Source organism: Topomyia yanbarensis, chromosome 2 (assembly GCF_030247195.1).
Source record: "Topomyia yanbarensis strain Yona2022 chromosome 2, ASM3024719v1, whole genome shotgun sequence".
NCBI lineage: Eukaryota > Metazoa > Arthropoda > Insecta > Diptera > Culicidae > Topomyia > Topomyia yanbarensis.
In genome coordinates, this window is record NC_080671.1 from 51,423,910 (window position 1) to 51,551,913 (window position 128,004).

The 128,004-nt window shown below is 37.2% G+C and overlaps 2 protein-coding genes across 11 annotated transcripts; one reads left to right on the forward strand and one right to left on the reverse strand.

Moving 5' to 3' along the window:
• Positions 1-8,796: 8,796 nt before the first annotated feature.
• LOC131684820 (protein Wnt-10a) lies at positions 8,797-68,520 on the reverse strand. Of its 10 annotated transcripts, none has more exons than XM_058968008.1 (6): positions 68,413-68,520; positions 65,640-66,206; positions 49,804-50,030; positions 19,674-20,053; positions 19,255-19,615; positions 8,797-9,923 (listed from the first exon to the last, which is right to left on the reverse strand). In XM_058968008.1, exons 2-6 carry the CDS (start codon positions 65,702-65,704, stop codon positions 9,736-9,738), a joined length of 1,221 nt encoding a protein of 406 aa, XP_058823991.1. In that variant the 5' UTR covers positions 65,705-66,206; positions 68,413-68,520; the 3' UTR covers positions 8,797-9,735. The 10 variants fall into 10 exon arrangements, with proteins under 10 accessions (XP_058823991.1, XP_058823982.1, XP_058823989.1 ...); XM_058967999.1 differs by having other exon boundaries at positions 68,319-68,454; XM_058968006.1 differs by having other exon boundaries at positions 65,640-66,287; positions 68,413-68,449.
• A 41,046-nt stretch (positions 68,521-109,566) lies between these two features.
• LOC131679467 (uncharacterized) lies at positions 109,567-120,387 on the forward strand. Its single transcript, XM_058960197.1, has 3 exons — positions 109,567-109,829; positions 119,780-120,081; positions 120,146-120,387. Exons 1-3 carry the CDS (start codon positions 109,567-109,569, stop codon positions 120,385-120,387), a joined length of 807 nt encoding a protein of 268 aa, XP_058816180.1.
• Positions 120,388-128,004: the final 7,617 nt, after the last annotated feature.

Consider the following 128,004-nt stretch of genomic DNA (forward strand, 5'->3'; position numbering starts at 1 on the left):
AGTAGAAGTGGAAGTATAAAGATCAGTAGGTTTGATTCCGTACACGGAAGTCACTCCGGAGTAAATAGGAGCAACAAATTCTTGCTTCCTTTTACTCTTGTTTGCTACCAGAAGAAAAAAAAAAGAGAAGATGAGAGTACAGGAACAGCTTTCTCTGGGATACTTCCAGTTTCTCCTGGTACTGTAACAAACCTAGTATAAGGATAAGCATAAGTAGAAGTAGAAGTAGAGGTAGAAGTAGAAGTAGAAGTAGAAGTAGAAGTAGAAGTAGAAGTAGAAGTAGAAGTAGAAGTAGAAGTAGAAGTAGAAGTAGAAGTAGAAGTAGAAGTAGAAGTAGAAGTAGAAGTAGAAGTAGAAGTAGAAGTAGAAGTAGAAGTAGAAGTAGAAGTAGAAGTAGAAGTAGAAGTAGAAGTAGAAGTAGAAGTAGAAGTAGAAGTAGAAGTAGAAGTAGAAGTAGAAGTAGAAGTAGAAGTAGAAGTAGAAGTAGAAGTAGAAGTAGAAGTAGAAGTAGAAGTAGAAGTAGAAGTAGAAGTAGAAGTAGAAGTAGAAGTAGAAGTAGAAGTAGAAGTAGAAGTAGAAGTAGAAGTAGAAGTAGAAGTAGAAGTAGAAGTAGAAGTAGAAGTAGAAGTAGAAGTAGAAGTAGAAGTAGAAGTAGAAGTAGAAGTAGAAGTAGAAGTAGAAGTAGAAGTAGAAGTAGAAGTAGAAGTAGAAGTAGAAGTAGAAGTAGAAGTAGAAGTAGAAGTAGAAGTAGAAGTAGAAGTAGAAGTAGAAGTAGAAGTAGAAGTAGAAGTAGAAGTAGAAGTAGAAGTAGAAGTAGAAGTAGAAGTAGAAGTAGAAGTAGAAGTAGAAGTAGAAGTAGAAGTAGAAGTAGAAGTAGAAGTAGAAGTAGAAGTAGAAGTAGAAGTAGAAGTAGAAGTAGAAGTAGAAGTAGAAGTAGAAGTAGAAGTAGAAGTAGAAGTAGAAGTAGAAGTAGAAGTAGAAGTAGAAGTAGAAGTAGAAGTAGAAGTAGAAGTAGAAGTAGAAGTAGAAGTAGAAGTAGAAGTAGAAGTAGAAGTAGAAGTAGAAGTAGAAGTAGAAGTAGAAGTAGAAGTAGAAGTAGAAGTAGAAGTAGAAGTAGAAGTAGAAGTAGAAGTAGAAGTAGAAGTAGAAGTAGAAGTAGAAGTAGAAGTAGAAGTAGAAGTAGAAGTAGAAGTAGAAGTAGAAGTAGAAGTAGAAGTAGAAGTAGAAGTAGAAGTAGAAGTAGAAGTAGAAGTAGAAGTAGAAGTAGAAGTAGAAGTAGAAGTAGAAGTAGAAGTAGAAGTAGAAGTAGAAGTAGAAGTAGAAGTAGAAGTAGAAGTAGAAGTAGAAGTAGAAGTAGAAGTAGAAGTAGAAGTAGAAGTAGAAGTAGAAGTAGAAGTAGAAGTAGAAGTAGAAGTAGAAGTAGAAGTAGAAGTAGAAGTAGAAGTAGAAGTAGAAGTAGAAGTAGAAGTAGAAGTAGAAGTAGAAGTAGAAGTAGAAGTAGAAGTAGAAGTAGAAGTAGAAGTAGAAGTAGAAGTAGAAGTAGAAGTAGAAGTAGAAGTAGAAGTAGAAGTAGAAGTAGAAGTAGAAGTAGAAGTAGAAGTAGAAGTAGAAGTAGAAGTAGAAGTAGAAGTAGAAGTAGAAGTAGAAGTAGAAGTAGAAGTAGAAGTAGAAGTAGAAGTAGAAGTAGAAGTAGAAGTAGAAGTAGAAGTAGAAGTAGAAGTAGAAGTAGAAGTAGAAGTAGAAGTAGAAGTAGAAGTAGAAGTAGAAGTAGAAGTAGAAGTAGAAGTAGAAGTAGAAGTAGAAGTAGAAGTAGAAGTAGAAGTAGAAGTAGAAGTAGAAGTAGAAGTAGAAGTAGAAGTAGAAGTAGAAGTAGAAGTAGAAGTAGAAGTAGAAGTAGAAGTAGAAGTAGAAGTAGAAGTAGAAGTAGAAGTAGAAGTAGAAGTAGAAGTAGAAGTAGAAGTAGAAGTAGAAGTAGAAGTAGAAGTAGAAGTAGAAGTAGAAGTAGAAGTAGAAGTAGAAGTAGAAGTAGAAGTAGAAGTAGAAGTAGAAGTAGAAGTAGAAGTAGAAGTAGAAGTAGAAGTAGAAGTAGAAGTAGAAGTAGAAGTAGAAGTAGAAGTAGAAGTAGAAGTAGAAGTAGAAGTAGAAGTAGAAGTAGAAGTAGAAGTAGAAGTAGAAGTAGAAGTAGAAGTAGAAGTAGAAGTAGAAGTAGAAGTAGAAGTAGAAGTAGAAGTAGAAGTAGAAGTAGAAGTAGAAGTAGAAGTAGAAGTAGAAGTAGAAGTAGAAGTAGAAGTAGAAGTAGAAGTAGAAGTAGAAGTAGAAGTAGAAGTAGAAGTAGAAGTAGAAGTAGAAGTAGAAGTAGAAGTAGAAGTAGAAGTAGAAGTAGAAGTAGAAGTAGAAGTAGAAGTAGAAGTAGAAGTAGAAGTAGAAGTAGAAGTAGAAGTAGAAGTAGAAGTAGAAGTAGAAGTAGAAGTAGAAGTAGAAGTAGAAGTAGAAGTAGAAGTAGAAGTAGAAGTAGAAGTAGAAGTAGAAGTAGAAGTAGAAGTAGAAGTAGAAGTAGAAGTAGAAGTAGAAGTAGAAGTAGAAGTAGAAGTAGAAGTAGAAGTAGAAGTAGAAGTAGAAGTAGAAGTAGAAGTAGAAGTAGAAGTAGAAGTAGAAGTAGAAGTAGAAGTAGAAGTAGAAGTAGAAGTAGAAGTAGAAGTAGAAGTAGAAGTAGAAGTAGAAGTAGAAGTAGAAGTAGAAGTAGAAGTAGAAGTAGAAGTAGAAGTAGAAGTAGAAGTAGAAGTAGAAGTAGAAGTAGAAGTAGAAGTAGAAGTAGAAGTAGAAGTAGAAGTAGAAGTAGAAGTAGAAGTAGAAGTAGAAGTAGAAGTAGAAGTAGAAGTAGAAGTAGAAGTAGAAGTAGAAGTAGAAGTAGAAGTAGAAGTAGAAGTAGAAGTAGAAGTAGAAGTAGAAGTAGAAGTAGAAGTAGAAGTAGAAGTAGAAGTAGAAGTAGAAGTAGAAGTAGAAGTAGAAGTAGAAGTAGAAGTAGAAGTAGAAGTAGAAGTAGAAGTAGAAGTAGAAGTAGAAGTAGAAGTAGAAGTAGAAGTAGAAGTAGAAGTAGAAGTAGAAGTAGAAGTAGAAGTAGAAGTAGAAGTAGAAGTAGAAGTAGAAGTAGAAGTAGAAGTAGAAGTAGAAGTAGAAGTAGAAGTAGAAGTAGAAGTAGAAGTAGAAGTAGAAGTAGAAGTAGAAGTAGAAGTAGAAGTAGAAGTAGAAGTAGAAGTAGAAGTAGAAGTAGAAGTAGAAGTAGAAGTAGAAGTAGAAGTAGAAGTAGAAGTAGAAGTAGAAGTAGAAGTAGAAGTAGAAGTAGAAGTAGAAGTAGAAGTAGAAGTAGAAGTAGAAGTAGAAGTAGAAGTAGAAGTAGAAGTAGAAGTAGAAGTAGAAGTAGAAGTAGAAGTAGAAGTAGAAGTAGAAGTAGAAGTAGAAGTAGAAGTAGAAGTAGAAGTAGAAGTAGAAGTAGAAGTAGAAGTAGAAGTAGAAGTAGAAGTAGAAGTAGAAGTAGAAGTAGAAGTAGAAGTAGAAGTAGAAGTAGAAGTAGAAGTAGAAGTAGAAGTAGAAGTAGAAGTAGAAGTAGAAGTAGAAGTAGAAGTAGAAGTAGAAGTAGAAGTAGAAGTAGAAGTAGAAGTAGAAGTAGAAGTAGAAGTAGAAGTAGAAGTAGAAGTAGAAGTAGAAGTAGAAGTAGAAGTAGAAGTAGAAGTAGAAGTAGAAGTAGAAGTAGAAGTAGAAGTAGAAGTAGAAGTAGAAGTAGAAGTAGAAGTAGAAGTAGAAGTAGAAGTAGAAGTAGAAGTAGAAGTAGAAGTAGAAGTAGAAGTAGAAGTAGAAGTAGAAGTAGAAGTAGAAGTAGAAGTAGAAGTAGAAGTAGAAGTAGAAGTAGAAGTAGAAGTAGAAGTAGAAGTAGAAGTAGAAGTAGAAGTAGAAGTAGAAGTAGAAGTAGAAGTAGAAGTAGAAGTAGAAGTAGAAGTAGAAGTAGAAGTAGAAGTAGAAGTAGAAGTAGAAGTAGAAGTAGAAGTAGAAGTAGAAGTAGAAGTAGAAGTAGAAGTAGAAGTAGAAGTAGAAATAGAAGTAGAAGTAGAAGTAGAAGTAGAAGTAGAAGTAGAAGTAGAAGAAGAGAAAGAAGAAGAAATTATAGTAGAACTAAATATGAGTAATTAGAATTACATGCAGATGTGATGATTTCACAACTAACAACGAAAATACATCCGTTTTAATTTAACTCTTACGGTCCACAGTGGGAAAGAAAGTTACGATCATGGTACCGGGAGTTCCAGTACCGAATATCCCGAGAAAACCTACCTCTTTTGGTACCGAAATAAATCATTTTGTACTGATTAAAAATAAATACCCGTATTGCCAATTTAATGCAAAACGTTGTATAAAGAATATAACTAAACTACAGCCAAAACATGACGAGTCTCAAAAAAGCTATCCGGCAATAACAGAAGTCAACTGAGGCAGTATTAGTAAACATAAATCACTACAGTAAAGTTGCTGTTATTTGCCGCAGATTCTCCTATCCTCGCTGGGCACTCAGAAATGTATTTAGACAGTTCACAAAAGGGCGCAAATTTGAAAGGATAACGAACGACAAAAGTAATTTCTGAACATGTATTTCAGTATTCACTCCGGGTCGAGTCTCTTTACCCTTCTATTCAGTCGAGATCGGAAGAAGTTTGTATGTGTGTGTATGTCTGTGTGTGTTTTTTTTTCACTTGATGGTAAAGCTTTTACGCCGACCCAGCACACGCTCAATAGTTACACTGTACTACCGATTTCTTCCATCGTATGCCAGAGTTAGGGACTCTGAACAGAGAAGATAACTCTGAACCCTACTTTTCTAAACTCCACCAAGGAGTCTCCCGGATTCCATTTGAAATGACTACCTCGCTTGATTCCAGGTGCAGATGAAACCGATGCTACTCGGGTAGCTGCTGAGGTCGGTCCTGTGATTCTGGGTGGAGGGTGCTTCCAGTCCATCGGTGCCTCGACGACCCGAAGCCGTGTACTGCTACGTTGCTGGTCATTGCTCCTCGCGCCAGCTTCGTTGCAACGCTAACATGATCTGGACGACTGTTCTGTTCAATGTGTCCCATTTTTATTTGTCCGAGCACATTCTTTGGACAATATTGTTCATCTTAACGTATTCACCGTCAAACGCGGGCAATCGAGAACCACGTGCTCAGGCGTTGTATGTATGTATACATGTGTAAAACAACCGTCTCACCGATTTTTCTGAGAGATGGCTGGACCGATTTGCACACACTTCATTTTAAATGAAAGATTCAACCTTCCATCGGTCGCTAATAATTTTTTTTATTGATCCAACTTCCGGTTTCGGAGTTACGTGTTGAAGAGTACAATCACACAGCAAATTTCCATAAAAACTGGTACCACCATGATGTCCAAATGATGCAGTATATATTAAAATGTATTGCATTATTCACATTACATGGATTTGCGTGTTTAGAACATTAATGACCCAGCGAAGTTGCTTTGACTACATTAGCAACCTATGACGGTTCTTGATGTCCCCGGGTAACTTGCAAATCCTTAAGTTAATGTCTAAGCGGATTCTTTACCGATTTTTACAAACTTGGTCTTAAATGAAAGGTACAGCGCAGCAAATTTCAATTTCAACGATTTTTTTTGCTAAAACAGGAGCTAAACATCTTTCAAACTTAGTCTCAAATGAAAGGGATATTATTTCTATAGACTGCTATGAAATTTCGTACGAATCGGTTATATGGTTCCGGAAACATAGAATGAATCGTCTGGTGACGTAAGAAATTCGCATATCACCTGAAAATATAATTTTTATTTCAAAGAAATTTCAGAAATCGAACTTGTATTTTTGATGCCAAATATTCTTAAATTGCATGAAACCTCGAGATTTTATGCTATCCCAAAAAAAAAAAGACTCTTCATATGTGTGTGTGCCGTCGTTTTTTCGTTTTTTGAATGTAGTGACAAATGTAAAATGCCACTTCCCATAAATTTTCTTGTACCTTCCGAAAAACAGTATGCAGTCTTAACACAATTAAGTTAGTTTTTTGTCGAACGGTGTTATTTAGTGTATTTTGGTACAACCTAGCTCACGTTTCTTGCCATTCGTTCAAGTGTTCCTCCAATTTCATTACATGATTCTTTGCTATGATAAATTGCGTAAAAATGTCAAGTAGCTTTAAACTCTTTTTAATTTTTCAGGCTAACAAAATAATTAAAAAAATACCATTCACCTTAACCAAGTCTTACATTCTCTTTCAAATATTATGGCGTTATCTCGAAATTTTTCCATAATTTTACAGTACATGTCGGAAGATAGTTTTTTGGCTAGCAAATTACGTGAAGATACCGTTATGATGACCGAACATTTATTGAAAGTGAAAGTAAATAAAGAAAAGCTCTAATTTACAGTTCTTGCGAGAATTGGTCATATACGATGCCACACGCACAGAAACTTTGGTTGCTGATGATATTATAGCGAAATCAAAATAGTGCTTCCAGGAGTTCAAGTAGTGTTGAATTTAGCAAGTATTTGATGAACAAGTTGGACTTCCAGGCAGGGATGCCAACGGTACTGGTAAACTACATCACTACAGCTCTTGCCATAACGGTAGCCAAACCGAGTACATTTTCCCGTACAGCAGTAGAATACATTTTTGTTTAGCTGCTGTACTCCGACTGCTCGGTGAGAGTGTGGCGTAGTAAAGTTTGTTTTCTCGTTTTGTACACTTTTCTTTGCATAGTCAAAGGGAGAGGCCCGCACACAAACGCGTTGATGCCGGTCGTGGCGTAAACGAACCGCATTCATTGTCGTCGTTTGTGATTAAAAATATTGAATAGATTAAAAATATTAAAAAGTGTAAAATAAGGAAGCTCGCGTCTGGTAGCTGTACTGGGGGCAGTATTTTTGTCATATTACTGCTTTGCTTACAGACTGCCGTACAGCGCTTGGCGTCCTGCACTACCGAACGACAGCAGCGTCGATAGGGAAATGAGAATATAGGCACAAAAATTACAGCCGCAGAAAAGGTAGGCATTTTGCATCCTTGCTTCCAGGTGCTGATGAGACGAAATCAAAACGCAAATTCATGTCTTATTCTATTCACATATTTTTGCGGTAGTTAGAAGCAACTCAAATTTGATGATCGGATCAAAAGATATGAGTGAAAACCATAATTTCTTTCAAGCGTCCTCGTACATGATTCTTCCTGATGAAGGCCACCCGAGACTGTAATCCATGCCGTTGATCTCCCGATGCATGAAACTGAAAGTTATGAATTGTATCCCCACTGCCATCTTTGTCCACCCTCTCTCTCCTGACTCTTATACTCAGAAGTAACGCCCCTACCCTCCTAGGTTTTACTATTATATTACATAATCTCGTTGAAAATGACCAACTCTACTACCACATAAAAATAACTCTAATTAATCTCCCCGAAACTTTACAAAATTCAATCACGCCCCCTAGATAGTTGTAAAAGTTGTCCCCTTAGTCCTACTTTTACTTTAAATTAGTTAAAAATTATTTGCCCCAATAATCTTCCTGCTAAAAATGCCATAATTAAATGACCCCCTTAATTTTACGAAAATTATATTACCCCCCTTGTGTAGATGTATAAGATAGCTTTAAAATCTCCTTAGTTTCACTTAAAAAAATCAATATGTAATCCGCTAGTTTTAAGTAATCTAAAATGTAAAACAAAACAGAATTGGCACCTTTAAGCTAACGCAAACGTGCCTTATGAAATAAACGAATCGAATAAAAAAAAATTCTTTCTCAACCGAGGGTACAGTGAGTCACGCATTTCATCGACTTCGTATCTACACAGTTCAGCAGCACTAAATATTGTCAGTTCATTGTTTCCTGTACGAATTTTGCCTATACAATTGGAAACCTATCGAAAATATGGGTGAGGGTTCATTGTATCGTGCCAAATTTGTCAGTATCACGTGATCACATATCACACGTGCTTTGCGAAGCCAAACCAAACAACACCAAACTATATTCTGCTGTTCCGTACAAGGATTCCGTTTTCGCATTCACGCATAAAAGGCATGCGACTTTTCGATGTACATAATTCGATTTAGTTTTCCACGTGTGCCAAGGGTTCGTAATTAGGCAGCTATCTATCAAATCGACGGGTTTACTAAGATTCAAACTCTTGAATACAATCTGTTAGGTAGTAATAGAAATCTAGGAATTTTAATCCTTCAAATGACTGCAGCTGTATTACCATCAGAGCCGACAAAAGTCAAATACCGTGAAATTCATTCCTGTCGAGGTAGTCGTTCTTTGTACGACACAGAAGATAGATAAAAACATCTTTCTCATCAAGAATCAATTTGGTAGATGATGTGCAAAAACATAAAAATAACAGTAGCAAACAAGGATCAATAGGATCATTGCAATGTGATGAAATGGAGAACAGGATGGAGATGTTTCTGACGTTCTAAACGAGTGCACTCAAGCGAATAACTAGAGCGATGATCAGCTTATTTTGGCAAGGTCGACAATGTTCTTTTGTTTGGCAATGAATTTGTAATCCTATTTGCGCTCTCACCGGTAAATCGTTTCAACTTCAAAGGGAAGCGCATTCGGTAAAAAAAACTACCGGATGGAAATATATCAATAGTTGTAAGTCTTAATCTTAACATTTCGGAGATTTGTTTTTTTGACGTACATACATCGATTTGCTTGTTTATTGGAACCAGTTTTTGACGACCTATAAAATTCGAGGGAAAAACGATTTTTTTTATTAGCTAGTTTATTAATAAATTATTTTTGTTTATTCACAACTGTTTGTATTCCAAAGTATTTGAATGCGTTTACAGTGTGTGTAACAGTGTCTAATCATACAATTGTTCATTTGTAAAGAAGTGATGCTCTATTACAAGTTGCCTAATTACATCGCTTAGGCCTAAACTCATAACTGGATATTTAGTTAGTTATCCGAGGCTGTTGTGCTGCTTCCGTTGGACATTCAGCATGTGCAGTTATTTCCTATCTTTTCATAAATTAAAACACAAAAGGTTACAGAAAAGTTCATACTTTGTTTGTTCGTTAAGGATAGCCTACGTTTAAATTCCAATATGTGCACAGATTCATGCGGTACTATAACTACTTAATGCGAAGGCTATTTACAGTTACAGCAGAACAAATAAATTAAACTAATTAACTTAAATAAAACTCAAATGAAATACGATAGAGGTCAATAAATGTAATGTACAGTTATTACGATTAGCTACGATTAGTAGTTGGTGGTTTTCGATTAATCTGTTCCATTCTAGGTAATACTGCTCGGGTCGAGCGAACAAGCCGTTTCCTGTATGCGCTCATGTTTGGTCAAAATATTTTATTCAAACACTAATTAAAGTCACTTGGACGCTTTCCACCAGGCTCGTTTGTGTCAAGCATAAACACTATCCGTTCACTTTAGTTCGTACGGACATTCTCCGTTTGTCCTTCCTCCGGCCTTCGTTTCCAATCTTCAGCATTCGATGCACGCGGGTGCAATTAAATTTTTATCTCACTTTAGATTCGCTGCCGTCCGATAGAGTCGGTTAGGTCTGATTAGCTTCCCCTGGTACTTGCCGGTAGATAGGTAGGTAGGTACTGTTTCACAATTATTGCGTAACTCGATAACTGAATCGACCTAATCGAACGAGAGAAGGAGCGGAGGGACGGCGCGGAACAATTTGTCCTCAATTGCAAACACTAATCCACTCCTCGACTTCGCAGTCATCGCACTCGACGTAGCAGCACCAGTGGAATTTGCAGTTGCAACGGTCCACCCGTTTCTCCCGGACCAGATTGTAGCCCCGGCCACAGCACATCGAACCGCAGCCTTCACTGCCGCCACTAGTTCGGTTGCATCGCCGTCCAACCGTTCCTGGGGAAAAGAAGATAAAGGAACTTGTAGGATTATGCATAATTCCGAACGATTTGTAAATGTGATTCAAGAAATGGAGCTCAATGTAAATCAAACTGCCGAAGAAACCTTCCCGGTTGGGAATCGAACGACTGACCTATCCAATCAGTTAACCTCGCTCGTTACTTTCAGACCTGAACCAACTTTCGCAAGGCTGTTTTGATTAGTGACAATTGAGAGCTAATGAATGCAACATATTTTTATTTCTCTTGCAACCATTACTAAAAGAAGTCTGGGAAAATGGGTACCTAATATCCATTTTAATATTTTTAAAACGATTGATTTTTTTCTTGTAACATCATGAAAGTTCATGAATTTGAAATATTCTAAGCAGCCCATTTCGTATGTAGTTAAACGCTGGCGCGTACTGACATTTAGATGACTGCAAAATACTTTATGGCAAGCTTCAGTTGCGTAGCCAGATGTCTCCAACCTTTTGCGTGGTGTTGAGAATCATCACTAATTAACATTCATGCATGACAATCCACTTACCAACTCTATGCTTGCCTGCAAATAACTTTGGATGACGGAAATGAGTTTTGACATTAAAAATGTCTAACTCCACTATATGGGGTTAGAAGTCATTCTAAAATCTAAAATATCTTCTATGCACCGAAACTATGTAAGGTTTCTACGCTTATAGCTCCGCTATTACTAGATGGATTTTAATCTTTTATACAGTCAGCAGCGATGCCAAACTTGCAGACATGTTTGTATTTTACAGACTTTTGAACGTTATTTACAGACATGCTGCCGGATCCGGACATCTCCAGAATTTTGAAATATTAATAGACTGTTCCCAAAATCGTGAATAATGTGCCATGAATTCTGGAACAATCGCATTTTTACGTGACGAAAACAGGACCATGAACAAAAATCATGGCTTTTATAATTAAGTTCAATTTCCCTTCAGTAACGCCCCCATTACGCTTTCATTACCCAAGCAACATATTTTGTAGTAAAAGAATATTAATAACTAATAATGAAACCAAATCACGGGTAATAATCTAGCCGAGGTGAACATGATCTCAACTGTTTCATCACCAAAATGTCATGAAAACGTACGCTGTATTGAAAATCAATTTTGCCACCTAGTTTCCAATCAAGTTCAATTATGTTTGGAATATTTTCGGTGCTGGAATAATGTGATGTTATTTTGGCAAAAGATAGTTTGGAATATTTGAAAGCAAATATTTTGCTCTTCTATGCTTAAAATTCACCGGCGCTTCTATATTTTGTGTGAATTTTTCAATTTTCCGTTTCTATTTTTTACTATTGTGGACATATTTGTTTTTGTTTTGTGAATTTCAGTCACGGTTTCCGCCAAGTTATTTCTAATTGGACGCGAACTAGTTCACAACTTTATGAACATTATTCATAAAACCAAAAGTTGACTCATGATTTTTTTCATGGATATAGAAACATTAGTTCACAAAATCAAAATACTCTGGATATTATTTCGTGAATTATTTCACGAAATTCAAAATTTTATTCATGAGTCCATTCAATCCTCGTGAACTAATTCATGATACCTAATATATTAGTCACGATCCAATATCCGTGCTCATGAAATGGTTCACAACATCATCAAATATTATTCATGTATTCGTGAACTGGTTCATGATTCCTAGTATATTAATTACAATCTAATATCCGTGCTCGTGAAATAATTCACGAATGCATGAAATATTATTCATGTATTCGTGAACCTGGTTCATGATAATTAATATAATAGTCCCAACTTATCATTAGTTTTCGTGAAAAAGTTCACGAAATCAAACATTTTTCATGTATTCGTGAACTGGTTCACGATTCCTAACATATTAGTCAGGATCCAATATCCATGCTTGTGAAATAGTTAACGAAATCATAAAATATTATTTATGTATTCATAAGCTGGTTCATGATACTTAATATAGTCACAACTTATTCGTTTTCGTGAAAAAGTTCACGAAATCATAAAATATTATTTATGTATTCGTGAACTGGTTCACGATTCCTTATAGATGGTTTACGATCTATCTAGAATATATTTGCGTGCTTGTGGCATTTAAAAGATATCCCTAATCATTTACAATTTCATGCAACATGGTAATGATTTTTTTACGGGAACTCTTTCACAAAATATGGAGTATTATTCGTGCAATCATTTTTGTTCTATGCACACTTTCATGAAATACTCAGCTACTAGCGAACAGTATTAAGTACGAGCAGTAGATATAAAAAAACTATTAGGACCTCGAACATCGTTATTCATTTGATAAGGTTCATTGTGATGTCCGGACAGAAAATGAAAACGGCACTGAGAACCCTAAATAGTGTGCGTGATATAGTTCACAGAACAATATATGGCATATGAGTCTTGTTTTAATGATCCAGATCATATTGTAACGTTATTCCGGGTAAAAAACCGTTAATAACCAAAAAGTAATAGATCACGATAAGGCGAAGAGAATTTACGAATACTATGATAAAACTGCTGATATCATAAACATTAGTTATATTACTCTTTGAAAGTAAGCTCTAAAATAAAATATCATGAACATTAACAGAAATTACGAAAATCGTGACTAGGATCCTGAAATCATGAACACAACTCTCACAACTAATGACAAAAATACATAAAATCGTGACTAAGATCCTGAAATCACGAACATAAATTGCTCTATTCATGACTAAACTATCACGATAACATGAACAGAAGGTACAAAAATCGCGATTAAGATCCTGAAATCATGAACAAAAATCACACGACTCGTGACAAAAATATCTAAAATCGTAAAAAAGACCCTGAAATCATGAACATGAATCACTCTACTCATGACTAAAATATCATGATAGCGTGAATAGAAATCATGAGAATTCACAAGAATCCCGAAAAAGCTCTTGAAATTATGAACAACGTATGACTGTAGCCTCTGTATTCGCAAATCATGAACAAGAATCACAACAAAAACTAAACATCTCCAGGGAACAACAATAGTGACCCAACCAAACATTCTAATGTAACGCCATGTATATATTCGGGGCGAACTGGTTTTTAGAGAACACAAATAGTTTCATGAATACGAGGTTTACTATTCATAATTTCAGGAACTTGGTCGCGGTTTTCGCGAAATCGTGATCTTTTGTTCATGAATTTATGAATGGATTTTTTAACGTGTAGCAAATTTTCTCTAAAATTATTGTATTCAAACATAAGTCCTTCATTCAAAATTGTATTCTGTTTTCAATCTACAATGTTCTAATGTAGCGGAAAAAAATCCGTTATTAAATTCATAAAAAGGTCACGATTTCATGAACTGAGTAATTCACGAAAAGCCTGACACACTTCCTGAGATCGTGAATAATACTTCTCGTATTCATGAAACTATTTATGCTTCTAAAAACTAGTTTTCCCGAATGTATACATGGTGTTACATTTGAATGTTTAGTTGGGTTACTGTTGTTGTTTCTTGGACTTTTTTGGTTTTTGTTATGATTCTTGTTCGTAATTTGAAAATACACAGCCGACAGTCAAGCGATGTTCATAATTTCAGGAACTTATTCGCGATATTTTGTGATTTCTCATCACGTTACCGTGATATTTTATCCATGAGTTTACTATTGGATATTTCTGTGAGACTAGCGAAATGTATGTTCAAGATTTCAGAATATTGGTCGCGATTTTCGTAATTTCTATTCACGTTATCGTGATCTTTTGGTCATACGTACAGTGAATCATGTTCAAGATTTCAGAATCTTAGTCAAGATTTTTCGTACTTTAATTACGAGTAATGTGATATAGGTTTGTGATTTCAGGAACTTTGTCATGATTTTCATAATTTACATACACGTTGTCGTGACATTTTAGTCACGAGTAGAGATTTATTACATATTTCGTTATATTCATGATTTCAGGATCTTAGCCAAGATTTTCGATATTTTTGGCACTTGATGGTACATGATTTCTGGATCTTAGTCAAGATTCCCGTAATTTCTGTTCACGTTACCATGATATTTTATTCTAGAGCATACTTGCGAATTTGACACGTGCAGTAGGGCAATGCAATTTTTCTTAATTCTCCAAGTCCCCCTTTTATATTGTGACAAATGTCAAAGTAAGCTCAGATGCCGAATTTCACATCATTTGGACATTTCTAGACTCCCGTCCACTTCGCTTGAAGTGTTTTAAATTGGTAGTATGGGAAAATATGCGGGACGAATATATTAAATACTATAATTTTGGAAGCAGCACTTAGAAAATTACAATTTAGACCTCTTTGTAAAGGAAATAGCTTTAGTATTTGAATGAAGATATTTCCTTTTCTCAAAAAATACAGGAAAGTTTGGGTCCCCAAAATCCCCTATTTTTAAAATTGTTCTTCTCCGTGCTGCAAATCATACATATTTTGCAGTTTGTTTAATGTAAAAAAAATCTCATAAATTGAACGAAACCTTTGCGACCTGTATCCGAATACGAGAAGCTGGGGTTATAGGGCCTATTATTTTCCAGTCAATTTTAATAAAATGTACCTTGTTGAAGAGGAAAATCCTTAAGAACAAAACGAAAATAGATTCTTTACGGGTAAAACTCAGAAACGTAATATTTTTGACATTTAGTCTCGATTTCATATTTTTATCATGAACTTGCGCATATCAACTCTATTTAACAATAAATTCATTTGTTGACAAATACGGGAAATTGGAGTAATAGGACATTTAATGAAAAAAATGATGTTTGTTGAGCTAATGTCGAAAAATTTGGTGTTTCTGAATTGAATGACAAAAGGCCCTATAACGCCAACTTCTCGTATTCGGACAAAGGTTGCAAAGATTCCGTTCGATTTCTGCGATTTTTCACATCAGAAAAACTGCAAAATATGCACGATTTGCAGCTCGAACCAGGAAAATTATTAAAAATAGAAGAATTTGGGGATAAAATGACCCAGTACCCAGCTTTACCGTATTTTTCGAGAAACGGGAATATTATCATACAAATACTAAAATTTTTGAAAGAGGTGTGAATTGTAATTTTCTGAGTGTTGCTTCAAAAGTTACAGCATTTAATATATTTTTCCTCCATATGTTCCCATAGTACCAATTTCAAAAACTTCAAGCAAAGTGGGCAGTGGTTTTGCGAATTATTTCACGAGCACAAATATTAGATCGTGACTAATATATTAGGAATCATGAATTAGTTCACGAGGATTCAATGGATTATAAATAAAATTGCGAGTGTCGTGAAATAGTTCACGAGAAAATATCCAGAAAGCTTCGATTTTGTGAACTAATGTTCCTAAATCTATGAATAACATCATAAGTCAACCTTTGATTGTTTGAATAATGTTCAAAAAATTGTGAACTAGTTCACGTACAGAAAATGGATTTGGTAATGACATTGCGGACACCGTGACTGAAGTTTACAAGACAAAAACAAATGTTTCCACTGATAAAAGCAAAATGCGGGAGTTACTGAAGGGAAATTAAACATAATTATAAAACGCATGATTTTTGTTCATGGTCCTGTTCTCGTAACCTAAAAACGTGATTGTACCAGAATTTATGGCTTATTCACTATTTTGGGAACATTTTTTGTTCCGTGAAGGATTTACGCAACCATGTACAGATTTTCACAGACATTTAAACTATTGGTTCACAGACAACCTATGAAAACATGTAGCATCCCTGGGTGCCAGTACCACGAGTATAACTTGCGCCCGTTACCTAACTGTTTGTTATCTGTTGTAAGTTTATCGTGCGCTCTGCACCTTGCTGTGCTATTTGAAACTTTTCATACATACTCGAGTATAGAAATACGATAGGTGCGAGTCGTGTACACATGATGATTTACAAAGTTGGTGGGTGGAGAAATTTGGTTTAAGTTCAGCACTGCAGGGTGAGACATGTGTGAACTGCTTGTGAGCAGAGCTGTCATTTATACAAATTTATATGTATTACATAGGTTTTAAGATTTGTTTGAAATTTCAATTTAAAATATTTTTCGTCGGACCCTCCCTGCAGCCCTTTTTACTGACAGTGGCCATTCCTTCAATAAGTTATTATTATTGCAAGTTATTTTAAAGTTCGCATATTCAATTTCTTTTTTTGTTATTTTACGGAATAGACGATGCTTTCAATTCTTAAATGCTTATAAAATGTCATAATCACATTCAATTTAAATTACTTTTATGTTTGTGTGTGCCTTTGGTTGACGATCCGGGGGAATTCTCAAGCCAAGATATTTTGGCGGTTTGTAGGTATGTAGGGTGAAGTGGCCTATTGGCACACTTTTCATATTACGGATACACGTGATGCTTACTTTTATCACTAAGGCTTCTGTGGGTATCTCGAAAGCACGGGCGAACTCAACTGGGTTTGTGACTACTTAAATGCGGGGCTTAGTTGGAGATTTTGGTGGATGAGCAGATTAAGTTATGTTAGAGCAGTGTCAGTTTTGTTTTCAAAGAGTTACCAACCTACTACATAGATTCTCGGTAGTCAATCCAAAAGTAGTAACACAGTTTTAAATGTGTTTAAATAATGCAATAACTAGAACGGCGGTGTATAGGGGGACCCGGGGCTATGAAGACAGTGGAGATTATTAGGACCTTCTCGATGTCTGACTGTCGTACATAATCGTGGAACCGCTATTCTAAAACATTAATTTTGACAGCTGAATCTAATTGTTTGTTTTTTTTTAGAAAGGAGATACAACGTGTTTCATTTTTTTGCCATTCTCAAAATAAAAATCATTATAATGGTAAAACCGTAATTTAAGCAACAGATCAAAATAACAGGTAAGTGTTTTGGAAAGCTTGAGGCTCCTGTTTTATGGAATGATTTTTGTTTGAGTGAAAACACATATATTTTCAAGACGCTCACCACTTTTGTACGAAATGCGCGTACGGGGCTATTCCGACCCCCTATTCCTTCAACCACCGTTCAGCGGCTTGCGGCTACGCACACGTTTGCACACGCCACAGCAAAGAAAATACATGATGCGCCAATCGACAACTGTCACTAACCAGATTAGGATTTTGCAACACAATTTTTGCTACTTAAGGAGTTTTTGACGGTCTGAAATGCCCCGCAGGGAGGTCAGAATTACCCCTACATGGTAAAAGGATGGAAAAACGTAGAGTTTTGCAAATCGTCGCCTAGCGCTGCCATGGTGTAGTGCAAATGAACTTTTATGGCACCAAAGTGTAGCTGAGGTTTCAGACTAACAATTAGGATCTTCGACCGTAATTTTTTTACATTCATCTACCTAAAAGGGTATTAAGTAAGTTCGAATAGCCCCGGGGTCCCCTACCAATTAAAATTCTAAAACAAAGCTCTTTATAATTATAAAACAAAACACGGTACTGGTGATGTAATTTTCTCAGTTTTAGTTTCACATTGAAACAACTAATAATATAAAATGCCGCGAGGGGTGGGCGTAGCGTAGTTGATAAATAGATTGCCTTTTACGCAGCGCACCTGGGTTCGAATCCCGACCCCGCACATAGGGTTAGAAATATTTAATAAGAGATTTTTCTAACCCAAAGAGGCGAATGACCTTAATGTTAAAACCTCTATAATTGAAATAAAAAAAATGCCGCGGATGATGCCCTAAGTTCATCGTATTAGTTTCAAACTAGATACGGTTTAATTCTAAAATTGTCAAAATTTAAGATTGGCGCGGTAATAAGGTGCCTTCAAAAAAAAAACGTAATGCGTTTAAGGGGGTGGTCTACAATTTGTGACATATTGTGACAAATGGGGGAGGGGGACTAAGCTAGAACGATACGTAAAATTTTTTAACTCAAGAAAATAAATTTTCAAAAGAATTTGTTACGTAATAGGCGAGGCGGGATAGATAAATTTGTGACAATTTGTTACATGGGACGACGGGGAGTCAATTTTGGGCAATTTTTGCGAAACGTAATTTTTGAATGGTCCCATTGTAATTTATTATGTTTTTTTTTTGTTAAGCGGTTATTGTCTAAATTAAGAAATACTCAATCTAAAGATTGTTGTAGATTCATTAGTACTTTATTGAAAATTTTATTGGAAAATGAGATTTCGTATTTCGTGGGATAGCTGAATATTTTCTTTGACGAGCGAAGGTTTCCACATCACAGGCACAGCTCTCAATAATGAAGCGTTTTGAATATATTGCCGGAATAGGCCACCCTATTATGCTTGGTGGATTAGCCAAACTTTTCCATTTTTTTATTGATCGAATAATCGGATACATTATTTTTCACAAAGCTAATTGCTAATTATAAACGTTTAAAACGTTTAATGAGATACACAAACGACACTTGGAGAAACTTTTCACCTGCCATTCTCAACGGTGTTCGGGTGGTGCAATCGCGGCTGAACCAACATATACCGTCTTAATTGGCTTTCAACGGCAGATCATCTCAAGGTGTTAGTTACTTCCAAATAACGCTATGCATATACCCTGGGCAGACGAACACGTGCCAGTTCTGTAACCAGATGGCACACTACGGTAAGCCATGCGCTAAAGCAACTAAAAATCATCTACTACAACCAACACCATCAAACAGCCTTTGACATCTGATGATACCCCAGAGACAGCCGGCTACAAAATAAATGCCAGACAAACAAAATTCCACGGTATATCCCAAGCCAAGAGTAACACAGCTAGGGATGAACTGAACAAGAAAGAAGGTGGTTATACTAGAGTCACTCGAAAACACAAAAAGCACCGAACATGTAACAGCGAAAATCAAAGCCCTAGCGACGACGACATGGATACAAACACTAGCGAGGGAGAAGGGAGACGGAATGATCAGCAAGAGGCAAAGAGTAAACCTGACCATTACTCACCCACAAGAAAAAAAAATTAACTCAAGAAGCGGAAAGCAGGTTTCAATATTGGATTACTTATTTATTTCTTTTGTAAAGTGAATTGTATCTTTGAAATGTATCTTATTTTCAAAACGGCGAATAACCTTCGAGGTTAAAGCCTTAATAAATAAATAACAAATCACTGGAAGGTTAGACTCTGTGGAAGTGTAAGAAGTCCAATCAAATAGTCTTACTATCTATTAGACAAGCAGGCCCAAATGAAATTACGCTGTATTTGTAAAAAGTCAAGGTACTGAACGACAGAGACCTCAAAACTACAAGGCTCAAAAGTGCAACTTGCGTGAAAAGGAGAGCAGTTTATGGTACAATTGTAACTTACGTAACGCCTTCTGAGAAAATTTCAAGCTAATGTGCATCTTACTTGGCATGACAACACGATTTATTTTAATCTAGTTGAACAATTGAACAATTAATTAAATCATTTATTTACCTGGAATATCCGAGATCTGGTCCCGCTCGCAAAAGTTCGGCGATCTTTGGTAGTAGAACAGAGCATTTTCCATCTTGCGATTGGTTCGACTAATAGGAACCAGCAGATGCGGTTTGTCCTTCGTACGCCTTGGCGGTCGTATATTGTGGGCGTGTTTCCGCTTCTTTGGTTTGTGATACACGATCATCGGCGGGCCGTTCCCTAAATTGGACTGATCCACCAGAATCGCACGACGATATTGTTGTTTGAGGACTTTTCCCACGACTCGAAAATCCGGCGCCGATTTCCAGCATGTCTTCAACTGACAACTGCCTGACATCCCGTGACACTTGCAGCGAACCTGCATGTTGTTTGAGACAGCCTGTGAAAAACAATTATGGTTTCTAGAGCCAGATTGAATGAGTTGACCGTGTACTCACCCGTCGTCCCGCATGATTGTTGTGCAGATTAATTTGCGATTGAATGTCGCCCCCCTTTTCCCTCGTATCCAAAAACAGTTCGGAAAATTCAGCGCCAAACGCCATGTTGTGAGAGCAACCACCCCACTTCCAGCGGCTGGCTTGTTTGGTTTTCAACTTCTTGAAACTGTCATCGACCAGCACACTGTTCTCATTGATGGCATCCAGAAACCGCAATTTCTCCTTCTCCAAACTCTCCCGCAGCGACTTGGTCATTCCCTTCCGGTTGACAGCTGGATCACAACCGCAGGAAATTAATCGGCCCTGGGCACAGGCTCGTGCCACACTGTGGGTAACCCCGGCCGCAGCAATCGCGTACGCAAAGGCACTCTCACGGTAGCCTGAAAGAGAATCAAATGGTAACGGTAATGTCAGAAACGTGTCCTCAATTACGGGCTACTACCCTCGGAGGTCTAGTGTTGAGCCCATTGGAGTGATGGTTAATTAAATAATTTATTTACAGGATTATTTATTGGAAGTTTGTTTGTGGTCACGATCCGAATCGGCACACAATGATCCCCGCTGGAAGTGAAATGACGAAGGCAAAGAAACATCGATGAATATTATTTGCTTTTCCAGCAACAGTATTTTCAGTTCTCTCGCTTGTGATTCGCGTCACAGCCTACCGAAGGCGGAGGTGATCTACGACCGATCAGATCCCACAACTTTTGCTGCCGATGCCTGTGTCTGCCAAGTGTCGTCAAATGCCGGCTGTCACCGTCCGTTTAGCGACTCGACTGGAACCTGGGTGGATACGTACGGGGCGGAGATACGAGCTACGGATGCGGTGACCGGGAATAAGTCCCGATCGTGATGCAGCATCAGACAACCAGATCGCTCCTCCGGAGGAAGAAATGCATCCGAACCCCGAGCGGGAAACAATCAACCAATAAATTTTGTTCCATTTGTATGGAAATTAAATTGAAAACTTCTCGGTTGGTGCCTGGTGATTTTTGAATTATTTATTACATTCGCTGCCGTTGTGAGCTGCGGTTGATAAGATTGTAGCAACTATCGACTGTCAGCGATTCAAGCACTTTATTTGTTTCGATGTTCTTCAATGTTTATCTTGTTTCGGTTTTATCGATATACATAGCCGTCTTTCTTTTGCGGAATTTCGAAAATATGCTCAAAAGGTATTATGTAAATTGTACATTAAAGACCGTACTAAGTTATTCCTCAGTTTGGATAGAATTTCATTTTTAGGGGTTTTGAAGTAGTTTATTATTTTCACAAAACATGAACATTTTTTACGTTGTTTAGATGAGCAATAATATGTTTAACAGTGCAACTCTTTTTAAAAGCAATAAGAACATTTATTTATATAGATATGTCTTATGACAACAAAATGAGTCGATTCTAAATGCGTCTTTCTAGCGCTGTCAAATTTGACACGGTTTCATATCTCAAAATTAGCTAGTTTTTCAGTACCGCTTTGTTTCTTATCCAGTGCACAAACAGTTTAAGATATCATTGTCTTGGTATAGAGTAAAATGACAGAGAAAAATTAGAGAATAGTTCCACTTATATGTGAAATATTCACTATATCCGTGTGTTTTGCCATTTTATCTATCAGATAGGGGCAAAAATAAAAAAAAATATTGTTATCTATTTCGGACTAGACCATCAGACGACGGGGTGTTTAAGCCGGATTATTCTCCAGACGTCCTGTGAAAAAAATGAAAATATTGTCTCATTGATATCAGAGTTTTTATGTCGGAAAAATAATAATCGGAATATTAAACGACCCGTCACCTGATTGCCTGGTTAAAAGCAGGTATATATTCTGGCAAATCATGCTCCCAACGCGTCCTGCGAAAGTAGCAGAGCGTGTTCTTTCTGTATGGTCCAAAGCTATCTTTCCGGTTGAATGACAATCGGAGTATAGCATTGATATAGTTGATTTTGCACATTGTATTCATAACAAATAATTGTTTGACATTCCGCGCGTGCAGTAATCGATCATTCTTTCTGAGTTCCAATCCAATCAATTTCAAAATTTAATTTCAATTTTTAACAATGTCGGTTGTCACGGTAAAGATGGACACGTCTATCAATACCAGGACACATGTTAGTGAACTCGGGTGATTCGTAGTTATACTGCCTAAGCTCGACCCTCATTAACAGAAGACAAAGATTAAGCCCGTACGATATTAAGCCTGTTCTAATGACCCTGCCACTTCTAGTTTTCCGATCTGTTTACTTCACATCCTTGCTCTCACTTGTGTACTATGGCTCTAATTTTCATAACTTTCCCTACCCAGTAATCTCTAGCTAATTGAATGTCGTTAAAATGTAAAAAAATAACCATGTAAGTGTTGTTTAGAAATTTAATTATAAACAAGACATTCCGCTTCCGGCTACTTAGCAACACAAATCCTACTAACTTGGCAAATTTATTATTCTTAGATATGAAATCACATGATCCGCCATCAACAATTGTATGCTCCATAAAGTGTCGGCAAGTTCATTGACAATCACGTTTGTAAATGTTTATCACTAGTTTATACTAGAATCTTTAACAATCACGATCAACGAGGTTTCTAGGTGCCCCTCGTATGAGTGCTTATTTATTTGCAATCGGCAGTGAGTAAATTGTGTCTCTTCCAAGTTTCGCGAGCGGTAGGTAGTAAAACTTCGCTAAACATGCCTGCTGCGACCTAACAGAGCAAATAAATCGGATCAGAACGAAAGGGGGAAACTGAACCGAGTCCAACTACCTGCCCACTTATATACCAGGCAGGACGATCAGCAGATCAAACCAAGTAAGATAGGTTATGGCAAGAACTGTGGAGTCCAATGGTGTAGTCAGAAACTTGTGAAAGGGGGTCGTTTTGGTGCGAATTATTTGAAACTGCTTAATTTTAATATTTTTGTAATTTTTTTCAACTGTTAACGCAAATACCAACTTTTTTGTGGTAAAGAAGTATCTTCGATAAAATATTCGAAATATAGAACAAAAATTATCCTACAGGTATCATTTCACTCTACAAACCCTAAGAATGTACATGTTTTAAACCTGCATAATTAACTTTCTTTTTCAATATTTTAATATCCTAGCTATACACAAGGTGTATTTAGAAAATATATGTTACATGTTGCTTAGATGCATGTACATTAGAGTGGGACATGGTTATATGAAAAAAATAAAATTTGGCTCCGAGTAACTTTTTGGGTCCCATTTAGCTCCCAGAACAACTCTGCAAATTTTTAGCTCGATCGGTGAAACTATATTTTTGCGCCCGCGGTTTAAAGTTTTTCATGGGATTTCGGATGGGAAAATTGTATTTTGCAAATTAATTCTTCCAAGAGTCGCCCGTTATCTCCTAAAAATAAATTGATGTCTGCTTTTTATAGGAAATTTGTCAAGGAAATAAAAACTAGAAGACTGCAAAACGATCTGATGCTTGTGGAAAAAGTTATTAAACAAAAACCGATTGATGCCCTGAAGATTGATGAAAATTTCACTTTTCATAGCATCACTGTTGCTGATGATCAAATTATATACAAAATTTTGAATTTTCTCTAATTATGTACAAAAGAAGCTTCAATTTTTCCCCCTCGAAACTCTTGCGAAGTGGCCAAACAGTACAGATAATTGATTTAGACACATTTGGAGAAGATCAAATCAAAATTTCATGTAATTGGACTACCATAAGCAGTGGTGTTAGAAAAAATGAATATTTTACCAATTGTCAGAGCATCAATCGGTTTCAGCCTAATAACTTTTTTCTCAAGCGTCAGATCATTTCGTGATTTTCGAGACATTGTTTCTTTGTTAAATTTTCTATAAAAGCAACATAACGGTTTATTTTTAGGAAGCAATGGGCGACTCCTGGAGGAATTGTTTTGTGAAAGTTCATTTTCCCATACAAAATCCCATGTAAACTTCAAACAGCGGGCGCAAAAATATAGTTTCAGAGATGGGGCTAAAAATTTGCACAGTTGTTCTAGGACCCAAATGGCACCTAAAAAGTTGCTCGGAGCTGAAATGTAATTTTTGTCCCACCCTAATGTACATGCATAAAAACAAATATGCAAAATGCAACAACGGCACGAGTAATTTTATTATTCTGCTCAACAGATATGGTTAATGTTGTTTTACACAACTCATACAAACGATAACAAAATTCATGGCATGTTTGAGCTCTATTAGTTTCGGCACAAATCTGTACATCATCGGCAGAAATCTATGCCTTATCGGCACAACACTATCATCAACATTTGCTTGAAATTATTTTGCAAGCGTATTTTTCCCTGCTAAATAACATCAATATCGGGAGGGAAAGAGAAGACCGTCTTCGCATGTCCCGTCCCAGGTTCTAGGGAGGATTGTCAACGTAAAATGCGAGTTTTAAATCTATAAAACCATAACCATTTAATGCAACTATTCCAATTGGTGCAATTTATTTATACTCGTGTATTTGACATGATTCAGAAAATAACGTTTATTTACAACTAGCAAAAGATAGGTATATGCTAAGTGAGATTAACGAACCCCTAGAAAAAGTTTCATCACATGAACATACGGATTAAAATCAATGTTTACCCTTATAGAGGACCTTAATCCTAAAAAACGATTTGAATCAAAACAGCAATAACAGAGATAACAAAAATTGCAACAATGTAAACCATTCGCAACAGCAATCTGCACCATTAAAGTCTATCTATATAGGAGATAATTCCGATAAACATTTCTCGTAGCTCTGCCTCCATAATTTTCAACACTCATATCACTTCATTCCACGTCAGAAGTGGCACCGCAAGTTTGTAATTCCTGCGGCTTTCTCGCTGTTATTTGTTTTATTTAATAACTTACTGAAGTGAACGAGATCATTATCGTTAATCGAGCTAATCAAATCGCGCAATGCGCACATTCCAGGGCTCCACTAGCGCCGATCGGAGAGAACCTGTATATAAGGTCGAGCGTAAGGAATGAAGCGTAATATTAAATTAAATTGAATTTAATTTGATACATTACTTAAATTGCGCCTGCCTGGGTTGCAAGTTGTTTTCCATCGGAGATAATTTGCGAATGAGTAGCGGTGCACCGTTCCGCCACTACATTACAGCTTATGCGGAGAAATGTAGATAATCGATCAAATCTCCTACTCAAATCTATTAGCTAGCTCTCAGGTGCAGAGGAAAACCGAATCCGTTTTGCATGCACACGCCACGGTTTTTCGACTGTGGATGTGGAAAGGGACTATGGTTTCGAGCAATAGAAATCCGACCCATGCTGTGAACCTGCCGGTCAAAATTGAATAGGAAATCAATGGCAGGTATATGTATGGATGCCGGATTGTAATTAGATAACCCGTTTAGTAACATTTTTACATTTCGCTATTACAACATATTACATATATACACACATCTTGACTACATCACTGAATCCTAAAATACTAGTAGTCTTGCAACTTAGCCGCCTGCTACCAGCACCAGCTTACACGATTACGTAGCCAGTATGCCCAATGTCAGATCCGTAGATTATGATTTCAACCAGCCAAAATTCTAAAAATTTTGTGGAAAGTAAATTTTCGATTAGTACGGTTGCTTTTAATTTCTGTGGCGATTCTTTAAGATACTTCTGCCAACACATATAGCTAAATAAAATCTTCAACAATGTTGCTCCAAATTAATCGTTTTTCAAGGTTGACGAAGAAAAATTGTTATTGTGTAATAAGAAAAAGTTGTGTAAAAGAGTAACCCTTTAGGAAAATTATGATGCCAATTGATTTTAATGCGTAATCAAGTTTCGCGAAACTTTACTGAAGTGACTTTATCATAAAAACATCTTCGAAAGCCAAAAAATACTTCTAACCACCTGTTTACGATATGGAACCACCGTGTGTAGCTTATATCTCAAAATTCACATTAAAACTAGTTAGAGTGTTCATGAATGTTATGTAATTCGTTGGTTGTCTGGAGAAAATGTCAAAAAACTGATCAGAGAGATTTGTTTAGAACAGTGGCTTTCAACCTTTTTCATTCAATGTACCCCTTTCCGAATATAGGGTGAAGTGCCTATTTTCGCCATACTAAGGAGGGCGCCTCACTGATTCATTAATTACTCGGCCTACAAACAATGGAATGCGTACAAATTGGCATCAACAGCTTTGCTTCGTTGTTAAGTACCAAGATAATAACATACATGCGCTGAAAAAACAGTGAAATTCTCGTATTTGAGCGCAACGAAAACACGAATCGAGTGCTCCTATTGTTGCGCTACCATTTGACTCAATGCGTTAAACAAAGATGGCAGACACTGCTCTAACCAACGGCTTCAAATGGGTAGCGTGATAATAGAAACAAAGCGATAATAGGCTCATCGCCCTAAATCCCCATGATGTACCCCTTTCTGAAAATTTCATACCTTCATTACCCTGTCAGAAAACCTGATTTTCAATTAGATGAAAAACATGATTTTCCAGTTACAAACCCGTTTCTGAGCACTCTTAGTAAGTATCTCAATTCCTGAAACACTGATTCAATATATAAAGATAAATATCCGACGGGAATGTTAGGAAAACAAGTTAAAATTTATCCGGCATAATTCACCCCTACAATAATCTAATTTACCCCTGGGGATGAATTCACCCCCGGTTGAAACCACTGCTTTAGATTACTAACCCAGTGGACAGAGAAACAGGTAAAAAGTGGACAAGTGAAATAACGAAGATTAAGGCACGAAAAAATAATTCCGATCTGCTGCTTGAAATTAGAAAAATTGTAAAAAACTACAAGGAACAGCCCTATGGAGTTGTACGAATTGCATACGTAGGACTGCAATACGTGAAATATTTAATTTCTTATTACATTTGGATTAATAATTAATCAAACATATTTCATTCTACAGTTCACTTAATGAATCAAACCGTCTTGCTCATCAGGTCATTTTATTTACAATGGGCTATCGAATCCGATTAAAGAAAACAGACAGAAATCTGCGATGGAAAACCGAACTAATATCTGGAACTGCTTTAAAATTTTAAAAGGTTTTCTATTGTGTGCGGTAATTGTCTGTTTGTTTTTTTATTTAAGTGACGTTAAATTTGTTTTTCATTCGTCACGTATTGTGTGCGGTAAACAACCAGAACGATGCTTAAAAATCATGTTTTAAACAATACAGTCACAGTTCTTGTATAGGACAAGCTTTATAGTTTTATTTTGCCGTTATTGTAATTTTCCTAAAGTACACATAAATATAGCGAATGTAGTGGTCTTAATCATATATCGAAGCAAAACATATACAAGAATCGAAAATAGTTTTATGGATGGACTTAGATGCATTTTTTGCAGCGATTTTTTAACTAACAGTGCATCCATTCATAAATAGGCTTTGTAGTACCTATTGTATTGGTAGATTCAAAGTGGGATAGGTTGAGTGGAAATGAATCTCGTGGAATCAATAAATTGATGAAACGTAAATAATAAACCTTCGTTGCACTTTCTTTTATCCATTCGCGTGAATTTGTTGTTAAGAATGTTTTCGTCTCCTTAGCCTGTCATGGAGATGACAACACAAAGAAAAAACGAAAGCTTTCGCTTCGCGCAACGAGAGCTCAGATTTCTATCATACACGCAACACTTGGATATACCTACACATTCGCCTCAAACAATAAACCCAAGCGAACGGTGTACCGTGCTTGAATCAAAAAGCTGTGCCAGTACATCGTATCCGTACACAAATGGAAGATACGCACCAAGCAAAATGAGTTAACGCTGGTGACGATGGGTGGAGCGAAAGAGACAAATCGTCGCTGTTGTGCTATCTTATGACAAACGCCATTTTGGGGTAAACTGAGTTAGATATGCCACATCACGTGTCTAAAAAATCTCTACAAAGTGGCGTTTTCAGAATTTTGATATTCTGCTTGGTTACTGAGATATATCAAAAAACATAATGAGAAATTTTGAATTTTTTGCTTCAAATGACTGTGTCTGAGGATTAACTCAAGGTATCTTGATACATAAGATGTTTTTATGTGTAAAACTCTCTAAAGAACACAATGGCATAATAACTTTCAAAACAAAATTACTCGAATTGTGAGAAAAATGTAGTTTTAGTTTTAAACTGGAAATATAGCATATTTGGCAACACTGTAACCAAAAATAACTATTTTTGCTAGATTATCTGACTCATTTCCTTCAAAATGCATCTCACCGATTGTTTATAGGCCAAACTAAACCAAAGATATGAATAAAAGTTAATAATTGATGATTTTTTTCTATGGAAAATTTTCCATGCACGATTATGACAAGTCATACAAATTTTGTCATCTATACACACCTATGACATGTGTGAGTGCGACTTTTGTTTACATTTATAGTCAAAACTCGCAACATAGTCAACCAATCTTCATAATATTTGAGAGATTTATAAAGAATAGATAGAAGCATCAATTGTCTTCTTTGAATTGTTTATACTATTTATAATTTTCAAGCTATTCAATCTCAAACTTTAAAAATCGTTTTTCTCGAAATGAGCTAAATGGCGCTTGTCATAAGATAGCACAACAGCGACGAAATAGTACCACGATGCTAGCCTCTGCTACACTGGCTGTGGGAGCATGCAGCGCAGTGCTCTGCTCAGCCTGCCATCCAAGAGACAACTGAGCTTGCCCAACCAAATCTGCTCTTTAAATAGTCGATGATGACGTCATTCATAGAAGCGTTGCGCGTTAGGTACATAAATCTGTCGTGCCAGACTAGGGAAGCGCAGCCTTCTGTGTGCAAATGCGTGGTATTTTGACTATGTTGAACATTTAAAATTTCTGTATTTCTGAGCGATATGAGCAAAAAAATTGAAAATTTACCGTAAGATGGCTGAATTATATGCGTTTAAAATTGGACCGCTTTTCGTTACATACCATTTTTGTTGAATTTGCAAAGTGCACCCCCATATCGAAAACAAAGACGTAGTCCTACGTCAAAAATTTCATCTCAGATCTGAGATCTTCATTCTTGACAGTGAAGGCGCGTTGCACTGCTCGGTGAATTAATCTGTCAACGGTGTAATGACCATACGGCCTATTGACAATTCAGCCTAGTGACGATTCAGTCTAATGACCATTCAGTTTAATGATCATTCGGCCTAATGATCATGCTGTCTAATGTCCTTCGACCTAACGGCCCTCGGTCTAATGACCCAGCATCTTTTTTGCCACCCATCCGTTACAATGAAGACAAGGATTCTTTATTTTCTCTTCAATCATAGCCTACTACAGTTTCCATTTCTTAATCTCTCAAAGAAGAGATGTATAACAACACTCGAAAGAAGGGATCTATAACAGCACTCATCAAAAGTAGCTCGTGAACACACGTGAATCAGTGGAAATATTTAAACTAACTTCTATTTCTTCTTGCTCCGACTATGTATATGGAAATAAATGTAAAATCTGTAAATATTTTCGCCCTGTTTCCATTATCACTCAATTGAAGTCGTTGGACAGTGCACAATGGGAATATCAAAGTATAAAAAACGCGACTTTACTCAATAGCAGTTTATGAGGCTAAGTGTGGGTATCGAAAATGCATACACTTCATGTAAAAATGTTTGGGGAATCGATTGAAGGCATTTAAAATGACCGTAAAGTACGCTATCATGCTCGTTTTGCTCCAATTCCCCTTTTTGTTCGTGTTTATTTTTTAGTGGCTATACAAATTGGAAGATAGCTGAATGCAGGCTACCGTAGTTAGTGTTTCATATGCAGAAAAGACTAAAGATTCTATATAACATAGCATAATATTGTCTGTATGAAATGCTTTGAATCGCTTGACCCCAATCCTTCCCAAATGTTAGGTTTTTAGTTTACCTTGACTCAATATCCCGGAAGCAGGCTTAATGCGGTTGACCAAAAGTAGTGTTTATTATGCTAAAAGTGGAATTGAAGATAGATAGAATGATCGTGTGAACTCGATTTATTCCGATTCTTCCGAAAATTCGGAAGGGAAATCCAGCTGGGCAAAATATTTCGGAAAGAGTCTGAATGTGGTCGATCAATTGTTGTATTACTTATGTTAAAAGGTCTAAAAACTGCTCAGAATGTCCGCAAGAAAAGGTTTGAACCCGTTTTACCCTTATTCTTCCTTCAACAATTTTTTAAGTTAAACCAAGTTTTACATTTCGGGAAGAGGTTAAATACGCCTACACTAAAGTAGTAATTCTTATAGTAAAAAGTCCGGGGAAACAATTGAAGATAGAATGACCACACGAAACGAGTGTTCCCTGTTTATCCCAATTCTTCCCATAACTCAAGTTTGAAGTTAATCTTGGCTTTACATACAATATGGTTCGTATCAAGATTTTAGACGAGAAAATCATATTCTTTAAATATTGCTACCAGAGCCATAGACGCAACCGGATACAAGTGATTCGTACAGTTCTTATAGCATTTTTCTTCTACGTTCAAATGAATACTGAGTAGTCTGCCCATTTTCCCGTTTATGAGTCATTTGCGCGTAAAGTAACAAAAACGCAAATAACTTAAAAACTATTCAACATATTAAGATACTATGTTTACCAAAATTTTATATTTTATATATTGTGAGAATCTTGTAGAATATTAAAAAATCATGGAAGCTATTATAAAATATTTTCTCAGATAAAGCTCTATATCTCAAGTATTATTAAAAATAGAATTTTTACAGCTTCGGTTTCTTGAAGAATAATTTATTACAACTATGCTGAATACACCAACTCACTATCTCTATTTATATGAGAAATAAATTTTGCATCTTATAGCAGGATTAATCAACAAAATATTAACAATGCTCATGATTTTGAAAAACAAGTGCATTGGAGGACATTTTGAGGATTTTGCTCGGATCGGCCTCACTTCGGATTATCCCAGAAATCTGGTTACACTGGAAAGAAGGACATATTTGACTCGTTATTAAATCCCTCTTGCGATATTGATCTTAATGTTTTAAAACACGTACAGGACATTTTAAGGGTTGTTGATGAAATTTGCCACATTCCGAGATATTACTGGAATGTTATTCCATCGGCAAGGAGGACATATTTCGATCCGTTCTACACACAACTCGAATGCTTACCTGATATCTGTTCCTCCGGAAAAAGGAACTCTTATCGGTCGGTTATATAACCGACAAAAAATCATTTATCAAAATGTCAAACATCGCGAAAGTAGACCATCGGAGACAATTATTATTTTACAAAATAATAAAATTTAATGCGTCTCAAGACTGCACTATGGTCCCAAAGCTGTATTTAGGAAGACAAAACTGTTAGCGCCTAAACCGTTAGTTTTAGATATGTAGTATCTTCGGCAAACTTTCTTAGAACTTACTTGCCAATTTTTTTATATTAGTTGAATTAGGGTGGTCCTTGTGGTTAGGGTGTTCAACGTATCGACTTCTTAGATATGTAAAATTTAGCTACACAATGTTCTACAAAGTTATAAATCAATCAAATTGAAGTAACTTTTCTGAAGAAACTATGTGACTATCTCCAACGGTTCATGTGCTATGATTTTTGCAATATTTAAGGTGGGGTGGTTCTTTAAAAATTGTATCTTATATCTTTTTATGTGTTAATTTCTCGCCAATACTTTGTTCTAGAAGTTTTAGAACTTTTGTAAATACACATTATTCCCGAAGCAATTAAGTTTCTATCTCTTTTGTTTGCATAGTTACAGGCGATTTTCAAAACAAAAATGGTTTTTTCAAAGCAATATATCTTCCAATATTGCAAATGGATTTTCAATATTTTAATTTCATTTGAAAGATCGAAACTTTTCTAGTTTTTGGTGAAAAAACTGCGGGAGCGTTATTTCTGTAAAAAAATATTAATTTTTAAAAATGGTGTATTTTTCAACAAAAATCGTTCATAACTTTTCAAATAGATGAGATAATAACTTTGTTACTTCTGCAAAAATATTCGCCATAAAAAGTTCTAAAAGTGCTGCAAACAAAGTATTTACGATAAATCAATGTGTGAAGTGACAAATCAGAAATTGTGATTTTAAGGGGTCGCGTTTTCATCACTCAATCTCTTATGGTAAAATCAACTGAGAAATAGTCATTGTGTGTGATAATACCAAAAGTCACAGAAAATCTATTGAATATGTGACACTTTTTGAAAGCACAACATTCTACCGTACAACTACATGTTAGCGTGAATTTACAATAGTGTTAATAGTGTACTATAGTAAACTCTTAATAAATCTATTACGTGGCCAATAAAGCAACCGTCATCATGCATTATATAGATGCTAGGGAATTATGCTTTATGAGTTATTTTACCAGTTCGCGATTAGCGATTTTCAGACCTCTTACTTTTATTTATTTAGAAGTAACAAAAAATTGTTAATCTTTCCTTAACTTACCCACACCCTTCATCATAGTCGATAATTAATTTATAGTTTCAAACATTGCATAAATGTTGACAAAGCATACAATAATTTCCGTTGCTATGAATAACAAACTCGTTTCAAGATTTTGTTATAAGATAACAAGACGTGAACAAAAGTATTTTCTTTTTAGCACTCGTTTTGAGCACTAGTCCAAACCAAAAAGGATTTACTTAAGTGAGCATAGATATTTTTTGTTGGCCGATTTAGAATTAACGATAGTTTGCAGATAACACTGTAAATACTGTAAACTGTAAATCCACTGCACCATTTAGATGTACCGTAGACTGTTCTTTCGAAAACGTTTACAAATCCAATAGAATTGCCATGACATTCGGCATTATCATACACAATGACTATTTCTCAGTTGATTTTACCATAAGAGATTGAGTGATGAAAACGTGACCCCTTAAAATCACTATTTCTCATTTGTCACTTCAGAATTGATTTATCGTAAATACTTTGTTTGCAGCACTTTTAGAACTTTGTATGGCGAATATTTGTGCTGAAGTAACAAAGTTATTATATCATCTATTTGAAAAGTTATGAACGATTTTTGTTGAAAAAATACCATTTTCAAAAATTAATAAATTTTTTTACAGAAATAACGCTCCCGCAGTTTTTTCACCAAAAACTAGAAAAGTTTCGATCTTTCAAATGAAATTAAAATATTGAAAATCCATTTGCAATGTTGGAAGATATATAGCCTTGAAAAAAACCATTTTTGTTTTGAAAATCGCCTGTAACTATGCAAACAAAAGAGATAGAAACTTAATTGCTTCGGCAAAAATGTGTATTTACAAAAGTTCTAAAAACCTCTAGAACAAAGTATTGGCGAGAAATTAACAAATAAAAAGATATTAATAGAAAACCAATTTTTAAAGAGCCACCCTACCTTAAATATTGCAAAAATCATAGCACATGAACCATTAGAGATAGCCACATAGTTTCTTCAGAAAAGTTGCTTCAATTTGATTGGTTTATAACTTTGTAGAACATTATGTAGCTGAATTATACATATCTAAGAAGTCGATACGTTGAACACCCTAACCACAAGGACTACCCTAATTCAACTAATATAAAAAAATCGGCAAGTAAGTTCTAAGAAAGCTTGCCGAAGATACTATATATCTAAAACCAACGGTTTAGGCGCAAACAGTTTTGTCTTCCTAAATACAGCTTTGGTACCATAGTGGACTGGTTTGAAAGTTTTTCACTTATCGGCAAGGGAGGTAACCCCAGTAATCGTTTCCCAAAAACTGCGTTAAGTTTGATCTGAATGCGACTGAGTTAAAATTTAATATTCTCGATGAAATGGGGTTTGGGGAGTTAAAAGGAATAGGCGTTTCATTGTCAATATTGCTAGGAGAAGTTATTGAACTTTTAGCGAAGTGATATCTGAGTCAGTAGGGCCTAGCAACGCATGTATTAACGCCGAAGTGAACACAGGTTGAAATAATTATTTTGACCACCAAAATCGACACCAACAGATAGTGTGCCAGATCAAACATTTCCCCCTGAAGCCCAGATGAAATGATTCTCCAGTATCAATTACCTAGGGCAAAACCTACGCTACGATCATCATTGCCCAGCTGATTGTAACTGATAGCCACTGGATAACAATAAGTTTTCACTGTACGGCGGTTCATATGCAATTTCGTCGCCGTAGCAGCACCGAGAGCAGATGATCGCACACAGTTGGATCATCTTCCCCTTCAGCCGTCTTATGTCCTGTGGGAGCAGCAGGATAGTACGTACGGCAGTACAAAGTTTAACGCCGAATAACACAATCCAGCGCAATTGACTGTGAGTCGCGCTCGCCGTGCATAGGTCGCACGGCCGGATCCCCACAGACCGGGACTTAGACAAAATTCGAATCAATGAAATTCAAATATAACTATTTGTGTATATATTGTAAATAAATATTATGTTGTAGAAAATAGACTTTTAGTGTTGCGCGGGCTAAAAGTGATTGCAATTTTAGCCCGCGCAACAAATGCAAATTTTAGCTCCAATTGTGATCGCATAGAGAGCACTATCACCAACTTACCAAAAAAGAGAGATAGAATATCGCCATGTTCAGAAGAATTACTGCAGAACGCATGTTCTACAACTCTGTAGAAGACATAGAATTTCTTGCTCTCTCAGTTGAAAAGTTAGTATTGGTCCCCTCTATGCGGCAACCTGTGGAACTAACATTTTGTTATCAAAACATGAGTCGTATTATTTAGTATAAGTCTTCTGAATATGCTATTGGACTAATCCTAACTATTATTTCACAAAAATGTATAGTACGTAGGAATCTAGTACTGCTACACAACCATGCACTACTTGTCCCCATACAAAACTAACTCAGATATCACTTCGTTAAAAGTTCTAACAAAGCTGAATCGACTAGCAGTCTTTGACAAAGTTGTAGATAATTCAATTATCTTTCTTATATTCACTTACAGAGATAACCTGATGCATATAGTGTCACCTAGCGGTGAAAATGCGAGCGAGTGATTTTTCTATATGTAAATTGTCGAAAAATCCCATCAAAATTTCAGGTACGTCAGTCAGGCAGCTAGACTAGTCCAAATTGTTTCATATTTGGTGTAAGTACTCCTGATAGGACTAAGAATCGGCTAAGAAGTGGGCCGATGGGGGCCATTTTTTTCTTGTCACACGAATGTCTACGATGTCGATAAACCGGTAAAAAAATTATCGAGAATCATATACACGTTCAAAAATTATCAAAGATTGGATACAAAAGTCGTAAAAAATTCGCTCATTCATATTGAAAATCAACGTGATCAAAAGAAATGATCGCCAAAGGTTCCAAGTTTCAAACATCGATTGTGAATACCATACCTCAACGTTACCGGGAAATACTGACGTTTGATCGTGCAAAGCAAAACAAACATAAAATGAAACATATGACCGGAATCTACGAGTGAACATCACTATAGTTCGACATACTTCGACTGAAACCAACTCACATACAAATTCGCTAAACTGGAGTGTGCGCCAAAGTCATCTTTTTTGGTCAAATCACGGCAGGAGATCGTAGTATGCCTTTGCACAAATCACGACCGGAGATCGCAGTATGCCTTTGCACAACTCTACACTCCAGCTTAGCGAATTTATATGTGAGTTGGTTTCAGTCGAAGTATGTCAGCAAGCATGAAAACAAACCCTGCTCAAATCTATACCAAGAAGCTGTACGAGCATGTTCTAACAAAATATGACATCCATTTCTCGACAAACATAGGATTACGGCTTAAAAGCCAACTGTCAAAATTCTCTTTGAATGGAAATTCCGAACAAACCATTACTGGTCAAACACAGTTCATAGTAGTTAAGAAAGCGAAAACTTTTCTCTTTTGTTTACTACAAATATCTGTGATTAATGAGTAACGGTTTGTCCGGTATTTCCTTTCAAAGAGAAATTTGACAGTTTAAGCCGTAATCCTATGTTTGTCGAGATTTTAATGGACGTTTCAGACTTAGGACAAATCATCAGTCGAGCAATTTAAATAAATCTACGAATCCTAATGAATTCCATTCGTTTTCGAATTTTTATCATGCTATTTTTTTGTTACTGGAATTTACAAACAAGCTTATTGTTAAGTTTCACTCCCTGCAATTCATTGCATAATCGGCTTATATTCTATAATTCACATATTATATTCTATAACTATTCACATTAATTTATTTTTCTCTATTTGAGAAATATCTGCATCGGACCGTATTTGAATAATAATCGTACATAGCTTGTAATCAAAGTTTTGTAACAACTTTGTACAATATTTCAAAATACATAAATTGAAATGATAGATAAATTCTCTTCTCATAAAAACTCATTTAGACGCCTATACATCTCAATGCATGCAATTTTACAAATTCTATCATGTAAAATTCGACGCAATGTAAAAGTTATTGGCATCCACTGGAAGCATCAAATCCTCGTACGTAACAATTTACCTATATTTAGATTAAAATGTTGGTCATTTTGTTTCTGTCATTTTTTACTTGGAAAATCTGATATCAAAATTGTATTCTGTGCACCAAAAAATTTTGGAACATATGTACTTTTGCAGGTCTATGCAGGAGAATATAGAAATAGTACAAGCTGATTTCAATGATCCATACTAGGAGACTAGTGTAGAACATGGTGAAATTTATTTGTGCGAATATTGAAATAAAAAGATAATTTCAATTCATTGTACTTTTTCGCTAAAACAGCATTATTATGAAAACGAATGTATTCGGTTCTCAATTTTATAGCGACATCACGATAAAATTTGAGCCGCACGCTCTTTGATCTATGGAAAAATGTTTTAAATTTCCTTTTCCAATTTCAGAATTTACTAACCTACCATTCTTAAGCATGCCTTAAAAATCTTATAAGGGTTGGGCCAATTACTTGGGATATGATCCTAAAGCAGAGATTGGAACGTTTTCATGAAGTTTAAATGCTATTTTTACAAAATAAATCCCTAAACCTGTTAATAGAGATAATTTAACTTTGAGTATTATACCGACTGGAACTACAATCTTTTGTGAATATTTACGGCTTTCTCAGTCAATTTATTTTGAGCAAACGAATTGTTTTTAAAACTGCCCGACGTTTCGACCGTTTTTGGCGGCCTTTTTCAAGGGAAACTAAAATAATCGTTTATTATGAGTGAACAGGTAAAGCATAGTAAAAACATATATGGAAAAGGTACGATACAAAAACAAAATTGCAGTGCTGTGTGACTCACTTTAATCGTGTCGTTTTTGTCGTAGTCGCTGATTGCCAACGGTGGGAGGTTGGGTGTTTTTGCACTGGCCGAAATGGTTGTGGAGATGACGATTTTGTGCTGAAAAAGTCATCTGAAAAAATCTTTGGTACGGAGCTCTATGTATGCACGAAGTGGTCCAACGTCTGGTTTGAAGATGGTGACCCACTGATTGCGTATGGAGGGATTGATAGCAATTGTGAGCCAAAACAACTGTCATCACTGGTTTCTGTGTTTCTATTCCTTCGAGTGCTAGTCGTTTTCAGTGTGTGTAGGATGCCGGCGTAGGTAGTGTTGAGACCATCTACATCGGTGCGATGGTTGACGGTGTTGGCGGTGTTTGAGATGTGGCACATTTCAAGTATTGGTAGAGCCGTCGATCGATAGGTTTTATCAATGATCTTAGCTTTGGTGAGATCAAAATTGTGGTCGTTTTTGATCATGTGTTCGATGAGAGCGGTTTTCTCACCGAGACTGATCAGCTGTTCGTCGGTGGTGATTGCGCCGTCGGTTTTTAATCGTACATACTGGTTTATGTTGGTTTTGTGGCCGTACAGTCTTGTTTTGAGCTGATTCCGTGTCATTCCTATGTAGTACATTGGGCAGTTCCCACAAGGCAGACTGTAGATGACATTAGATTGCAACAGAGGATCTACGGGGTCTTTGACGTTCGGCATTAGTTTGGATGTGGTGCTGATTGGTTTTGATGCTATTTTAACATTTGGGTAATCGGATTTTAGAATGCTTACTATAGATGTACTGAGTGATGGTACGTATGGCAGTGATCTGTAAACCTGGTCGGTGGACGGACTGCTATCGTTGGGTGGATCTATTGTGTTAGATGCATTTTTATTTTTATCCGGTTGTTGAGAGTTATTGGAGGGGCAGAATATTTTTGCATTGCGGGATATAAGTCTGTTGATGAGTGATGATGGGTAATTGTTCCTACGGAGATGTTGAAAAATTATATTTTGCTGCAAGTTAGGGCAGTTATCCGTGGTGAGACCAGTCACTCTTTTAATTAATTGTTGAGCGACGTTCATTTTCATCGATAGCGGGTGGAAAGAATGGTAGTTCAGAAGACGGCCTGATGCTATCGGTTTTGCGTACCAGCGTGTAGATAGGCTCACAATTGCTATCAATCCCTCCATACGCAATCAGTGGGTCACCATCTTCAAACCAGACGTTGGACCACTTCGTGCATACATAGAGCTCCGTACCAAAGATTTTTTCAGATGACTTTTTCAGCACAAAATCGTCATCTCCACAACCATTTCGGCCAGTGCAAAAACACCCAACCTCCCACCGTTGGCAATCAGCGACTACGACAAAAACGACACGATTAAAGTGAGTCACACAGCACTGCAATTTTGTTTTTGTATCGTACCTTTTCCATATATGTTTTTACTATGCTTTACCTGTTCACTCATAATAAACGATTATTTTAGTTTCCCTTGAAAAAGGCCGCCAAAAACGGTCGAAACGTCGGGCAGTTTTAAAAACAATTCGTTTGCTCAAAATAAATTGACTGAGAAAGCCGTAAATATTCACAAGAGATAATTTAATAAAGCTAAAATATTGGTACTTTAGAACTAAGCGATGATGTCGATATCAATTTATCCGCATTCCAGCGATTGTAGACCGAGTAATTAATGACATGGTAAGGCACTCTCCCTATAATGGTCAAAATAGGTTTTTACCCTACCGCACAACGATGCCAAGCGATTTTAAAAAAAAATAGATAGATCAGTAATGAATAACTCGTTTATTCTAGACAAGATACTGAAGTAAACAATCTGTTTTATTTAGCTACTTGTAATTCCACCAGGTATACCAATGTAATACAAGCGTTGTTCACGCTTTGGGCAAATTAGATACGCCATTGGCGGATGAAATTAAAATCATTAACCTTTAGCTGGGCATTATGGGACACAAATCGAATTTTCCGTGTCTTTATTGCATTACAAGTAATCATAATTACTACCTGGTTAAGGCAAAATGCCTTGAACTTTTGTTGAGATTGATAAGATTATGTGCGCTGAAGGTGCCAAGCCAGCAAGTACTAAGGGTTTAGAGTTAATGAGATAGCAAGTTTCTAATAAACACGCTAGTATAAGCTTTTGAGCTTCTGTGAATCTTTTAACATTGAGCTGGGATATATCAAAATAAATAGAATAAAACTTTACAATATTTGTTCATGTTGAGCCTTTATTGCCCTATTAAGGAACCTGACTAATTTGTTAATAATTCGGTCTATGTTCGATTAAATGCGTGCAAATTGTTATTAATATCTTGCAACGTCCCTAAGAAACAGTACAATAACAAAATTGACATGAAAAATATGAAAACTCTTGGGTGAAGCGAAAACTCGATTTGAGCATTTCAATTCCCACCATACTAGTTTCATAGTCATTCAGCTTTGACATAACCAACCCCTATAGTACTTGATTGTTCAGCCGAGTTCACATACTTTATGTTGCATCGGTATTGAATTTCATAATAACGTTCAGCCGATTGATTCAATTACTCAAAATATTCCAACAGTATTTTTCACACGATCTCCTACCGCAAATCATGGTTTCGTTTCATATTTACTAACCAGCAGCAACCACGATCTCACCAGAAAGAAGTTATAATTTGATGTAAATTTCATTCGTTTCGCATATGTAAATGTCGATCATGTCAATCGAATGCCGACTGGTGGAACGACATCGAGAACGAGCCGCAAATTTATATGCGCAGAAAACATAATTTGTCATGGCATATACATATGTCAGTCAGTCAGTCGATTACGAATTGCGTCACACTAACTACCAGTTTTGCCGTCATTGATCGAACCAGTCAGTCAGCCCTTGGTACTCTGGCATCTCATTCTGTCGGTAGCAAACCTTTGCGATAACCCTTACTCCCTTCTACCATCAACCAACGACAGCCCCGCATTTATTCGGTTGTTTATTCACCGACTTATGCTCAACGCAGTGACATTTCCCCCTCCACGACCGACCGGTGGCAGCAAATGGGAGTCAACCGCAGTCACCCTTTAACGCAACTTGAATTGATGCATTTCCCTGCCATCGATCGATGGCGACTTTTCTCCTCTTTGCATTTGGGCAATCGATCAATCCGAAAACAACTCAACAAGACATCGGTGATGTCGTGGTTAAGTCATTCGTCCATCCATCACATTGCGCTGGTACGGGTTTGCGTTCGCGTGGAGACTTGCTACTCCGGTGACAACAAGACGAACGACGAACCCGAGATGCTACAGAAATTATTCACCTTCAGTCTATAACCCTGCGGGCTGACTCAGAACCGAGTCAACACAGCGTAGAACAATCGATTCGTATGTTCGTAGATCCACGGTGAACCAACGTGGGGGTGGGGGAGAACAGGCAACAGGATCGAACAGTCATACATTATCGATTGCCGAGGCCTCCCAATCAACCACCGTGTTTCGCCTGTGATGCTGATGGATTGTGTCGTAAGCTGACGAAAGCCCTTCTGTTTTTTTTATGCGCATTCAAATGAATTTATTTGAATACACTTATGGCCACTTGCTTTGATGTGTGTGACGCAATAAGTGAGACCGCAGCGATGACGGGTTGCATCACGGCGAATTGGTTTCAAGGGTAATAGTTGGTTGCACGTGTCCTTGGAGTCAAGTGAAGCTAATCCCTTCGATGCTCACTGGTGGATGTAGTCAGCCGTACCAGAGTGATTGTTGGGCTTGGGGAAAATGTACGAACATTTGCTCGCAGTAGCATATGGACCGGAGCACTATGGAGTAACAAACAAGGCCAAAATTATTTTCTACTGTTCTATTAATTATTTTGTATTTGTAATTCGTGGGAACATTCTGGCAGTGTGAAATTTATTTTCTTCCAATATTTTTTTTGAAAATCTAACCTAATTGTGATTAGTGGCAATAGTTACATTTGTAGAGCATTTTCTAACTGATTTTACTTTGTCTTGGTATTGGGGACAATACATAAACTATCTTGTTTGATTGTTACGTTATTTTTCTCTAAGCAAAATTATTAGGGAGAGTGCCCCACTGCTTTATTAATTACAATCGATGAAATGTTCATAAATTGGCATCAGTATCCTTGCTGCGTTCCCAAGAACCAATATAATAACAAAAATGTCCTGAGAATGACGAAATACTTCTGTTTGAGCGCAACGAAAACACGAATCGAATGCTCCAATTATTACGCTACCGTTTGAGCCAATGCGATGAACAAAGATGGCTGACGGTGCTCTAACCAACGACTTCAAATGGGTAGGATAACAGAAACATGGAGAAAATAGGCTCATCACCCTATGCAGACACTACAGTTCGTCGTTCTGGATGCTTGTTTTGTTCAAAGATTGAGGTACAGATGTGAACGGATGCACAGAGAAAATTTGTGCGACATGGAAGGAAAATTGCTTGTGGTATGCGCTTCTGTTCTATTTGTTGTATAATTTAAAACACATTTAAAACTATGTTACTACTATTGCGTTGGCTACCAAAAATCTCTGTAGATTAGCTTGTAGACTATTTGAAAACAAAACTGAAACTCAGTTGAGTTCGTCCGTGATTTCGAAATATCCACAGAAATCTTAGTGGTAAAAAAACACATCAGTATGTACCATCCCTACGTACCTACAAACCACCAAAAACGTCTTGGCATAAAAATCCCCCTGGATAGTCAACCCAACGCATACACACACAAACATAAAACTAATTTAATTTGTCCAAACACAAACTCACAAGCAGAGCTGCCAGACAATTTTGACGAAAATCTGTATCGACGTGATCAAAAAAAAATCTGCATTTGTCTTTATTCAACAAAGATAAGGAATTATGACATTTTATAAACGTTTAAGAATAGAAAACATCATCTATCCTATACAATAAAAAAAGAAACTGAATATGCGGATTTTAAAATAACTTGCTATAATAATAACTTGTTGAAGGAATGGTCACCATTAGTTAAAAGGGCAGCAGGGAGTGTCCTACCAAACATGTTTTAAATTGAAATTCCAATAAAATCTGTGTATCAGGAATCTGTATGAGATCTGTATCTACGCTTAAAAATCTGTATAATATAGATAAATTTGTATAAATGATAGCTCTGTTCACAAGCAGCGCACACACGTCGCACCATGCAGTCTTGAACTCAATCCAAACCTACCCTACCCACCCACTTTAAAAATCATCGTGTGTACACGACTCGCACCTATCGCATTTCTATACTCGCGTCTGTAGGGGTTCAAACCCTAAACAATTTTTAAAAATTTATTAACATTCTGTTCAGGGATGAAATTATACATCGAGCCGTTTCATTCGAGTTCGGTTACTCTAGAAACAAGTCGTTGAAAAAACCAACGAAGAAACCTCGCGTAGGTGGCTGGTAAGGGATGTAAGTTATGTTGGTCGGCATCTCTGAACCGGTTCACGTTTTGGCATGTTTCGATATAAGCACTAGTTGTGAGTAGCAACTACACAGCAAAGGTCGGTCAGCGGGCTAGCAACCAAGGAAAAAGCCTGATATCAGAGAAAATCGAGATGTTATCTGCAGAAATTGTACAGCCGATAATCTCTCCGTTGGAGTGACTGCCAGCTAAATGGCTCTTCGCGAGCCTCATGCTTATCGGTATCGGGAGAAATACCGCCGCCGAGAAATTCTCAGCTGTAGCTAGCAAATAAATAGAAACAGATCGACACAAAAAGAGCATGAGTACAATCCCCACTGAAATAGTGCCTACATGGAAAAAATCCGTTCAAAAAATAATGAAAAATGATCGCTATTTCGTGAACTGAACGATTTACGAAAACCGTAACCAAGTTCCTGAAATTATGAATAATAAACTTCGTATCCATGAAACTAGTTGTATTTTAACAAAACTAGATCACCTATATACATGGCGTTACATTCGAATGTTTAGTTGGGTTACAGTTGTGTGCTGGGCACGTTTAGAATTTGTTATCAGTGTTGTTCATAATTTGGGAATACACAACCGAGAGTCAAGCGATTTGAATGATTTCATGAGCTAATCCACAATTTTTGTGATTTCGTATGACGTTACCGTGCTATTTTATTCAAGAGTTTATTATCCGATTGTTATGTTAGAGTAGCGGGATCTATGTTCATGATTTCAGGATCTTAGTCGCGATTTTCGTAATTTCTATTCAAGATATCATGATATTTCAGTCATGAGTAAAGTAATTCATGTTCATAATTTCAGAATCCTAGACACGATTTTGAATATTTTTATCACAAGTAATGATTTATGTCCATGATTCCAAGAACTTTGTCATGGTTTTCATAATTTCTGTTCATGTTGACGTGATATTTTTGGTCATGTTCATGATTTCAGGATCTTAGTGACGATTTTTGATATTTTTGTCATGAGTTATGTGATTTATGTTCATGATTTCAGTTCCTTAGTCACGATTTTTGTAATTTCTGTTCATCTTATCGTGATATTTTATTCTAGAGATTACTTTTCAATTTGATACGTGAAGTAATGTGACATGATATCAGCATTTTCATCGTGGTATTCGTAATTTCTCTTCGCCTTATTGCGATCTGTTATTTTTTGGTTACTCTCGGTTTTTTACTCGTAGTAACAAGGTGAACTGGATCATAAAATTGTGACTTGTTCTCTAAACTTTTTTTTGAAGTAGAATATTCTAACGGTTTCAGTATAGAGGTCCCGTTTCAAAGTTTCTGCTGAGATATTTTCCCAGTTTTCAAATGCGAATAACTTCTGTTGTACTGATCGAAATCGCTATATTTTTGCACTATTTGATCGGAAATATGTGCACGTATATTGCATTAGATTCTGTAAAATGTACTATTACTAGAAATAACAAAAATTATGGTTTGTGAAAGTGGTAATTATCAGCGCTGATTGGTCCGAATAATTCAACTAAGCAGCGAGCATTGCTAGGACCGCCTCTTTGCATCCAATGAACTGCGACGCACATAAAAAAGCACACAAGGCAAAATCGTCAGTTTGCTTTCTGACCTCGTTGTAGTTGCTACGTGCCGTCAGCTCGAAGCAATATATTCCATGACTGCCGCCAGGCATCATTTCAATGATATACAGGCGCACCAGTTTTATGAACACAATGATCACTGACCACAGGAAAAACAGAACACTCTTTCTTTCGGAGCTAAATAAACGAATTCCAAGTGTTCGCTGGCAGTGGGGCAGGGCTCTTTCAATTATGTGTGGCGTTCTCAAATAAATTCACCACGGCGCGCGCTCCAGAGTGCACTGCGAAGGAGTGTGCTCTTTTATTAGTTTTCTTCTAGCAAGCGGTAATTTGGCTGCGATTGACGATTTGAAGGAGATTATGTTGGTTTTTTTAATACTAACATACATTTCTGTTGATAGTTTGATTCTGGGGGCTAACTGGGAAACGTGAAACGGGATTTTCATTTTACTTATTTTGTTTGCGAATTTCACTGCTGTACTGCTGTAATTTCCTGGTACTACATTTGTTGTCGGTTATTATCATACGTGACAATTGCATAGTTATTGCGAAGAAGCGTGGTTGGTTAAGGTTTGAATATATTATTTTTATAGGACATTCGCCTGAACTCTCTAATGTTACACGAGGGTGGAGATAGCGTGGTTGGTAAATCGATTGCCTTGTACGCAGATCATCTGGGTTCAATTCCCAACCCCGCACATAGGGTTGGAGATTTGTTTAAAGAGATTTCTCTAACCCGACAAAGAGGCGAATGACACTAAGATTAAAACCTCTATAATCAAAATAAAAAAATCTCTAATGTTGACATTGCACGCGCAAATGTCCTTCTACTGGCTTTTAACCCTTCCATGCCCAACTTTTTTCTAGTGTATGTACGGTAGGGCATCGCAAAAAAAATTTTTTTTTGAGTTCTCAAAGGCCCCCCCTCTCATATTGTGACAAATGTCAAAGTAAGCTCAGATGCCAAATTTCACATCATTTGGACAATTTTAGACCCCCGCCCACTTCGCTTGAAATTTTTTGAAATTGGTGCTATGGGAAAATATGGAGGAAAAATACATTAAATGGAATAACTTTTGAAGTAGCAATCAGAAAATTACAATTTATACCTCTTTTGAAAGGAAATAATTTTAATATTTGAATAAAGATGTATTTGTTTCTATAAAAATACGGGAAAGTGGGATACTGGGTCATTTTGGCCCCAAAATCACCTATTTTTAATGATTTTTCTGCTCCGTGATGCAAATCATACATATTTTGTAGTTTTTCTAATGTGACAAAATCTCAGAAATCGAACGAAACCCTTTTGACCTTAGTCCGAATACGAGAAGTATGGGTTATTGGGCTTTTTGTCAGTCATATTAAATTTTATCATTTTCTCATGCATATATCTCTATTATTCTTCAATCAATTTTCATAAAATGTAACTTATTGAACGTGTAAGATTCTGAGGAATAGAACAAAAATAAAAACGTTAAAGGTAAAATTCAGAAACATCAAACTTTTTGATATTTACTCTACAAATCTCATTTTTTCATTATTTGTCCTAATACCTCAACTTCCCCTATTTTTCCAGGAATGAAACTTTTCTCATGTGATCCCTTAGCATATTTTACACTAAAAGTAGTAAATTAAATAAGAATTTTGTTGTTAAATGGAGTTAATATGTGCGATTTTATGATAAACATGTGAAATCGACACTATATGTCAGATAATTTGATGTTCCTGAATTTTACCGGTAACGAATCTATTTTTGTTATAATCCTAAGGATTTTCCACGTTCAACAAGGTATAGTTTATGAAAATTGAGTGAAGAATAATAGAGATATATTCACGAGAAAATGATGAAGTTTAATATGAATGACAAAAGGCCATTTAACCCCAACTTCTCGTATTCGGACTAAGGTCAAAAGGGTTCCGTTCGATTTCTGAGATTTTTTCACATTAGAAAAACTACAAAATATGTATGATTTGCATCACGGAGCAGAAAAACCATTCAAAATAGGGGATTTTGGGGCCAAAATGACCCAGTACCCCACTTTCCCGTATTTTTCTAGAAACAAATATATCTCCATTCAAATACTAAGATTATTTCCTTCCAAAAGAGTTATAAATTTTAATTTTCTGATTGCTACTTCAAAAGTTATTCCATTTAATGTATTTTTCCTCCATATTTTCCCATAGCACCAATTTCAAAAAATTTCAAGCGAAGTGGGCGGGGGTCTAAAATTGTCCAAATGATGTGAAATTTGGCATCTGAGCTTACTTTGTCATTTGTCACAATATGAGAGGAGGGGCCTTCGAGAATTCAAAAAAACATTTTTTTTGCAATGCCCTAATGTACGGTTTCAAAACAATTTTTCCTTGAAAACGGTGGGATCAAAAAACACGAAAAGCCTATTTTCATAAAGATAGGTGCTTCCATGGCAGTGCTAGACGCTGATCAATTTTTACCTTCTAATGCTCAACATAATTTTCCTAGAATAATTACAGTAGTCCAATTACGTGGAAAACGTAGCCAACTACAGTCTAAATTGGTAAGTTTTATCAGTTTTCAATAATACTGCACCATAACGAAGATATATGAAAAAAAAAATCCGTCGTCAACGCAAACTGTCCCTGGCAGCACGGCTCCATCGGAATACTCAAATTAAGAGCAGTAATCACATTAATGAGCCTTCCTTGTTTTTGTGAGCAAATCTCGCCTCAATCAAAAGTTATAGCTGTTTAAAAACGTTGTTGTCCACAAACAACATGGGCTGAATGGGTTAACTGTGGAGTGAGTTTAACTTCCAGTGAGTACAAATAGTATTTGTTAATCGATTTGGCCTTTAATTTATTTTATTTTTGCATGCCATGCTTTAAAGTGGCCTATTTCTAAAATAAATCAGTTAGACGAATGTCTTTTGATCCCACTATACATATGTGTAATGAAATATTCAATGATGTAGGTAGTGAAGTGAATCCACTTGAAAAATAATTACAGTCTCGAGGTATGACCGAAAATTTCATTTACATAAACGCATAAGTGATGTACGTGTAAGAAATGCATATATATCTATATATATATATATATATATATATATATATATATATATATATATATATATATATATATATATATATATATATATATATATATATATATATATATATATATATATATATATATATATATATATATATATATATATATATATATATATATATATATATATAAATAACAGAAATTCTTGATAGCTGGATTTAATGCAACCATGCAAAAGATAGTAAAAATTACAGCATTCGAATTACCATTCTAGGTGTATTCTACTTCACTTCGGTTATGTCTCTGACATTACCTACCCATCTTTTTGTATCTACAGCTTGTACCTATTCTTGGTTGCTAGCTGCATGAAAAGGTGCATGAAACAAGAATGATTCCACGACTATTACTCCAAATTTTGTAAAATTAGTTCACGTGAATATTTCATTACCATGTTGCATGAAATTGAATATGATTAGAGATATCTTCACGCAAAATAGATCGTGAATCATGTACTAGAAATCATAAACTAGTTCACGAATACATGAATAATATGTAATGAACTTGGGACCCATTTCACGAGCACGGATATTGGATCGTGACCAATATATTAGGAAACCTGTTTACGATTACATGAATCATATTTTATGGCTGGCTTTGTGAACTATTTCACAAGCACGAATTGTAATTTGTGACTATTTTACTAGATAAAATGAACCAATTCACGACATGAATGACATTTTATATTTTTGTTATTTATTTCACGGGTATACATGGTCAGTCGTGACTATTATACTGAGAATCATGAACATATATCATATTATGGGCTTTCCGTTTGCTCGGGATAGCACTCAAGGGAGAGCAATTTGAAGGAAGAAAGCATGGATTAGGGTCATATGAGCAAGCTTAGAGATTCCCGGTGATTTAACCCTTTGTCTGCTTTGTCCCATGATTTTGTGAACTATTTTAGGAGCACGAATGGTAAGTCGTGACTAATTTATTAGGCATCACAAATTAGTTCACGAGGATTGAATGTATTCATAAATAAAATTCCGAGTTTCGTGAAATAGATCACGAGAAAATATCCACAATGTTTTGATTTTGCGAACTAATGTGCCTAAATCTATGAATAATACCATGAGTCAACTGAGAATAATGATCATCACAGTGCAAAAAATCGATTTGGTAGTGACAAAGAAACCGTGACTGAACTTCACGAAACAAAAACAAATATTTCCACTAATAAAAGCGTTATGAGCGCGTCACTGAAGCGAAATTTAACATAATTATAAAACACATGATTTTTGTTCATAGTCCTTTTTTCGTAACGTAAAAACGTGAATGTTTCAGAATTCATGGTACGTTATTCACGATTTTAGGAATAATATTTTTACGGAGTAACGGTGACCCCGGATGGATGAGGCTGGGAAGATACAAGACTTAATTAAAATTAGGTCTTGTGCCCTTAACGCGCAAAACGGTTTAGTCCAATTTTTATTCCACACTATGTTGCGTTTCGGCTTCGCCTCATCAGAAACCGACACTAACACATTGTCGGAATAGATTAGCGCCGGCTTGACGCAAATCCCTTAAAACTAAAACACACTATGTGTTTCAATCAAACGACTGATCAAACGTGATGTCCCGTTCGAGCAGAAGTTCTGTTTATGCCGATGAGACACAAGTGAAGCCGAAACTTGTCTTGGCTTAGCAGGCCTATGCGAAAGCACTATGCTATATTTTTACCAAATTTTCCTCCTTAGTTTGAAATATAGCATAGCAATTTTTATTGCAAGATACAAGAGGTTTAAGTTTAGTCGGTAGGAACAACTGTTTCAAACTAATCAGACACTACCGCTAATCAATTCCATTCCTTCTCGATAACAGACATGGCCTTCCAGGTCTCATAGAAAACCTTCAAAGTTTAACCTTTCTTTTATAAGAAACGTAGAAAAATCATCATTGCACTTTCGTGCCATCTTGCGGTCTACATCCAGCTCTAGATCGCGAATAATCGTTACTAACATTATGAAATCATGAACATGAATCACACAACTCTACCCGACAACAAACCTCCTGAAATTATGAACATTGCTCAATTCACAGCTCTTTTATTCAATGCAGCTAATACATGTTTTTTGTGTGAACTAGTTTTGTGAGAACACAAAAGTTTTATTAATATGAAGTTTGTTCATCGTGATTTCTGGAGCATGGTGACGAAAACCGTAAGCGGCTTATTTTACGAAATTGTTTTTTCATGAATTAATAATTAGTTTTTTTCGGCATATGTCTGAAAAATATTTAATTAATGCGTTATGCCAGAAACGAAATGTCTTTACTAGTAGCACTCTTCCTCATTATCTGTGAATCTACCTAAGCTGATTGTTTTGCTGACTTACTTTGAATAAGGACATACAAATCGAAAAGAAACTCTAACACCTCCCAACGAGACCATATCGAACTGCGCAACATCAGGATCTTGAATCTTCACAATTTAAATATCCGTAAACTTTGAGATTCATTTTGCTTCACCGTTATTAGTTCCGAAAATCGAAGTGTCATTTTTTCACACTCCTATTTATCTAGAACTTTGCAGCCGACAGGATATCGAGCTACAAATTGTAGACCTCATGAGATCTAAATTAGTCACGCGTACTTAGGCTTCATTCCGAACCGACACCTCATCCCGCAGCAGTGTGATGGGAGATGAAAGGAAACGATTTAGCCATCATCATCGTCTCCGGCAGCATCCACGGCAGCGGCAGCAAAAGCAAAAGGTGAGAAATAAAATTGGAACTGTTCGCGCTAATGAACTTCTTCGGGTGTGGTCTCACCCATATCGCCACGCCACATCCACCCCGGAGTCCATCTAATTTTTCTCTAATAATCCCTACCCGATTGGACCGCCCGCAGCAGAAAAGGTCAAACGCTCACTCACCTCGCTTCAGCATGCTGGACGTGTGTGGATTTCGGCTTTTGGTGCTCAACGACGAGCAGTTCCACCGGTGCCACTGAAACTGATGCTGACACTCGCGGACGCCCAGTTCCAGTCCCTCGATGGCTGCCGCTGTCACATCGCTCGCCCTGTAGCACAGTTCCAACTGTTCCCGCGTCAATCCCGGCACCGTTCGGCATGTGGCACGGACATCCGGCAGGCAGACGATTCTGTGGACAAACAAAAACATTTTCTTGCTTAAAATCAGGTCGCCCACTATTTCCATGCTTCATCTGTGGTTCGTTATCACGTTATGCATACTGCTAATTTTTCGTCGTTAATTTAATGAGCTGTAATTAATTCATCGGAATAAATTAGTCATTTGGTAGGTAGGGAAAAGAGGGAGGCGTAGTATGCACAGATACAAGCCGTTGAAGGAATGCAAGATAAGAATGCAGAATGTCAGCTGTGTCCAGTTTGCATACCGAATGGAACACTGTCCAGTAGAAATCAGTTCGCTGCATCACACTTCCGACTGGAACTAATTAATAATCGGTGAAATATACGCTTTTTGGTGTGGACTCGAGTTAGGGTTCTTCTGGCAGCTCTGTGTGATCTATATTTGCGTGTTTCACTTTGAATTCGCTCACAAGACAGGGGGAAGTGAAATTAGTCCGAATTGGGCTCATTTGTATGGGCAGCCGGCTGATAAATCACGCGTTAATTGGCTTGTGAAGTGCGAACATGAATGTTGCCGGAGTTATTGATTGTAAGAATCTGTGAGTTTCATGCTCATGTTGAAGCATTCGGTATTTGAGCATTGGTCAGGCTAAATGCACTAAATAGTCTTGGAATCGTTTTGAATATTTTTACCATATAGACACATTCTATCAGCAATTGGAATCGAGAAATCTAGGAATCTGAAGAAATCAGCGATTTGTCAATTACATTAAATAACATGACAAAATGTCAGCGTCGTTAACAGAGATTCCAGAGAAAATGCAATTATCTATAGATTAAAACACAATTAACTTTCATTCACTGTAACGCAACATCCAGTCGCTGCTGCTGAAGAAAGGTTAAGCGATGATTGTAAGAAGAAATCTAACTAATTCAGTTCGAGGAATAAATATTATATACACGTTGAATTTTGTGAATTGAATTGAAATCAGTATGGTTCGTTTAAAACTGAATCAATAAAGGGTGCTCCGATAAAAAATTGGTCAACTTCGACTTGAAGCATTTTTATTTCCTTTTTTTGCAGTCGCGCACCGCTCACTTTAAGGGGTTACATACCTTCTTATTTTTTTCAAAAATCGAATTCTTTTACTATTTTATCTCAATGTACAACTTCCTGAGAATGTTTTGCCAAATTTTCATAGAAATCCGACCGAAGTGCTGTAACTTTCGATCTATTGATCGAAAGTTACAGCACTTCGAAGCGCGCTTCGTCTTCCAAGAGCAACGGAAACATGAAATCTCGAGCTCGATTATCTCGAAATGTCGTTTTTCCAAAAATGGCTTTTCCGGGATCACGATTGCCGAAAAACCACTCAACCGATTTTCTTAATTTTTTTCTTCAATTGATCGGAATTAATTTTTCTCGTACCTTAACGATTCTTTTTTTATGAATAAATTTACGGTTTGTGGATAAGAATATTTTAATACAATTTTTAGAGCTTAAAACATAATCTTTTTAGGAATAACGTTGCCGTATGCCGGATTTTTTTTCAACTAATTGTTAAAGTACGAGAATTACTCTTGTGCAAATGGAATTTTAAGAGTCTTAGGATTTTAGTTGATCTATTGGGGTTCAATCGTGATCACCGCAAGCCTCTTACATAAAAAAGCGTTTCGGGGAAAAAGCCAAAACTCCGCCAATTATCAATATATTTTTAGAAACTTATGCTTAGTTTTTTCACTGAAAAATGCACTAACAAAATACTATAACCCCTTAAAGATGGATTATATGTAGCAACATACCAACTGTGTGATTTCGACATTTGCTCTTCAGTTGTGAAAAGAACATCGAAATAAGAAGAGCAACGGAGCAAAATTTTGCTCGCGTTTCGCGAAAATCGGAACTGCTCGAACGCCAAGTTAGCGAAATAGCTGAATGTGATTACATCAACTGTTACCAACGTAATAAAAGTGTTCGGAGGACGGTTGACGACAGCCAGGAAGACTGGATCGGAAGGAAAAAAGATAAAAGAACACAGCCCTCCAAAGAACTGTTGAAAAATCATGTGTGAGCAACTTTGTTGAAATTTAATAGTACCCTCTGGAACAATACATCTTGTTCAAAATTTAAGGCCAGTGATGCGAATTTTCATTTTCAACTGCCAATTTGTAATTGAATCTACTGCAACCAAGATTCATATTCAAAGACCTTCGTCAATCATTCATTCCCAAGTTGGCGGGATTCTAAAGACTAAACCAAACATTTTTATTTCAAATTGTGGTTTTTCATTCATCAACAGATGTCCTCTATGCGATGAAATATTGAATTAAACTTTTATAGCCAAAAGATGCCCAGTTCCTGGCAGTCGACGACAATGCAAAACTCACTCATACATCACCTTATTACAAGTCTCACAACTTCTTCTATGAAAGTTGGATCGCAATCTTAGACAAAGTTGTAGGCGATTCAATTAGCTTTTTTATTTTCGCTTGCAGTGATAAATAATTGTCGAAAACTCCCACACAAACTTTCAACACGTTAGTCCGGTAGCTAGACTTATCCGATTTGTTTCAACTTCGAAGCAGACACTCGTGGTGGGAATAGAATTTGATTCAGGGGTAGGCTACTGGATTTGTTTTAGTTGTGTAGGTGTTTTTGTCTTTAGTAATCCAGTGCCCATAGTGTGCAGATTGCTTGAAGTAATGACAAGTGGGACACTGATTATCATTAGTACACAGCGTGGTCTGGGCATAGGTAGAGTCAGGTCGCAGGTTCACGAATGAAGGAATAGGGTGATTAAGCGGCATTATAAGCGCTCAAACACCGTTGTTAATGCCTGAGAAGGAGCTTTTCCATTTATTTAATCGTCTGCGATGTAGTGCTTACAATGAAGGAAAATATGATCTAAAATAACCAGCACGAATAGTTTAGATACCACATTTAAATACAAAACGTCTCGATAATTATCGATGTTCATTTTTTTCCCTTTTTATGGACCGCAAAGCAGTGGGCCGCTTGCCAACAATTAGAAAATATTCCAGTAGTGAAAGATAGCTCGAAGACTCGTCGAAGGGGTTCAAGAAGCCCTCTGATGCACTTTTTCACACGGTATACCATCTGGTCCCTGTGAACTAGATACCTTCAGCTTGGAGTTTGGGGCAAGCTCCATTACCGACGCAAATTTGGTTGATGGGGGGTCCTACATAGGGAGTGAAATTCGTGGTTTTGGTGTTGTGGTTCCGGCTAGCGGAAAAAAATCGGGTAAAATTTCAGCAGAAAATTTTGAAACGGGCCCCTATATTGAAACATTAGAGCAGAATACCCTTCAAAAATACTTAAAAATTTGTCGGAGAACAGTTGGCAGATTTCCTAAGTCTCGGTGCCTAAATCTACATTTAATGGCATACAAGATGGTAATCCGAATTCCTTTCACTGCTCATTCACATACTTCCAGTACGACCATCGCTGTCTGCTCCAATGTGAGTTGGTAGTTTGTTATTATTAACAATGTATCATTTAGTCCACTTTTTACATACAACTTCCCAAACCGGTCATAATAAACGAGTATACAATACGTCTATTGAATTATTTAACAAAAAAAACCTGCCTCGACAAAAAAACTCGCACACAAAGGGATATTTCAAAGAGCCGTTATTTCTATTCCTACAGCGAGGATGGAACATAAATGAACCTCAAGGCGATATGCGCGCTTAGAATCAATATTATATCGATTGATTTCAAAAGTGGCAAGACTCGGCGAAGTAGAAAGTTCAATGGAAGAGAATATGTGGTTTCATCACTCCAGAAATGTTGTATTGCTCACAGTCGTTCAGCTCAGGCTTCTTTAGGTTTAGATCTATGAGAAGTGAAAAACTCCGCCAAAAAAAAAATGCGATAAAAAATGGACAAATACTTTATTTTGTCAGCATTGTGAGAATTAGAATGTGTGATGCTTTACTTTAGTTAATCTCCTAAAATATCAACGTTCACCCATATACGACTATAGCCTCGATGTTAAAATGTCCAGATTGAACATGTGAAAACCGTACTATTAAAAATTTCGGAAATTTCGCGCTTTGTTTTCGAAAGCCACCTAAGCTCATTACGGAATATAAAGTTTATTTTTACTGGTAAATCCAACAATCAAATGGTGGACAGTAAACTTGTCATACTTCAGCATTCTTCCTTGGCTAAAGCACTATTCATTCTCAAACACCATCATGCAACTATTAATGTCAGATTCCCACATGTTAATTCTGTCAGGTTCCTGCTGCTATGCAACTGCTATTAAGAGAAACATCACACAATATTTCTTTATTTCTAACCTTCACATGTCCTTTTATCTTTCCAATGACATTTACAATATGTCTCTTTATAGAATTCAAGGAGTGAAACACGATTCCTCTGTGCCATATTCTGCTTCACCATTTTGGGACCATCCGTAAAAGACGTAGTATTATATGGGGGAGGGGGAGTTTTGTATTTTTTGATGAAGTGTGACGACAGGGGTTGGGGGTCATGACATGCTACATAGCTTTTTAAAGGGGGTTGACCTGATGTCACGACAACCTTACCTGTTTCATCTAACTAACATCGTTTTTTTATTTTTAAGGCCAAGCGGAGGGCGGGTTACCGTCAAGCTACGTAATTACCAGGGGAGGGGGGTATTTAGAGTTTTGTGACGAAATGCTACGATGGGGGAGGAGGGTGTTGAAACTCACTCAAAAACGCTACGTCATTTATGGATGATCTCTTTAAACGCTATTAACTTAACAAGATTTTGCTTTTTTGGAGATTCTGCGCATGATAGAGTCACTTACTAATAAATTTTCAGATCTACTCAGACCAGGGTTGTGAATACGGTAAATTCAACGTTATCATTTCAACGCGATATCGTTGAATCGATAATTTTTCCGTTGAAATCGATGGCGATGATTTTGGCGTTAATTTCATCGTTAATCGTCAACGCACTTCGATGAATGTAACGTTAACGTTATCGAAAACTTTACGACTTCTGTTTTGAACGCTTATTGGTCAGTGCCAATGATTAATAGATGTAAATTTACGGTATTTTCGTACATGGAGGAAAAATTATTTAACATGATAAGCCTTACTACTCATCTGAATTACTTGAGATATGCAGACTTTTTAGTAAAGATCCAAATAAGTTCCTTTTTTACAATTGCTAATGCAGGGCAACTCAAGATATTACCATCTTAGATAATATACTAAAGAAAATATAGCTAGATTACCCAATATCTGGTATATTCGCTTGATATTTTTAGAATGAAAGGAACATTAAGATTGATATTTTAAAATTGGGCCTCAACATCGAAACGTTAGAAGGCTCCCAATTATATATGTTTATGAGAATATTTGAGTTATGAGAAATTTACGGTAAATAACGTTCCACTATAATACTAATTGAATATTCAAAGTTTTCTTTTTTTTCTTCGATTATAGAGGTTTTAACCCTAAGTTATTCGCCTTTTGAGGTTAGAAAAATCTCTTATGAAAAATTTCTAACCCTAACGGGGTTGGGACTCGAACCCAGGTGCACTACGTACAAAAAAATTGTCAAAATTTTCTATTTCATCTTTCGTACACGATTGACCAAGAAATCAAATGTACCTCTTATATTTAAAAATTCGCGAAATATTCATGTTTCACTTTGATCAATTGTACCAAACAAATGCATTAGATTTTTTTTCTTACAATTTATGAAATGTAGAATAGTTATGCATGCGGATATTATTTTTTGAGGTGTATACATTTCTTAAAAAAATAACCCTCGGCTACCCAATTTTTTTTTTGCTTGAAAAAGCTACCGTGGATCGTTTTTGTAATGAGAAAGCCGAAAAATATATTGTCAGCTCACGAAAGCTAGGGATTTTTCATTATGCCCTCAAAAATGTCCAATATGGCCATTTTACGAGTCATGATTTTATTGTGAATAACTTTTATTTTCATAATTTCACAGCTACAGAGGAGTACTACAAGTCAGCAACTTTAAAAATTAAATTAAATTCATCGTTATCGGCGGTAAAGTGGAATTCAACGTTTACAACCCTGACTCAGACCATCTTGCGTGTATGATGTCACCTGGCGGTGGAATTTATAGCTATGTATTTTCTCCATTCATTTTGATACTTGGTTCAGGAAGTCTTAGAGTGGCATGAAGAACCATGCTAATGTACATGATACACCTGTTTAATGATAAGGGCCCCTTAGTTCAATAGTGCCCAGGGGCCCCGAGTGGTCTTAAGACGGCCCTGTGTTTGACCAATTTTTTTTTTAAAGTACCCTATACCCTTTTACTCGGTGGAATATTTTTAAACTTTTATCATAGCTTTCGAACGATATATAGAACATAGCATAAAAATGATTGAAACGTGTTTTATGAACAAAAAACTAGGGGTGGATAATATTCGGGATATAGCCGCGGTGTTGATGTAGGGCTATTCGTTGGCGTATAACATTATTATATTTCCGATTGTATCTCTTTCCAACGGTTAAATTTACACTTAAAGTTTGATTCACCAGGTTAAGTTAAATGTTTGTGGGTATTTGAATAATATCCCGTTCGGTAATCAATTCAGTAAAACAATTTCATTGCCGAGTTCTCCCAATAAACTGTCAATAAGTGTATAATGTTTTCGGAAAATTTCTAACGATAAAAGCTTAGGAATACTGACTAGTCCAGTAATTTGACAATTAAATTTGGCGAATGACCAGTAAAAGTAGCCTGTTTTAGTCAGGATTTTTTATCATTATGTCGAAAACTTGCACACAAAGTAATTGACCTGCGTCAATACACCGGTAATGTCCTGGACCAAGTTTCTTGGAAAATAAAATAAATCTTACGTTTTCAAATGGGTATGCGTTAAAATCTATGCCAAATGATATTGCAAAATGTCAATTTACAGCTAGGAAAAAAACTTTCATTAAATGATAGCTTGAAAGGTCCCCTGGTACCCTGTCGTACACATAACGGTTAGAAAAAGAAGCTTACAGGGTATTTAAAAAATTTCAAACATAACACAATAACAGTAAGGTTCTGACAGCATAAGTCATTAAAGTGACTTTACGCTTGTCCGGACAAACCGCAGACTCAGGTGATTAGCATTTAATGCCAAAAGATCCTGACTCCTGCGTTGCAGAAGACAAAGAGTTAAGTAGCCGGGAGACTCTAAGCTTGCTCATTGAACCTATTCCACGCTTTTCTAAACTTTCTTACTTCAAATCCTTGCTCTTCCTTGAGTACTATGGCTCTTAATATTTGAAAAATATTTCACCTTCCTAATTGAATGTAGTTATAATATAAAAAAGGAAAAGATTGACTCACTCTAAGTCGTTAATAAAAAAGGGATACCACAATAAAGTGAAGCGCCGCAGATTCAACCACAACCAGAACAATCTCTGAAGTACGAGAAGTAAGTATTGTAACAGTGTTTTACATGAAGCTTTAGTCATGTAAAACACTTTTACAATACTTACTTCGAAATTTTTTATAAAAAAACTTGTTCTTGCGAGATATAAAAAATAGAGAAATAAAACTTATCGTTGATGTTTCCAGCCCAGTGAACCACGGATTCCCACGCTTCCGAACAGACAGTGACGGCGAGATGTTCTGTCAGGATTCCTGGAACAGGATTCCTTCGTCAAAACTCTTTCAACCCATTTCAAAGCCCCATACTCGCCATGCCCGCACAATCCATTCATCATAATTGTTTGGTTTTGTGCAAAACCTTGCACTAGATTCCATCGGAAGTTTCTCGAAGTCAACAGCACAACAGCCACTGCCGTCTCTTGCGGGTGCAAATCCGAGGACTATCTGAAAACTTCGAAACTTGCCAACGGAACAAGAAAGCCGGAGCAACTGTTGGCATTCGGGTCATTCTTCAGCAGCGCCCCCTCCTTGCCCCAATCAGCAGTCCAATCCTCTTGTTGGCAAGGCGAAAATTTTTCGCTAAAGGCCGTGAGAACTTTGCAAAGTTATTTTTATGATATTCCCTTTGCTCACCATACATTCAGTTCAAAGACGAGCTTTGCTCGCACAGTCCGAGTCCGAAGGGCTAATGGAACAAATTCCGAAGATTTTTCTCGCAAGTCCTCCCGGCTTACGGGGAGCGCTGCAGCTCGCAGTCGAGAATAGTTGTCTCGTAGCCATGGATGAAGCAATCGTTTCTCACACTAACTAAACGCGTGTGAGCAGGCCAAGGACAGTGCGGGATGTTCTCCGCGATCAAGTTCAGTATGCAAAGTACAACATTCAGGATGATGCCCAAAATGACACTCTCGAAGAAGGGTAAACAAATTTGTACGGCAATTAAAACCATACCGGTAGCAGGGGACGGTATGCCGTGCTGTAACATTCCGCAAACTACTTCAGGGGGCTGTGGCGAAAATGAAGTTATTGAACCATCGTCGCTATATTTCACATACATTGATGGTCGCATGATATTACTCAGACTCACCGAAGAAATCAGTTGAGATCGTAAAAACATTCATAGGAATACATCCTCTCGAACATTCAACCGAAAATATCGATAGGACATTTCCGATTTCTGGAATGTGACCAATAATCAAACAGTCCGACCTCTACTGACTGGTGACTTCGTCCAGATGTCCATCCATCTTTATGCTGTTTAGCGTTGCAGCATGGACGTAATCCCTTCTCGAATCACTCTTCATTGAGCAACAACATCAGCATCGGCTCAATGCCCGAACGATTCAATGTCTTATCTTGATCTTCAACCGGCGCAGAGCAGAGGGTTCCATTCATGCCAGATCACTATCCATCGACGATAGCCGAGCGTTGATTGTCGGAAGGGAAAATATCACAATACGACAGTTTTACGTAGGTTAGTCCTCAAGTGTACCTACCGGGCTGAACAGAACATCTATACATATATGTACGTACGGGTGCTGCAGGGCAGAGGGTGACGTGATGCAAAACTTTTTTGAATGGGATATTTTTCATTCGCAACTGTGCAACGAAACAAGGAAAGTAGAGTAGTTTATACGATGCTTACTTAAGCTGCTCTTCTGCAGCGAAACATCAGAATAAATGCAGCTTCTTATCGCTGAGCGTCGATCTTCTGGGAAACTGACAGCATAACGCATAAGATAGATAGTTCTCCCGGCTGCAGCAGCGGGGAGAACTTTTGGCGGCCAGCTTTCGTCACGAGAAGAGCTTGCCTGGAGATTAATGTGAGTCGCAATATTCTTGCCCGTTGGAAGAGTTGGCTGAGATTTTTGCGTTTCCAGACCAGCAGGGCAGGAATTTAATTCACAAATTTGTATTCATTTCATGAACATAAGCTCGAAAACTTAGCTTGCTCAACGTTTCCCCAGATAAGCTTGAGCTTTCTTGATGAATTTCCTGCTGAAAGATTCACATGTTGCTTTTGCTGTTTTTTGAAGAAATGTTTTATAGATTTAATAAATTTGATTTATGTCAGCCATGAGCTACTGCCCGAGTGAACGGGTTGGATGACGAGTGAGCGAATGGGATGTGCTGGAATTTGGCATCAGGTCATGGAGTCAAAATAAATCACATAATCATGGTAATAAAAACGTGGATAGCTAGCGCCAGTCTGAGATTGCCAGACCGAGATTTTGCATGGAATCTTTTGCTGCATTGAGTCATCAATGGTTCGTGAATAATTGGGGTTTTTGAATATGTAGTTGAGTATAAGACCGATTTTGTGGGATTGGTAAGATACTCGACGGTTATGTTAATATGAATGCAGATGACACTTCGTGTGTCCAATAAAAATACCCTTAATAGGTCGACAAGATACTCGGGTTCAACTCAAAAATATTAACTATGGAAATTTTTAACCGATTTGGATATTTTGTATGTTTTAGATTCGGAATTCGCGAAAATAAACCGGATAGGTACATCTAGGTTCCGGTAATCCGGATTTCCGGTGGAATGTTTCAGTACTGGAATACGATTTGAGAATTGAAAAAAGCCTCAATAGTTACATAGGTATCAAAATTCATAAAACGTGATGGAACCATATGATGATTTGACCTTGGACCGCTCACACACGGCCCTATGGGAACCTACTATGGAATGACTATTCGGAGTCAAATCGTCAAATAACCATGAGATAGAGTCTTCTGAAGGAATTTCAAGAATCTTGACACTCATATTGCCAGCATTCCAGTGAAATTCATAAATATTATTCGAGAATTAGAGCTTACATTCGGAAATCCGAAAAACCGGGATTCATTCATCCGGTATATTTTCACAGTGGATGAGTTCATGAATTGAAAATTGTCCACATCGGATGAAAATGCCATAGTCATGAGAATTTCAGTAGCAACTGATCTAGATAAGTTTTATCTGTGGACAGAGATGTTCTAGCAAAAAAAAACATTCTTCAGAAACGTTTGTTTAGAAGTATTAACATGGGCGACAAGGTTCCATAGAAGTGGTGACAGTACACCACCTTGAGGACCTCTCCCAGTGATATGCACGTTGCATTGCATGCAGCAAGTGCTCACCTAAGCTAACCTCCCGAATGTAGTGGTCGATTAAACGTTCCAGCGATTTGAGAAGGAAGGATGTCAGATTGATCGGTCTAAAGCTCTTTGCCTTCTCAAAAGTAAAGCGGACAATTTTGGGAATGAATTTTACAGTTATTTCCCACCACGCTAATAAAATGTATCCTGTTTCAAGACCACAAGTATGAACTTTTTTCGAGATATGCTCAAAGTGTTCATATCCTCTTTGAAGTAGAAATGGAATGACTGCATCGTTTCCCGCAGACTCATATAGAACAAAACTTTGTATCACCCATTTGATCGATTCGGTTGTCACAGTTTTACGAACATATGACCAAGAATCAGAACAATCTGAAAAGAATTCAGGAGCGGTCGTCGGTGATGGCTCTGTACAATCTGGAAAGTGTCAGTCAAAAAGACAGTTGAGTACTACATCTTCATTAAAAAAAAAACATTCGCGATGCGCAGCTCTTATCGAACTGACATGAATCTCTTTTGATTTCGACTTATTTAATCTATTAGTATCGTTGAGACTTAAGACATTTGTGCAGATTCTTTTGCAATCCCTTCATTAGGAGGATCAAAGAGCATTTCTGTGTGATTTGTAAGCCCACTTAAAAGCCTCTGACCCCTGCGTCTGCGATTCCAAGCTCTTCTACATAACTGTTTGAGTCGAACAAGTTCGGTACTTCATCAACAGGTTCCTCTTGAAGCACACATAACTCGGACTGGACAGTTCGGTATGCTGACACCATGAGTGAGTTTGTTTTATCTACGACCTCATCTAAGTCAGTTGCAGATTCAATCGTCGGGCAATACCCATGAAACCTAGTCACCAAGCCCTCTTCGTAGAGGTCCCAGTTCGTGGATTTGGGATTACGCTATGTGACGATATCTAGCAAAACGTTCAAATGACCAAAAACGATGTACTTATGATCACAAAACGACGGTTCGAGCTCGTTGGGTATGAGCTAGTTTGCCAACTCATGCGTAATACCATCACTACAGAGAGTTGCATCTAACACCTCTTCTCTGCCCTGTGTCAGAGATTTGCTTAACACAGCAAGAGTGAGACCTACGACACTCCGTGTTCGACTAGCATATTTAAGTCCTTCCAGCCATTAAGTCCTCGGCACGGAGAAACATCTTGACCTAAGCACTCCCGTTTTCAGTCGCATTTTACGACATGTAAGCAGGAGCCCAGTGGCTAATTTCTTTGTGGAAATACTTCAAGAGATTTTAGCTCGTCGAATACCACGCGGCTTTATTCATTCAAATAAGTTTATTTGTTTTATTGAATTCGTCGTGCATTTTATTCATTTAATAACATAACAATTTAATTTTAATGGGATGTATTTAATCATTTAATCAATTTAATCGAATTTATTAATTTTATTCAATTTATTATTTCTTAATTTTTTGAGATTATTTAATTAATTTTGAATTGTGAAATGAAAAGTTCTCTTTGATATGTAAAACTTCATGGTAAATATACAATAAGAAGTAGGAGCTGGCACAAATCACCTTAAAAGGAATTATGAGCTATAACCTCGATATCTGTGAACCGGTTTGCAAGTACATATATTTTCCTGAACGACTGCGCAAACTTTTCTCTCAAACGGTTTGTCATAAACTCGCATCAGAATGTATATTTGGTAAAAGGTCCGAAATGGACCAACGCATATGCAATTATTTACATGCACCATTTTGTTCTAACTGCTCCAACGCTGTTGCTTTTGCTGCGTTGGAATAGCTAATAGAACAAATCCATAGTGAATATTTTTGTGGTGTGTCGCCTCGTATGCGTACAGCTTTAAACGAAAACAAATGGTAGGCTCACCCAAAGCAAGATATTAGATAAAAGATATTATCCAGCAGATCCAAATTATACGTTAAGGTACTTTATTTACTTAATTGTTGTAGCCAACAACATTTTTGTTATTTGGCATACAAACATTTCAAAATAGTGCTCCAAAACAACATTCGCCCCTAGCGCACGCACATGAAAATTAAATACCGCAAAATTTTGTGAGATAGAAAAAAAACTTCAAGACAGCCTTGGAAATGATATGTATGCTTTTCATAATACAACCATAGCTGAAAAACAGCTGTCGGTCCGAATTAACCGCACTGCATTGATACCTACATTTTGCTACTTTTCATATATTTTTTCATAATGTTCATTTATTTTATTCCAATCATTATATCACTTTCATTCGTTTTACTTTAATTTTATCATCTCATTCATTTTGTTTGTTTACTGTGCTTTTTGAACTAGAGTACATTTAACGTTTCAATAAAGAGCGCCGTTTCGAAATCTTCGGTCTGAGACTTACCAGATTTTTTCAACGTGAATATTTGCCGTTGTGCAGAATAGAAAAATTTGGAAATGTGCACAACAAAATGTAACTAACGTGATAACGGCGGAACTACTACGTGTTGCCAGGTCATGTAGCTTTATTTCAATACTGTCATTATCTAAATATTTGGGATGCTGTCATTACATTCGATGACATGTTTCAAGTTGTTTTGCGAAGCGAATGATTCTGCTTGACTAATGTTTTTCAACATAATCAGTACCGCATGATGTAGATGGTGGAATTGCACAGCAACTTCTGCTACGTTAAACTTCATGTTCACCTTCAACATTTGCTTCACTTCATGAATCGATGGTCTTACTGTACATTTCGAGAAGTCAGCAGAAGCACAGTTTGTCACGTTGAGATATGTAGAAATAAATATTGTGACTCATTTGATTTAAAACTCAGACTGAATGAACTAGTAAAAGCCGAACAACTCACATCTTTACATGTAATTGAATATAAATTTATGTGAATTGGAACGCTCCCTTTATGTCCATCTGGCAAGACGTAAAGTTACAAGATTTTTTTACTGTGTAGCTTTCAGGTGGAAAGGTCTATTTTTCTTCTTTCCAGAACTGTTGAAATATTTATTTTTTGTGGTCCCAAGGTCCCAAAAAATTATTTTCACACGATAAATCAAGATTTTGAGGGTGTAGAATAGTTTTCATAAATGATTTTGAGCTTCATTTAACGAGATCTATGCTAGGTCACTTGAAAAGTTCAAAAGTACCGTAGAACCGTGTAGGGGAACATGGAGAGACTTGACCAAGCGCAAAATTCTTTTTTTGGCTATGGCGTCTTCTATTCGATTCTTAAATTTTTTTTTTCAAAAACATTTTTATACTTGTTTCGATCCCTAAAGGTAATTTTAAAAGTTTGGAATGAAAAATCCTTTCCTTACAAAAAATATTACGTGATTAATAAATTTGCATTGAATTATGTAATTTTTTATCAAACTTTATATGGACTTATCTAGAGAAAATTTTCAATAGGACGTAAGTAACAATGAGAGATTCTCTTTGGGGTCTTTCTCTTCTGTTCACTACTCGGCCATTTCAACATTTACTACTCTACTCTTTGCATATTATTCTAGTAAAAACCGTCAGCTTTCGATATGTGCTGGAAAATTAGTGCAAAGTGTTGTATTGACGTCGTAATAAACGAAAGAGAAAGTAAACAAAGAGAGGCTCTCAATGTTACTTACGTGCTATTGAAAATTTTCTCTAGATATATACTCGACTACTAATTAATATTAATGTACTAATATACCATCTTCATTCTTGTGAAGCAGTGAAATGATTTTACCTAAATTGGAACATTGGAATATTTATACTAGAATTTGCATGACATTGAACGAAATAAGTAATGTTGGGGAGACTTGACCTTTATGGGGAGACTTGACCAAGTGGCAATTAGCTGAAGAAAGATACAAAATTCCTAATATTTACTATGCTTTGGTATCTACTGTTAATGTTAATAACGCCATAAAAAATCCCACCTCAAACATAAGTCTTTATATTTTAGTATTAGTAAACAAAGTTAGCAATAGTAGGACTGACTTCGTGACGTGTGAACATGCAATGCAAGCAGTACAATTAATCCTTAAAAAGAAATGCATTTAAAAAATCGAATCGAAATTTATCAAATGCAACGCTTTTATATTTTTTACTGCTACATAAGGATCTCGACAATATGGAAAAAAATAATTACAGTATGTTTTATGTCATTATTTTTTGCTAAATTTGCTTGGTCAAGTATCCCCACGCCTTGGTCAAGTCTCCCCGCAGTGGGGAGACTTGACCAAAAAAAAACGATCGCAGAAAAATTTTGTAACTTTTCAAAAATTAAAATAAAGTAGTTGCATCCAAATATTAAAAAAAGAAAAATAATGAACAGACATCAAGTTTTGGAATCTATGGAAACTGGCAGTGTTATGTACAGGATCAACATTAGGCCACAGATTCTACGTTTGTGACTATACCTTTTTCGTTTCGGTAACTCGTCACAGTCCAGGATTAAACTCTCTCTTATATCAAAGAGTTTCCGTAGTTCTATTTGTGATGGTCTCGAGAATACAATCATTATGCTTAAGAATATTGGAGATAACCAATATAGAACCAGCAATATTCGTATATTCGTCAAATGAATAATAAAATGCATCACTCTTTCTTTCATGAGCTGTTATTCAAAGTTATATATTTTCTTCTTGGACTATTTCATCTTGCATGCATGAAAAACTAATCAAAGTTAACCCTTACAAGCCCAACTTTTTTCTAGCGTTCAAATTAAAATTAAAATTCTGCAAAACGTCATGAAGACCAACAATAACTTTGCACATTATATCTCAGTGACCTTTGAGGGATTGAAGGCTTTTTAGAGATTTATGCAGTTTTAGCTGAAAATCTTGTCAAGTCTCCCCATGTTCCCCTAATTAAACAAATAAAGCATTCAGCAAAATACCGAAAAGCAATACCATATGTGAACGTCATATGAAATAATTTGTTGATCACCGTGTGTTTAATGTCTCAAATTAAATAACACTAATGCCAAGTTACTAAAACAAGGTTTTCAATGTGCTGATGGCAATTGAATTCATTGCGATACTTTCTCTATTGCTATCAATACGATCGAATCGCTAGAAGAGGAGTAGAAATTGATATTTTTTAAATCGGATAAGCTGTATCATGCAGTTGATGGAAACAACAAGACCTTAAGTGGTTGTCTCTTTTTAGATTTACAGATATTATCCTTTACGCCAAATCACCGCTTCAACTCACCTTCCAACAACTTTCAAAATAAACCAAACGATGATAACATTGCACACTATTTTCGCACTGCTCATTGCTTAGAACCACTTCCGGCTACTGCCGACAGTATCGTTCGGTTCCGAAACGTGCCTGTTACGACGGCTATCCGGTCGGTACAATCAGCATCGAATTTGATCCATGGCACTAATGTTTGACTATTTGCTAACCCGTCTCGAAATTTTATTCGCATTGCAATCGACTTTTCCTCACTAATGGAACAAAATTGAACGAACCGAAAAAAATATCAACTAATTCACTAAAAACACTAACGGTAGTATATTTTCATTGTGGCGTTAAAAAAAGGTGTCGGAAGCGTCACCCCTTGGGTCACTTCCGGATCCGATAGCAATTTAATTATCACTAGACACACGCATCTGGGTCTCTTTTTCGGGTGCAAACAGTGTTCGGCGAGGCGATTGGAAATATCTGATTTTTTGCCTCCTAGTCGATATTTTCCTCCTTTTCCACAACGTAGCTTGAATGCACACACACACACACTTTGATTTTTCTCTCGCTCTCGGTCCGGGGCACGTTGCGCTGCTCGTTTCGAAAATTTGTTATTTTGCTTCGATTTCTCCACTCGATTATCTTCGTTTTTGGACTTTTCTACACGTCCACCTGGGAGTAACAGCAATGGGAAGCACCACCACAATGAGGAGGGTAGCATCCAGTAAACGCAAAGGTGTGATCATTTTAGGCCATTAGAGGCCATCGAATTGTGAGTGAGATGGAGAGACTTGGTGATGGCGGGAACACAACAGACGATGAACCTCCGTGCTCGGGTCGGGTGGACACTCAATTCGCGCGGGCAAACGGTGAGGGTTGGTCTTGTGGAATGCAAGCACGCCGAGAGGGGAAATATTTTTGAACTGGACACGACTTGTTCTTTGACGAGTCTCGGACAGCTCTACCGAAAGTTTTGTTGTTGGCAGCAGCGACTCTCGATGGTCACTGATGGGCGCCCCTTTGCGAAGGGAACATAGTGAAAGATCATCCCGCAACGAGAACGGACCTCGCTGGGAGAGGGACTTTGAGGGACTAACAATGTGAAAAAGAGATAAAGTACACAACGCGTACCATAAATTATATTCAAATTGAAGGGAAGCGAATAGATAGCACCGGTGTTTTTGCGCCCGTAATAGAAACGAAACGATGGGAAAAATAGGAACTCAGACTAGTCTCGAATGGGGAACATTTTTTGGACCGTTACCGTGGGAGGAATGGGAGCTGCGTTCGGGAAACGGGTTCGCCAGTTGTAAGATGAATAATCTAGTGTTAGCCACACGCGATGAAATATGCGTAATCGAGAGCTATCGTATTGGGTAGAGCCCGAACGAATGTAGGGGAAGGCAGGCTGTTCGCATCGGTTTGTGGGTGGCTGATCGGATTATACCTATTCGATTAGATTGGAATGTTGTATGGGGGATTGACGTTCCGTTGGTATTAGTAGCGATGGCTGCTGAGTTTCAGAAATAGATGGCATATACTATTTTTGCACTACTTTTTTTAGAGCTAGAGGAATGCTTTAAAAAAAAGATCAATTTTATCTAACAAAGCTATGCTGTTTTTTCGTATTTACAAAACATAAATTCTTTCTGTGATCCTGAAAAATAATATAGAAATATTGCGTTTTAGCAGCTGCAGATTTTTTTGACTTGTATTATTCTTCAATTAGAAAGCCATGTAGTACCATCAAAACTGTTTTAAAAATTTAAATATACAAATTTTTTAACATGCCAGAAATTATCAATATGAATCGACTTCAAATTAATGTTGCCATAACTATAATAAAGAGAACTAGACATTTTTTGTTTTGATCTTTGGGGTAACTATTTTAAAAGTTGCTTTGGACTCGTTACAGAGATTGGGTGATCACCAAGTATTTTAAGATAAAATGCGTTATGCTTTTATTTCCAATAAGGCATTAAATAGAAATGTAGGTACTCAAAGATGAATTTATTTCAAACAGCACAACTTTTATGAAGCGCTCAAAATGACCGTCATCATCAATAATAATAAATTTTAATTATTTCCCAAATTCGTAACGTTAATCTCATCTGTGAGTGCTATTTGCATAATACCACAGCTACTAGAGAATATTTTGCCACTCTAGTGCTTTTTTTTGCTGCAATATGTACCAATGTTGGGGTGCAAGCGATACTTGTTCACTAATTTTCAACCAGAGGAACGGATTGCAGATGCAAAAAAAATCAAAAAAAATAACGATGTGCATTTTTAATAACTACAAATATAAATAGGTTCATTTTATTAACTGACAGGCATTTCTAGCACAAGCATAGTCAACAGGAAATCTTAAAAAACCTTTTCTAAACATTTTACTTTCATCACAGATTCCTCAGTACCTATCCAGATACATTTAACTAATTGTCGCCATAGCTTCGGCATTCAAACTGTAAACATCTGTCCAACGAAGAATAACCGAGTGGAGATAGACATTCCATCAACACATGAGTTCACACTGCACAAAACTTTGATAACGAATTGATCACATCAACACCGTAAACCGCAAAACCGGATACACCCACCGACAAACAACCGAAAAAAAAGAAAGAAAACGGAACAGAAGTACACCTCGTCCCGTCAAACGTGCGGATAAAACTAAAAACAAAGCAAAAAAATCCACCCAACTGATCTCCTACTCTTATCCGCTGTCGCTGGTGATTGGCGGATTGGTGTCCCTTCTTGTGTTGTCGAATCGGCACTAGCACGCAGCGGGGCTCACATGTAGTACAATTGCCGTTTCCGCTCCGTTCGCACGCCAATAATACACAGCCACGGCTAGCAATCAATAGCAATGTGCAAGGACTGATTGCAAGTGCGGTCGCGCTACCTTTGCTAGCCGCACTGTCATCATCGTTGTCGTCGTCGTCGTCGTTGTCGTCGCAAATCGTCAGCAGCAGGAGCAACAGCGAGAAGGATTATATGTAGATGGACGTAATCCGAGCAACCGCGTGCGCACATCCCGAGACGATATGTTTGATGGCAGGAGGAACATTTCATTCACAAGGATACAGCGACGGTGTGATGTATTTGGGGTCTTCTTAAAAAAATTTCCACTGAAATCGGAATATTATGTTTTAAATTTCACTTGTAGATTTTTTTTTTTTAAATAGGGTGGGAGCTTCTGATTGATCACGAACGGTTGCTGAATTATACCTGGGCTGAGTGCTGTGCTGTTTGCAGTCTTGGAGCAGTTGTGGAAAACACATGATGTTACAATTTCAGGGAAAACGGTTACTCTGGGTGTAGTAGTTGCAGCGATAGAAGGTATTATTAACATAAAAGCTGAAAGTTTCTGAGCGGCTTCGGCGCATGGTTTTCCGCAGTATGATAACAGAACTGACAAGTAGGGATCAGACCAAGATATGAGCAAATCAGGGCCGGCGGATAGCGTAGGTAGTATGGGTAGTACTATCCACTCGAAAATAACCGAGTGGGTAATTACCCACTCGAAATTTTGGACATTTTCATAAATTTGAAATCTGCCACGTATGTATCTCGGGCACAAACAATATCAATGCACAACAACTTCATATACACAAACACACTGCAAGTGATTTAATGTAAATGTAATGCAAGCGAGTGTATTGCGAAAATGAGACAAACCCCTATTCTATTACCCTCACCTTATGCTTACTACCCACTCGTGCTAAAAGTGTAACGCCGGCCCTGGAGCAAATCCCAGTAAAAATTTAGTTTTTATGGCTCTTTTATAGTGCCACTTAAAATTTAGAATTACTTGTAGTGTATTATAAATCATTAAATGTTACTTGGGAAGCGTTTTTCGATTATAGGTTATGTCTTCTGTTCCTTTGGCTTCAGATAGAAAGATATATGTTTGGTTAGCCGTATATTCACCACACGGATGCAGTTGAGAATGCCAGTGAATAAGACTATAGCTGAATTTTTTAACGTGGGCTTAACCAGTGATGCTATCTTGTGTAAACGTACTTAGATTTTATCGTCATCCATATGTGTAGGGATCTTGATTTTCGTTGTCATATGTTGTATATTGTTCTTCACAATGAAATTTTCTTTCTGGGCTATTCTCCAAACGTTATCGATACACAATTACGGACTATAAGTCTAATACGAGTTCATAGGAAGACAATTGAAATTATTTTTTCGTAAAATTGGGGCCCTTATTATTTTCTGTGGCTCATTTATATCAACGCGCAGCCGAAGACAGCGATACTATAGTGCTGGTGCAGCGAATAAGTAACAAAGTGGTAGTTTGATAGCTTGCTTTACTGATAGCTATAGCAGAGCGATTGTTAGCTGCTGCGCTACTCAAAACCGACTAACATTCAATTTGGCCCGTCGCATTATTCATTACTCGGGATATTATTCATGAATCCCTTCATGCCTCGTGAACTAATACATGATTTCAAATATACACCCAACGGGGCGCTTTGATTTTCTGTTTTTGGGCTCACAATCTCATTCTCAAAGGCAATGCATTTTAAACATTGAGCTGTTCGCGCATGGTTCGTGATGAGTGCAACGCTTACGAAAAAAAAATCGATGACGCACACTCACACACAAATAAACTTTGTTAGTATTTACTTTCGTATCTTTCTTCTAAACCTTTCAACCCAATGTGTGTATTTGCAAGAAATATTAATCTTTTATTTACATTTTATAACTATGAGGCACATAAAACCGGATTCTATAACAATACGCACATATAACTTATATGTGTGCATACATAGTTTATACAGTTCACATAGAAAGTATGTGTGTGCGTAATAACATTCGCATTTCTTCTTCATATGACACATTCCGCGGGTTTGTACACCAGAAGGATGTTTTAGTTTTGTCTCATTTTGGTATCAAAAATTTGTTTTCTCGTTTTGGTAGTATTTAAACTATTGAAAAATTATGTGATCAAATTTTTGACATTTCTACAAATAGAAGAAAAATGCATAGAGAAGTAAGTTGAATTTCACGGAAAATGGTTTTTTAATTATTGACTTCTAAAAAAAGTTCTATTTCATGAAACTACACACCTAGAAAAAATAGTGTAAATTTACATCTCCTGACCCTGACATATACGAGCATCAAAAATGACTTAGTTTTACGTTTGATTTTAATTTTACATGACGTTTAATTTCGTGAATCATGTAATTTTACTCCACATACAGCGTTTGTTCTGAATGGTAGAAAGTGTAATTTTATGTCATTGCGCATGTAAAGTATATCTTTCATGTAAAATTGAATGGAACAGGGTAATGTTCCGTCATTTAGTAAATTACGGTTTGTTGAATTGTGTCATGTTTGCAATTACGTCAACGATAAAATTCACATTTTTTGGTGTGTATTATTGAAATTTTAATCTGTTTAAAGGAATTATTAATTTATATTCCGGATTCTCTTTGTAATCATAAATACTTCTCCAAAAAGCCTCCATCTTCGTTTATTGGATGTGCGGAACTAAAGTTACAACAGGATACACTTTGCGTTGTAATGTCACGTAAATCAACTTTTATCAGACGCTTAAATGATTTATCAGATATAGTGTTAAAGCTTACTTCGAATGGTTTATTAAAACGCTTTCAAGTTGTTTCATAAAACAGGAAATTATACTAGCGTAATATTTATAAATTCAGAATGTATACCCTATGCTTAAGGGGTTATATACCATCAACACACGCGATATTACAACGATTTGACCTTCATTCTATAAATTTGTTATAACTTTTTCAAATGAAATCCTTCATCAAACCTAATTATAGATTCAGAAAATAAACAATTTTTTATATAAGATTCGATCTACAAAACTCGAATGCACTGGGCGAGGTATTTCTAATAAACGACTGTACAACGGCACATTATATTTCATTAAAGTTCAACGTCACATTATATTTCAGTTGAAGTCCTCGACGCTGGCTGGTCATATGATACGTTTCGATGGAATAGCGCTAACAGCAACGTAGTCCAGGACATGCGTTGGAAGGTTGTGAGGGAATTTCTGAGTTTTGTTCTTGGGGTAGAATTTAGGCATGAATATCAATTTGTTCCCTGAATACTTCTTGGTCCAAGTAATCAACCATTTCACACTTCGCTATCTTCGACGATCCGCCTGTTATAAGGTTGTCCGCAACCACCGCTGTAGCCGCACGTGCTGTCAGTCAGTCACCAACCAATTCTTCCGTTAAAAACCGAAATACATCGTTGAAGCAGCTACATCATCGAATTGCCTGTGGTATTAAATCCGATATGGACGATTATCTATTCGAATTTACCGGAGATTTCAATGCAATAGTTGGGGCTACAGAGACGTTTCTGGTTGACCACACTAAATCGTCTCAATTGCTTAGAGTCGGATAAAAAGGCTTTGGCTGTGGTCATGGTCTCAAATGAGCACGAAAAAGATAGATGGAGAGTGTTTGTTGGAGTTTGCCGACATTTTGAAACCCGTCGAATCAACGACTGGATGTAACACATGCTTTAGTAACATCACGGTGATGTGACGTGTTCTTTTTCCCTGAATGTTACAATATTTCAGTGTACCGACCCCCGTCGATTATCTGGCGAATAAATTGTGCTCGCTTCCTTATATAAATCCACTTGTTTAAGCCAAACAATACAAATACCATACTATAAACTCGGATCGGGAACCTGATTCAAAATTAAACAAGTATCGCTTTGTTTAATTTTGAATCAGGTTCCCGATCCGAGTATATAGTACGATATTTGTATTGTTTGGCTTAAACAAGTGGATTTATATAAGGAAGCGAGCACAATTTATTCGCCAGATAATCGACGGGGCTCGGTACACTGAAATATTGTAACATTGCCAGTTTATTTTATTTTTTGAAATATGTTATAAAACCTATACTATTCCGGCTCCGTTAAACTACCATATTGAGCCGTATCAAATAAATAAATGTGTCAAATGGCTCAAATCTATCTATAACAGATATGAAAGAAAAAATTCTCGGTTCGATCGATTATTTCTACCACAATTTAAAAAATAAACTGTATCGTGATTTTTGAACAACCCCATATGTTTATTCTAGTAAAATATCATTAACATGGCTAAATGTAATAAATGTGTAAAATTTCACTCAAAACAATAGCACCAGAATGATTTACAGAGTTATAGAAAAGTTGAAGATTTTCGTGACGTTTGAACGCAATTTTTCCTGTGAAAAGTGCGTTGTAACGTCACGAAAGTATAAGATGCTTAAAAAGAAACAGAACAATAAACTTTATATTTAATGACACCTAATTATTCGTAAGTGATTTAGAAATATTTCATAGAAGATTTGTCCTTGAAAAAAAAGTATATAGAGCAAATATTTTGACTTTTAATGGCATACGCTGAAGGTTCTAATTTGTGACGCGTTGTAACGTCACGTTACATTAATGGTCATAAAACAACCCTCTTCCAGCATATTCAGTTTACGTTGATTGAATCTTTCGTAAAATTTTGTCTACTTTCTGAATATGGAATAAGTTTTGATTTAGGCGTTCATTTGATAAAGTTATAACATATTTATGGAATGAAGATTCGTCAAATCGTTTTAACGTCACGAAATAATGTGTCATGGATTTTAAGTTGTTGGAAGTAATTAGAATTTACGTTCGGTTTGTAAGTCGAGGTGGAATTGTTGTTCAAGCGGTTTCATAAACTAAGTATGACGTTCAAATGACTGTTCAAGGACCGGTGGCAAATTTGACCTGGATAAACATGACCTATAGCAAATATAGAACTTTGATGCATCTTTAATGCGCTGGAATCTGTTTAAATATTTGTTGAACTTCACCTGCAGTCCATATTGAAGCAAAGGGTTAAGCTGTGAACCGAAACTTCAGGTGCGAAGCACTTGTATGTCTAATCGCCGACTGCATCTAGCTAACTGGCATGCATTTGGTTCAATAAGCGAGTTAGACAACATTCCGACATCCCCACTTTTCAGGATACGATGCACAAACAAGCTATCAAAATTCATCAGGGATACTGAAGTAACATGTGTCGAATGATTAATTCGTTAGTAAGGTAAGAATTGGCACCAAACCAAGTTAAAAATGACTGCATTGTAAATACCACTTGTTATTCTTGTTTTCTTTCGAGTTACCGGTTTTATCGGTTTTTTTTCATTTCCAATACCGAAAATATCGGGTTTTTTCAAAATGCCTCGGTTTTCCTAACCCTATAACTGAATTAATGATAGTATTCCGTCGCTGTTGTGCTATCTTATGAAAAACGCCATTTTGGGGTAAACTGAGTTAGATATGCCACATTACTTGTATGAAAATCTCTACAAAGTGCTTGGTTACTGAGATATAGCGAGAAACGTGCTGAGAAATTGTGAGTTTTTGCTTAAAATGACTATGTCTGGGGATTGCCACAAGTTATCTTGTTGTATTGGATGTTTTTCTGTGTAAAACCATCTGAGAAACAAAATGGCATAATAATTTTCCATATAAAAAATGCAGGTTTAATTTTTAAATTGAAAATATTGCATATTTGGCAACAATGTAACCGAAAATTACTATTTTTTCTAGATTCCCTGATCCATTTCCTTCAAAATGCATCTCACCGATTGGTTATAGACCAAATTAAGCCAATGATATGACTAAAAGTTAATAATTCATTCTTTATTTGTGTGGAAAAATTTCCATGCACGATTATGACACGCCATACAAATTTTGTCATCAATACATACCTATGACACGTGTGAGTGCGATTTTTATTTACATTTTTCAACCGCCCAGGTGCGTTTGGCTCCGCCTATATTTCAAAGAGGAATTTATTATGATTTTGAAAAAAATATGTTCCATGTTTTTGAATATTTTGCAAGGTGTTTTGATTGTGATTAGGGTTCGTCGCGGTTGCGGTAATTACCGCAAACACGCGGTATTTACCGCACCCGCACCGCAATAACTGCAGTGCGGTGAGACACTTTTTTCTCGCGGATGCGTACTGTCAACTCTAATTTAAAAATGCATCATTTCTCCCGATTCCTCTTGGCAATCGTGGAATTATGAATCGTTTACGATAGCATTTTCTCAACTGTGAATTTGGATTAATTTGGAGAACTTAAAAATGAAATTAAAAATGTCCTAAGTCTTAAAAACATCCCAAAGAATGTAATTATCATCATTAAGGTTGGACAGAGAAAGGGTAAAATTCGCAAACGAAAAAAGCAATTTTTTTCCACATTGTATGTCAGATCTTCATAAAAATCAATCAGCAGTACTGTAACAACATTCTACATACGCTGATTGATTTTTATGAAGATCTGACATACGGTGTGGAAAAAAACTGCTTTTTTTTTCGTTTGCGAATTTTGCGCATTCTCTGTCCAACCTTAAACCAAACAAATTTGGAGGAATCAGCAGTAAGGAAGACAAATGTTTGAAAAGCGTCCAAAATAAGGAGGAGTCCAAATTAGGCTGATAACCTTATCATTCGTTCTTCAACATCGTATTTCTATCTCTTTTGGTTTCTGTGTAAATTCGCAATGAATTTTTCTGCAGTCCGTTTTTAAGACTCCTTCTACATAACTTTTTTTTCGCATACGTCCATTGTTCGTCCAACTGGGAATATTTTCTACCAAATAAACAACTAATATTTTTCGGTTAGGAGTATTTTGTAACTTTTTGAAATTAAAGCTTTCGAAGTTTGTGTAGGGTATTTCGATTTTTTGTGTTTCTCAAAGCCTCCCTTCATAGTGTGACAAGTGTCAAAGTTATCCCAGATGCCAAGTTTTTTACAGTTTGGACAATTTTTGACCCCTACCAACTTCAATTGAAGTTTTTGCCATTGGCATTATGGAAAAATGTTAAAAAAAATACATAAAAAGGTAGAACTTTCGAGCTAGCTATTAGAAAATTACAACTCATACAATTTTAAGGGAGCAATCTTAGTATTTGAATAAGAATACATCCATTTCTTGAAATATACAAAGTAAGCGTTTTGAGGTATTTTGTTTCTAAAATCCTCTATTCGTAATAACATTTCTGCTGTATGCTGTAAATCGTACATCTTTTGCAGTTTTTCAAATGTCCTTCAACAACTCTGTACCGGTTGAGATGGGATGGATTCCTGTTATGTTATGTGTAGAACGATTTCTGATAATTAAATTAAAAGTTTTCCTATTTATTGCTGCGTAAGAACGTTTTTGTACGTATAATGATGAAATACAGCTACATTTCATGTGACTTCAGTGCTATGCCAAGATTTACCTTGTTTCGAAAGTGTTTATCTCCAAATGTACGGCATTTTATTAATAAAACTTGCAAAGTTGACATTTTTTAATAAATGTTACATTATGAGGAGTCCGTCAAAGTTAATGTACGTGCAAATAAGAATAATATTTTATTATATATGGTTATACAAAAAAGTGAATAATTTTTCAAAACACTTTTCAAAAATACAGAACTTTACCGCATTACCGCGCGATGCGGTGCGGTAAATGCAGTGCGGTTGCGGTAAGCGGTGCGGTTTTATTATTTTTTTGCGGTTGTGATGCGGACTATCCATTTACCGCCTACATCCGCACCGCGACGAACCCTAATTGTGATTACAGAGGAAAATTTTGTTAAAATGACATCATGAATTAAATTCTCTCAATTAATGTTTTATAGCTAAATTATAATCATATTTCCTTAGGGGCTGCATTTAACCCCATCTTCCCCTATTCCTAAAATGGAAAATAGTACCCAAGCAAAATATTGTTCTGGCTTTCATAAGCAAATCAGAGCTTTTACGCTTGCTTCTCGGAACTTCAGTCAGATGCAACAAGTTACATTAGGCGTTTACACCCATTGTGCGTTTGGTTGAATGCAATGTCTAACTCAGTTCAGGTAGGGGGCCTGGGGATCCAGACCCCCCCAAATGTTTTAACTTGTTAAGAAATTTTAAATTAGTAAATTCGTCCCAAACTCAAAATTATACCAAACCAGATTCGACCACCAAAACTGATTTTTATTAAATGATGCTATTACATGTTATGTGCGTACAATGAACATTTCAAAATTGAAATTCGATTTTTTTCTGGATTCGCCCCTGGTCTAACTGGTGCCAAGTTGGTGCTAGTTATTGACGAGATGAAGTAGTAAAACACATTGTAAACATTCGGAACAAAAATCATTGTACTCTACTGAAAAATCCATGGAGTTCTCGGCTTAGAACTGTGGCTTATAAAAATTTAATTATCAAATTTTTATAAGCCAAAAATAAGAAAAAAACCAACAACTAAATTCATGAAAATAAAAAAAAAATATTTGTAATTAGAGAAAGGCAAACGGGAAAAAATGCTTTCACTCTCACCAAGATGATCCAACATTTAATGCAAGAAATTTGAATTCTATTTTGAAAGGAAAAACCTGCGAAATTCAATGCGAAGCTATTTTTGTTTTAGACGTACCGTCATCGAGGGCTACTTTACGCCAAAAATATTATCTATTGTGCATTACGCTCAATAACTACAACCACGCAACTTCAAATTTGAAACTGTTTGATGTTTTACATATGTCAGAAGTACCTTCAAATACAAAAAAAAAAACTTTTGCAAAGTAAAAATTGAACATAAGACATAAAGAACCAAAAATTGGGTAAAGTAGTCCCAAAATCCAATCAGAATGACATAACAAGATTATAACAGAACGCAATTTTCGTTTTAAGTTGTATTAGAAACTTGCTCTCGTTAATAGTAAAAATAACAGAAAAACATAACATGATTCAATGGGAGCTATAGTTTCGATAGTTTTCTGTTACGAGATTCTGATCGGGAAGCGAGGCAACTTTACGCCAAATAGTTCTTTTTCGAATTAATGTAAACTTTCGGACGGGGCATTTTTACGTAAAATAGTTTTTTTTTCGAAATATAGTAAACTAGCTGATTTATATAAAACTGTTCAAAAACTGCATAATACGTATTCAGGACCCTTGTTTTGGAAAGTCCTACAATGATAAACAACAAGCCGAGAAACTGTTCAAGACATACTTCTTCATTGAGTCTTATGAATTGGACAACTTTGTTTTGGAATTTTTCTCGAAGTAGATTTAATTGTGTTCCGGTGTGCATGGGCGATACAAAATACCTCCTCTGAACAACTCATTTCCGACCAAAATACGAATGAGACTGCTATATTTAATGGGCTGGTCAGTTCATCCATCTTTGATGCGATATGCATTTCCATTCTACTAAGAAGCCTTTTATTTTTTAAGGCTTTAATCATAAGGCCATTCGCCTGCAGATTTTTTTTAACTAGTGGAAAACCTTACTTGATCTTATGATGCAAGCAATCAGTGCTTGTTGTTTCTTTGGATAAAATGTTTTCTGTGCGCCAGCTTGTTTTCCATGTTCAACATTATTTTTTTATGTAAACTATTTTCCAAAAGATCCAGAACTATTCCCTAATGCCCTTTCTGTCATTCCACGACGAATTACACACTCAATACACATAGTTTAAATACTTCTAGACACGATAGTGTTTTTGTATTTTTGTACCATTGAACAAAGACCATTCATCTACTCAACTTGCAAATGATCGATTACTGCTTTTTTTTCAAAACTGTCAAACTAGTATGCTAAATAGGGCATTGCAAAAAAAATTTTTTTTTTTTGAATTCTCGTATATCTCTCATATTGTGACAAATGTCAAAGTAAGGTCAGATGCCAAATTTCACATCATTTGGACAATTTTAGACCCCCGCCCACTTCGCTTAAATTTTTTTGAAATTAGTGCTATGGGACAATATGGAGGAAAAATACATTAAATGCTATAACTTTTGAAGTAGCAATCAGAAAATTACAATTTATACCTCTTTTGGAAGGAAATAATCTTAGTATTTGAATGGAGATTTTGTTTCTACGAAAATACGGGAAAGTGAGGTACTGGGTCATTTTGGACCCAAAATCCCATATTTTTAATGATTTTTCTGATCCGTGATGCAAATCATACATATTTTGCAGTTTTTCTAATGTGAAAAAATCTCAGAAATCGATCGAAACCCTTTTAACCTTAGTCCGAATACGAGAAGTTGGGGTTATAGGGCTTTTTGTCATTCATATTAAATTTTATCATTTTCTCGTGAATATATCTCTATTATTCTTAACTCAATTTTCATAAACTATACCTTGTTGAACGTGGAAAATCCTTTGAGAATTCAAAAAAAAATGTTTTTTTTGCAATGCCCTAATGCTAAAGCTATTGTATTAAAATCAAATTCTAAAATAAAAGTAAATTTTAGAACAAATATACAAATCGTGCAATATATACTTCAATAAATCTTGGCGTAAAGTAGTTCTATTTTTAGATAAAACGGACAAAACCAAAACGTTTAAAAATACGGGCAAAAAGTACTAACTTATTTTACATAATATATATCCTCTTATCTATTTAATCTTTTTCCAATAGAATTCAAGTTACAATATGTTTTACGTATATTTCTCGACAAACATATGATTACGGCCTAAAAGCCAACTGTCAAAATCCACTTTAAATGGAAATTCCAGACAAACCGTTACTAGTCCAACACAGTTCACAACAGTTTATGAAAGAGAAAACTTTTCTCTTTCATTTACTACCAACATCTGCGATTGGCGTGTAACGGTTTGTCCGGAATTTCCATTCAAAGTGGATTTTGACAGTTGGCTTTTAGGCCGTAATCATATGTTTGTCGAGATTTCATGTTTCAGTTTCATCGCTTGCTACGATTACTTGCAAGCATTCTATTAATCCTATATCCAATTTTTATATTTGGTCGGTGTTAAGTCAGTCCGGACTAAGTCGCAAAACGTAATAAAATGAGATAATGATAGAACTGGATAAAGAATTTCTTCAGCTAAATTCGACTTCTGCCAGATTTGAAATAAGTAACAATAAGCCAGAATTATGGCGAAAATTAATTTTCAATTATAATGTAAAGGATAGTGCGATTCAAATTTTACTCGTTTTTCTCGAAGTCAAAAAAACATCTCACTTAGTCCTGTCCGACTAAACACCGTCTGTGTACAGCCAGCGAATAATACTATGTTTTGCTTTAGTCAAAATATAACCGTAAATTTGAGCTACAAGCTCAAATATCACTCTTTAACTTTGGCGTAAAGTAGCCCCCAATGACGGTAGTAGAGAATGAAAATATAGGTAGTACGCTCTCTAAGACGGCATAACGGTACTCAATTTTTAAACAAAATCCCTTCTTTGGCCAACCGTTAGAATACTGAGCTTCACCGCTGACTGCGCATGACCGTCATCAAACTGCAAGAAGATGCAGAGCTCGACCTCATATTCCGTGGAGGGATCATTCGGGTGCATCACAATCCACAAACATTCTGACATATAACTGAGTGTATAAATTAGAGGACTAGTTTTTGACTAAAAGTTTTTTTATTACCGAGTCGCGGTGAAGACTTTTCTCCATAAAAAATATTTAAATATTTTTGTTTCTCTACTAAAAAATAAAAAATATGGTTTATGGCATTTTATGTTTAAAACTGTATTGATGCTTGTGGAAGTATTGTAGTCCTTTGAACTAAGGGGAGGGGGTGCGTCTGGTGTAAAGTGCTCAAACCGAAAGTTATTTTGTTTTACGATTTTGACGGCATGGCAGCAATGAATCTTTATGTAATGTTAAGATCGATTTATAAATTCATTGTGCACAAAAATATATTTTAGGTCAGGTAGAGCCACACATACGAGCGTTCCAAGAGTAGACGTCCAACCATTTCCACGTCGAGGAGTGCCACACAGTGGCGAAAATCAGTAGAGTAGTGCAAAAGAATACTGGGATCTCCGGCCGTGATTTGTCAGGTTGTCAGTTATAGTGTCTGCAAGCATGACAACAAAACGTGGCACCATGAATCGAGTCAGTGGTTAGCTTATTGAGTTTTCAAAAACAATTTTTTTCATGGGCAGTCTAATGTAGATCTTAGACGATGAATGCAGATCTTTGACATTGTAAGTTTATTAGTATAGGTCAGCAGAATGTCTATACCACAATTACCACAATTCGTAACTGGCTGTTTAATAAACGCATAACTCTGTATAATTTATATATTATATGTTTCGTTCATTTCGAACAATCTAATGGATGGATGGATCCTTCCAATAGTAGGAACAAATCATTTCTGTGATGAATTTACCCCAGTCGTATCTATGGCAATGAAAGATTACCACAAAGATTGCACTATGTTCCAACATTTCCATGCAAATTCGAAGCACTAAAGGCAAAATCGGAACACCCTTCGGGTATCAAACGAATAATGTCATCTTTAACCTCGGCGAATTCACATGAAAGCATCTAGCCAGTGCACCATTCTTGACCATAATTTACATAACAACAGCATGTCCTTTCCGTTTGGTTGCCCGTGAATGAATTTCCGGACAACATCATTCTCATCTATTTACAACAATCGGAACGTGTGCTGACAAGGGGTTATCCTTCATTTCTGCTAATAATTGCCCACTTTCCCTTCTTTGCCATTCACCGAATTGAGTTCACGGTGATAGTTGTTGTTTTTTTTTCGCCGTACAATAGTTAAACGATGAGAACGTGCTCTGTAATTCATACCCACCAGTCGAAAAAGGTATGTACAATTTAATCATCCTTTCAACAGGGCTGATCCTGATTGTAGTTTTAAGGACGGTAGAATGCGAAGGGTGTAGCTCAACGGGGTGCGTCTGTTCACCCTTCATCCAACGACGCGGTCGGAACGACAATTCTCGCGGAGACACCAATTATGCTTCGCTTAATCCATTACACATGTGCGGATGTGGTGATTGTTTCTGGTTGAACATTAGGGTGGTCCAGATGAGAAAAGTAGCGTTGATGGATGGGTGATAATATCACATTTCATCAAAATAATGCATTGAAAATTTAAATAAGTTTAACAGCACATAACACATAATACAGTTAACGTCTTGTTTCTAGAATTAAAAGTTATTATTGTTGTTTGTTTATTTATATTATAACCAAAATGGTCATTCGACTATTCGGAATGTTGTTAAATAAATGTAGAAATCTACTTGAAAGTTATTACTATGAAGACCACCCTATTTGACAAAATAATAAGGGTCGGCTTTACATTTAATATTACCGGTACGGAAAGCATTAGATTTTTCTCGAGCTCAGTACAATATTTCATCATAGCGTACCATCTCGATAACTAGACTGGATCAGTTGATGGATTATCTAGAATAATTCGTATTCTTATTTAATAATTGAAAAAGAAAACACTACTTCTGCTCCAACATACAAGCCCGAAATAGTTAAATATCGCATGCATAATTTGATAAACTCTAAACATTATGTATGTGAAACTCGAACTCTTCTCCAGTTCAATTTAAACTACAATATTTCTTTCCCATAATGCTTTGTGACTTTATATTTTGTCCAGTTTTGTAGTCTTAGTTTCTCAAAATCAATAATAAAAGTAATCTTATCTTTGACGAAATCGATAACGGTTTACGGGCATGTGATTTCAAAACTGGCCAACAAAACGAAAAAACATCGTAGCGACTACAGTACTACACTGGATCGTCCTTAACGTCAAATAAAGGGAACGGCAATAGCACTTGCCTTATAATATATCATTACCGAGCTACCGCCTTGACTTAAAACGCAGAGAAGATCAGTATCGTTACAATTAAGGGAGGCAAATTCGGTACCAACAAATCGGACAAGCGCATTCGTCAACCCCGTAACCCTTCGAAGCCAGCACTTGTGTGTATATCTAAAGTGTAAACAACACCCAAAAGCAATTACACGCCCATTCCAATTAACACTTCCCACGGCAAACACCGGGAAAGCGCGGGCTCTAACTTTTTGGTTCCGTTCGACCGTATCATTGCACTGACTGTCTCGCCCGAACCGGCCCGGCCCCGGCGATATCTTTATTTTCGACGGATCAAACAAAGCCCTGCCCCGTGATCGGATGGAGTTGTCGAACGCATGTTTCTAGTTTTTTTTTGTTCTCCAATGGTCTTTCACGCATAGAGTAGAAACTATCGCACCGATGACGACGACGACGACCGGAACTGCGTCTATCGAGCGAGCGACTTGGCTGATGCAACCTGTGCCTGGCTGTTGAGGCGTTCGCACATGCACACCCAGTTAATGAGAAACGTAAACAAATTAGAGCGCGCTTGGTCATCAATTTTCCAGTGTTGAGTGTTGGCTCAGGGCGAGGGAATGGGCGAAGATGTTTCTTTCCTGCGTTGGACGACTTGTGACGGTGTCTTCGTTCCGGTGTTAATAGCAGAAGAATGTGTACCTCCAATAATGGGTTAGTCAAATAGCTGGAATCTATGGGAAAGTTCTGGCTGTTGAGAGGAAACAAACTACTTGGAGTAAGGATACGGTGAGAGTGAATAATATTATAATGCCACTATTAGCCGTTTCATGCCCAACTTTTTTTAGCGCATATAGGGTTCTAAAACTGTTTTACTAAAAACTGTTGCAGTCAAGAAACAAGGAAAACCTGTTTTAACCAAGATATAAACTTCATTCACAGTGCTACTAGCTAATTATTTTTAACTTTCGATGCTCAATGCAGTTCTCCTTGAAATTTACAATAGTTCAACTACACGAAAAAGATAGTCAAAGACAATCTAAATTGAGTTCTACAGTGAAGACCCGTTTTATAAGCACCTTGGTGAACTTTAGGCTGATAAAACGGGGACATTGAAAAAATCGGGATATATATTTTTCTTTCATTTCAAGAAACTAAAGTTCTTAAAACATTCTTCTTTTGTCCCTTGATATAGCCTTATAACCTTTCCTGATTATTTAGCTTAAATTTCACTTAAATTTGACAGTGTAAAATTTAATTTTTTTTTTGCTTATTTCGTATCTCTAAGATAAGAAAAATATGGTCAAGATAAGATTTACTCGAATTCAACTTCGGTCATCTGCTAGAGCCCATCAAACTACCAACTATCAATTTTCATATGAAGCTGATAGAATCGGGTCAAGAAGCTGATAAAAGTGGAGGTAGATAAAATGGGGGGCTGATAAAATCGGGTTTTCACTGTATAAGTTTGCAATAATATTGTAAGACAACGTAGATATATCGGAATTTCATTTTTTGCCGTTTACTGGAAATGTTTCTGGGAGCACTGTTGTAGCGGAATTCAATCAGATTAATTACACTAACTACAGTTCTATTAACTATAAACTGCTGGTGCTCAAATGAAACGTAGTAATCCCAGTTATCAGTCTTACCTGTGATTACTTACAGCTGTTTTAAAGCGGTGCTGTTGTTTATAAGCAACATAACCATTAGGGCATTCCAAAAACACTATTTTTTGAAATCTCAAAGTCCGCCTCTCGTCCGTTCATATTACGTCATACAGGTCGGACTCGATTATCCGGGGATTCGATTTTCCGGGAAAATGATTCGATTATTCGGGTGCTTCGAAAAAAAAAATCTAATTTCAACTGGAATATCTGATTATAGTGCTAATTCGATCATTGCAGTCAATAGAACTTTTCTTTCGGGAAATGGGGGGTCTAGGGTAAACCTCCTCTCAAATTTTGACCTTGCTCAAAAATATATATGGAATCATCCATAAATGACGTAGCATTATATGGGGGAGGGGGAGTTTTGCATTTTGTGATGATGTGTGACGACGGGGGATAGGGGGTCATGTAAGGCTACGGGGGGGGGGGGGAATAACTAACATCGTTTTTTATTTTTTAAAATTTTACGGGGATAGGGAGGGAGAGTTACCGTCAAGCTACGTAATTACCAGGGGGTATTTAGAGGTTTGTGACGAAATGCTACGATGGGGAAGGGGGTGTTAAAAATTACTCAAAAAATGCTACGCCATTTATGGATGATCCCTATGGATTATTCCGCGCAAAGTGACCAAAAATATCAAAACTTGGAATCGATCTTCATGGATTGGAACCAGTTTTTAAGAAATTGTTCATCTGGAGCCAATATATAATAAACAAAATTATTGTGTTGTTTGAACCACCCTTCGGTCCGTGGGACCACTCGTAGTTTTAACAAATTATTTAAAAATGTTTTTCTTCGGATTGTATCTCTGGTACTTGCGCTAAAATCAATCAGCGAGATGACTTTATAAAGATTTGTTCAACGAATCTAGAAAAAATACTAGTATTTAACGGCAGTGTTGCCAAATATGTAACTTTTTAGTTTTAGTTAGTTAGTTTTTTCCTCGTAATACACACAACGGTTGCTGCAGGCTTTTTTAACAAATAAAATGTCATTATACCTACTTTGCTTGGTCGGTTTCTGACACCCTCTTGGATAATGATAACATGCTTCTCAGGATTCTGTTTGGATATTTTCCAGGATTCTGATCGAAGTTTTCTATTTCAGAATTTCAATTGAATCCTTATCCGTATTTCTATGGTTTTTCTCTGAATTTTGATACAGGACTCTAAAGAATAGCTTCTTAGAGTTCTGGTGGAAGCTTTTTCAAGATAGAATTCTACGAAGATTATGATTTATTCAAGATGCTGATAAAATCATGTTCTCATTTTCAATGAAATCCGGTGTAAAGGTCTGATGAATATCCTGCTCTGAGTTCTAGTGGACTTTGATACAAAATTACTCTTCTCCCTTTATCCCATTCAATAATTGATTTCTGCTCAGATTTCCAATTGTATCTTTAACCTCTTAATGCCCATGTTGTTGATAAACAACCACGATTCGAAACGACTATAACTTTTGGTTTACACAATATATGTTTACATCGACAAGTAAGGCTATTTCATTTGAGCACTAACAGTTATAAATATTATCAGTAGAACAGAAGTTATTAAAATTAATCTGATTGGTTCCGTTGAAGCAGTGCTGCCAAGGATAGTTTCTGCTAATGATGAAAATGATATTTTGGAATATTTTCGTAGCCTAACAATATTATTGAAAACTGATAGAACTTTTTAATTTAAACTGTCTTTAACTACCTTTTTCATGTAATTGGAGTAGATTGGAAGAAAAATATTGAGCATCTTCTAGCACTGCGAAAGAAACACCTATCTTTATTAAACCAGGTTTTTCGTGTTTCGTGACGCCAAAAGTTCTAAGAAAAAATAGTTTTGAAGCCCTATATGCAGTAGAAAAAAGTTGGTCAAGAAATGGTAAACAAGATTCTGATGAGAGAGTCGGCAGTCACTGCCCGCACAGAAGAAAATAACTTCAAAATACCAAATTCAGGTATACTGCACCCAATACTTGAACCCCACAATAAGGTATTGAGGAGCCTTGCATAAGAGGTAAAATACTTGAAATAATAACTGAGACATGTACTACAAATAACTAGTTGATAATGAACAAAACCTTTTCAACCTTCCAATGACAAAATTCACTATATGGAGGTATTCAATAAGGTAATGACTTGGTATTTGTAAAAATCAATGGAATACATAAATAATACTAAAATAAAGTATTATACCTCATTGAGGTATTAGGCAGGTATTGAAGAATATTTCTTCAATACCTCCTCAATACCTCAATGAGGTATTAATAATGAATTAATACCTGCTTCTGGTATGATACCAGAAAATAATATTTTCTGCTGGTCTGGTGAAGGCGATTTCAATTATTGGCTAACTCAAGCAAAAATGGATGTTACGCTATGTGAAGAGGGTGCCAACACTACCTTTGGTAATGCTTCGCTGATGACAAACACGAGTGGGAGAGTTTGCGAAGACTACATGAGTAGTGATCACCTGACAACCCGGTACGACATTGGTCAACTAAATTATGCTACAAGCACAAAAAGGAAATTCTGAAAATTCGACTAGGGACATTTACATTTCCCATAATAGGAAAATTTACTCTGACCATTTTATTTCCTATTTCTACGCTCAATTCGAGTGAAGTTTTGTCCTGATTAAAGACTTACCTTTCAATATAGGGGCGTGTAAGTTTTGGAACGCCTATATCTTTTACTGAACTGCATGGTTTTAATCAATGTATTCGCCATTTTGTCTAAAATATGTTCAGCAATGTAGTAATAAGTTTTGGAGTATGTATGACATGTATTAATAGCTAAAGACTGTTTTGAAAAATTATTCAAAAACTACTCGGAAATGTTGAAAATTTTCAGCTCATCTCGGTCAGAGCCGTCAATATGGTGCACCAACCGAGCACTTAAATAATGCAAAGTTTTAAATATAAGTGCGCTACAGATTTGTTTCATTATCATTCGAGTTGAGCTGTATAGAGCGCACAGGGCGTCCCCTCAAAGGGCTGTACAATACCGGAAATACTACTAGCATAGGCAATTATTTTCATTTTTGATGGCTAGAAAAAAGAAAAATTAGCATACGCACATGGAAAAAAAACCTGTTTACATCCACCTAGTGGTACAATTGTGCCTTTGTCATTTATCCAATATATGATTCAATAGCTGGTTATGTTCAATATAATTGTAGAAATGACTATTAGATTCTTATTACACTTTGCACGTATCCCACGACTAGCACGAAGGCCTCACTTTAAACAGAAAAGTGTAATATTTAGGGTAAAGTGCCTATTTTTATCCTATTAGGGAGGGTGCCTCACTAGTTCATTAATTACTCGGCCTACGATCAATGAAATGCTAACAAATTGGCATCAACAGCTTTGCTTCGTTTTAAGAAACATGATAATAACACAAATGCTCTGAAAACGATGAAATGTTCGTGTTTGAACACAACGAAAACTTGAATCGAGTGCCCCTACTGGTGCCCTACCATTTAACTCAATGCGTTGAACAAAGATGGCAGGAGCTAACCAACGGCTTCAAATGGGTAGGGTAATAATAGAGCATGAGCTTGAGCTTGTGCGACCACCCCTGACTGCTACTCCGTTATCGATCTGGACTAGCTGAAGTTGAACAGGGAATAAGTAGATAATTATGCTTGGGAGTAGCGAAACATCTTTCAATGTGCAACTCCTGGTAATCCTAAAGTATTGATCAATGCCGGCGCTGACCAGGCCCGAACGTAGATCGCGGAAGGAAAGGGAAGGAATGGTTAATCCGATACTTGCTTTGCTAGAGGCCGTATATACTACTGCGCACTCCACAAGTATCACAGGAGAAGGATATTTTTGTTAGTAAGTGTATAGAAAATGGATCACTTCTTCTTTACCGACGCCAGAGAGGTGACTTCACTATCTAGACTAGATATCGATCCACCAAACTCATAGACCGGGGACCAACGGCTTAACTTCCCTTCCGAAGGAATATGTGACCACAGATTTTTTTCACCTCAGAAAAACAACCTCGGCTGGAATTGAACCCAGGCAAATTGGAATGAGTGGCGGTCACGCTTACCATTCAACCACCGGCGCCGTCGTCAAAAGAGTAGGGTAATAGAAATATGGAGAAAATAGGCTTATTGCCTTAATTAGCTTAATCAGCATGAGTGCAATGTTATCTTTATGTGATCATATTTGGAAATGCTTGGTGAATGGCTATGGAAAGGGGAGTCCGGGAGGGTTAGCAGAATGAGAGTAGAGGATGCGTCAGAAATACTTCATTTTATTTCGGTATGCGATGTGGATGAAAGGAATGTGGGTACGAGGGTGGTCCAAGGGGGGTGGGGTGGAGGTGATGAAGTTGGGAGGTGTAAGGGTAGGGAGGGGAAGGCGATACAATACTCAACTTCATGTTATGCTTTCCATTTGAGACCTAGTCTGTGAAAATCGGTTCAGTCATCATCGAAGAACCGATGTAACGTTAATTGTGGAATATGCCCGAAATCCGGGACTTCCGGAATTGTCGATATTTGACAATATATTCCAAGAATGTTTGATTGGCAATCAGTGATCGAGAGCTGCGAATCGAAGTACTTTGGTGATAATTTCAATAGTTGTTAGCCTCTGAGGTGTTACGAATGTTACGGTTTTTATGGGAACTTACAATTTGACCTTACTAACCAATCTATAACTCCGGAACCAGAATTGGCGAATAGGTGGGATATTAGCAAAGGAACTTGTCGAGTTCTCCGGGGGCATCATAAACCGTCATAGGTGGTCAATGTGGTTAAAGCCATTTTGAATGATCATTAGTTATCTAGGCCTGCAAATCAAAGTAACGTTGCACACATTTTAATATGCATTACATTATTTGGACATCATGGCCGTACCAGTTTATTTGGAAAGTTGCTGTGTGACCGCACTCCTCAACCCGTAACTCCGGAAGTAGGACCAACTAAAGTAGTACTTAAGTTTGTGTAAATTTAAACGACATCTTTGACGATGGAAGTAAACTAATTTTAATCGATGGCCAGCCCATTTGGTTTCGGAAAATGTCTGTGTGTGAGTGTGGTTGTATGTATCTATGCATGCATGTGTGCACGTTTAAAATATTTGTTTTCATTTTTCTCTGAGATGACTGGACCGATTTCAACAATAGAGGAAGTTGAGCCAATTCGGAGTGCTATTTTGAAAATTTCGTAAAGAAAATAAAAGAGTTTTACTGGCAACAACAATTAATTAGATCAAGTGCGTTAGCCTATTTATGAATCTGCTGGATAATATTTTTTATTTAGTATCTTACATTGTGTGAGACTATCAACTGTTTTCACTTAATCGGTGTATGAATCGTGGAATATACGTTGGGATTCATTCAGACTTTTATCATATCGCGAAAATACGTTTGCGAGGAAAGTGTGTCAAGCTTTCAGAAAAACATAAATTTTCGCAACTCGGTTGACAGATTTCGATGTTATAACCCAAAACCCCTTTTAGGTGATTTCGGTCAGCTCTTAATTGTATATTCACTATAAAGTTTTCGATGTCAATAAGAACTTTTTATTTCACCACACGAAATTAAGTAAAAAACAAATACGAATATCTTAGGACAAACATTGCAGATAATCGACAAGTAATGGCTGGTCCGAATTGGACCAGGGTTGGGATAATTAGAACTTTTGATGTATTTTTGCGCAAAAACGTTTATACAGGATATGGTAAAAGATTGGACAAAGTCGCTTTAGAACAAAATGCACGCCATTGATCAGACTTTCAGCAAAAAATAAGTACTTGCTATTAGGTTGGCACGTTCTAGTAATATAGCGCATAAACCCTTGGCCCTGTCTCCCCTCTTATATTAATATAACAGGTGTAACGTCGCCACACGCTGCTAGTGAATTTCAGCTTAATCAGAGCTCTGGTTTTGGAGTTACGGGTTGAAAAATGCGGTCATATATCAAATTCGCTCATAAACCGGTGTCACCTTGCTATCTAAATTTCGCAAAAATAATAAATTATTTTCCTAATCCTGGGATTTATGATTTTAGCTTAATGATGCTCAATTAAATCCTATTTAAGGGCCACCTACGGTGGGACCAGAAGCTTCGAGGTGAAGTGACAAAGTCCCTGAGAAATCAGACCATTGTCTCTGGAATGGCCAACTCGATTTTCACTAGCTTATTTTCGAATGAAAAGTTTAGTATCCTTATTAACTGCTGTCGAATTTCATTTAGATCGGAGTTCTGGTTTCGGAGAAATGAGTTAAAGAGTACGGTTATACATGGAATTCCCAAAAAATATGCGTTTCTCATATAAAAAGGTTAACTTTGAAAATCACCAACCTAATCCCGGAGGGCCGAGTGTTATATACCATTCGACTCGCAATGTCTGTGTGTAAGTGCCAAAAATGTCACCCCTGTTTCTCAGAGTTGGCAGAATCGGTTTGCATTAACTTGGTATAAAATCAAAGGTACAACCTTCCTATCGGCTACTATTGAATTTTATGTCGATCGGAGTTCCGGTTCCGAAGTTACGGGTTGAAGAGTGCAGCCACACAGCAATTTCCCATATAAACTGATTTCACCATGATATCAAAAACATACAAAATTATTAAAATTCGTGAAAAAATACTTGGATTTTCCAGTCTAGATCAATAATGACCAGCCATAGGCCACATAGGCCTCCTACGATGGGGCTTGATTCAAGCACAAGAAAAAACTTTAAAAATCGAGTTTTAAATTTTGATTTCGATTTAAAAAAAAAGTTTGAGATATATATTTTTTTATCCAGTTCGTTTATTTGATAGACACAAATGCGTTAGCTTGGTGGTGCCAAATTCATTTTTTTACATTTTGGATATCTTTAAACTAGGAGGTTGCAATTATGAAATATTTTTTTTTACAACAAGGGGGATTTTTACAGCTATCTTAAAACTAGAAAGGCAATGGCAATGGCAAATATACAACAGTGGGATACAATAGTTTTTTAGAATTTTTTTGCAGCTATCTTATAACTAGGAATCTAGTTAGATATACAAAAGGGGGAACATAAGTTTTTTTACGAAAAATTTTACAGCTATCTTAAAACTAAAAATATAGTTTGAAAGGGGAAAAAGTTTAAATGAAAAATTTAACAGCTATCTTAAAACTAGGAATGAAGTTCAATATACAAGGTGGGAAAGAATTTTTTATGACAAAAACACAGCTATCTAAAAACTAGGAATACAAAATGCAAATGTGGTCTATTTCCTTCATCGGTGTTGTAGCAGTTATATCAGGGACAGAAGAGAGTAGGCGGATATGGGGACAGGAATGAAGACCGAACTTTCCACCTTCAGGCAAACAGGAGATCAGTGACATGACTTTGAGCCTCGGGCTACCCAGACGTTAAAATCCGGATTGATGGGTGGGATTCATCGGACCTGCGGAGAATCGGGTCGCTCTCGCTTTAAATTGCGTGGAAAGGGCGACGGCGGTCACATAATGGCACTCTGATGCTGATCGGCTCAATTAGGATATTTGTTGTTTTTATGAAAATATAAACAAGGGACATATAGGGGAGGTCGTGATTTGCTAGCATATCCCGAGCTGGGACATTGGGTGGTCTACTTTGGGCTCGAAGGGAATCTTTTAACTGAGACCTGGCGTTACAATACCCGGCGCATACCCAGACAACGTGCTCGATGTCGCACAGTGGATGCACTCCATACAAAAGCTGGATAAAACCTCAAAAGTAGTTTAAAATGACTGAAAATATCATCTAAGGGCAATTTTGGTACGCTGAACTTGATTTTGATTAAATTAGGACGCTAAAATGAAAATTAGACATCCTAGGGTGGCTCTAAATGTTTTTTTTTCGCAAAAGTGATTTTTTTAAACTTTTTAAAACAGATACTTCGTAAGTGAAAAGAAACAATTTGATTTCCTAGGGCTCCACGAGGTTTGCCAACTATTGAGTGTCCTCTGACGACAAATACTAAAAAATTCGTTGAAGCAGATTGGTCTTTCGTATATGTCACCTTCTAATGCACACATCTTTTCTAAAGAGTCGGCCTTTTTGTTGCCCGGGATAGAACAATGAGAGGGGACCCAAACAAAGGTAATCTGGTAAGATATTTCAGATAACGTACACAAGGACTCCTGTATCTTCCGCAGAAAATACGGGAATTGCTTTTTGGGCTTCATCACACGAAGAGCCTCGATAGAGCTGAGGCTGTCCGAAATGATGAAGTAGTGATCTGTGGGCAGAGTGATCCCAAGGGTGTACTGAATTGCAGTTAACTCTGCGACGTAAACTGAAGCGGTGTCATTGAGCTTGAATGAAGCGGTGATAGTATTACTGAAGATACCGAAGCCAGTGGACCCATCGAGATTTGAGCCGTCAGTGTAGAACATTTTGTCACAGTCGACTTCTCGGAATTTATTATAAAATATATTGGGGATCACTTGCGAGCGTATATGGTCCGGGATTCCACGAATCTCTTCCTTCATGGATGTGACGAAGAATACAGTAGAATCATAAGTATCTAGGAGTCGGACGTGGTTGGGATTATACGAAGAAGGATTGATGCTCTGTGCCACGTAGTCGAAATACAAGGACATAAATCGGGTTTGAGAATTAAGCTCGACGAGCCTCCCGAAGTTTTCAACCACCAACAGGTTCAGAATGTCACATCGGATGAGAAATCGATATGAGAGTTCCCCCGCCAGCACTTCGAAACTCATCGTATGGGTCGAGTGCATGCAACCCAAGGCAATGCGCAAGCAACATTACTGGATTCTCTCCAGTTTGATGAAGTGTATGTTCGCAGCGGAGCGGAAACAGAAACACCCGTACTCCATCACCGACAATATCGTTGTTTGGTATAACCTGATCAGGTCTCCAGGGTGGGCACCCCACCATGTTCCAGTTATTGTCCGGAGAAAATTGATCCTCTGTTTCCGATACCTAATGTGACATCCCCAGGTACCTTTAGAGTCGAACCAGGCCCCGAGATATTTAAATCTGAAAACCTGATTGATCGTTGCACCTAGAAGCTGGAGTTTCGCCGGCTCTCGTTTCCTAGAAAAAACAACCAACTCAGTTTTCTCCGTGGAGAATTCAATACCCAGCTGAAGAGCCCAAGCAGACAAGTTGTCCAAGGTATTTTGTAATGGTCCTTGGAAATCGGCAGCTTTGGGCCCTGTAACAGAGACTACCCCGTCGTCTGCAAGTTGCCTTAGCGTGCGTGAATTGGCAAGACAATCGTCAATATCCGTTACGTAAAAATTGTAGAGCAGGGGACTTAGGCATGAGCCCTGGGGAAGACCCATGTAACTAAATCGCGATGTTATTAAATCGCCATGCGAAAAGTGCATGTGCTTTTCAGACAACAGGTTTAGCAAACAGTTATTTAAAATCGGTGAAAGACCATGCAGGTGCAGCTTGTCTGACAGAATGTTGATAGAAACTGAGTTGAAAGCCCCCTTAATATCCAAGAAAACTGACGCCATCTGCTCTTCGTTAGCATAGTCCAATTGGATTTCTGTAGAAAGCGACGCAAGGCAATCGTTCGTCCCTTTACCTTTGCGGAAGCCAGATTGTGTATATGACAGTAAGCCATTTGCTTCTTCCCAATTGTCGAGGCGAAACAAGATTATTTTCTCGAACGACTTCCGAATACAGAACAGCATTGCAATCGGTCGATACGAGTTGTGGTCGGAGGCTGATTTTCCTGGTTTTTGGATGGCGATGACCTTCACTTGCCTCCAGTCGTGAGGGACAATGTTACCCTCAAGAAGCTTGTTAAATAAGTTCAACAAGCGACTTTTTGAAGTGTCAGGCAGATTCTTCAGCAAGTTGAATTTGATTCTGTCTAACCCTGGGACGTTATTGTTGCATGACTAGAGAGCAAGTGAGTGGCGAAAGCGAATATCCAACGAATATCCAATGGTTTGAATATTCCACGTCTCGCTGGTACTGTTTCGGTTACGCATACGTCGAACCATACCCCCAAAGAGTGCTCATCGCTGTTTCTCTTGTTAACCCATTGACGAACCGACGCCAATAACTGCGTTTCTTGGCTTTCATTAGACTCATTATTCGCCTTTCTAACGATGCGTACTGTTGATAGCTAGCGGGTAACCCGTCTTCCCGGAAGGCCTTATATGCAGTGGACTTCTCCGTGTACAGCTCTGAGCACTCTTTGTCCCACCACAGGGTGGGAGACCGTTCATGGGTATTCGTCCTGGGTCTGAGCTTGATTCGCGCTGTCGAGAATCAAGCCAGCCAAAAATCTGTTTTTTGCCTATATAATGTGGAAAGGTTATACCATTATTTTGAAAATCGTCAGCCTAATCTCGTCCAAGATTTGTTTTGACTAAATTAGGTTTTCTGAATTTTAACAGGGGGTAGCTAGGAGTGTGCAGCGGGGAGCGGGGTTACCTCTCCAGCACTTATAACATCACCACTCCCTCACCACCCCCACCAAACTCTCTGCAGATCCCTCCTCATCCGACCTCCCACAGATCCACCTCTCATTCCTATCGCCCTCAGCCACCTAAAATAAGCTGGGCTGGTTCGGTTGTGGGTTATTTACCTCTCACACACCAACCTTCGAGAATCAAAACAAGATTGAACTAAGGCTAGTTAATCTAATTAAGTTTGATATTTTTTGCTTCAATTGTTTCACCGTCGACTGGTAGCTCATCAATTGTGTATAGGTGCAATGTCTACTATGAACCTGTCTGGGATTCAAAGTTTGTGGAAATCCGAAAAGCACAATTACAGTACTTGTTGGATTAAAATAGGTGACATTTTAAAACATCACCATGCATAGCATTCGTTGGAATGAAAGAGAGCACGAGGAGGCCATAGGCCAAATGTCGAAGGTTATGTTCAGCAGATACAATCGTCCTACTTTGGTTCCGTATCTGTAAAACCAAGGATGTCGTGTAATGTTCATGAAAATAGTTTAAAAGTGAGTAATAATTCAATTAACCATCCTACCTATCCCAACCTCTCAACACAAAACTCTCGTAGATGATGCTGTGCAACCTTATAATGAATAATATCACGTGCCGCTCCAACCCCTCACCACACCACCACTTCATCAAACAAACAGCTGAACCCGCTCGGTATGGTAGCTTGATGGTCGTTGTCATGTACCGCACGAAGATCTCAAGTTACCTAGTTTACCAACTAGCAAAGCAATCAACACACACACACCGTGAAAAAACGAGTAGTACAGCTTATTAGCTGTAGACACAGTATAAAAGTCTCAATAATCATATAAATAAACCATATCACGAGTCATCGAGCTCGTACATCACAGAGTGCCTGCCATTGTCGTTGAACTCCTCCTCCCCGCACAACTAGAGCGAAATCACTTGTTCAAGGATATTTCCAACCGAGCGTCCGTCACTGGCTGGGGGAGGAAAACTCTCATCAACATGCTGAACCAGCCGTTACCGCCGGTCGGCGTGCTACCGAACCGGCGCGCCGTAGAATAGATTGAAGGCTAGCCAGCAGCCACCGTGCACATAGTGTGGAAGTTGAAAAATTCGAAATTCTTTTGATGTTTCGTCAAGTACAATCATAAGTGGATTTATTCCGTGGCAGGTTCCTCGTCTGTCGGAATACAGCCAGGGTTAATCATTCAAAGCGTCGCGTCACGGCTCATACCGCTACCGATGGAGCGCGAAAAAGAATGATTTTCCACACCACAAAGTGGCACATTTTGACGTGCGCGCGGGGAAAGGGTAGTAGAGTTCGGATCAAATGACTCCAGTTGAGTGGATTAGAATTTAATTTAGGTTGGATGGCGGCGAAATCTCACAAGTTTAGCATCATTGCTCAACCTCTCAGTATTATGCAGTTAAGGATTCTGGTTCGGTGTAATTTAATTAATGAACATGTTGTAAAACGAAACAATTAGGAATAAAACATTTTCATTTGATCCTTCGTTCATTATTTTGTCTCAGAATGGTAAACCTGCATGAGTGATGATTTTTCATATTCTTTTACCGCACATCATAATATATTACAGTTTTCAACGTGTGAGGTCTGACGGCAATAACAATCGAGAACCAACAAATTACGTGCTACCCAAAGCTTTTCCGTTTCGTAAATTGCTCGGACTGGCATGTGGAGCAAATCCGAATACGTTCACGTCTCTACAGGCGAATCTTTCAGGGTCACTAAAGTCCGCACCACAACAGTAGACCCTCCGGTATTCTCCATTTTGGTAGAAATCTTCCTCCAATTATTGAAAAAAAAGTAACAGCCAATAAGAGGTGAAAAAAGGGGACTGAGGTGTGCCTTCTATACAGTTTCGAAACCCGCACGTCCGGACAAGAATCCCGCTGCAACGTGGAAACTTCGTCTGATTATAGGTTATCACAGCGCGTCGAGCCAAAGCACATTTTCAACAGTCCAACCCATGTGTGCTGGGGGTCTACTTGTGTTCTATTCATTTACATTTTGACACGAGTTTTGCTCTACCACCACCGTTGAAGGAATGTTAATAACATCCCAAAACTGGTCGTAAATCGAAAGAAACGTGTGAATGGGCGCATACTTTGGGAGGGCGCGTTGAGACAAAATGGTTATGTTCACTGGCGGCTGCCCAGTGCGATAAAAGATATAATACATTTCGGTTGTTCAATATTTTCCTTCCTTCACGCCCACAGCTTGGCCCTGGTCAGCAGTTCTCAGGCCTCCCCATCCATCGGAACGATACGCCCGTGGTAATATAATAATTCATGCCGCTCAAAGCCGCACGAACCAACGCGGGCAGTGAGTGGTCTCTCGGGATTAGCCTTTCGCGCCCCCGCACCTCACACTTCGGTTGCGATTTCACGAGGCTCTCGCCGGAATAAAGAACTTGATTGTTCGAAAGGGTGTGCAAAATTATTAGCCAGCCGGCAGATTGGATTGTTAATAATTCACAGCTTTCCGGGAGGTGAGCACATTGACCGGGGCGGAATTTATGGGTTGATCGTGACGCGCTGGCAACGTGTTGCATCATGTGGGTTCGAGGTAATTCAATTGTTTGCCAATAATGTGCACTATTACGAGATTAACGGAATTTTCTGCTCATTCAACTATTACGCTTACCAACTCTCATATCGATTAGGTAGCTATGATTTCTAAACGTCGTGCGGGATCATAGCGTTTCTGATTACCCTTCATATACGCAGTTGAGTTTGCTATTCGTTTATTATTTGTTTTTAAAATAATTCATCTGGCAAAAATAGTCTTAATGAATAGCAAGAGTCAAGTCATAAAATTGTGGACCGTAATACTTTCTGTGTGAATTTGTGCGGCGGTTCACCAAACTCGAAATAAATCATCGGCCGTGGGGAAGTTTGCATACTTGCTGTCATTGGTTCGGTGAATCCAAACATCGTACGGTGGAATCTAGGTTGCAGTAAGCCAGTAGAACGTTGCGAGAGGGGACAGGAATTTCGGGGAGTCAATTTCAGCGTTGAGTAGCTTTGCTACGAATACTGCTTGCTGAAGCTTTTTGCGTTGTTCCAGCGTGTCCAGACCGATCAGGCGACATCGAGCAGGATACGGTAGGATCTAGAGGCATTTGCTGCTCCCGTTCAATCCGTAAGTTCCATGTAAGCTGATGAGAACTCCAAATCAAAGAAGCATTTTCGAGTAGCGGGCGAACCAGCGAATTATTTAACGCCTTCATACAACCCTTAAAATCCCGGCCGTTTTGCCTTTCTCAATAGAAAGGTATTGCAATTGCTCTGAAAACTGACTTTTTAACGGAAGCCCGAAGGGCCGAGTGACATATACCATTCGATTCAGTTCGTCGAGTTCGGCAAATGTCTGTGCGTGTGTTTGTATGTGTGTATGTATGTGCGTCTGTGTGTGTATGTGACCAAAAATGTCACTCATTTTTCTCAGATATGGCTGAACCGATTTTGACAAACTTAGTCTCAAATGAAAGGTGCAACGTTCCTATAGGCTGTTATTGAATTTCTAATGGATCCGAGACTTCCGGTTCCGGAATTACAGGGTGATGAGTACGAACACGCAGAAAATGTCGATTTTAATAAATTCTGCAATGAATGTATAAAGGTGAAAATTTTTCCAAAATATGACCACAACTACTTCGATTTGTAGTATTAGGTCACTAACATCTACTCAAAGTCTATTTGGCCACATTGGCCACCATCATCGGTTCCGGAAGCCCCGGCGGAAGTATGAAAGGTATTGCGTCCCCGTAAATGGCTATTTAATTTCATCCCGATCCGACTTCCGGTTCCGGAGTTACAGGTTGTGGCGTGCGATCACATAGCAAATTGTGATTCAAACCGATACTCCGATGAAAGCAAAAAAGGTAAAAATTTCGCTAAAATGTCTCTCAAACAACTTCAATTTTCTGTTCTAGGTCACCGACGGCCAACCAAACTTTCGTTGACTACATTGACCACCATAGACGGTTCCGGAAGTGCCCGGGAAAAGCGGCCATCTTTCAAAATTTACGAACTCACATCAGTTTCCCGGAAATGGTTGGGCCGATTTTCACAAACTTAGTCCCAAATGATAGCTATAATATCCCCACAGATGTTTATAAAATTTCGTACGAATCGCTTATATGGGTCCGGAAATATAGACTAAACCGTCCGGTCACATATGAAATTCCCATACAAGCCGGAACTCAATTTTTTTTTTTTCAAAGGATGTCTCCATGAAATTTCAGAAATCGAATTCGTATTTTTGATGCCAAACATCTTTAAAATGCATGAAACGTTTATGTTATCTCGAAAAAAATTTTTTTATGAAAATCGACTTTTTGGGACTTTGCCGATTTCGCATCTTTTTTCAGTTCAATATTACCGTGGCTGTTTTTTTCTTTTTCAAAATTTTAGAACTCGAATAATCATTTATTTTCCTGTATATAGTTGTCATGTGATGTATAATAATAAAATGTAATATATGCATTTAAAAGCTTTTAATGAATATAAACAACGCACACATTCTCGTGATTTATGATTGAGAAAGGCACAATTGCACCGCTAGGTGGATTAAAATAGGTTTTTGAAAATGAAATCGAATTGTCGAGTTGCTTTCGAAATTGAAGCTGAGCGATGCACAGAGGAGTAACTAGAACAAATTCCTGGCAAATAACCAAAATATTTTGCTTTCGATTTTCTACTTCGTTATATTTTTCAAAAACTTCGCAAATTTTTCAAAATTTTGTAAAATTATCAATATTTTGAAAAGTTTATAATATATTATGAATTGTATAAATGTTCGTAAATTTCACAATATTTCGCAATTTTCACAATAATTCGTTTATTTTACAAAATAACGTTAAATAACGTTTTACAAAATAACGTCACACATGTTCAAAAATTTCATGGTGTGTGTATACAATCCATCTCCCACTGACCGGGAGTGCTATTATAGAATAAACTTGTCTGCATCTATGTAATGATATATTTGTTTTCATCGATAGATGTACACATATTTAGCACTGGAAATGAAAGGTGATAGCTCTACTGTACATCCAACGACCCATTTCGAGAATACCTACACGTGCATTCTGAGACCGCTTTCATATACAATAAGCCCCGCGCGAATACATCCACGTATCAATTGGATATTTACAATATGTGCACACTTCCAGAATGAACAATAATATTTTTGATTCTGGCACGTATTTACAAAACCTGTTTTAATCCACCTAGCGGTGCAATTGTGCCTTTCTCATTTATCCAAACTATGCTTCAATGCCTGGTTACGTTCAATATAACATTGTGGAAATGTCTATTTCATTCTTATCTTGCTTGATAAGCATATATAAGTGCACGACTCTTACGAACCTGATAAGCAACATGTCGACACTGACATACAAACAAAGATCTAATATTTATATAGCTTAATCAGCATGAGTTCAATGTTCTCTTTATGGTGGAGAAGGAAACGGATATAATTAGTGGGAGGTGGAGGATGCGTCGGGAACCACATAACTTATTTTAATATACGGGGTGGCTAAAGGGAATGCAGGAGGGAGGTTGGTCTGAGAGGGGGGGTGAGAGAAGGGGGGGGGGGGTGAGAAGTAGAAAGTGGAGGAGTAGATGAAGGGTTCAACACCGAACTTCATATTATACATTCCATTGGAGACTAGTTTAATAAAAATTGGTTCAGTCATCACCGAAGTCGCATCTGAAATATGCCCGGAACCCGGGACTTCCAGAATTATCGATAGTGGACAATATATTCCAATAATCTTTGATTCACCATCAGTGATCTAGGCCTGCGAATCGAAGTAATTTGATGTTCATTTCAATAGATAACCTATGAGGTACGATTGTACCAGTTCATATGAAAAATTACTATGTGACTGCAATAACCAACCTGTAACTGGGGAACCAAAAGTCAAAACTGAATAAAATTCAATGCCAGTCATTGGAGGTATTATATCTTTCATTTGAAATCAAGTTTGTGAAAATCGGTTAAGAGTTTGCTGGAAATAGGTGTGGTTCGAGTTCCCCGGAGCCATCAAGATCCGTTATAGGTGACCAATGTGGTCAAAACTACTTTGATTGGTCATTAGTGATCTAGACCCGCAAATCCAAGTAATGTTGAACGTATTTGAATTTGTATTACATCATTCGGACATCATAGGGTTACCAGTTTATATGGGAATTTGCTGTGTGACCGCACTCTTCAATCCGTAACTCTGGAACCGAAAGTCCGATCAACTAAAAATTCAATAGCGTCTTATGGGAGCGTTATACCGTTCATTGAAACTAAGTTTGTGTAAATCGGTTCAACCATCTCTGAGAAAATTGAGTGACATTATTTCACACACACATACACACATACTTACACACACAGGGCTTTTTGCTATCTCGACGAACTGAATCGAATGGGATATGACACTCGGCCCTCCGGGCCTCTGTTGGAAAATCGGTTTTTGGAGTGATTGCATAGCCTTTCTTTATATGAGAAAGGCAAAAAGGACAATATTTAAAAAAGTATATAAGCATCGAAAAATGCCATGAAACGATCTTACCAGTTCTGAATAAACAAATTCATGAGATCTTTGTGAAAAATTTTCCTTTATCCGTGAAATTATTGCATCTGCTACTCAGGTCCAGATGGCGCTGTAGGCGCTAAGTGGAACGAAACGCGACTTGCTTCACATACTTCGATGACGAAGTTTTGACGATAAATCTATGCAAAATCGCACTTTTCTCGCGATATTTCAACCTACTAACACGTAACTCAACAGAAAAAATGACCTACTAAACGATGGGCTTCTTTTTTCTGTTGAATATATTGTACACCACTCACATATTCAAAAATTTCATGGTATTACAAAATTTCGCTAATTTTACAGCTATATACATTTTCGCGCATTGTTCAAGATCTTGTAAATTTTACAAAATTTCGTGAATTTTACAAAATTTCGTAATTTTTCCAAAATTTCGCAGATTTTGAAAAATTTGTAATTTTTAAAATTTCGTAAATTTTGCATAAATTGTTCAAAATTTCGTAAATTGTTCACAGTATCGTAAATTGTTCAAATCTTCGCAAGTTGTTCAAAATTCCAAAATAATTCATCATTTCACAAATTGTAAATTGCATAAATTTGGTTAAATTGCAAAAAATTGCGTAAATTTTCTAAAAAATCGTAAACATTCCAAAATTTCGTAAATTGTCCAATATCGTAAATTCGTCAAAATTTCGTAAACTTAACAAAAAATTGCGAATCGTGCCAAATTTTGTGTACTGCGCAAAATTTCGTAAACTACAAAATTTCGCAAATTTTTTAAAAATTTCGTAAATTGTCCATCGTTTAATAGTTTTGTGAATTTTACAGCATTTCGTAATGTGAACAAAACTTCGTAAATTTTACAATATTTCGTGAATTTAAAAAAAAATTCTTAAATTTATAAAATTTACAACAAATTTTAAACTTTACATTGTGTAAATTTCACAAAATTTGTCCAAAATTACGAAATCTTGAAAAAATTAGCGAAATATTGTAAAATTTACGAGACTGTACAGTTCACGATTAACATAATTTTGTAGATTTCGTAAATCTCTCAAAATTCCGTAAATTATAATTTAGCAATTTTTACAATATATCGTAAATTGTATATAACTTTGTAAATTTTGCAAAATTTCACAAAGTTTTGTAAATTTATTTGCAAATGGTTCGTTCGTTCCAAAATTTCGCGAATATTCCACAAAATTTCGTAATTGTGACAATATTTACGAAATTCGAAATTCCGTAAATTGTGCAAAATTTCGTATATTGTAATTTCGTTAATTCTCCATTTGTTTCAAAATTTTAAATTTTTTTCGAAAATGTTAAATTTTGCAATATTTTGTAAATTTTACAAAATTTCGTAAATTTTGCAAAATTTCGCGAATTTAAAAAAATTCCCAAAATTTTACAGATTTTTGTGAATTTTTCAAAATTTTGTGAATTTTTCAAAATTTTGTGAATTTTTCACAAAATCACGAGTTTGTACTGTTGACAAAACTTTGTACCGTTGACGAATTTAGAAAAATTTACAATTTAAGAGATTTTACACATTTTATGAAACTTTGAACAATTTGCGATAATTGGACCGATTTTGTATAATTTACAAAATTTTGAGCAATTTACGACGTTTTGTAAAATTCACGAAATTTTGTAAATTGTCCACATTCAAAATTTGTTTAAATTTTACAAAATTTCGTGAATTGCCCAAATTTGGGAATTTTATAATATTTCGTGAATTTTACAAATTAACGAGACTGTACGAATTACGAAATTTTGTAAATTTTACCAAATTCCGTAAATTTCAAAAAATTTCGCAAAATTCACAAAATTTCGTAAAATTTGCAAAATTTTGTAGATTTTGCAAAGTTTGGTAGTTTGGTAATAGTAGGGGAGAGAGGGTAACAATGAAACACATTTTTTCTACAACTTAATTTTGATGATAATACATGTTATTTGTGTAATCAAAAGTGATACATAGTGCCACTATGTTGTTAACTAATACATATATTTTTTCCAGCTGGTAAAATTCACGGGAAATAACATTTTTTGGATAATAAACAGTTGGTGGTAAAATGTATCAGTGTGCCCCATGGGTAGGAACTATGAAACACGATGTCATCTATAGTGAAATATTCTACTTATAAATTTTATTCTTTTGTTTTGACGAAGAATGATCCTAACGCTTTGAATTAAAGTTATATTGAGGCGAAAATCGTTTGTTTACGAAAGAATCCACTATATCATCGCGTAACATCGAACCACCATATATGCATATTAGCTGCAATCCTGAAATAAGAGACAATTTCTACAAAATTTGGCCAAATTTACTAATTTTGCACTATATGAGTAGTATTTAGTGTGGAAAATCGGAACCCATTGACATTTTGAGACAGACCACAAAAACAAACAAAAATCACTGTTCCCCATACGCCATCGTTTCACAGTTACCCAATGGGTCTATTCATGAAAATTGTGAAATCACACAGAACCATGAGTAGTTACCAAAAAACTTTGTTCGCGGCACATGTTGAGCATAAAATTTGCTATAAATAGCAATAGACTAAACATTTATTCAATGAATGGTAATTCATAAAGATGGAATAATGTTTATCATTGCAAATTTACTCTGGCTATCACAAAACAAACAAATATCCATTAAAAGAGATAGAGTTTGCAGATCTCTTCCAAAATATAGCAACACGTGTAAAGAATTAGAAATTGTGAAATATGAGGGAATTAGACGATTGCGATCATGCATTGTGATTTTATTGCGAATGTTTCATAGTTCCTGCTGATCCACTGTTACCCTCTCTCCCCTACAACATTTTGTAAAATTTACAACATTTCATAAATTTCTTCGTAAATTGTTCGTTCGTTTCAAAATTTCGTGAATTTTACAAGATATCGTGAATTGTACAAAATTTCGTAAATAGTGCGAAATTTTGTAATTTTTACAATTATTTGCAAAATTTAAAACCCCGTAAATTGTAGAGGGAACTGGGCCAATTTGGACCTAGTGAGGGTTTATGAGCAATAGAACTGGAACGTGTCCTGGAAGCCTGATCGATGGCGCACATTTTTTTCTAAGGCTTTTCCTATCTCTCTTTCTATCTTTAACGGTATTGTTTATACCGTACAAGACCCATCTACCGATCAATTAACAGCGATTTCTACTTCCAACGCTCTTTAAAAAACAATGTTAAAAGGCATTTCAATTCGATCTTCGTTTGCAACTAGAATATTTAATCAACTATCAAGAAAAATACGCAACTTTGTAAATGAATTGGAAGACAGTGCAAAATAGCCGAAAAGCCCAACAATTCTAGAGTGCCATTCACCGATCACTACAAGTAATTGATATCCATTTGCCGAAAATTCTAGGTTTATAATTTTTTATTAACGACAAATTAGGTCCAAACATGTGTTGCAGACTTTGTTCATTCGGTTTGTATATAATTCACTTAGAAATATTGTCCTTGCACAGTTTTATTAAAAGTTGACTTTGAGTTAAGAGAAAAAAGCGGTAAATGGCAACGGATTTAATACAGCATTCAAATATAATTATTTGGAAAAATATGAAAAGATGAATAATGAAAGTGTATATTATATTGATGTTCTACGTACTATTTACATATTTCACTTTATTAATAATTTCTAAATTCCGTGCAATATTCGAGTCAAAACAATTTCGCCGTCAAATTGATCGGTAAATGGAGGCCTATCGGTGGATGGGCTCTGCACGGTAACCGGTTCTGCGTAAAAGTTTTTCCTTGTACGAATTACCCCAACCCTATTCCAACTCGAACCCCAAATTTCTTATCGATTTTTTTCAATAGAAATGAATTCCTATTTTGGCCTAAGCTATTCCTAATTGATTTTCACTAAATTTCGAAATGTGAAATGAAAGTTCTCTTTGATGTAAAAAAGTTTGTAGGAAATATACAATAAAAAATAATAGCTGGGCCAAATTACCTAAAAATGGACTATGAGCTATAACGTCGAAATCTGTCAACCGATTTGCGAAAACTTATGTTTTCCTGAAAGCTCGACCGACTGCGTACACTTTTTCATAAATTGCACAAAATTTTGAAAAATTTACGAAATGTAGAAACAAAATATAAATTTTGCAAAATTTTGAAATCGTTTACGATTTACAACATTTCGTAAAGTTTGCAAAATTCCGCAAATTTGACAACATTTTGTAAATCTCAAAAAGTTTGACTTTCTGACGGTCGTACATATTCGTGGAAGTACCATTCTGAAACATTACTTTTGACAGCTGAATCTTATTCAGCAGTTTTTTTTAGAAAGGAAATACAACGTGTTTAATTTATTTGCCATCCTCAAAACAAAAATAATTATAGTGGTAAACCCGTAATTAAGGTAACAAATAAAGGTGATAAAATAATAGGTAAGTTTTTTGAATAGTTAATAGGTATCTGGAGTGTTTTTGTTGGGGTGAAAACACAGATATTTTCAAGACGCTAACCACTTTTGTGTGACATGAGTATACGGTACTATTCAGACCCCCTATTCCATCAACCACCGTTCAACGGCTTGCGGTAGCGCACACGACTGCACTCACTACAACAAAGAAATGTCGACAAATGTGACTACCCAGATTAATATTTTAACACATTTTTTTTTATTTCCTAAGGAGTTTCTCTGGACATAATTCCTTTGAAAAAAAATTGACGGTCTGAATAACACTGACATTGTAAAAGGATGGAAAACCGTAGGGTTTTGCAAATCGTAGCCTAGTGCTACCATGGAACGGTGCAAGCGAATTTTTTATGGCTCCAAAATGTTGCTGACGTTTCAATCTAACAGTTGGGCCCTTTGACCGATAAATTCTTTAACATCAAATGCTGATTTGATAAGGTAGGTCCGAATAGCCCCGGCCTCCTCTACCAAATCTGGTACATTGATCAAAATTTCGCAAATTGTACAAAATTTTGCAAAATTGCGCAAAATTTCGTAAATTGTACAAAATTTCGTAAAATTTGCAAAATTTGGTAAAATTTACAAAATTTGGTAAAACATTGGTAGTTCATCTCGTGGGCTTGTGAGCTATTTGAACCAAAACTGTTCACTTAAATGAATAAAGCATCCAGCCCATCCACAAAGAAATAGAAAAAATTCTACACATGCAAGGGTTAAATATCCCGGATGGTATTTTTCATTTAGCAAACTTTTGCTAAAATTATACGAAGGTATGGTATAGCAAAGTGTAGTTTTTGTTCTAATCCGAAAAAAGCGTAATATGCAAAGCTCTACAATAAAGTAAACCTTGCGAGTACTTTTATGTTTATGCGAATTATGTAAGTCGTCCCTTATACCCTGAAGTCTATAACGTCTAATATATTATACCTAACGTATTTATGCCTAGTGTCGCGCACCCATACTCAGATTTTAGCAAGTGTGTGTTACACTGATGCAGCTCAACTGCAATTATGAAAAGAATCTTACGAATAACTGCATGGCATATTAAACTTCAAGCACTCGCGCCGTATACAACACCTTCAGAACCCCTGGCGAAATTTTCTTTGCGATTCGGCGGTAGCTCATTTGGGGAGCCATTCACGTGACTAGCCGAAGGTCATATGAAGTAAAATGAAATCTATACCTTTTGCAAGTTGACTCAAAGCTATCAACATATTGCAGTTGTGGTAGCAATCAACAGATTACTTAGTTTGTATGAAATTAAGAGAAGTAAAACGAAAAGAAAATTGAAGTTTACAAAATAGAAATGCTTCGTGCTTCTTCGTGTTTTTCAGCAAAATATTGATTGTAACATTAGTGATTAAAAAATAAATTGACAGCGTTATAGACACTTATGATTCGTTCAAATTCCACCGAAACGATTCATATATTTTCTCATCCATGTGCATCGCACGAATCACTCAACACCGCAAGCGATTCGCTCAGCTCTTTCTCCCCTTACCGGAATGAACACAGCAATTTACACTTCTCCGTCATTCACCCAGAGCAACAAGCAGCGGAGCTCACTTGTTATCACCCACCCGGCTGAGTACCCTCTCCCTTCTTCGTTCAGATATTTTTTCGAGAGGCTCCGAGACTGTGAGCCCAACCAAACACGATTGCCAGGGGTGGAGCCTAATTGGGCTCTCAACTCATCTCGCAACAGTGATTGCAGTTTAAATAAGAAGAAGACACCGGTGGATGTAGAAGAAAACATTTCTTCAAGCGTCAAATCAATTCGTGTGTGTTCCGATGAAGCGTGTGAGAGCTGCGCTTTCTCGGGTTCGCCCGTCAACGACGACGACGACTGACGACGATCATATTGATCAATCGCGCTCGCTGGTGGTACAAGGTAACCTAGACCACCTCTACAACCGCAACCGACCGTGTTATTTCACGTGAAGCATTAAAGTTCTCGATCCGAACCGGTGCCGGTGCCGATGCGGTGGATGGAACATGATATTCCATGGTTATCAACGCTTATCGGCCTGCTGTGACCGATGATCAATGACCACCGCTCAGGGACTCATTAGGAACGTAGTGTTGAGTCGAATTGGTGTATTAAACGACCACTTAGAGTTGAATATTGTACTGATTGGGTGTCAGATGTGCAATAAGTTCAATGTGAACTAGCGAATTAACGTGCGAGCATTAATTAAATGGAACTCTGACAGCCACGGCATCCTATCTATTGCAGTATGGAGTTGTTCCATCTTAGATACTGCTAGAAATTGAGCAACGCAATGAATTATGGAGTGATTAAGTCGACTTTATGAGTACTTATAGCTTACAAAATTACCTTGATCAATGCATAAAACAATGCTTTGGTATTATTTATTTTTACTTCAAACTGAAAATATCAAAATTGGTTATGGAAGTTTCGTTTCTACTTCGTCTCACTCGAAAATGACACTAACTTAGTAACAGACACCACCGGACCAACTTAGCGGCAGAACTAAGCTAGCGCCGGATAGCCTCAAAAAACGGACACTGCCTTTGCCTATAACTAAATTAGTTCTGGAATTTGCAATTTAACGTCCTATCAATATCCAACACTAACTTAAAGACAGGACTAAGCTAGCGCCGGGTTCACGCTAGCTAAAAAACGGTTTCTTGCGGGACATCACGCTTGACAAAGGTTTGGCTCAGGAACACAAGTAGTGTCTGTTTTTAGCTATTCGACGCTAGCTTAGTTCTGTCGCTAAGTTAGTGTCGGATTCTGATAACTTGAAGAATGTACGAAGATGTCAATATAAACGCTCTTGTGATTCCACTGTGAAATCAATATATCTGGAAAAAAATACGTTAACACCACTGGGCATATCGATGGCCTCTGGCGGAAACTAAATGAAATTAAAACAAGGAGGTGCCGTACACATGCTGTAAGAAAGAATTTAATTAAAACTAATTTTATAAATTCGGATTAATTGGATTCAAATAACGATTCGTGAGTAGTAAACAACCGATAAACTTTAAACATTTGATGCGGTATATTTATGTGAAAGATACTTGGGAAATTTATTGTTCGGATCGAACATAGGAAAGGAAGAAAATTATTGAATGTGGGAGAGGTTAATTTTATATTAATTGAACCAAATCTAATTTAAAAATAAATTACAGTTTTGAGCTCTGCGTGAAACGTCTGCTTCAGAAATATTTCTGCAATTTCGATCAGAACTTTTAAGAAGTGAAAACTTCGCCAAAGAGGTTGAAGAAATTAAGCCAAATTCTAAATCTTTCTGGAAACTTTCTAAGATTGCTAAGAAACCTCAAAAACTAATTCCAGTTTTATAAGAAGGTGAGTACATACTTCTTACAATCGGGGAGAAACCTCGAAAACTTGCTATGAGAGCGTCCATAATTTTTGTCTCATCGTTATAAGTCCTATTGAAAGCGAAGTTATACAAAAATATGAAAATATCTCAAATCTAAAATTGACTCTGAAAGAAATTGTTGAAACAAACTATGATGAGATCAAATCCATCACAAAAGGGTAAAAAATATGAAAGCTTCAGGTTATGATAGAACTTTTAACATTTTTATTAAAAATCTTTCCGAAGTAACTTTGTGATACATGGTCAATTAGCGTACTCTTCTGAAAAATAGGAAAATATCAAGGTAATTCCTAATCTGAAGATAGATAAAAACCCAGCAAAAGCTTTGAGGTATCCGTCAATTAGTTTACTCTCTTCTACTAGTAAGTAAGTTGAAAAAAATCCTAACTAGAATGATTTCATACACTCATGACAATTCTACTTTTCTTCCTGGACAGTTTGGATTTCGTGTTGGACATTCAACTAGTTATCAACTTGTTACAGTTACAGTCTCAGAAGGCAATTCCACTTGAGTTGCGTCATTGACAATTGACAATACTGCCTTCGGCACATCGTCTTTTTTTCACTCCGCAGTTTTTAGTGTTTTTACCGGGTTTTTGCGCCGACTCTCGAACCTAAAGGCTGGTGTTAGCTCAGAAGTTGTGTCCTCGGTGCGCCACCGATGGAATACAGATCCCAGTGTCCACGACCGCGATTTAGTTACGAGTTTTCGATACACCGGGTCAATTTTTCCGCGGCGTCAGTTCGTTAATCAGTGGTGCCAAATAGAACTCGCATTGTCAAGTTTTTTTGCTGTCTACACTGTTGAGACATGTAAACGCAATAATAAAATCTTATTGGATTCGTTAGCGAAGCGGAGTGATAATATCATTCATATAATGACAGAAGACATCTGCGTTGCCTGCGGTCAAGAAGAGCCCCCAGGAAAAAAGAAAAAGAAGGCTGGAAAACAAGCTAAGGATGCCAAAGGTGGAATCACCTGGATCTGCTGTGACTCTTGCTTGAAGTGGTTCCGCACGCGCTGTGTCCGAATCAGCCCGACGCTACTTGCGGACATTGTGAACTATACGTACCACCTCGAACAATGTGCGGTTATTGGCAATCTGATCCCTATAGCATGCAATCCCTACGAAGACAAACTGTAGGAGATACAGAAACGAATAGGAGAGCTTTCTACACTAATCAAAAAACTGGAAATCGAGGTATACAACAACGAAAGTAGCATTAAGAAGCAGTTCGACAGGTTGCAAAATAAGTTTCACGTAGTCAGCCATATGAAAGATAGCAAAGCCACTGCCGATCATGTCGAGAGAGTTAACGATAAACTGGAAGCAATAGAATCTGGCTTGAAGCTAGCGAAAATCTATTCGCAAAGTGTCAATTGCTGTCGTATCGCAATCAATAAAGTGCCGTACCAAATCGGTGAAAACATTCAGTCGATCGTTCACAGTTTCCTCAGTTTTCTCAACGTTCCAGACGTCATGTCTCGAGTAAGTACCTGTTTCCGTCTACCAGTTAAACCATCCAAATGGACAGACAGATCGATTACACCAACCATCCTGGTTGCCTTCGACAACGTTGAAGTAAAAGCGACAGTTCTGCGTAGATACTTTGAGAAGCATAAAGAAGCGAAATTGAGCAATCTGACATCAGACCTACCGTTGGAATACCGCTTTACAGTAAACGAAATCCCCTCAATTGGAAGTTTTAGGATTCGTAATCTTGTCCTGAGGATGAAGTAGAAAAATCTTGTCCAATCCGTATTCATAAAAAACGACACCGTCGCCGTCCGGCTGCCAGGACAAAATAATTACACTCGTATTGAATATCCCAAACACCTGTACGAACTACTCAGCCAACATTCCAGTCCGGATGACTCCTCAATTTTCTTCGACGCAGAATCAAACGAAAGTTCCCTCCAGCAATAACCCCCCTGCATCAACCCCACCACTCGCTAACGATCCACTACAACAAATATGCCAAACAACAATCATACAAACTTACGACTCGGACATCTCAACATACGAGGACTTGAACGCCACATTGACGGCATGAAACTGGTCCTGAACAAAAACCAATACCACTTTTTTAGTATAACGGAAGCAAAACTAAAACCATCCAGCCCTGTCGGCCCAATCCGTATACCATCATATAACTTCATAAAACACTGTCTGCCGTCAGCTAGAGCAAGGAGTTTTTATTCTCAGGTGATCCGATCCTCAAAAACGCCGATCAGCCATGTTGGTTTTAGAAACGACAGCTAACAACATTGTATACTAGTTCTCTCCATATGTTTGCTTAGATTTCAGGCGGTAAACAAAGTTGTTTGCTGTCATTTTTCTTCCCCGCAGTATGCTGCACGCTTACCTCACTCCTCATCTAGTTACTGCCAAAGACGAATCACCTTAGAACTCTAAGCACCTTGAGCTAGAGGACGCAGTAGCAAAGCTTGTGGCGGCATAGGCATCTACGTCATGAAGGGCATAAAAGCTGTACCTGTTCTCAAATCAACCTTTAATCCTGACGTCCCAATTGGACAAAGATTTGAATTCCTCGTCATCCAGACCAGAATCAACAATCTCAACATCGGTATTGTCACAATCTCTTCAACCCCCACGTTGGCAATCAGAGTTTCGCACAGGAATACGAAAAGCTTCCCTTCGACATACAACAGTTCGGGTTCGACCGTTTTTTTATACTTGGAAACTACAACATAAACGTATCTGCCCCAAACCCTGTTGGAAACCATGCAGCACTACTGCGCATTCACGACGCTTTCAATCTTTCCGTATTTCCCACGGCTCCAATAAGGATCACAGATAACAGTGCCACTACCATTGACCTACTGATAACTAACTCACCGCAGTCAATCATCACAGGAAAAGCAACGAATAATATCATCTCTGATCATGAAACTATCTTTCTCATATCAAATATTCGAATAAGGAAACCGGAAACCCATCGAATAACAGTTAGAGATTTTCGTTCAATAGGCACTCTTCGACTTCAAGCCGACTTCCAAACACGCAGCCTCGACAATATGCTAACCACCAGAGACACGAACTCCAAAGCAGAACTCCTCACAGCTGAACTCCAGAACCTCATGGATCGGCACGCACCTGAAAAGGTAATCACGGTGAAAGACAGACAAACGCCCTGGATATCAACAGAAATCGAACAAGAAATCTACATACGAAATCTAGCACATACACTCTATTCGCGTAATCCCAACCGGAAAAGAGGCACAGTGGTGTGATTACATTCGGAAACGTGACAAAGCTACATCTCTGATTTCGACAGCGAAAAAACGGTACGGCGAACGTTACTTCTCAGTTGACCTACCAGTTAAAAATCTATGGACAAATCTACGACGCGAAGGGGTTCACAAAAGCCAAAAAGAAGTTCCTCCCGATCTGGTGGATCCAGAACAACTTAATCGATTCTTCTGTGAAGGACATCGGCAACTTCAGAACACCGGACCAGCAGGCACTATAGCCACACACCGAAGTAACCTGCATCCACCACATGGAGATCGATTTAATTTCCAACACACCAATGTTGCAGAAGTTTCAAAAAAAATAGCGCAGATCCAGACCAACGCATCCGGAGCAGATGGCATTCCAATTTCATTTGTAAAACTCCTGTGTCCGTTTATTCTACCAGTATTAGTGAACTTATTCAACGCAATAGTCGACACCAAAGTTTTCCCGGGAGGCTGGAAAAGAGGAGTAGTTTCCCCTGTTCCGAAAACATCGAATCCTTGCCAACCAAAAGATTTTCGACCTATTTCAGTGCTTCCAACGGTCTCCAAAGTTCTCGAAAAGATTCTTTTAGACCAAATTATCGAACACGTTAACCATTCCGACCCGCAGCTTTTAGCAAAGAACCAGTCTGGCTACAGGAAACATTACAGCACCACAACAGCCTTAACCAAAGTTAGCCATGACATATATGAGGGCTTTGGCAAAGGGCAGTGCACCGTCCTAGTACTAGTAGATTTCTCGCTCGCCTTCAATTGCGTGAACCATGATAAGCTCAAAAACAAACTGCACTTCGCAACAGGGGCATGTGAACTGATTTCATCATTCCTCAGTCGAAGGAGTCAATTCGTCAAGCTCTTTCATCAACCGATCTCCCGCTCACCGATGGCACACCTCAAGGTTCATCCCTGAGCGCCCTCCTATTCAGTCTATATATTAACAGCCTGCCTCTAAGCCTAAAGTGTGAATACCAGCTCTATGCAGACGATTTACAGATCTATGTAACCGGTCCAATAGATGACGTGGACAGACTAGTAACACAAGTAAATGATGACCTGCAGTTCATTGAATCCTGGGCAATGGATAACGCTCTGTTTCCCAATCCCAAAAAAAACACTTGCGATTATTTTCTGTAAGGAAGGCACAGTTCAACCAAACGTTGACATCATTTTCTGTTCTGAAAACATAAACATAGCCGAAAAAGTTGTCAACCTCGGCCTACTCATGGACAACAATCCAAGATTTCATGTTAACAGTGTCACAGCAAAGCAGGTATCTGCTACGCCGCCATGATTTTCAAGCCAACATCTAAAACGTCGCGTTAGGGTCGATCCACAATAAACACAATCAATTTCATTCGACACAATTTTGTGATAGTCGAGTTCGTTTAATTTGTTGGTGCACCGTAGTGTAAAGTTTTTTATTATTCACCAACATGTCCAAAACAACACATTTCTTCAATTAGCTTTCCAATATTTTCGCTTTTTAACATATGTTTAAAAATTGAATAAGGCCGTACGGTGTTTGACTAGTGAAAATCGAGCTTCGAGCAAAACGAGCAGAACAGTTTGAACTGTCAGTGGGGCCCATAATTTCTGTGCCCGCTGAGATGTTGACTTACGTCAGTTCAATATAAATGGGATAAGGGTGCCATATACGTGCAGCAAAGGTTTTTGGAACGCTGCATACTTTCCGGAAATTTACTACAGTATTATCTGCTACCACACGGATGAGACTCGTCCAAGCAGTACTGATTCCATTTTTCACTTATTGTGACGTCGACTACCACCCTGGCCTATCTACTACGTGCAAGGAACAGCTAAACAGATGCTTCAAGGCCGCGGTAAGGTTTGTCTTCAACATTCGTCGTCGAGATTCAACTGCAGCTATACGAAACAGGGTCCTCGGTCATGAGCTCGAAACAAATTACCAGAACCGAATCATCAGCTTCATGCGACTAGGGTACTTGGAAACTCTGCCTGAGTATCTTCAACAACACCTGCAAAAGGGACAACTGGAACGGGCTCGAAACTTCACCATTCCTCGTCACACCACATCCGAAAGGAAAAATGTGCTTATAGCTGGCCCTCTTGCATGGAATAGACTGCCTTTAAATATAAAACAACAACCCACATTTTCAACATTTAAAGCTGCTCTCCGTAGACAATAAATTTAGTCTTATAAGTACCTTTATCTTCACTTTTAGAAATAGGCAGCAGTAACTCTGTAGTATCCCAATGTTATTATATTAACAGTTTCTTCCTTGACCTGACATAAGGTATACAAATGTAACCAACAGGGTATCGTAAGCTAATAAATTTACAATTACAATTACAATTACAATTTTTTGGACATTGCAAAAGCTCGGCACAAAGGATTGACTGCCAAAATGTGGCATTTCAATTTTTCAATTGACGTAATAAAGATGATTCAAAATTATCTAAATAAACCTACCTTACACATAACTTACTATCAGAATGGTAAATCTGACATGCTACCCCTTAACCCTTTATAAAGCAGTGGCAACTATATTACCACCGTTTCGTTTCGTTCAGAACGCAGGAATATAAGTGGGAAGTGTTCCAATGTTATGAAATCTACTTGTTAGGAGTCTGGCAACTCTGCTTATTACTTTTTATTGAAATTCAGTGAAAAGTGTCAGATTGGTAAAGAATTTTTTGAAAAAATACGTCGATTTCTTTTTGGACAATAAATAAAATTATCTCGACTTTGAAAAAAAAAATAGTCTAGACTCTATAAGTTGGCGATGAAAATTTGTAAAAACAACTATTTATAATCCGAAAATTTAGTTTATGAGTTGTAAAAATGTCAAAGAAATAATAAAATGAATAAATGAACGTCTGTAATCTGTAGTCTCATTTTTCAACTTATCCTCAAAATCCAGGAGTTATTTACTGTTAATCAGGTAAAAACCAGTAACCCGAATGAATTTCTGATCCAGCTCGATATGTCTTTATATTTGCACTAATCTCGTTGGAAAAACTTCAAACGTTACAAAGACTGACGTTTTCTAACGAGCGGTAGCAGTATATTTTCAAAAGAGTTTTTATTACGAAACAAATGTAAATATTTTCTAAACTAAGTAAGAGAACCGTGTTTCTATTCATATAACATTCATTAATAGCCCCAAACTCTGGGCCTTATAAAGGGTCAAAGCAGGCGTCTCTCAAGGTTGTCCCAATTCTATATAATATTTTTTCCTCTTATCTTCTAGACACTTTTCTGTTATGATACTAGCATCTCTGCTACGGGTAAAAGCCTTCGCATCAACTGGATCAGGGTAATTGCAGCTAAATTTCCTTCAGCAGATCTGTTCTTACGATTTTGTTTTGATCAGGTAAAGATAGAGCAAATTTCATTTAATGAATCTTTTCTGTTTTCTAATTTATCTTGCCACTTTTAATGCCCAGTACTGTTCCAGTTGCTAACTTGACAATCTACCTTGTCGTCGGCCATGCCAGATCTTATATAAGATTACTGTAGAATTAGGAATTAATTTAAAGGTGGGCTAGGTTCTGCCAAAAGAATAAACTATTAATTTAAAAACAAATATTTAGGCCGGTAATGCTATATACAGTAAAGACCCGATTTTATCAGCACCCATTTTTATCTCCTCCCGATTTTACCAGTTTTTTGACCCGATTTTATCAGCTTCATATGAAAATTGATAGTTGGTAGTTTGATGGGCTCTAGCAGACGAACCAAGTTGAATTCGAGTAAATCCTTCCTTATTTTAATTTTGCGCTGTCAGACCCCTTAAGCGAAATTTAAGCTAAATAATCAGGAAAGGTTATGAGGCTATATCTAGGGCTATATCTATATAGAAATGATTTATTTTTTTCTACAAAAACAGGCATTGGAAAATAATCTCTACTAAAATTTAACAATTTAATCAAAAAACTATTATTATACTAGAAAACGTTGTTTATGACCTATTCTAACTATAGAATAGTACTGGACATATCGAAACAGAAAAGTTAAACTATTATGTTTTGAAAAATAAAGGCGCTTATTTATTTTATGCTTTTAGTACTATTATGCGATTGAAAAAGTTTCCGAATTAAGCCAAATTTTACTGGATAGCCGCTATGATCTGTTATCAGTTTCGCATATAGTTTACCGCTTATAGTAGTCATATATTTTTGATCTATTACTATCAACAAATCTTCACCTTTCTGCAAATGTCCTATGAAAACAGGAATGGAAAACTTAGTTTTTTCAGTAGCAATAGTATAACAGAATGCCGATTCCGAGCAACCATTTAGTGTCATGTTAACTATTGATTATTCCAAGTAAGTACGAAAGAAGAAGAAAAACATGAGATAGTTGACAATACTACTAGTTCTGAGTGAAATTATAGAAGACAGTTAATTCAAACATTATTCCTACAGAAGACAAACCACCAAAACGCAAAGCAACCAAAAATCTCGAAAAGGAAAAAATAAGAGTGGAAACGAACTGGGGTCACAACTAAACAATATTGACCGTTTTCGCGACAAGGAAATCAAAAAAAAAATCGTGCTGATATGACTGAGGGAAATTTTTAACTGTCCTTCGATCTCTCTCGCGTCAATTCTTATTCCTCATACATGAATGAAGTCATCACTCCACTCAGACAAGACCATGCGTCCTCCCCACGCACTCCCAATGCCCCGATCATTAGTTCCCTAGTTGGTCAAACAAGCACGAAATAACCACCCAGCAATATCAGCCCAATTGACATCACCCGACCGATACGTCCTCCCTTGCAATGCCATCAAATCAACGAACATTTAAAATTGCATACGACAAATTACATGCAACTTTGAAAATAATAGAATGAAGAGTAATACTTATAAAAAAGTAGTTGCATAACCAAATAGACTCACTGCACTGTTGACGACAAAAATAGATGACAAGAGTTGCGGAAAACAATATGCCACTAGACCTCATAGCTTCATTGTTGATCTCCGTCGGTCAATATTTCCAATGAAGTAAATTAATCAATAAATGCTGTAAGTACCTACAGAACACGGAACGCGGAACTGGCGGCATTGGAATATTTACGGTGCGATTGTGCTACTCGGCCAGTAGGGTGCGCATACCAGGCCAACCAACCGATGGCTGGGAGGTATTCGTATAGGGTCTATAATATGTACCTATGAGAAAACTCCCTACTTATGAGACCGTCCGTGCTAATAGTACACAGCGCGTATCGTGTTAGTGTGCAAATTGGCGATAATTGGAGAACAACAGCCGCAACAATAACACACTACCTGTATAATAACAGACCACTCGCACTCGCTGCTCCGTGTGAGGTCGCTTTAAATGCCACCCATAGCCAATATACCGTGCCAAAGCGGGCACGCTATGCAGTTTTCACATTTGCATATTTGTTAAACTGTTACATGTTAATAAATCGTTATCTTATTCATCGCCATGTGTGCAACTCGGACCGGGGAGGTCTTGGAATAGCGGTGAAAATCAACGCTTGGGCGAGAGATTGATGAATATGCTCGTACGTATATGATGCTGCTCGTTGATGTCTAGGAAAACCCGGCGATATCGAGATGGAAACCAGATTGGCAAGAGGTGGCAAACTGGATCCGTCGGCATTATTTAGCTGCCAGAGATTAAATCAAGGCAGTATTTTCACGTTAGTTATGCTTGGATTTTTCTTCAATTTTATACATTTTAGAAATATGAAAAAAATCAAATATTTTAATAATATTTTTCTGCGATATTTACGGTCTTATCGATTTTTATATGAATTTTAAATCTACCCTAATTGTTTCCTGCGAAAACAACCGATTGTACATTCACTTATAGGCAGAAAGTGGCAGCCCCCTATATTCAACTGTCCGCATCATTCACAACCGTCGATACGGATCACGCCGAACGATAAAGTTGCACCCACTGCAATATGTTGCCTTCATACGGCAGCCAAGCATAAAAAGGACCGCCAAAGGAAGACCTCCGAAGATGTTTTCCATTGTTCGAACTGCTGTTAATATAATTAACACCCGCTGCGTAGCATTTCTGTACCTTTCCGAACTCTATAGCTGGTCCGGACAACGCGTGGATCTTCGCTACTCGGCCGCTCGATGGGAAAGGATGGGAAGAAACGAGCAATTTCGATAGCCGGGAAGGGCCCGTTTGCGTTCACTCGCCTGATCCGACCGGACAGCCCAGACCGATTGTGAATGGAACCTTTCTCGATTGTGACCATTTGCAGCTTTGCATTGCTGGGAGAAGAAAGCCAAAGAAGAAACACTGTTAGTACTTATAGATGTCCATTGAATTGATCTATTGCTGAGGAAGCTTGTTCCGACAAGCCACCATGGATGCTGCTAAGAAGGATGGGCATAGATCGATTGTCAGTGAAGCGTGCTGGATTGCGCTCAATGCAAGGTCTTTACATACTACAATACCGGTTCAGTAATAGGGACAATGTCATTTATGTTAACGATTGCTTCCGATTCGATTACTCATCCTTTCGTCCAACAGATTCTTAAAAAAAGGATTAAGTTATACAGCCAATGACGACTTTAGTAATCACGTAACAAGAATTTTTTTTTAATATCATAGATCTCTTCATCATATCAATGAAAAAATACGAATTCAACATTTGAATATTTGTTGACTCATTTTAAATATTCTATCTCGTAAAAAGATTGCAAGATATTAAAGGGCGATACAGAAAGTAACTAAATGGACAGAATGAGACTCAACTCACCACTCAAATGCAATGAATTTATTACACCAAAGCTATAGCTTTTTATAGAAACAACAAGCATTAGTTTATAATAAAATATTAAAAACACTGTGCTACAGTGATATAGTGAACTTTTCATGTGAACTAGAATAGGTTGTAAGTCTCATCACATACAACATAAAACAATGTTTGGAAAATGTTTCATTTCCTCAAAACCTTGATGTATAGTAAAAAACCATTTAATGGAACCTTTGGTACCAAAAAACTTGCTATGTAGCCAATTATCGATTTTTAACAGTTTGGGAAAGAATTTTTTATTCTTTCTAGAACTGTTAAAAAATCTAAAATCGGGCTAAAAATGACAAAGCAGTTTATTTTTTGGAGCCAAATGTCCCATGGAACAGTCTATTTTGTAATAAATCAAAATTTCGAGGGTATGTCAAACTGGCCAAATTTAGTTTTATTTAGTTTGGGCTGCAAAACGGTGAGTCGACAACCTGGAAGGAGCGTCCAAAATAGCTCTGGTCCTCACAAGTCCCTACCTCATGCTTCCCCGGGTCATATGATTACAACGACCGCCAGCTAAGAGTTGTGTGCTTAGCTGGTAGTGCAGCCTGGGCACTGTTGTCCTTCTGATTTCAGCTAGATTGAGGAGGTACGTCCCGAGTCCCGAGTCTGTTAACCAACGAGGTGCGGCTCAAGCAGCGTCTGTTCTGGCATCCAGCGGATGAGTATGAAATGCTATACCTAAGGTCAGCTATACCTAAGGTGGCAGCCCCACCAGCGCTATGTAGGTGGCGCGACCCCGGTAAGGTAGCCTACCGAACCCTCCCACTTACCACGAAAAGTGAAAAGTGAAAAAGAACAGAAAAACGAACAATACTTTCGGCAACCGACCCGACTACGAAATAAGGACAATGATTGGAAACTCGGAACATGGAATGTCAGTACTTTGAATGAACCCGGACGAGTGAGTCTTTTGGCTCGCGAACTGCAGACGGTTGGAGTGAGCGTTGCTGCGATTCAGAAGGTGCGGTGGCCTAGAACTGGAGAACGTTAATTCAGGGCGCTGAATCCCATTGCCAACACTTCCTTCAAATACAACATCTACTATAGCGGCGGCGAAAAGGCAGAACATGGAGTCGGTTTCATAGTGATCGGCAAGCAGATGCAGCGTTTTATAAGGTGGAAACCGGTTAGCGAGCGAATCTGTGTATTGCGGGTACGGGGCAAATTCTTCAACTACAGCTTGATCAACATCTATGCACCGACAAACGATAAACCCGATGACGTGAAGGACGCATTTTACGAGTGTCTCGACAATACCTACGGAGAGTGCCCAAAGCATGACGTGAAAACTGTTATCAGGGACGCCAACGCTCAAGTCGATAGAGAAGACTTTTTCCGTCCAATCATTGGTAAGGAGAGCCTTCACTCTGTAACTAATGACAACGGCATTGAGACTAATGACCTTCGCTACAGCTAGAGGGATGGCCATCAGCAGCACTTACTTTGCACGCAACGATATCCATAAGCACACCTGGATGCACCCGAATGGCGAAACTTGCAATCAAACAGACCATTTTCTGGTAGACGGCCGACACTTCTCGGATGTTATAGATGTGAGGACCTGCAGAGGACCAAACATCGACTCTGATCACTATCTCGTTGTCAGTAAGATTCGAGCACGGTTATCAACCGTAGCGAACTCAAGAACTCAGTGACCGTTGCGTATCAATATCAAGCGCTTCTCAGCAGAAGGTGTGACGAACGAGTACCGCCAGAAGCTTGATGAGCGAAATCAAGTGTTCGGGTTGCAGATGAGATTTCGACGTCCTTCGTAACCTTAGACGGACGGAAGCTGGGTGATACGCTGTCAAACTTGCTGTTCAACATTGCTCTTGAAAGTGCCATCAGGAGAGCAGGCGTGCAAAGGAACGGTACCATCGTCACTCGGTCGCATATGCTCCTAGGATTTGCGGACGATATTGATATCATTGGAATCGACCATCGAGCCGTGGAAGAGGCATTTGTGCCTTTTAAAAGGGAGACAGCAAGAATTGGTCTCACAATCAACACCAGCAAGACGAAGTACATAATAGTTGGAAGAATACGTGGGTTCAATAGTGATGTTGGTGGTGAAGTGGTGTTAGGTGGTGATAAATTTGAAGTATTGGAAGAATTTGTGTACTCTGGAACTCTAGTGACGTGCGATAATGATGTAACCCGCGAGGTGAAAAGGCGTCTTGCAGCTGCAAATAAGGATTTTTACGGACTTCGTAGCCAGCTGAAGTCCCGTAGTTTGCAGACGAAGACAAAATTCGCATTGTACAAGACATTGATAGTTCCGGTTGCCTTGTTCGGCCATGAAACGTGGACGTTAAAGGAAGTTGATCGTAGAGCGTCCGGTGTCTTCGAACGTAAGGTGCTGCGATCAATACTCGGCGGTAAAGAAGAAAATGGCATCTGGCAGCGTCGCATGAATCACGAATTATACCAAGTATATAAAGGAGTGGATATTGTCAAGCTAATAAAAAACGGCAGGGTGCGATGGGCTGGTCATGTGGCACAAATGCCGCAAGAACGACAGGCGAAGATAATATTCAGTAGAGAACCGGGAAGAGGCCGACGACTCCGTGGCAGGCCGCGTACACGATGGCTGTTTGCAGTGGAAGAGGACCTAAAAGCACTCAATGTCCATGGTGACTGGAAAAGATTGGCCCAGGACCGGGTCCAGTGGAAGAGAATTCTTCACTCGGCGTAGATTCAACGAAGCGAATTCTTGCCCATCAAGTATCAAGTAAGTAGTTTGTTAAATTTGACTAGATAAACAACTGGCAGTGTTATGTACAAGTTTTTTTGTTTCGGTAGCTCATCACAATACAGGAATAAACTCTTTCTCACATCAAAGAGTTTCCGTAGTTCTATTTGTGATGGCCGCGAGAATACAGCCGCTGTGCTTAAGAATATGGGATATAATCAATATAGAACCAGCAATATTCGTATATTCGTTGAATGAATAATAAAATTAATTATTCTTTCTTTGATGAGCTGTTCTTCTAGGTTATATATCTTCTTCTTGGACAATTATACCTTGCATGCATGAAAAACTAATCTAAGTTAATCCTTACATGACCAACTTTTTTCTAGCGTTCATAGGGTTGCAGGAACACGAAAAACTCGCTTTGCTTCTTTCGCAGTGCTCTAAGCTGCTCAATATTTACCGTCCGGTGCTCAACACAATTCTCCTAGAAAATTTCCAATATTCTATATGCTATAAAAAGATAGTCGAAGATACGCTTTAGCAGTTTTCAACAAAAATGGAAAATAATGAAGATACATCAAAATTTCATTTATCAACTGTCAATATCTCTGGTGGTACTGCTCCAGCAGAGTTATATCAGAATAATAGCAATAACTTCAGTTCTAAGTTCAAATAGTCCCAGTTACTGGTCTTCCATATTTTTGTGAGTAAATTCTGCCTAAATCAAAAGTTTTAGCAGTTTAAAAACGTTGTTGTTTACAAACAACGTAGGTACGAAGGGGTTGATGTGCTTTATTCATACCTTAATACAAAATAGACTGATTTTTTAAAAAAAAAGAGTATTTAGCCTATTTTAGAAATGTGCAATTTGTTCATTCGATGTTCATTTGTTCTGCATCATTTATTTGAGTGAAGATTTCTTGAGGTACATACAATAGAATAAAATGTTCATTGAGTTTTATCAGCTTCCAGTGTAATTCAAAACATTTCAAACATTTTTTTCATATAACGTTTATTTGACACGGCATTTGCAAAAGCTTTTTTACGCCGGGGTTTTTTTACATAACATGTTACAAAGGTTCTTAAGACTATCACGTTATAAAAAAATCACTTTCTAATGCTAACACTGAGGATAATCATCATTTTGAATATTTTTAATTATACTCTATTTTCTTGAATTTCATTGTAAACCTATTGATAGTTTTTCTGTAATCTTTGTTTATTTTTTTTCTTTATTTATATCGTTTTATCTAACTTAACTAACTGCGAAGAAATCTAAATTGTTTGTGGGTAGCAAGGGAAAAAAACTAGAAACATTGTGGGGATAATTATATTTGAATATTTATTGTTTTCAGGAAATGATAAATATGGCCCATGTAGGTAAGATCTCGTAAGGCGAGGATATCACGAACAGGTACATTGGGTGGTTTTCTTCTGGCTCGTAAGGAGTCTATTAATTGGGATCTGATTTCAAACATTTGCGCTCTTACCACCCGAGGCTGTCACCACCAAAAAGTTATTTCCTTAAAGGATACTTCAATATGATAATTTATGTCTAACGTCCACTATGCCCAATGTCCATTTCGCCTATCGTATATTATACCTAACGTCCATTATGCCAAACGACTTAATGACTAACGGCCATTATTCCTAACGTACGTATGCCAAACGTCCGTATGTCTAACGTATTTATGCCTAATAGGGTACACCCTGCGGTGATCACGAAGGAGGTTCAGCAGATCAATTAAAATCCTAAAGCTCATCCATACTCATAAACTACACACCTTAACGATTATCTAATTAATTAAAAACGTTTCTCTCCAAATTTGATGTGTTCCCGATCAGCATGAAATAATACAATTGTAACGCGTGCTGATACTTTGTTTCGAAAAATTTTCTATCAAATATGGTTATAAAGAAAAACTGTTAAGTGTTAAAATAACAAAAAAAATTACCAAAAAAATTTCTACGAATATCACATTTATAGCAAACATTGATAGCAATGTAACAGGATCGTAACAACTTGAGATAGTGTAATTAACCACTGCAAAAAAATTAAGTATTAATACGAAATGAATCATTTTAGTAGACTTCGATTGTTTGATTATGTCTTTTGATGTTTCATGTACAGTTGGGTTAATATATATTGAAATTTAAAAATGTAAATTTTTTGCGCCAGAATTCAATTTTTTTCTTCCATTCTTGGTAAAAGCGATACTTTTTAGTAGATAAAAGGCAATATGAGCGAGATTACGTAGTTTTATTCTGTCCAGGCTTTCCTCACAATGTCGAAATTATGCAGAAATATTATGAAACGCTAAAAATGTTATAAAAATCATATCCAACCCAACCTACTATATTTAGTAGGCGCTAAGAATAACTCCTATTACTCAAGTAATAATGCAGAACATGCATTATCAATGAGCTAATATTGTTTTTCTTGCAGAATACGTTTAGAAAACTTAGAGTGGTTAACCGGTGTTTATGTTTCGTTTTTATTAAACTTCCTTTTTCCTTTTTTATTTCGACTATGTTAGTCACATTTTCTTTCTTACATTTTAAAGACATTCAATTAGCTAGTTCTGAAAATTAGAGCCATAGTACTCAAGTGAGAGCAAGGATGCGAAGTAAACAGATCGGAAAACTAGAAGTGGCAGGGTCATTAGAACTGGCTTAAGGAGTAATATATGTTGAGATGCAGGAAAAAGTGGAAAAGTTTGAATTTTTATACAGGTATGTAGCTATATTTTTATGAAATACTTGTTATACGTTTAGTGTAGTACAATGTCCAATTTGCAAAATCCACTTGAGAAAAAAAAAATTAATAATTGTCGAAGTTATAGCAATTTCCACAAAACGCGTTTTTTTTCAAAGAGGTTTGCCGTGACTACGATTCCAGCCCAACAGCTCAACAGAAACCATCAAACTAAAAAAAAAATCATTAGTATATGTACCTGTGGTGTCCTTGAATGATCGATTAAAAAAAATTCTTCTTTTTGGAAACGAAGACGATTTTTCCAAAAAAAAAAAAAATCACTATTTTCACCTGAAAAAATTTATTAAAAAATTCATAACAATAATATGAAAATTTTGACGAAAAAATGGAATCGTTCAAGGATACTGCAGTTAAATTACGAACAAGTCCAAAAAAAAGTTTTGAGATCGGTTGAAAACTTTTCCGGCAATCGTAGTCACCGCAAAGACGCTTTTGGGAAACATGATTTCAAGATAATCGCGTCTAAAGTTTCAAGTACATATAAGCAACACCTCCATAAGGGAGCAAGATGAAAAACGCTATAACTTTACGTCCACTGCTCCGATCTCTATAAAAATTTGAGGTAATATTCTTAAGAACCTGAGCTTTACGATAGAAGAATAAAAAACCTGTTTTAATCCACCTAGCGGTGCAATTGTGCCTTTCTCATTTCTCTAAACTATGGCACGGAGGCTTTTTATGTTCAACATAATGGTGGAAATGTCCATTACATTCTTAGTACACTTTGCACTTATACACAATGGCATGCCAGCGACTCCCCAGCTTGGTGGTTTAAAGATGATGGGGTTGAAAGGGAGGGGTATGAGGGCTGGATGGGGTGGTGTTCTGAGGGGTGATTTAAGGAGATTTTTAAAGGAGGGGAGTGAACAGTAGTGGGGGGGGGGTGTAACCCCTCTCCGTAAACCATCAACTACGCCCCTGTTAAAATCCAGAAACCTTATGCGAGTCGAAAAAAAAATTAGGATTAGGTTGACGTTTTTCAGAGTGATTGCATAACCTTTCTATATGAGAAAGGCAAAAATGTGCCAAAATCCAAAAAAGTGAATTGTCGTCAAATTTTTTTTCGAGTTTGCATCAAATCTCGACGTGTCATACACCTTGAACACATTTAGCATCAAAAATAAAAATTCTATTTTTAATTTTTCCTATAGTTTATATGAGAAATTTCTGTGTGGCCGCACTCTGAAACCCGTAATTCCGGAACCAGAATTCCGATCGATCCAAAATTCAATAGCGATGGGAAGGTTGCACCTTTCCTTTGAGACTAAGTTTGGGCAAATCGGTCCAGCCATCTCTGAGAAAAATGAGTGACATTATTTGACACATACGCACATACATACTCACACACATGCACACATACATACACACACATACACACACATACACACATACATACAGACTTTTTCCGATCTCGACGAACTGAGTCGAATGGGATATGACACTCGGCCCTCCGGGCCGGGATTAGGTTGACGTTTTTCAGAGTGATTGCATAACCTTTCTATATGGGAAAGGCAAAAAATTCGATTTTTTGGACGACCTCAACATATATAACTCCTTAATATCGTACGGGCTTAATTTTTGTCTTCTGCTAATGAGGGTCGAGCTCAGGCAGCATAACTACGAATTACTCGAGTTCACTAGCATGTGTCCTAGTATAGACAGACAAGTCCATCTTTACCGTGACAACCGACGTCTACGATCGTATTTATTTCAGTTTACATACTTTGTTAAATTTTAGAATAAGTCTGAGTAAAACCGAAAACTGCATATCAAGAAGACTGGCAACTCTGTTTAGAATCTGGAGAGGCTACTTGCGGGTAAAAGTGGTACTTTCCATAGTGATGCACACAAATATACACTTTTATTTTAGGCTTCCTACCTTCAAACAATAGTGGTACTGTACCTCTGTCGCTTATCATTTGTATAGGGGCTGGGAAGAGATATCAGTCTTTTTAATGTGTAGTCTTCGGTAAAAAACTCGATATTTGCGATTGACGTTCTCCTTCAGAGTCTGTATAGTTGTTTCCGGTGCATTTTTCAAAGTTTTAGCATTTTCTCATCCTCATTTTCGTCCTTGGCCTCTCTTTTGATCTTCCGAAATTCGCGCCAAATCACGGTTTAGTAGATTTCAATTCGATGGCGTTCAGGACAGTTCGATGGGTTATTGTCTTTCGGCACAAAATTCACAGAATTAACCGCAGACCACTCCTGCAGGTTTTGAGAATAGTGTCATGAAGCCAAATCCGACTTAAACAACGGGTTTTAATCGTGAAGGTTTTGTAAATCTCACCGTTTATGATACCTTTGGTTATGTATGGTTCGCTATGTTCGCCACAAATACATATAGCCTGCCAAACTAGGTACTTTTAAGCGAATGCCTACAGTTTTAAATGGTCATCCACAGCAAACTCGTCCTTAATTCTGAAAAATTGCTGTCTCGGCAACTACTTAAAATCCGATTTGATCTCATCATCAACGATGCAGCAACGTTATTTCGTGAACAGCGTTATGTAGATTTCGGGTGCACATTTTGGTTTGCGCTCGTCCCGATTTCGCAAATTCAGCACTTTGTATGTTTTCAATCCGGATCGATTGAAGACCCTCTGGACCAAACTTTGCAAAACAAAGTTTGTCGAGCTAGTTCCGCGTCGAAATGCTCGGATTCCACTTGAATTGAGAAATCTGCGCGCTCGCGTTCTTCGCGTTGTTCCCGATTTGAATTTTGTGTATGGTTAAAATCCTTTTGTGAACTGTTTACTGATTTTGTTCCATCTCGACCGGATATACTCTAAAGATAAATGGGCAAACTTTGGTTAATTTTGGATCAACAATAAAAAAGCTACGCAAGTTTGAAAGTGTCGCGACAATTATCGACTCATTCTTTATAAGCACCTGAAACACGCCCAATAGCTTCACTGTCTATGAGTATTGCCCTATACTGTAGATCTGAATGCGTGCTAATATCATCATAGAATTGCGTGAAATTATGCTAAAAAGCTTCCTCCATGTAGATCAAACCCCTGTAATGAAGCTCACTTCTCTTTTCAGCGCGTTCGCTTTGCTATGCTTGGAACCTATTAGGTATTACCAGACACAACGTTGCACCTTCATACAAAGTTACGCACTTAATGATCGAGGAAATTGACTGTGAAAAATATTATAAATGATATGAACATGAGATGTACTTTTGAGGAGACCTTCTTCGCCGACTGTTTACCGACCGGCCAGGAATGCTGAGAAACTACCAACAGTCAATCAGTCGCACCCGGGGACAGGCCAGTCAGTTCGCAGGGGACGAAGGCTGTGGTACCTTAAGCCAGCCGCAGTAGAACACACCGGCGAGTAGCTGTTGGTATGTCGGTTTTTGTGGTTTGGATTCCACCGAAGGTACAATTGCTCTGCAGATCGCTTTTTGTCACACTGCTGGCTGCCCTCCTTCGGTTCGTTGATGTCGGTTTGCTGACGGCAATGAGATGACAATTTATTATGTCAGTTTTATGGAGGAGTTCATTGTTTGGTTTGTCCGCTGTCAGAATTGGTTTTGTCATTGCGGCTTTGCCTGGGATATTTGCATTCCATCCATGGGTCTTGGGTCTTGAATGTTAAGGTCGATGCGCTGCCCCTGATGCCTGTAGTTCACGAGCAACAACCCAACAGCGGTTGCTGGGCGAGTTCCGTGCTGCAATTGGTTTTAACTGCGGTCGAACCAATAAATTCTCAAAAATCTAGGTTGCGCAAATAGACATTAATTTTTGCACCTTATTCCTCTGTAAGCAGAATGCGCGCACTTCCAGTCAGACC

Bases quoted from the DNA above. Each gene is read 5' to 3' on its own strand.
- LOC131679467 (XM_058960197.1), top strand. From the start codon at position 109,567: ATGACAGAAGACATCTGCGTTGCCTGCGGTCAAGAAGAGCCCCCAGGA. The intron at 109,830-119,779 runs GTAGGAGATACA...CATCTACTATAG, and splicing joins AATCCCTACGAAGACAAACT to CGGCGGCGAAAAGGCAGAAC. The intron at 120,082-120,145 runs GTAAGGAGAGCC...CCTTCGCTACAG, and splicing joins CTTTTTCCGTCCAATCATTG to CTAGAGGGATGGCCATCAGC.
- LOC131684820 (XM_058968008.1), bottom strand. From the start codon at position 65,704: ATGAGCAGTGCGAAAATAGTGTGCAATGTTATCATCGTTTGGTTTATT. The intron at 20,054-49,803 runs GTGAGTGAGCGT...ATTCTCTTTCAG, and splicing joins GTCCAGCATGCTGAAGCGAG to GCTACCGTGAGAGTGCCTTT. The intron at 19,616-19,673 runs GTGAGTACACGG...TGTTTTTCACAG, and splicing joins ACAATCATGCGGGACGACGG to GCTGTCTCAAACAACATGCA.